Raw genomic sequence first — 110,226 nt, forward strand, 5'->3', positions numbered from 1 at the left:
ATGCGAATGATATCTTTGGTAAAAGTGCACGTCAATATTAATATGTGAAGAACACAAATTCGAGTAACATTAAAAGCCTGTATTAATCGCAGGAAATGTGACATATACTTCTTAGTTGTGTGAAAAATGAGATCCTATTCATCACATCCGTGACGGATAAATTCTTTTTCTTCCTTCACACGATCGAAAAATATGATCCTCGGCAAGTATCGTCCCGTCTTTTAACAACAAAGTGACAGCTTTGTAATCACCGTTATTTTTATGAGTGTTTATAATATACGCTACTCTTTATGCACAAGTGACACATTGAAATGATATCCACAAAGATACCCATATTCTTATAGATCTAGATCGTGGAAAATAAATTAAAATATATTTTAAAGGTCGACGTTGAATGAGGAAAGAGCATTTATATCAAGTTGTTTTTTTTTTCAATAAAAAAATACTGCAATTATCTAGGTATTGCATGCTGCGGTTATTTCTAAAGTATAATCGGAACATCGAGTGAACAAACCGCGGTGACCGTATTTTAGGTACACATAATACTGCTGTCGTTTGTAAATAAAGCAATGAAAAACACATTATATTCGTTTGAAGTCAAATATAAGCGTTTCGGGCTCCGGCTGAGTACCTTTTTATCTAAAATATATTGGTTGTATAAAACGTCATAGATCTGTAACATAAGTTTCAATGTCATGATATTAATTTTCGGTGTCGTCGTTTATGCTTTAAATCAAGTTCGTATAAACGTAGACAACCAAAGCTAGAAAATTACATATAAACTAAGTTGATAGTTAATCGTTTAATACCTCAATCGGTTAATCGTTTAATACCTCAATCGGTTAATCGTTTAATACCTCAATCGGCTGTGCAAATATCAACACAAAACTACGGTTTATATCCACACTTACGCAGCTACCAACGATGAGCTGATGTCCATTTTGTTATTAAAACTATTGACTTTTCAGCCTGGCACTACAGCGGGTAGTTCATCAATGTTATTATTATATTAAGTTATCCACCGTGCACCTTTAAAGATGCAAACACAATATCCTATAGTACAGTGTTTATAAGGCTAATTTCCAGGCTCAATGCTTCAACCGCGATTGAGCATTGCTCGTACTTGATTTGCTTTGAAAACGAATCATGATCACATTATTTATGTTTTGTCATTTTCAAACTTAACCAGCATAATGCTTTAAAGATCCAGATACAATATCCTATAGTACAGTGTTTATTAGGCTATTTTCCAGGCTTTATGCTTCAACCGCGATTGAGCATTGCTCGTACTTGACATGCTTTGAAAACGAATCTTGATCACATTATTTATATTTTGTCATTTTCAAACTTAACCAGCATAATGCTTTAAAGATCCAGATACAATATCCTATAGTACAGTGTTTATTAGGCTATTTTCCAGGCTCTATGCTTCAACCGCGATTGAGCATTGCTCGTTTTGTCATTTTCAAACTGAACCAGCATGCTGATTGATGTGACATTTTCCTCAATAAACTGACAGTGACTATGCTTTGCTCAGATAGACGACGACCACATACTGTTTGACATGCCATGATGACAACCAAGGAAGTGTTTCCTTAATCGCTGTTCTACTTTAAATAAGGTTTCAAATATCAGCATATATGTATTTGAAGATAATGTCCAGTGCACCAGCTATGTTAGGCTAGATTGATATGCACCAAACCAACACCCTAGTTAATTGTCAATATATTTGTTTATTTATGGATAAAGAACATATCATTGGTGCATACAGTCTCTTGAACACAGTAGTTTTAAGGGAGTAAACTCTTGCTTTGGTTTCATTTAACCTGTAAAACATTAGTGACGTTTAACCTAAAGGTATCAATTTTCTTCAGATTTGTCACTCCTACCAACGATCTAGCATAAACTAACTATGAATGACTCCAGTTTAACAATGTCAGAGAAACTCGAAAGGCCTAAATAGCTGAAAGTTAAACAACTCAGCGATTGACGAAAAGTCATGGGCACGAAAAAAATGCCAAGCAGGAGTTCATTCTCTTCAAGTGATTGTGCTCTTGAACGCTTCGTTTTAACCTGACTAATAGCTTTTATAACTAGTTTGACAAATAATCAAACTTGTCTGATATAGTTCATCCGGATAAAGCATTCGGATCAATTTCCGAAGCATTGGTTTAAAATTGCGGCCTCCATAGTGCAAACAGTCAAACTATTGACCAGAAATTGAAGTTACTTGGACGATAGCTCATCAAGACAATACTTTTCCACCAAATCTCTGAAGCATCGGTCTAAAATTGTGACCTCTAGGGTGTTAGCAAACCAATTGTTGACGACGGACGCCGGACAACCCACCTAGCAAAATATAGCTCACCCTCAACAGTTTGTGCTTAGGCGAGTTAAAGGGAGATGATAAAGAGATTGAGGATACTTGAATTTGAAACATTGCCCGCTGTTCTCATTTTTTTGTGAAACTAGTTCAAAGGCAGCAAAAAAGGTTAGTGTAGTTCTCGTAGTTGTAGTTGTCATTGTTTAAATTGTTGTCGGTGTTTGACATATTGCTATATACATTTTACATGAAAACATGGACATAACCTTAAAATAACCTATGAGCTTAATATTTTCATAGATTTACACACATTTATTCCCGACAAGCATCACTGAAGTACAATTAAATACATTTATACAATGCAAACCATAACCGAGACCAACCTATAGTTTATTTCATGTTACTACATCTTTTCCTCTTAATTGAATAGTTCATTGAAAACATGTTCATGAACTTCCATGACATAAAACTGTCTTGGTTTAATAACCTATGATAATATTTGTAAGTTGAATCCTGGGTTTGGCAATTATACTCCAATAACAGAGTGTATGTGGGTTGCTGACTGGTTAAATGTAAAACACTCTGTAAGTCTACATGAAAACAATAACCTACTGTCCTAAATTAGATTTTGTGTGAAAAAAGTGTTCTAACACCGTCTTATAGGATAGAAATACCGTGTTTCTGCACCTTTTCTTTTAAATTAAACTCGGTATCCCTGGTTGTTTCTTACATTTATACATCATTTTTGGTATATTGAAACAATTGAATTAATTGTGGTAAATCTTATTTAGGAGTTAGAGTGCATCTTTAATTACAGCAGATATACAAGGAAATGTTGGTTCTTTCAGTAAACATATACACATGAATACATGGTTATGATGTTTAGCATATTTAGCAATTTATGTAGACTCACCATATGTCGTTGCGGCCATTCCCACGGATTCAATATACGCATTTCTCCAGCCATCTTTTTTTCAGAAGTACAGCATTTTTTGACATAACCGAATCTCGTTACGTCTATAGCCTGACCTGTCGTGATGTAGCCAGCGTGCCATCCAATTGTTCAATGGCTAATACAATTCCCCGTTGGAATTGGCGGTTCGGAAACCTCTGTATGTCTCGGCAATCAAATTAGACCATCACCATTGCCAATACTAAAGCCTGCCTTGTACTGCAAAACATATTTGTAACCTGCCAACGTTACTGCCCATCGCTGTATTTTTGCAGCTGCCGTTGTCGGGGTTTGTTTCCTCAGAATACCCGGTAGCGGTTTATGGTCCGAAGGCAACACAAAATTGTTTTCATACAAATTGTTTAAGTTATTCGCTCCAAATACCAATCCTAATGCCCTCTCAAGTAACGCATGTAACGGCGTCAAAATCTTAGATGTGTTCTTGAGAAAAATATTATAAAAGTAAACATTCTCATTTATCTTTCTAGCTGTGCTGGGTGATGGCATTTCCTGTATAATCTTTACCGTTTTGGTAGTGGTGCTACCAAATTTTCTGTGAGCTTGTTTCCCAGCTAACCTCGTTTGCTAAAAAGACACATTTGTTTCGGTTCGGCCTGACATCATGCTTCTGTAACCGTTCTAACACAAATTTCAGATTTTGCAAATGTTCTTTTCGTGTACGTCCTGTGACTAAAATTTCGTCAACTCTCGCAACAACGTTTGGCAGTCCCTGTAGCATATTTGCCATGGTACGTTGAAAAAATCCTTGACAAGACTTTACACCATAAGGCATTCGATTGAACACAAATAAACATGTGTGCGTATTAATGGCGACACATTTCTTTGATTTTTCTTCAAGTTCCACTTGCAAGTATGATTGAGACATGTCCATTTTTGAAAAACTGTTTCCCGCCATTTAGCGTAGCAAACAAATCTGTAATTTGGGGAATTGGATAATTGTCCAACTTTGAACACTGATTTATTGTTACTTTATAATCACCATACATCCTGATTGATATATTCTCTTTGACAATCTGTACAATCGGCGCTGGCCAATCCGAAAATTATACAGGAGTAATGGTCCCGTCGTTTTGTACACGTTCAAGCTCCTTCTCAATGTTTGGCATCACTTAATCTGACCTTGACAAACTTCTAACATTCATCGTATGATGTGATGGAAAGGTCCCGTTAGTTACCTGTCGAGACGGTTGGCTTTGATGTTGTAGGCGTTGAATAAGCCATTTCAATTTTTTATATGTAAGATGCGTTCAGCTTCTATATAGTTTTTTCCCTCTAAGAAACAATTGAAGTAGTGTTTAAATCCAAATGATTATTTCATATATATATTGTTTTCAAAACATTTGCAATCTCGTTTTAGTATTAACATTATCAAGGGAGTAATCGAAGGGAGGTAACTACAATTGATTTTAAAAGAAGGTCTTAAAGTTGATAATTTCACTTCTATTATTTTTAAGTTTGAAGTGAAAAAATACAGTAACTGGTGTTATTTCACACATTAAATAAACTCCATATTTCACCGAAAACCTGAAAGAAATGATCGCATACAGAGAAACGGTTGAAGCAAAAACCAATTTCAAAACATACCACCGAATGGGCACATATTGATCAATGTGCAGTAACTCGTACTGAGACACCATGAACTATTTTCGTTAGCTCACTGCCTTCAAATCCGATTCGTAAAGTTGACGTTACCCAATGTTTGTTTACAAAACATGGCGAACAAGATGTGCACAGGTAACGGATCATGGAAAATATTGATCGATTTTATTTGTCTTGAAGCAGTTTCACAAAGTTGAATGACATTTTGTAGCTAAATGTCAGAATCTGCGTTGGCTCAAAGTAGCTCTTCTGAACGAGGGCGCTACGAAGTCACTTGTCCAACTTGTGATTTCACATCGACAGTTCCAAACGGTTCACGAAGAACGATTTGTCCAAAATGTGGCGGATTTTACCGGAAAGAAGATGCTGAGCGACCAGAACCGAGACGTCTTCAAAAGAGAAATGTAATTAAATTATGTTGCATGAATTGTCAAACATTCTTGTTGAATTCCTTTAAAAAAATACATTTTTTACAAGACAGACTTCCACTGTAGTCTAAAATAATAGACGTGTGATACGGGATTCTTCCAATCCCTAATGTCTAAACGGGAATGTGCAAAAAACGGGGGTGTTTTAAAAATATTGAAATTGTTTTAAGTGAAGTATTTTATGGTTGAAATTGATCATAAAGAGTTATATTCATGTTTTACCATGTAAGTGAAATGTAATTTTGCACTAAACAAGCATTTAATGCATTAAAACAAGTTGTTTACCTTTCCAATAAAACGAAATTTGACTGACACAGAAAACAATTATGCGAGGGGGAACAACTCGATACACTCGTAATAACTCGGCCTCCTCCGACAAAGCTTCAAGATAGACATCGTTACACAATCGTAACAACTCGGCCATGGCCGAAATGTTCCAAGCGATTTAAAACTGTGCCCTGAAGCCTTGCAGGTGCCCTTCATGTACATATCGTTATGTTTTGACAGAATGAAATGAAGAAAATCCGGCAAACTCATAATTATAAGTTGGATATTTATTTTTTGTGTACGTAACTAATATAAAATAACATTATCTGGTAACATTTCTTGTTTTTATGATATTTAATAGGCGCTATATGCTTTAACCCGGAATACTGATCGGAACAACTACCCACTTTTGATACTAAACAATTTGTACGTGAAGGATTTGCCATATCAAAAATCTAAAAAAATTCGTCAACGTACAATTATTTGGACTAACTTCCACTGTACATGTCACAGTGTTCTGATTAAAATTCAGTACTGTTTTCATAATATGAAGGGGTCTTGAGAAATAAATCTGGGATCCCTTGATCTCGAATATTATATCACAACCATAGGTTGTAATAAATGTTCAAGCAATTTTTTTCTCATTAAGTTATTTTAAACATTGAATAATAATGGTTGCAGGTCAAACCGTCCCCAGGTTAAAACGTCTAAGGGTCAAAACGTCCCCACCAAAAGTCAAAACGTCCCCAGTAGCTAGTCAAAAATTAACTTTGGGACATTTTGACTAGCAACTGGGGGGCGTTTTGAACTGGGGGCGTTTTGACTGTAAATCATAATAATAATAGTTATTTCAGATGCGAATATGTTTTGATTTGATTGCAAAATTTAGTTGCTTCACTAATTCGTAGAGATAAAAGAAGAGGAAAAATATAATTTCATTATAAATGACATTATGGAATATTTTACTTAAAACTATCATATATTGCACTATCTATTCTTCTGAAAAACAAATGATCCCTGTGAAAAACTTGCACAGATTATGTTACTGTTAGTTATATCTTGGCAGGTTAAATCAATTTGTAGAGCACTTGACTTGCAGTTTCGAACGCCAGACGGCCACCGCAGCATACATTTCTGAGCATGTGAAATATCATTGTTCATACAATAACAATCAAGATTGTGGAAATTAAATAGCACCTAAATGAACAGTGCTCTTTTTTAGGAAGATAAATGTTTTGCCAATAAAAAATGCTATGAAAAACATGATGCTGTTTGATTTCAGGAGAACAACAGATCAGGGGGAATTAACTCCATAGCTAACTTCTTCAACACACTTGCTCCAGGAAACTCAAACAAGAAGAAAAAGAATGTCCAAAATAACAATTTCAACGGAATTGTGTCTGGCGGTAGCTCAGAAAATAGTAACTCAGACACTAGTTCAAATGCTCCAGAGTTACCTCCAATTGATAGTAAAGGAAGATTAACTGTGCCAAATGCTAGTTCACGAACCACAACTCCGTCGTATGCTGAGTCACGTACGTCAAGTAGGAGAAGTCAGGCAAGTAGTGTGGCATCAAAAAGCAGTTACAAGAGCGTTCGACTGTCTAGTCCGGAGCGGGAGAGACACTTGTCTAGTCGGAGTGACATGGGCGGGGAAAACACTGGTGCAGGCGTCAGTGTAACTACCAGACCACAGTCTGACAAAGTTATCTACCCGGTCAGAACAAAAACTTCAGAACAGCTCAGGTAAGCTCTGTTCTGTGTACAATGTAATCATGGAGCTTAATTTTGACTCTTAAGTTAGCATTTTTTTGGCTGTAGTCAATAAGCAATTTAGATTGAACTTAAATTTAAGATTAGAAACTAAGTGTTTTGATTGGCCTGTATATTTAGCTGACAAATAGACTACATGGAATCACTGAGCATGTCTAAGGATAGTTCAATATTGAATACTGGCCCAGACAACTTGAACAGTTAAGCACAGCAGTTTGCCTGAGGACTCCTGGTATATGCAAAGAGTGTCAGTATCAATAAACTCTATTTTGACTCCATTTAGTATTCCTGTCATTTTTTGGAATCATCATGTTCAAACTTAAACTTGATAATAAGTTTTGATTTTTATGAAACGAAACTTCTCTTTTCTCTTTGACATTGAATTTTAACTCCTTCTTTATAATTCGGAATTCTAATAATAATTTGTAAGTGGGTAGTCTTACGGACTGCTATGCAAAACATTTGTCTAACACTGTTCAGGTAATCATGTCATAGCATTATGTTATCAAGCAATTTTTCCAATTCATGCCAATTAAATTGACTTAAAAAAAACAAACACTTAATTTTAAGCATTAAAGAAACAGGAACATTTGCAAATATATATTCAATTAAGTTTAAATCAAGTTTTAAACTTGTGTATGATTTCTTTGTAATTCTTTGTAATAAAATTCTCTATATAATTTAGATTAGAACAGTACATACTAATAAGCTGAGACAGTACATGTATATTGAAGAATAACAAGGCAAAAGTTTGTTTTGCCTGTTTTTTTGCTTTCTGGATGTCATGTTATTTTTTTATGTTTTTCAATAATTCAGGTGCTATGAAGTACTAACAACAACACAAAAAACAAACTTACCTACTGAACTCCTAATTGTGGGTCAAATAAGGGTGAACAAATTATTTATTTGTTGTGACCTAATTATATTTACTTTACAGGGAGGATGTAAGAGCGGCACGGGAGACGGGAAACTGGAAGTGTGTACAGGAGTTCTACGCCACGACATTTGACTCGTTCCTGGAAGTCAATGCTGCATTTAAGGTAAACAATGATCCAGTATTGTCAAAAAGGGAACCAACAAACTCTCAGATGTACAAGCATTGGGGGAATTGGAACGATGCAAAATTTAATTGGGAGGGTCGGGAAGAATTTGTCCAGAGGGGATTTTTGTCATGAATTCACATTATTTATTAATGAGTAAGTTTTTACAGACCCATTTAGACCCCCCCCCCCCCCCCAGAAAGTACATGCAAGCTCATCATTGGATATCCACATGTGACGGTAAAATGCAGAGCAGTAGAAATGCAGGCTTATCGCCAGATCCACATGTGACCGTAAAATGTAGAGCAGTAGAAATGCAGGCTTATCGCCAGATCCACATGTGACCCAGATATGTAGAGTAGAAGAATGGGGCGCTAGTGATAATTCCAGGATGATGTACTCTCAGCCATGTTCATTGTCAATGATTTTTTATGATGACTGCAGTCATGGAACTTGTTGACTCATCAGATTTTGACAAACCTCCTTGGACAAGGGGTTGATTGAGACAGCAAAATATAGGTTTGCTGAAATTTACAGGGTGTGCCTGCCACACCTCAGGTTGAGCAAAACTGTAACAGACCTGTGCAAAAGTTTCATTCATGTACTAGTATATTCATCGTTGATGGAATGCTTATACTGATTTTTAGCTGGTCTGTTTTTCAAAGATTTTATCATTGGTTACCGGTATTGTGATAGCCTTTGTGTTCTTGTTTGCAGTGGCAGCATTGTGCAATAACTTTAAACTTGGCCAATACTCAAAATGTTTAAATGAAACTTGGTTCATATGTTGCCAAAGACAATATGAACATATACGAGAAAGTGCATAACTCTGGCTTTGATTATGTATGAGTAATGCCCCTTGGTTGACTTAAAGGATATGAGTTGGCATTCGCTCCGGGGCGAAGTCATAAAAGAGTATAATATGTACTCACAATGTTATAAGATAAGCAGTATTATTGTAACCAATGAAAAGGTTTTAAAAAACGATTCAAGACCTGAAGGTCAGCTAAAACATTATTTTTGCTACAGAAAATGTAGACTTATTCCTGTTGCATTCTTAATCTCAAAAAGTATACTTTTTCACAAACATCGTACCTTAAGTCCTTAGATAGGAATGAAAAATAAAATCAGTCATATTCTCTAAAAAAGTATTTAAACCCAGGCTCTTTATGGGGTCTTTGTTTTGTTGGAAATATACTTGCGTAAATTCACAATTTTTGGCATTTTGTCACTATTTGTACAGTTATAATAGCCCTGGCCTTACTCACAAGAAGTTACAGAAAACACCATATATATACATGTAGAGCTTTATATTGGTTTTATAAAAAATGAAAATGAGATCAAGAAAAAAAATCAAACCTTATGTCAGTAAATGCTACTAACTAAAAGTTCTGTTTTTAAGGACCAACATTTTTTTGATGGGAAAAATCTTTAAAAGCTGGGACATTGTTGCTTTCCATACAAAATATGTGAAACAGATTTTTATCTGCTTCATGACTTCGTTCTTTTATTGTCCACCTGCCTTTTTGTCCTCGTTTGCATTTCCCAGAATGATACGAATATTTCTGAGTGTTTAATCTTTCATTTCTGTTGACTTGAGCTACATTTTTAAATTCTAAATATTGATTACCGTATTATACAATCAAACAGTCAGAAAATCCCTCTGGCAACATCAATAATGGCGTTTCACATTATTTGGCTGCCATGTTTGCGTAATAAGTTTTGTCAATATCTACAGACAATATAAATATCAGTTTCAAATATTATGGAACTAGCCATAAATTATTTAATTATTTTCGCAGTGTGCATTTGTTTGACTATTTTGTCATAATTTATTAAACTGTTATGTACCGGGGTATATATATATGTACAAAATGGATCCATGAATTTTTTATGAGAACAACACCATATTTTAAATATTAGAATTACAGTTAAAATTCAAAACAAACAGGTTATTTAGTGACTGAAACATGCAAAAGTGTTTTGAAACAATGAATCATTTTATTTCAAGGCATTGAAAATTTGGCAATAAATATGACAATTAAATTTTACTTCCAATTACTTGCTTTAATGGAAGGAATCCCTGTAGTTCTCTTTAATTGACTCTAAGTAAGAGTGACATGAAGTAACATTTTAATGATTAAGAATGGGCGAAGTAAGCATAGTAAACAAGTCCTTCATAGTCATTTTGAAAAATTAAGTCACCTGAGGCATTAAAAAATTCAATTTTTGTGTGGTCTTGTGTTGTGGGGGAAACCCACTTGTCCAACTTGGTGACCACAAACCAAACATGCGCCCTGATGGAGAATCGAACCCAGGTCGCCAAGGTGAGAAGCGAGTGCACTAACCACTGCGCTTACTGGACAACCAAACTTAAGATTTGATTTAAGATTTTAAGATCTTTTATAAGAGAAGCAAGCATTTCTTTTTTGTTTCAAATGAAATAAATGTTTTTTTTATACTTATTTACTGGCCATAAAGACCTTAAATAAGTAAAAACTAAGAAAACATAAAATAATCATCTTAGATCAATATTGAAATCAAGCCTTTACATACAAACGCAGTAATTTTCACCATGACAAGACTTGGGAAAGATATTATGGCCGTATTAACGGCTTCCGAGAGAAGAAACAACATTGATTTTTCTTCTATTGATTTGACAGTTTGACTCCTGTTATCCGAATGTGATAATTCTTTACCACAAAAGACAGCCCTTGAATTATTCACATGCAACCTTTTATACACATATACGCCTGTATATATCATAAATCTCTTGTTTTCTAGTGTTACTGCTGTTGATATGTTATACCAAAGGGTAATATTAAATACATGGGTATGATATTTCAACCCCCCACCCCTCCACAAACATCAGCCAGATTTCTGAATAAGATCATAAAGTTATTCCTCTTTTAATTGCATCTTCAATAATGCTTTAATAATTGTTTCTCAATCCTGTTTGTAGCATAATTTAAGCTTTCAAGGTTATGCAAAAATTCCTGGGGCCAATTTCTCGAAACTACTTCAGTCTGTTATAACATGATTAAGCTAAGCTCAGTATTTTTGTTCTTCCATAATTTGTGAAATATTTACTTTTTTGAAAGTATTTTAATAGTTACTTGAAGTTATCTATTTGTTTATTACGAAAAACTCTGTTTAATGTGTCAAAATCAGGTTAAAGCAAGAAATTTTGAAAAACAAAACAAGCTACTTAAGTCTGTTAGGCTTAAGAAGTTTCGAGAAAAATCAGCCCCTGGTGTTGGTCATACCTCACATCAGGGGTTGAATTACACTACTTCTACTTATAATTTTAAAGCTGCACTCTCACAGATGGAACGTATTGACAACGTTTTTATTTTAATTTTTTGGAACGAGCCAATTTTTGCAAAAATGCATGTAAATCAGTTATATAAGGCTGCTGACAAAAAATAAGATAGCAGATTTTCATATTTAAGTTAAAAAATTCTTGTTTTATGCATTTTTCTGAAACCGTTGGTAACTGTTTAAGCCAGAAAACATTTTTCGAATGGAAATATGAAAATCTGTGATCTGATCTTTTGTCAGCAATCTTTTATCATTGGTTTGCGGATATTTTCGCAAAAAATTGCGCTTTCAAAGACAAAAAATAAAAAAGTTGTAAAAACAACTTATATCTGTGAGAGTGCAGCTTTAAGATTTTGAATCAAAACATTGTGTTCATGAACATGAGTGAGCCATTGTCGGCAGCGATCACGGTACTTAATTCAGTTATACCTCATAAAATCTGTGGGACAATTGACTGGAAAAATATGGTTTTAATGAGAATGCATGAGGCATGGGAGACCACTCTTTTTCCCATGTTGCAATTCAAGGGGTGAATGCGAAAAGGTTCTAAGTGACATTAAATAATGAAGAAGATAGAACCTTTTTCGCTTTCACCCCTCGAATTTAATATTCTTTAATTACCATCTCTAGTGTCAGTAGCCTCTTTATATTGACGTGTTGTTGTGACTGCTGCCAAAATTTATTGTGCTCAAAGGGCAGACCTGGTTCAGTACCAGCTTTTGCCAGAACATATTTTTCTACGGGAAAGCATCCTTGTGGAACCGATGAAACTGCCTCATTATTTATTCATGATTACGAGATTTTTCTAGCCAAATTGCCTGCGGTACACAACCAAGCATAGCTTAAAAGTGTATCAGGGGTATCGGACTATGTCAAAGTTTACACACTGATTTATTTTATTTTGCATGTAGGTGTATGGGATCTTGTTCTTCTACTGGTGTTTATGTTGGTCTGTCTGCGCCAATAGTGTAGCCTTATAGCTTGACCATGCCACATCTCGCCAGCATGACTTAAAAGATGTATTCTGATGCATCAGAGGGAAATTTAAGCCCACTGGGTTGGTGGGGTATACTCCAAAGAGGTTGTTTCGAAGCAAAAGTGCTATATAAGACTAGCAATAAATGGATGAGATCTGTTACACAATGCCGACATTATATTATATCAAGCCTCAAACATAAATGACGCAACGCCATTGGTTCAGGACTGGTCACGCGGTGACCCCATATTTTTCCATATTGAGTCACGAAATTTATATTGTACCAAAATGGCGTCTTTTTTCCAATTCCTACGAATAAATGAAACATGTAAACAGGTTGTTGAAGTGATATATAAGTTACAGGATTAGTAGGTGATTCAATATGGTATATAAGGGTTGCAGGAAACCATATTCGGGCTCCAGCTTTGCTCGCACCCAATATGGTTTCCTTTGCCCCATATATCCCATATGGGGTATCCAACTAACCCCGTAACTTATATTTGTAACTAGTATTTGTCTAAAGTATGAAACAACCTAGATATATTCTGATTTACGCTGTGATTCATATTGTTTGTTATTCAGTTAGTAGTATATATATCTATGTTCAAAATATAGAAATGAAAATGAAATAAGCGCCAACCATACAGTTTTTATAGTCAGTTGGTAAAAAAAAGCTTTATACAAAAAGAGTACTTTAATACAATTCTCCAATGATGACAATAGTGTTTGTACACAAAGCCTAATTAATAAATAAAAAGCCTACCTACCCAAACCAGACCATTTTTTTGGCCTAATTAATACAAACATTGTTTTCTTCAGAGGGACCCCCAGAAAGAGTATAAAACAACAGATGATCCTGGACTCAAGTTTGAGTTCATCAACACTGTATACGATCTTATACTCGGCCTTGTAAGTACATAGACGAAGGTTAATATTTATTTTACAACGATCACTGTGCGAAAATAACAGTAGCCCGATCACCAGAGGCGACGAAAAAATTACCCGGGCTTAGAAAAAATTATTTAGGATAGCTTGACTGACGATGAAATCATCGGGCTTGTTGATTAAAAATATGTTGGGTCAATGTGTACTTCAACACTGACTTACGGATAATCCTTCGGAGCTCCTCGGCCATTTTCCATAGAAAACAGTGGTGTTTAAATGGTGGAAAATGGCCGAGGACTTCCGAATGCAGATATAATGACAGGACCACCCAATACTTGCATCGATAACTGAATAAAATAAGATACTGAAAAGTTTTTTATTATGCTTTGTCTAAAATCATAAAAAGTACTCATAGATATTTCAAATATTTTTCTGTAAGCTGTGGATCTACAGACGTCTGGATTGGGCTACAGAAATCTCAAAATTAGAAAGTATGTAGCCCCATTGGCTACAAGGGTAAAAAGGCTTATTTCGCACACTGAATGATTGTGAAAAAAGATAATATAAATTTATATTATACAAGATGAAACCAACCTGTCCGGCCTTGTGACTACCAACTAAACTCACTTTATGTGCCAAGGGTGGGAATCAAACCCAGAACATCTTCAGTGAATAGTGAATTTAAAATATGGCAGTTTATGCTACAGTTATCACACTTTGAATATTTATAAATTTGTAACGAAACAATTATAATAAAAAAAAGTTTTTTTATATACAATTGATTTTTGTTTGTTTCTTTTTTCTAGCCAGAAGATATCAAAAAGTCAGTACTGAAGGCCATTATAAACAGCCTGTTAAAAGATAAAAGGTAAGCTCTTGGTTTGAAGAACCTTTAATTGAAAAATCCTTTAATCTTAAGAACAATAAGAAAATGAAGCTTTAAATAGACCATGAAAATACCTTGAAAACAGAATGGAAATTAAGGTAGGAAAAGGACTTTATAAAGGTCTAGAAAATCAGTGCTCCAGATAGGCCTAAATAGCAGGGTGGGTCACCCTGCTGCCCTTTTCCAGCACCCTGCTGCCTTTTTACTACACTTTGCTATGCCCTTTTGTTTGACATAGTCAATTTTCAGAAATAAGAAAATATACATGATTTTGACACTTGATAAATGTAAAGATAACAGCTATTAGTATTGAAAGTAAGGCTCATTTTTGACCTATAACCCTGCCCTTTTTAAATCCTGGCTGGAGCACTTTCAAGTGTGGTAGGGGTTTCCAAGGCCTACTTTTTAGCTCACCTAAGCCGTAGGCTGAGGGTGAGCTATTAGGATCGTGAATGTCTATCGACCGTCGACTGTCCACACTTAGTTTGTTAACACTCTAGTGGTCACATTTTTGCCTCAATTGTCACGAAACTTGATCAGGATGTTTGTCCCAGTAATTACTCAGACAAGTTTGAATATGGGTTATCTGGGGTCAAAATCTAGGTCATAGAGCTCAAAAATGGAAAAACGTTGTTAACACTCTAAAGGATACATTTTCAGCCAAAATATCTGGAAATTTGTCAGAAAGATTGTTTTGATGATTTCTAGCTAAAGTTCAAAAATGGTTCATCTGAGGTCAAAAACTAGGTCACAGAGCCCAAATATGGAAAAACCTTGTTAACACTCTAGAGGTAACATTTTCAGCCCAAATATCCTGGAAATATGTAAGAAAGGTTGTTTCGTTGATTTCTAGGTCAAGTTCAAATATGGGTCATCTGGGGTCAAAAACTAGGTCACCGAGCCCAAATATGGAAAACCTAGGTCACAAAGCCCAAATATGGAAAAACCTTGTAAACACTCTAGAGGTAACATTTTCAGCCCAAATATCCTGGAAATTTGTCGGAAATGTTGTTTCATTGAATTTTAGCTCAAGTTCAAATATGGGTCATCTGGGGTCAGAAACTAGATCACAGAGCCCAAATGTAGAAAAAAAAAAACTTTGATACATGTATTGCTTTAATTATATATCCCTTTGAATAATTTAAAGTCTACTGACAGATTTCAAAAACTACTTAATAATACACTGCCAGGCTACTGAAATATAAGTCTTGGAAGGGGTTTACAGGTCTGTTTATAGTAGACTTCTATAAAGGTTTTTTCAAATCCTGACCCTTGTGTCAAATTTATCCCTGCCCAACAGTTTAGACCGTTTTACAGGTGAGCGATCTATGGCCATCATGGCCCTCTTGTTTAGATTTTATTGTAGGGTAATTGGGCCTTTAAAATGTCGTATACTGAAAGTAAATTGGTGATTAAAAAGTATTCCAAAGACCTTGAAGATTGCTACTGCAGTAACTAAATTTGGAAGTAAAAAAATATTTATCAGGATTTGAAACTGAATTTCTTTATAATACCAGTCATTAACATTAAAATTTATAGCAATAGCCAATACACTGAATCTTAACTAAGTTGGCTCTGAAAATTGTAACAAGCACAGCTTTGAAAATTGTTACAAGTCAGGCTAGCTTAAACAAGCTTTCATATGCACAGATTTTATCAATCCTGTGCCGTTGAAGATTTTTATTGTTTTCGAATTAATCAGACTGGTACATGAATAAAAGTACACTTACCTTTTGTTTGACTGTCAAATTCATTAAAATTTAATCATCAAACTCCATCATGAAATTCATGGGAGCATTGTAGTACAATAGTTCATACAAGAAATTGTGCAGATAAATTAATTATAGCACTCAATCGCTGCAGACTTTCTTTTGTGATAAAAGCAATGCAATGGTGATAATAGCGATAATAATCTATAAAATCAGACATTTTACATCTGAACAAAGGTTGCATCCGTTGCATATAATAAAGTGGATTTTTCACAATTAACAAAAACAAATAACTATATCCTGGTTACTGTATCTGCGAGAGTTCCACATTTTAAAAGGGCACAATTTAGGTTATTCTAATGGATACAAAATTATTTATATTTAACTTTAATGCATAATTATGTTTCTTAAAGCTGCACTCTCACAAATTGACAGTTTTCACCTTTTTTGTTTTTTGTCACAGAAGCAGCTCATTTTGGCATCATTGCTGTCAATTCAGTCATATAAGATAACTCATAATAAACAGATCTCAATTGTTTGGTAAACTGCTGAAAATCTCATTTTTCTTAAAGCGTTAGTAACTCTTTCAGCCATAAAACATCAAATTTCAAACGTAAATATGAAAACTGTGATCTGTTTATTTGTCAGCAGTCTTAATTTTTACTAGTTACCAGACATTTACATAGAAATTGGCTCATTCCCAGACAAAGAATAAATAAATTTTCAATCAGTCTGTGAGAGTGCAGCTTTAAGGGTTAAAAAAAAGTTTCCACTTATCAGACCGACCACACTTTTTTTTGCCGTTTTGTGGATTTTTTGTTATAATCTCGTAAAAAATGTTCACCTTAGAATGAACGTGTTGCAGGTCTGTTTGGTACAGACTTAAATCCCGGTTCTCAAAAATGAAATAAAAAATAGTTATGCCTGCCTTCATACTCTATATTTTTTTGGAGATGTTAGTGGAAACGAAGAACTTATTTTTTGGCCTAATGATCAAGACAGTGTATAATTTGCGTACAGATATTTTGGCGCATTTTTACTGGGGGCTATTCCATTTAAACATTTTTTTTTTTCCCCGGGGGGAAGGCTGCTTCAATATCATGATGCAAATTTACCCTTTCGGAGTCCAAATTAGCGAAAATAGACACCCACCCATACATGTTTATTATTCAAATAGTTGCCATTTCCCTGGGGTTTTTTACTGGAATAGCCCTGGGGATTTTTTGGCATTAATTAAGTGTAAACCTATATTGTACTTTAAAGTAGGGATGCAAACGAATGGCAAAATTGATATTTGAATATTCTGTAATTCTTTCGATCGAATATTCGAATATTCGATTATCAAAATACATATTTTAGAAGTTGTAGTCAACTACTATTATTATTCGCTAAAGTAATAGCCTGAGCATTTTAATCCTACTTTGGCATAGCCACTACGCGCGGCGAACCATGATTTTCCCAAATGAGCCTCTGAAATTCCCCATTTTCAGAAAACAAAACAAAAACATTTTGAACAAACAAAAAACAAAATTGAATAATTTCAATTCCACTGCCATCATATTTGCAAGCAAGTGAAATTAGATGGATTTCTGGTCAAATGGCCATAGATATATGCCAGAAGTGGCCCTTCTTCGTATTTGAAGAGATACAAAAATGGCGTTATGCGCCAATGGAGGGTCTTGCCGTAGGACGAACAGCCTCGTTCTAGGATTGACCTCTACTTATTATATAACTATGGAAAACCAAACCAACTTAGGAACAAGTAAAATATTAAAACGAAAAAATATATGTGGATTTTGACTCTTCTAGTCAACAACAATAGAGGAAATATATCCTAAAACGCTATACTATACAGTTTACCGAAACTTATTGAAATTGCTCATGTCACTTGTTTAAAAGCCAGTTATTGTCATGTTACGGGGACTTTTTCTAATACCAGAAGATATGTCCCTAAATGACATATGACGCTTGTTTAGTGCATTGTCAGCACATTCACACCTCTGGCATTAAGGGTCAATCGTTGTAAAAACAAGACAAACAAACTTTATACACAACAACAGAGTTGTATGCAAAAGGTTTATTATTCTGTTTATTCAAAAAACATAAAAATCGAATATTTGAATACCGATTTTGACATTCGAATACCAAACGTAATTGATCGAATATTCGAATATTTGTTTGCATCCCTACTTTAAGTATATGTCCTAAAGTGTTTGAAGACATACTTAAAGAAAAGTATAAGAGTTTTTTTATATAAAAGTTTGTTTATTCCATAAAATAAATCCAATTGAGTATTTCAGATATTATTAGGCTAAATTATATATTATGACCAGTGACACTTAACTTATGAGAATGACTTAAATGAGGAAGCAACATATTAAGATGTTTTATAAATACCGACCCTCACTCAGTAGAGGCTGATTCTCAAACAATCTTTAGCTAGTTACACCTGGTGATCTGATTTTAGACAACAGCTACCTCCAGCCGGCCAATCATAGGCCTGCAAAAGTGTTTGATAAATCTCACACACAACTGTTTTTTCTGTCGGATATTTTAACTGGTAAATCTTGTGCAAATTGTGCACCTACTTATGTTACAAGGACATTCTTAATACTACAGAAATGTTTGTGCCCTGTGCTTTCCTGACATTTTTCTCATACAAATGTATGGTATCGGACTGAGAAACAAGCAATACACTTTCTGTTGTCTAAGTCGGATAGATCACGAGTAGCCGTTTGATATGGAATTATGAACTCGCTACGCTCGCTGATATATTCCATATCAAACGGCTACTCGTGATCTATCCTATACTATTACAATATTTAGCTAAATGACACAGTAACAATTATATCTTAATTTGTGTGCACCAGCAGCCTGCACCAATTTTTTAGAGCATGATTTTAGGTTTAAAGGCAGCTGCTTGTTTAAATAAAGATAGTTTAAATAAAGATATTAGGTGTAACTAATAAACTATAAAATCTGTATTAATATCAAATATGGTATCAAGCAAACTTTTTTTCATTTTCTGAATTGTGTTTTCAACTTTAACTCTCCACTGCTAAAGTGCAGTTTTTACAGAAAAATTTGATCATATCAATATGACCCTAGTAAGATAATTCCACTTTACCACAAAGATTTATATCATGTAACAGTCGCTGGACTCTTTATTAATGTATTGGCTAAACAAATTCATGCATGGTTGTTATTGCAAAAGAATCCAGCAATTATTCTCAGAATGAGGTTGTCGTTGGGCGGGCGGGCGGGTGGTTGGGCGGGTGGGCGTCAAACATTGGTTTCTGTTCAATAACTTTAGTTAGCATTGATAGATATTGATGAAACTTGGTGTGTAGGTAGCTTATGTGAAGAGCTAGCTTGGGATTGCTTTTGAGGGGGGTGGGGCTATGGTCAAAGTCGCCTGTTACTAAAAATAGAAAAAAGGTTTCTGCCCAATAACTTTAGTTAGGATTGATAGATATTGACGAAAGTTGGTGTGTAGGTAGCTTATGTGAAGAGCTAGCTTGGGATTGCTATTTAGGGGGGAGGGGCTAAGGTCAAGGTCGCCTGTTACTAAAAATAGAAAAATGGTTTCTGCCCAATAGCATAAGTTAGCATTGATAGATATTGATGAAACTTAGTGTGTAGGTAGCTTATGTGAAGAGCTAGCTTGGAATTGCTTTTGAGTGGGGAGGGGCTAAGGTCAAGGTCACTATTACTAAAAATAGAAAAATGGTTTCCGCCAACAGTAATTTTCATTTACGTCTCTTTTTGATAAAAGTAAAGATAAAGTCATACAACAAATTAATTGGCTATAATTTCTGATTGCCCATAACAAAAACCTGGTTTCGTCGCATTGCGGTGCTTCTAGTTTATATTACTCTAGCACAAAGTTCTAAATTATCATGGTTATATTAGTTCAATGATATCCTAATAGATTATTTATGTTCTTCGTGCGGCCGCCCTAATGAGGCGTAGGCGCCAAGGGTATTTATTTCAAAGTTGAAGTCTGGTTTGTCATTTTTTTCCAATTTTAAAGGACTGGTTCATCAAGATTTTTCCAGTTTAAAAGGCATTTGTATGGATTTTCACATCAAATATCGTGTGGATCAATTTTATATCAATTGTCGTTTTCATGCTGTGGTTACAAATCACATAATCCAGAGTTGGCTTTTGTATTTATAGAGAACAGTTTATATCGAAGGTTGACAGGGTAAATTGTCTATCTTTTTTATAGTTTAATCTCACTTAGAGCGTTTTAGCTTACACCTCTCCATATGGAAAATGGGTCTTTGGTCCGGTGCCCTGGTTTTTCAGTATTTATTAAGTGTTATGTCAATTTGCTCGAATATGTCAATTTGCTTGAATTGAAAGTTATAAAAACTGAAAGTGGGGTGTGAAAGCTTTTTTTACATTACATTGAATGGTCATTGTTTCCAGTATTGCCAGTTATTTGTTCTGACCACGTTGAATGGGATTATTTTTATAAAGGCACAAGACCAGGTTATGATTGACATTCTTCTGCAAACAAAAAAAGAAAGATTTAAGATAGGATCAGTCTAGAGTCGTTACACAATTTTATTCGAAGGCTTCAGGAAATATGTTAGTTAGCGAGCCTTAGGCGAGTTTATTAACAGTTTCGCTGGATGAGTTAAACAAAATTGTGTACCTGGAAATGAGGTATATCATGTATTAAAATGGGATCTGTAACAATTACATTTCGCAATATTATATTGACATGAATAATTATGTTCATGCCCTGATATTCTGTCAAAGTACAATAATCAAGACATTGTCTTAGCTATAAAGTTTATTGACTTGACTTTTACAGTTGTCATCATTAATTGACAGCATCCAGTTTAATGACTTTCAATATTGTCTGTATCTCTGAAGTCTCTCTTAAAATATTATCATAAAACTTGGCACATGCGTTTTAATGCCATTCTTTGTAGTAAGTTACAACAATCTGGCTTAAATATTTGATAATGTAATAATTATGGGCCTCCGTTTTGCAACTGAGAAAAACATTAAGCCTTTTCAAACACTTGTTGTGTTCTTTTTATTTACATCCATGAGACTTATAATAGCAATCATGTAGATCACGTAAAGCAGTTTACCCTGCAGTGAATTTTTTCACCGACAATATATTTAACGGCAATTATTTTCTTGTTTTGTGAGAGTGTCATGTGTTATTGATGTCTGCTTCTCACGCAAAATATCATATATTGGAGTCCCCACCAGGGCACTTCCGCAATTGGGCCTAAAAAAAACATAATCTTCTGGTTCATCTTATATGACCTTACCAAAATAATGGCGCCGAGCCTATTGTTTTTATTGTCTGTTGGTTTAAAAAAAAGTTGCGTGTTTTGGAATATGTAGTTGGAAAAGCTTTATACTGAAGTTTACATTTTACGCCATTCCCAAATGATATATCAACAGTTCTAACATACAACCACCTAAAAAAAAAAAATACCTATCCTACCTGTTTTTTGACAAGATGTAACCATAACTACATTTTTTTAAATGCCTTGGCCTTGCAAAACGGCCATTCAACAGTTTCTATCCAGGAAATGGACTCTAGTGTGTTTCCATAAACTATCAAATATCCTCATAATCATAAGTTAAAAGAAAGTTGTATACATTCTTTATTACTTTATTCTAACTTCTTTGTTGTTACGTGCAGACACATTGGACGTGTATGGTAAGAGTGAGTGTGTTGTAGACATACACAAAATGTATATATAATTATATGTACTTTTATGTCCTCTTTATGTTACTGTAGACCTGAATATGACATCGTTTCAGTTCTGATTATGCTGCTTTTTTTGTTTGATTCTATTATTTATACTTTAATGGTTCAGTTTTTGCCCCAAAAGGGTGGCAGATGCTTCTTGTCCTTATTGTCATTCTGTTCGTAACAATTTTGTTTTAGGAAAAACTTTTATTATTGTTATTATTATAGGGATTTCATCTAAACTTCACAGAATTGTAGAGCACAGTTATAAGATGTTGTTCATAAGATTCATATTCTGATCTCAAAGGTCAAGATCACACTTAATTGACATGTTAAACAATAGGGATTTTATGCGAGAAATTGTGTCTCAGCCATATTTTTTTCATTATTAATGGGAAACATACCAGCATTAAAGAGCACCTTGGAAATGTGGGCCTCTCATAGGATTCTTGCTCAAAATCTTCCCAGAATTATAGGCCACCATGGAAAGGTTAGTTGCACATAAGATCCATGCTCTTATCTCAAAAGAAGTAGATAACCCTTGGAGGTCAATGTTGTGCAATGTGGAGTTCATAGCAATGTTTTGTGTCTCAGTCACAACTATTTATTGCTCAAAATCTTCCCAGAATTATAGGCCATCATGGAAAGGTGTGTTGCACATAAGATCCATGCTCTTATCTGAAAAATAGAAGGTTACCCATGAAGGTCAATGTTGTACAATGTGGAGTTCATAGCAATGTTTTATGTCTCAGCCATTACTTTTTAACTATCAATAGGAAGTCAACCTTCCAAGAATTGTACAGCACCATGGTAAGGTTTGTTGCTCATAAGATTTGTGCCTTCATCTCAAAGGTCAAGGTCACACTTGAAGGCCGTTGTTGCACACTACAATTTTGATAGCATTTGTTTCTCTCTGAGCCATTATTTCGGTCATTCTCATAAGGAACATGTTTATATTCATATCATCTTTTTTGATTGTACTCAAATGTCAAAAGTGATTGACCTTTTTGTGTGACATTTCCATCAAAAGATTGTAAAATTACCGTAATGTTAAACATATGTGCACATCTTCTGAAGTCTTTGCACACCACATAGTAGTCTGGCACTGCCACGTCTGGCACCAAGAATTGCCAGGAATAATGTTTTCCTATCCATTAACAACAGTCCATTTGCAAGGTAGATGTAACATCAACAATAAAAATACCACAGTCACCATATTCACTTAAGAATAGAAGTAGATCTCAATCCTTAGTAGTATAAACTATACATATACTTACCAAACCCTTTTTCATAAACTAAATCATTTTTTTTTCCATGTTATGGCTGTCGATCCTGATTTGTTTCTTTTGTGTTGAAAATGCACCATGCTTAGATAATGGATAACATTTTTTCTGTAAGATAATTTGAATCAGCATTGGGCATATTGTTCAGAACTTCGTTAAAGTAAACAAGGTTGTTATCATCATTGTTGTTTAAAGTTTTACAGCTCTGAAATATTCTTCTTTTAAAGCTTTACAGCTCTGAAATATTCGTCTTTTAAAGCTTTTCAGCTCTGAAATATTCTTCTTATAAAGCTTTACAGCTCTGAAATATTTTTCTTTTAAAGCTTTACAGCTCTGAAATATTTTTCTTTTAAAGCTTTACAGCTCTGAAATATTCTTCTTTCAAAGCTTTACAGCTCTGAAATATTCTTCTTTTAAAGCTTTAATGCTCTGAAATATTCCTCTTTTAAAGCTTTACAGCTCTGAAGTATTCTTCTTTTAAAGCTTTACAGCTCTGAAATATTCTTCTTTTAAAGCTTTACAGCTCTGAAATATTCCTCTTTTAAAGCTTTACAGCTCTGAAATATTCTTCTTTTAAAGCTTTACAACTCTGAAATATTCCTCTTTTAAAGCTTTACAGCTCTGAAATATTCTTCTTTTAAAGCTTTACAGCTCTGAAATATTATTCTTTTAAAGCTTTTCAGCTCTGAAATATTATTCTTTTAAAGGTTTACTGCCCAGGAAGTTTGTTCGACACACCTGTGATCTACCATGTTTTTAACAAGATTTAAAAAAACTATTTCATCTGTACTTCTTTTATTGTATGAATACATGATCAAATGGTTCAGCTTTAAAAGCTAACAACTATGCTGTTAACAATGTTGTCAACTTTAACCAAGTTCTGCACAATCAGCCCATTATTTTGAGTTACTGTATTTCTGTTAGCTTTATCTGCAGTTACAATTATTTATTATGTCCTCCTTGTGATGCTTACAAAGCCCTGTTCTTGCAGTAATTTTGGTGCTTTGATTTGTGTTCCATGATTTATCTAGAATTTCATAGCGATACTTTTAAATCATCAAATGAATATGTATTTGTAATTGCTTTTGCTTTGCAAGTTGTTTGTGTTGAGACAGAGAATGCATATTTCATAAACGATGTTGCCATCATGAAAATATATTTTTGATATATGACTAGTGTAAAAACTTTTGAAGTGACATCATAAATTAATTGCATTGAAAATGTATGCGCTATAAGTGATGTTTTAAGTATTTAGCTCTGTAAATCATCTTGAATTCCGTATTGAATGACCACTTCATCTTATGGCAAGAACTCAATAAACTGCTTCTATTTCTTTGTGAAATTTTTAAGTTCTCGCACTAGGATGATGTTGTGTTACATCCTCTTTTTATTTTTCAAGTTATTTAATAGGCAAATGATTAACAAAATGTTTGAAAAAAAAATGAGACGATAAAATGCCTGAGATTTTATTTAGTGTTTCTTCCTTGTAAGGTAATGCATTTTTATGTTGTTGTTGTTGTATTTTTCAGGCCACATTCCAAGGATGATCTCCGTGCTTATCTTGTCCTAATACAGGTTTGTAACATTAATACAAAAGTCATTATACACCCAACAAACCAAGTTTGAAATGGTTATATTGAGGTCATCCTGTGGTCATTTGGTCCGTTAGTCGATTTGTTGCAGTATTTTTTTGTTCGGATCATAATGTGAAAACTACAGGATGGAATTAAATTAAACTTTGATAAAACGTAATGAGAGAAAGTGCATTGGACAGGGACCATAACTCTATTTTAGCAAATTACTGAGTTATTGCCCTTTGTTACTTTTTCTTGTCTGGAGCATAACTTGACAACTTCCAGATGGAACGTTATAAACTTTATATAATGGTAGAGTACAATGAGTTGAAGCGCAGTGTACAAGAACCATAACTCTATTCAAGCAACTCACAGAGTTATTTTGTCAAACTTTTATCTGGAAAAAACTTGCAAATTATGGATTTTATTCGGTACTGTATTTTAATTTGGTCCCACCGCTACTCTTAATTTAAGTTTATATTTTTACTCCAGTGGATTTTTGCATTACAAGTGCAGAGTGAAATCAAAATCCGCAAAATCAGTTCATTGATCTAAGATCCAAATTGAGCTATGTTTAAACATTTTCAATGAATGATTAATCTGGTTAAAATATTTTAAGTGTTGTGCTTTCTGATCAGCTGCTTAAAACTGTAGCAATTTTATCCTTCCAAGCAGCTGTTTTTGGCATGTAAACCAGAAACAGACATGTTTGTAGGCCTCTAAGATTCACAGTCTACACCTGAACACCTGAGGCTTGTTAAATTAAACAAAGCTTAATTTGGTTAAGATGAAGTTTGAAAATTGAGCTCTTGGCCTGTAGAAATTTTAGTGCTATAGGCCGGAGTGCTTGTAGCGGCGTAGTTTCCACTAGATTAAAAGCCTTGGCTGGCACATCATTTTTTTTCTTTAAAGAAAAAACAAAAGCTACTCCATAATTAGACCTATTGTGAACTTTAATGTTAATTTCCCCCTAGAGATAAACATTGAAATGAGCCATTAGCCAAATGTTGTCCCCAGACCCAATAATTGATTCCTGCACATCAAAATTGGTCTAGCTACGCCCCTGGCTTGTATTGATTTATTTTGCTTTTTTACACTACAAAGCTGTTCTATAAGCCTTCAGATTTACCATGGGGCTAGCAAATTTATAAAATGTTTTACGCAGACTAGATACATATATTTATCTTACGCACATGTATACCTGTCTATAATTACAGAACCCCCAGTTTGGCCAAACATCTACGTACGTGATATTCGCTCACCTCCTACGACAGATGGCCGCGCTAACAGACCATGACCACCACTTTCTTGTGTATTGGCTCAGGAAGTGGGTGCTATTTTTTTTATTTTATTTTCATGTGATATTATGATCTCTGTATTTAATCAAGCTGTGAATTTTAATGTTCAAGTGTACCACAGAATTTTGGGTATACAAAATTGGTTCCTGATATATTTCTATTTTTCAAAAGCAATACTTCAGCTAGGCCTCAATAACAGGGTGGGGCACCCAACTGCCCTTTTCCAGCACCCTGCTGTGCCCTTTAGTTTGACAGGGTCAATTTTCAGAAATAAATAAAAAAAATAATGAATATACATAATTTTGACACTAAAGTAAAGATAACAGCTAAGGTATTCATAACCAACTATTAGTGTTGTAGGTATTCACAACACAATACACAATAAGAATTAAACATTGACCAGTGCAAGTGCCCCATTAAAGCTCATTCGATGCACACCAAAATTGCCATTTCTGACCTAGCACCCTGCCCGTTTCAAAACCTGGCTGGAGAACTGAAAAGAGTGTCATATGGATATCACAGTGTGTAAGCTATTGTATGCATCGGATGTCAATTCTTTCTATTAATAATAGTCATAGGTTTTGAAAATGTTTCTGATTAGCTCTTGGATGTTATTGTTTTATTTTCAAAATAATTTTAAGGTACTGTCATAGCCTTTGGCTGGTATTCAATATCTGTCTAAATTGTATCTAAGAACGATGTAGCTAAGCAGATTACTTGTTATTAAGAACTGACCAAAAGAGTGAATGAATTCAATGATGTATGACCATTAGAATGAGTGAAGTTGCATATTGATTACCACCCTTGGTGTTCTTCCCCATTGCTGGCAGTGTTGTGCAAAATTTAAAGATATAGACATGAAATTTGGTAAACATGTTCACTATGACAATATGCATAGTCTCCTTGATGGACTCAGAAAACCAAATGTGTTCAGTGTGAATTGGATACTCTATGTGTCGGAGGGAGTGCATGCTAATAAATCGAGGGCTCGGGGCTAGACAGTCGTGACTCCTTTTTAGTTACAAGGTTTTTCAGAAAAAAAGTGCAAGTATTGTAAAAGTAATGGTTTCGTCAATTTCTGCATCTAAGTGCAAAAATTTGGTCACAACTCAAGAACTATTCAAGATATTTGTAAGAAAACTTAATCCAAACGTTGCCAGAGACAATACACACATGGACAGCAAGGCCCATAACTCTGGCTTTAACAAATATTAAGTTATGCCTGTGGCTTAACTGGAAAATACAACATGCAGGTTTCACATTTCTATATGCAGAGCTATTGTTGATATGGAGCAACGATTATCTCATTCTGAGCCATATTTAACTATACTGAACTATTGATTTAGATGTTATCATGAAATAATTTCAAAATACACAATTAAATTTCCAGGTTGACAAGTAACAGGATGCAGGCATTATTGGAACGCTTAAATTCGTTCATCTCTATACGATTATTCCCACCGAAGCCCCAAGATTTACCATCAATGGCCAAGTGTACATGGTGGATCCCAAGTTGTACCAAGGTCATGGCTCTACTCAGTAAGTTTTCTTTCTCTGATATCCACAAACATTCAGAATCATTTTAAATCAGTACTTACTATGTTTGTATACAAGGTGAATTCATTTCTTTGGATGAATATTTTTTGTAATATGAAATACTGGGTTGAGTTTTAACATTGATCAAAACTGCTGCAATTAGGACTACTTTATCACATGGCACAACAACATTGCTACAATAAGGACTACTTGTTCACATGGCACAACAACATTGCTACAATAAGGACTACTTGTTCACATGGCACAACAACATTGCTACAATAAGGACTACTTGTTCACATGGCACAACAACATTGCTACAATAAGGACTACTTGTTCACATGGCACAACAACATTGCTACAATAAGGACTACTTGTTCACATGGCACAACAACATTGCTACAATAAGGACTACTTGTTCACATGGCACAACAACATTGCTACAATAAGGACTACTTGTTCACATGGCACAACAACATTGCTACAATAAGGACTACTTGTTCACATGGCACAACAACATTGCTACAATAAGGACTACTTGTTCACATGGCACAACAACATTGCTACAATAAGGACTACTTGTTCACATGGCACAACAACATTGCTACAATAAGGACTACTTGTTCACATGGCACAACAACATTGCTACAATAAGGACTACTTTATCACATGGCACAACAACATTGCTACAATAAGGACTACTTGTTCACATGGCACAACAACATTGCTACAATAAGGACTACTTGTTCACATGGCACAACAACATTGTTACAATAAGGACTACTTGTTCACATGGCACAACAACATTGCTACAATAAGGACTACTTGTTCACATGGCACAACAACATTTCTACAATAAGGACTACTTGTTCACATGGCACAACAACATTGCTACAATAAGGACTACTTGTTTACATGGCACAACAACATTGCTACAATAAGGACTACTTGTTCACATGGCACAACAACAATGTTACAATAAGGACTACTTGTTCACATGGCACAACAACATTGCTACAATAAGGACTACTTGTTCACATGGCACAACAACAATGCTACAATAAGGACTACTTGTTCACATGGCACAACAACATTGCTACAATAAGGACTACTTGTTCACATGGCACAACAACATTGCTACAATAAGGACTACTTGTTCACATGGCACAACAACATTGCTACAATAAGGACTACTTGTTCACATGGCACAACAACATTGCTACAATAAGGACTACTTGTTCACATGGCACAACAACATTGCTACAATAAGGACTACTTGTTCACATGGCACAACAACATTGCTACAATAAGGATTACTTGTTCACATGGCACAACAACATTTCTACAATAAGGACTACTTGTTCACATGGCACAACAACATTGCTACAATAAGGACTACTTGTTCACATGGCACAACAACATTGCTACATTAAGGACTACTTGTTCACATGGCACAACAACAATGTTACAATAAGGACTACTTGTTCACATGGCACAACAACATTGCTACAATAAGGACTACTTGTTCACATGGCACAACAACAATGCTACAATAAGGACTACTTGTTCACATGGCACAACAACATTGCTACAATAAGGACTACTTGTTCACATGGCACAACAACATTGCTACAATAAGGACTACTTGTTCACATGGCACAACAACATTGTTACAATAAGGACTACTTGTTCACATGGCACAACAACATTGCTACAATAAGGACTACTTGTTCACATGGCACAACAACATTTCTACAATAAGGACTACTTGTTCACATGGCACAACAACATTTCTACAATAAGGACTACTTGTTCACATGGCACAACAACATTGCTACAATAAGGACTACTTGTTCACATGGCACAACAACATTGCTACAATAAGGACTACTTGTTCACATGGCACAACAACATTGCTACAATAAGGATTACTTGAAGGCATTGTACAACAACATCGCTACAATAAGGACTACTTGAAGGCATTGCACAACAACATTGCTACAGTAAGGACTACTTGAAGGCATTGTACAACAACATTGCTACAATGATGACTACTTGGAGGCATTGTACAACAACATTGCTACAATAAGGACTGCTTGAAGGCATTGTACAACAACATCGCTACAGTAAGGACTACTTGAAGGCATTGTACAACAACATTGCTACAATGATGACTACTTGGAGGCATTGTACAACAACATTGCTACAATAAGGACTACTTGAAGGCATTGTACAACAACATTGCTACAGTAAGGACTACTTGAAGGCATTGTACAACAACATTGCTACAGTAAGGACTACTTGAAGGCATTGTACAACAACATTGCTACAGTAAGGACTACTTGGAGGCATTGTACAACAACATTGCTACAGTAAGGACTACTTGAAGGTATTGTACAACAACATTGCTACAGTAAGGACTACTTGGAGGCATTGTACAACAACATTGCTACAATAAGGACTACTTGAAGGCATTGTACAACAACATTGCTACAGTAAGGACTACTTGAAGGCATTGCACAACAACATCGCTACAATAATGACTACTTGAAGGCATTGTACAACAACATTGCTACAGTAAGGACTACTTGAAGGCATTGTACAACAACATTAATACAGTAAGGACTACTTGAAGGCATTGTACAACAACATTTCTACAATAAGGACTACTTGAAGGCATTGTTCAACAACATTTCTACAATAAGGACTACTTGGAGGCACTGTACAACAACATTGCTACAGTAAGGACTACTTGAAGGCATTGCACAACAACATTGCTACAATATGGACTACTTGAAGGCATTGCATATAAACACTACTACAATAAGGACTACTTGAAGGCATTGCATATAAACACTACTACAATATGGACTACTTGTGAGCATTGCTAAACAATGTTGCTACAATAAACATTCCTTGATAACATTGCACAAAAACAGTGCTTCAATAGGGAGTACTTTTTAGGATTTTACAAGAACATTGATACAACGATTTTTTTTTTTTAATAAATCCAATTGATACTGATATACAAAGATTGACTGTACTTACAGATGCTGCCAACAACCTGTGTGTTCCCCACCTGGTGTCACATATCGACTTCTACAACATGGCACTAGATAACCTTGACCTCATGTCGGAGTACCAAACCTGGCAGGACCCCAACTCACATGGCGGGTAATACAGAGTAACTTATGAGATGCAGTTTAACATAATTATTAAAATTGTCAATGCTCGTATGTTGTTGTTTATCAGGTGAACAAGGCGTGGCACTCAATAATTATTCAAGCCAAAGTTATGGGCTTTGCTATATTGTGCATATTGTCTCTGGCAAGATGTGTACTTACTTTCATTTGAATATTTTGAACTTTTTTTGAGTTATGTCCTGAGCTAAAGCAGCAGTCTTAAAACTTGACTGTTTTTACCTTTTATTTGTCTCAGAATCAGTTTATTTTGACATCAGTGATTTCAATTCAGTCATATAAGATAACTCACAATAGAACACATCACAATTATTTGGTAAACTGCCGAAACATTCATTTTTCTTAAAGCGTTAGTAATGCTTTTTAGCCATAAAACATCAATTTTCAAATGTTTATATGAAAACTGTGATTTGCTCTTTGTCAGCAGTCTTGAATCACAGGTTTCCAGACATTTACGCAAAAATTGGCTCATTCCAAGACAAAAAAAATTGTCAGAGCCATTAATGCAGCTTTAATGATTTTGCACTGTAATGACCATGATGCTGATGCCAAAAATCGCAAAACTGTTATATTACCTGGCCTATTTCATATATAAAAATAAGTGGTTGATCATCCATGTACCCTGTATGTTTCAGGTTTTCATTCTGTCAGTACCCCTTTATCTTGAGTATTACTGGAAAGAGAACAATTCTACAGCGAGATTCGGAACAACAGATGATTCTCATGGCAAGGGTAGGTTTTTTAGCTAGGAATGGAATGCAATTGTGCAATGCCAGCAAATTTGGTGTATATCTTTGTCTAGAAATATGTATGATTTTCTGAGCAGCATTTGTACATGGTTGCATGATCTTCCTCTACGGACGTTGACTGTCGTTGAAGGATATATTTATAGCTGTTGCTTTTTCAAACATGACTTGTTACACAAAGAACACATTTAGTGTCTGATTTTAAATTTAATTTGCGTGCAGAAAAAATACTAAAGTCTTGTGTTGATTTCTCAAAAAATATTGAGTATTAGGAAAGATTAAAAAAAGTCTACACTATTTCGGATCATGCCTCCTATAACAGATTGAAACCCTTTCACTGAAGAAAAAACCTTATTCATATCGATTTCACAAAATAAAACTTAGTATGTTACAGTTCTCCTTTCTGGATTTTTTCTGAAAACGTAAACTATTCTTCATAATGAGATTATAAAACAGTAAATGTCAAAACAAAAGCTAGTGGTGTTCAATAAAAAAAATTAATAAGTTTTACTTCATTATTAATCAGTTTAGTCCCCGACAAATCACTAAGATAACATCTTTGGTTCTCAGACAGCAACAGAATGACAATGAAATTATCAGAGCAATTAGTCAATGTTACAATGTAATTAACAATGTTTTTTTCTAGAGAAGTTTGGTAGCGAAGGTCCAGAGACGTCAGCTACCAGATGTGGGCATGCTGTTCTTCAACCTGACGGTCCGAAGAGAACACCTTGTGTCCGATTCTTTAAATGAGGTAAAAAACAAGTGGTATACATTTAAACACTGCCTATCTAACCACCAGTTAAATTCATAATTTAGATGTTGAGCATTTCCATCATAAAATCGCCTCTTGCAATGTCTAATTTTGTAGATAGTTTTAGGTCATTTAATCAAAGTCAAATTATGAAATAATTTTTGTATCTTGTCAATGTAACCTAACAAATACCTACAATCCTTAAATCTTATTTTTTAGATTTCCAAGAAACAGCATGACCTTAAGAAGAAGTTGAAGGTCACATTTGCGGGCGAGCCTGGGCTGGACATGGGTGGGCTCACAAAGGAGTGGTTCCTGTTGCTTATAAAGAAAATCTTCCATGAAAACTATGGTAACAATAATTGCAGTAATTCTTAGTTGCTGTTTGTTGGGTTTTTTTCGAGGAAAAAAGTTGAGGTATCTCCAAAGCCTCAAATTCTTCATCAACAGTTTAGTGGCACTAAAACTTGAAGCTTGGCCAGAATTAAAAAAATGACGATTATAATGACGGGAAGGATTAAGGACATCAGTGGGTGCACTCCAATTGAGGATGCTGCCTTTGTTTGTGTGTACTTTTTAAAGGGGGGTGGAACTAGTATTGCTCACCAGTAACAGTGTAATTACCCTATAGTTAAAGGCCTAGTTTTAAGGAATGTTTGGCATGACAATCCCCTGTTGTGCATCTCAGCTAATTGCTCTGGTGTCACAGTAGGGCCCAATTTCCTGTTTATTCGTTTATTGGCTCAGGGTCATTTAGGGTCCATTTCTATAATAAAAAACCTACAAAACTGCACAGCAGGATATTCAGCTCAGAGATCTGATAAGACAATTAGGCAATTAGATTAAGATCAATACATAGAGGTTGTGTACAAATACACGGTTTTCGGCGGGGGTCACTTATAGAAGGATTAAACTAGGCTTTTAAACCGTGACTTGTCGACACAAGAGCTTATCCTGATGGGCTCAGGAGTCGCATCATCATAACAAACAGGGTTTGTGGTCGAAGAGATGAGTTTAAACACCATTTGAGATATTGCAATAAATTCTGTGTGTCTCTTATGGAGTGTTTGTTTGGCCTTGATTTTTGTGCATTAAAAATAGTTAAAAGTACCCTGAAATGGATGTATATGGCTTTTAAAACAATTTTAACTGGAGTCTTATCTTTGTAAGGAATTTATCTGCTGTATCCAAATCATCACAATCAATACAGGAGATTTCTTACTGAGGTAATTCTGCAAGACAATTTACTGTTTAGCCGAGGAATTTTGAGAAATGTGCATTCTGGCTATATTTTGCAAATGTGAAGAACATTTTTTTTCAACAATTATAAAATAGAACTAGGCAGTGTCAGTCTTCAGACTCTGGGCGAGCTGGGCATATTAACTGTGTTACATCTTAACTTACTTCATGTCATTTTGATACATTTGTATTAAGTGAATTCTCTGGTATCATATGTGCTTTTGGCCTGAATCTCTTGTACTCATGCTGAATTTTCAGAATTGGGATTTTTGTTTTATTTTCATCCTTGATGAAGCCTAAAAAACAAACTTTTGGTTCGGGTTACCCTATACTACCTACAAAACAGGTGCCATCCCTACCGTTTTTGTAGTCCTTTAGTACAAAGAAATGAAAGGGTGATTTGATATAAAGTTTAAAATGTTTAAACCTGGTTACTTTCTCACTGCCTCTCAAAATGGAAACCAGCAATGGTTTCTATTCTGGAAATGGACTCCAGCTTTCTTTAAGCCATCAGCTTTTATCACAAACATGCAAATGAAAATGAAAATAAAATAAACAAAAGATAACTTTTCCACCATACCTCAATGATTATATGCAGTAACGTTCTTAAATAAAGCCTTATAAAAAATAAAATATAGAAGTAAAAACCCTACTTACCTTACCTGTTTCAAAAAAAAAATGGAACCCTAACCAAACCTTTTTTTTTTTTTTTTTTTTGGCCTGATAAAACAGAAATCATTCTATTTTACAGGGATGTTCACATATCACAAGCAGTCTGGTGTATACTGGTTTTCTCCCATGGTGCGAGAGGACTACCAAGAGTTCAACCTAGTTGGAGTTGTATCCTTACACTGTTACTGTTGTGTCATGATTACATTACAGAACATTAGAGTGGTCTAGTGGTCCAGCAAGGACTTGGTATGATAATGAATGAAAAAGTTCTAAGAATTAAATACAGTCATAGTATGATTTTTGGGGAAAGATGAACCATAAAATATTGTTATAATGCGAGTTCAAATTCATCATTTGTTATCAAGTTACAATGATTGATTATATAAACTATATTTCTAATGGTACTAAAAAAAACAGACTCCTTCAATGCATTTCTGTTTTCAAGCTTTTACTTTTTGATTTCTATTCTATTCACATTGTGATCCTTAACCCCGCCCCCAGTTGATGGGCCTAGCGGTGTACAACAGTATTATCCTGGATCTCCGGTTCCCACCTTGTTGTTACAAGAAGCTACTCAGTCCCCCTGTGGTTCCCTATAACAACCCCAGGGTACCGGTAGGCGTGACGGCACTAACGTTGCGGGACTTGAAGACTGTTCATCCGGTAAGTGGTTTTAAGTTACAAGTCCACTCCATAAGTGGTTAAGTTACCTAGTTCCTCCATTTTTGCTGCAAGAAACTACTCAGTCCCCCTTTGGTTTGCTAAAACATCCGAAGGGTTATGGTGGAATGACAGCAATTATATTGCGGAACTTGAAGACTGTTCATCCGGTAAGTGGTTAAGCCTTATTGTTACAAGAAGCTTCTCAGTTCCCTTGTGGTTCCCTATAACAACCCCAGGGTACCTGTGGGTGTGACGGCACTAACGTTGCGGGACTTAAAGACTGTACATCTGGTAAGTGGTTAAGTGAACCTGTTCCTCCATTGTTGCTTCAAGAAGCTACTCAGTCCCCCTGTGGCTCCCTGTAACAACCCCAGGATGCCGCTGGGTGTGACAGCACTTACATTTCGGGACTTGAAGACTGTACATCCGGTAAGTGGTTAAGTGGCACCCTATATCAATACCACGGTACCAGTGGGCGTGACACCACAACCTTGCGGGACTTAAAAACTGCTCAAAAAGTAAGTGGTGAAGTGCCCTGGTGCCCACCTTATTGCTAAATGAAGCTTCTTACTATCCTTGCGGTTCCGTGTAACAGTAACCATCAGGGTACTGGTTGCTAAGGGAAGTGGTTGAGTGTCCTGGTTCCCGCCTTGTTGCTACAAGAAGCTACTCAGTAGCTGTGTGGTTCCCTGTAACAATGTCAAAGTCATAGTGGGTGTGACAGCACAAGCATTGTAAGAAGGTCGTTCCTCCATTTGGTGTTTAGCTTGAACTAATTATTCAGTTCCTTGGCATGACAACTCTAATATTGTGAGATTTCAAGGCTGTGTTTGTTTTCATAAAAAAAAAGACAAAAGGTACAAAAAAGATAACACCAAATGCTCACTACCTGTGAACTCATGAAACAAAAATATGTTATATGTTTATAATGCCATTACAGGATGTAGCCAAAGGTCTGACAGATCTGCTGGAATACACGGGAAATGTTGAAGATGACTTCTGCATGAACTTTCAGGTAAAACTGCGTAAAGCGTAATTGTAGACTGTTCAAGAGGTTAAGAGTTCATTACTTTTTACAGTGCATTCATAAATTTTCCATAATGCAATATTCAATTATCTGCTTATTTCCATTAATGTAATTCAGTAAGTTAAGACTTCCCTTAAATAACTTCATTCGGGTAGGTACAAATTTCTGAGAATGCAGATTATTATCTACAGATTTCCCAATCCCTTATCTACCCATTTCTTCCCATAATACAATCCATAAACTACAGATTTAGCATTATGCAATTTATAAACTACAGATTTCTCATAATGCAATCCATAAACTACAAATTTCCCACAATGGAATGTATAAACTACAGACTTCCCATAATGCAGTCCATAAACTACAGATTTCCCATAATGTAATGTATAAACTACAGATTTCCCATAATGCAATCCATAATCTACAGATTTCCCATAATGCAATCCATAAACTACAAATTTCCCATAATGCAATGTATAAACTACAGATTTCCCATAATGCAAATCATAAACTACAGATTTCCCATAATGCAATCCATAAACTACAGATTTCCCATAATGCAATCCATAAACTACAAGTTCTACTGTCTGCAGGTGTCCCAGGAATGTTATGGAAAAGTGAACACGTATGAGTTAAAGGAAGGAGGAGCAGACATTCCAGTAACAGCTGAAAACAGACAAGGTATGCTAAAACATTCCTAACATGCACTGTATAGCTCATGGTTTGTTTGTTAGAATTGTCGTGAAATATCCTGGAAAGTAATGATACCGTTCGACATAAGTTTTTGTTTTTTCAAATCAGGAATTAAACCACATTTGTTTCAGTATTTATTATCAAACTTCAAAGACTTTTGAACATATTGTTAGTAAACTAAATATTTGCAAATAAAATACATAGACATTTTTTTAAACATTATAAATTCATTTTCAGAGTATGTTGACCTATATGTGGACTGGGTCCTTAACAAGTCCGTGTTCCAGCAGTTCAAAGCCTTCTATCATGGTTTCCACACCGTATGCGCATCAAATGCCCTCATTGTAAGTACTTCCAGGATTCCATGTTGTCGAAGCTTTCTGAAAACTTCAAAATCTTTTCATATCAATTTTTTATTTTCTTGGTCAGCCTTTTTCAACTTGGTCAGACTTTTCCCTCTATTTCTATATGGTCAGCTCCCTGGTCAGCCTTTTAGTACAGCCCGTAGTCTTCTACCTTTTCTACCTTGGTTTCCACACTGTTTGTGCATCAAATGTCCTCATTGTAGTTACTCCCAGAGATCCCATGTTATCTAAGCTTAGCTTAGCTGATCTTATCAAGTGTTTCTACAGTTCAAAGCCTTCTTCCATTATTTCCACACAGTTTGTGCATCAAATGCTCTGATTTTAAAAACTTCAAAAAAAAATCAAAAAATCTAGCATTTCAGCTTAGCTGAGTTTTCTGTATTGAGTACACAGTCAGCATTTTAGCAGTTTATGATGTTCAATCACTGTATTCAACCCGTCTGTTCATATTATGCCTTTATTGTTAGTACTTCGTGGATTTTCCATCTTAGCTTTTCATAGCTTATTTAAGCTATGCGGAGGGGGTTAGGGGTTAGCTTAGTTAAGCTGAGCTTTTCTTAGCTTAGTTAAGCTTAGCTTTTTCTTAGGTTATTAATGAAACATATTTTTTTTAGATAATGTTTATGTTTTCTGTGGAAACTTTTGTGTTAAAACAAAAAAGGAATATATTAATTTTATTGATTGTTGCAGATGCTGCGTCCAGAGGAAATCGATATGTTAGTCTGTGGTAACCCGCGTCTCGACATGAATGAGCTGAAAAAAGTCACTGTCTATGACGGCTACGGTCCCGCACATCCTCTGATAAAGTGAGTTGTATTTAAAACTATGAATTTAGTCTTCATAAAATGTATTTTGGATTTACATCCCTGAAATTAGATTTAGACAAGCACTTTCGAGTATTCAAAAGATGGACTTCTATATTTCAGTCTTCCCAATAAGGTATTATTAGTCTTTAAAAAATATTTCTGTCTTCAAAATAAGATTTTGGTATTAGGATAATATCATAACTTTCTTTAAAGCTGCACTCTCACAGATGGAATGTTTTGACATCTTTTTTTACTTTTTGTAAACCAATAATATAAGACCGCTGATAAGAAATCTGATTGCAGATGTTCATACATAAGTTTAAAAATTGATGTTTTATGCATTTTTCTTAAACAGTAACGTTCTAAGCTATAAAACATTAATTTAAGAATGGAACTATGAAAATCTGTGATCTTTTGTGGGCAGTCTTATATTACTGGTTTGCAGATATTTACGCAAAAATTGGCTCATTCCAAGACAAAAAAAGTTGTCAAAACGGTAAATTTGTGAGAGTGCAGATTTAAAATAAAACGTTTATTTTATGACAGATGATAGGATTCAGTTAAAAATATACATGGAAAAGTGGAACAATATATTGTCTTTTAACTCATTTATACTCTAAAAGTTTTTCTCAGCTGGGCTCAGCTCCTTTAGAAAAGCCTGCTAATGTTTGGACCGAAATTGACCAAGTGCCCACAAAAGGCAGGTCGGATATGACAGGATAACATTAATTTTACCACTGCGTTATATTTCAGGAGTTTTTGGGACATTGTTCTAAGCTTGGCCAAGCCCCTTCAGAAGAGCTTGCTCATGTTTACGACGGGAAGCGATCGGGTACCGATAGGAGGCATGGCAGAGATGACCTTCAAAATATCACGACATGATGATATTAATCTGTATGTAGTGTCTAATCTGTATGTAGTGTCTAATCTGTATGTAGTGTCTTATCTGTATGTAGTGTCTTATCTGTATGAAGTGTCTAATCTGTATGTAGTGTCTATAATCTGTATGTAGCGACTTATCTGTATGTAGTGTCTTATCTGTATGTAGTGTCTTATCTGTATGTAGTGTCTAATCTGTATGTAGTGTCTAATCTGTATGTAGTGTCTTATCTGTATGTAGTGTCTATAATCTGTATGTAGTGTCTAATCTGTATGTAGCATCTATAATCTGTATGTAGTGTCTTATCTGTATGTAGTGTCTAATCTGTATGTAGTGTCTAATCTGTATGTAGTGTCTATAATCTGTATGTAGTGTCTTATCTGTATGTAGTGTCTATAATCTGTATGTAGTGTCTTATCTGTATGTAGTGTCTAATCTGTATGTAGTGTCTAATCTGTATGTAGTGTCTTATCTGTATGTAGTGTCTTATCTGTATGTAGTGTCTTTAATCTGTATGTAGTGTCTTATCTGTATGTAGTGTCTAATCTGTATGTAGTGTCTAATCTGTATGTAGTGTCTAATCTGTATGTAGTGTCTTATCTGTATGTAGTGTCTTATCTGTATGTAGTGTCTAATCTGTATGTAGTGTCTATAATCTGTATGTAGTGACTTATCTGTATGTAGTATCTTATCTGTATGTAGTGTCTAATCTGTATGTAGTGTCTAATCTATATGTAGTGTCTTATCTGTATGTAGTGTCTATAATCTGTATGTAGTGTCTAATCTGTATGTAGTGTCTAACCTGTATGTAGTGTCTTATCTGTATGTAGTGTCTATAATCTGTATGTAGTGTCTAATCTGTATGTAGTGTCTAATCTGTATGTAGTGTCTAATCTGTATGTAGTGTCTATAATCTGTATGTAGTATCTTATCTGTATGTATTGTCTAATCTGTATGTAGTGTCTAATCTATATGTAGTGTCTTATCTGTATGTAGTGTCTTATCTGTATGTAGTGTCTAATCTGTATGTAGTGTCTAATCTGTATGTAGTGTCTTATCTGTATGTAGTGTCTATAATCTGTATGTAGTGTCTAATCTGTATGTAGCATCTATAATCTGTATGTAGTGTCTTATCTGTATGTAGTGTCTAATCTGTATGTAGTGTCTAATCTGTATGTAGTGTCTATAATCTGTATGTAGTGTCTTATCTGTATGTAGTGTCTTTAATCTGTATGTAGTGTCTTATCTGTATGTAGTGTCTAATCTGTATGTAGTGTCTAATCTGTATGTAGCGTCTTATCTGTATGTAGTGTCTAATCTGTATGTAGTCTAATCTGTATGTAGTGTCTATAATCTGTATGTAGTGTCTTATCTGTATGTAGTGTCTATAATCTGTATGTAGTGTCTTATCTGTATGTAGTGTCTATAATCTGTATGTAGTGTCTAATCTGTATGTAGCGTCTTATCTGTATGTTGTGTCTTATCTGTATGTAGTGTCTAATCTGTATGTAGTGTCTAATCTGTATGTAGTGTCTAATCTGTATGTATAGCGTCTATAATCTGTATGTAGCGTCTTATCTGTATGTTGTGTCTATAACCTGTATGTAGTGTCTAATCTGTATGTAGTGTCTAATCTGTATGTATAGCGTCTATAATCTGTATGTAGCGTCTTATCTGTATGTTGTGTCTTATCTGTATGTAGTGTCTAATCTGTATGTAGTGTCTTATCTGTATGTAGTGTCTTATCTGTATGTAGTGTCTTATCTGTATGTAGTGTCTTATCTGTATGTAGTGTCTAATCTGTATGTAGTGTCTTATCTGTATGTAGTGTCTTATCTGTATGTAGTGTCTTATCTGTATGTAGTGTCTTATCTGTATGTAGTGTCTAATCTGTATGTAGTGTCTAATCTGTATGTAGTGTCTAATCTGTATGTAGTGTCTTATCTGTATGTAGTGTCTAATCTGTGTGTAGTGTCTAATCGGTATGTTGTTTCATTAATTATGTCTCCCCCTCTCTGGGGGAGACATATTGTTTTTGCCCTGTCCGTCAGTCCGGTAGTCCGTCAGTCCGTCTGTACGTCACACTTCGTTTCCGATCGATAACTGGAAAACCGCATGACCTAGGATCACCAAACTTGGTAGGGAGGTTAGTCGTGAGGTGTAGAGGATCCCTATTGTATTTGGGGTCACTAGGTCAAAGGTCAAGGTCGCGGCGACCCCCAATATAAAAAACATTTCTGCTCAAAATCTTGAGAACGGTTTGACCTAGGTTCACCAAACTTGGTAGGGAGGTTGGTCATGAGGTGTAGAAGATCCCTATTGTTTTTGGGGTCACTAGGTCAAAGGTCAAGGTCGCGGCGACCCCCAATGTAAAAAACATTTCCGCTCAATATCTTGAGAATGGTTTGACCTAGGTTCACCAAACTTGGAAGGGAGGTTGATCATGAGGTTTAGAAAACTCCTATATTTTGGGGGGTCACAAGGTCAAAGGTCAACGTCGCTGTGACCTCTAATGTAAAAAAATATTTCCGTGCAATATCAGGAGAATGCTTTGATCTAGGTTCACCAAACTTTGAAGTGAGGTTGGTCATGATGTCTAGATGATCCCAATTGTTTTGGGGGTAACAAGGTCAATAGTCAAGGTCGTGGTGACCTTCCATGTAAAAATCATTTGCGTGTAATATCTTTATGTCTCCCCCATTCATGGGGAGACATATTGTTTTTGCCCTGTCCGTCAGTCAGTCCATCAGTCTGTCAGTCAGTCAGTCAGTACGTCACACTTCGTTTCCGCCCAATAACTATAGAACTCTTAGACCCAGGAACTTCATACTTGGTATGCTAGTTGGTCATGACTAGTAGATGACCCCTATTGAATTTGGGGTCACTAGGTCAAAGATCAGGGTCAACGTGACCTTGAGGTGAAGAAACGGTTTCCACTCAATAACTAAAGATCCTTTGGGTCCAGGAACTTCATACTTGGTATGCTAGTTGTTCATGACTATTAGATGACTCCTATTGATTTTGAGATCAAAAGGTCAAAGGTCAAGGTTACCTTCAGGTAAAAAATGTTATGTTGGCAGTGACCTTAAGCTTAAAAATGGTTTCTGCTCAATAACTAAAGAAAGCTTGTACCCAGGAACTTCATAGTTGTTCATGACTAGTAGATGACTCCTATTGATTTTGAGATCAGTAGGTCAATGGTCAAGGTCACCGTGACCTTGAGGTGAAGAAACTGTTTCCGCTCAATAACTAGAGAACGCTTGCAACCAGGAATTTCATACTTGGTATGCTAGTTGGTCATGACTAGAAGATGACCCATATTGATTTTGAGATCACTAGGTCAAAGGTCAAGGTTGCCATGACCTTGAAGTGAAGAAAAAGTTTCCGCTCAATAACTAAAGATCCTTTGGTTTCAGGAACTTCATACTTGGTAAGCTAGTTGTTCATGACTAGAAGATGACCCCTATTGATTTTCAGATCAAAAGGTCAAAGGTCAAGGTTACCTTCAGGTAAAAAATGATACGTTGGCGGTGACCTTAAAAATGGTTTCTGCTCAATAACTTAAGAACGCTTGTACCCAGGAACTTCATTCTTGGTACGCTAGTCGGTCATGACTAGTAGATGACCCCTATCGATTTTGAGATCAGTAGGTCAAAGGTCAAGGTTGCCATGACCTTGAGTTGAAGAAATGGTTACCGCTCAGTAACTAAAGAACACTTGCACCCAAGAACTTAATACTTGGTATGCAAGTTGGTTATGTAGATGATCCCTATTGATGTTGTGATCAGTAGGTAAAAGGTCATGGTCACGATGACTGTGAGCTGAAAAATGGTTTCCGATCAATAATTGAATAACACTTGCGCCCAGGAACTTCATACAATGCAAACTTCGTTTACATTTTCCATGATTAATCAACAACACTTTCTTCTCTTCACTATTTAATATAATCGAATAAACCAAACTTCACTGTTGGTTTGTCTCCAGTCCAAAGTTACAAATTTCATGTCCATCATTTATTTTTTCTCAGCTACGACCACACAATAGGGGAGACAAGCGCTTTTTCAAAAAAGCAATCTCTAGTTAAATAAGGAAACAAAAAAGCACCATTTTGCTACCACCCCTTGTAATAATATAAATTGGATTTGTTAACCTCTAAATCCGTCTGCTTCCATTAAAAGTAATTTTTTTTTGTGCAAAGGGGTTAGGTTCAAGAGGTCAATTTTTTAGTGAATGTGTCTGTAGGCACATTATTCTGTGGGATATTCCAGTAAAACATATTACCCCCAGGGGTAAGGCAATTATTTAAATAGTATATAGGTGCGTGTCTTTTTTCGCTTATTTGGACCCCACAAGGGTAAATTTGCTTCTGTAGGGGGGGTAGCATAATTTAAAAGTGCCTTCCCCCCATGGGTTATATGTTTAAATGGAAAAGCCCTGTATACCCTGTATATATTTTGCTATATATTTACATTATTTTGTAAGTATTAGGTTATTTTTGTGTTTCATATAATAGTTTAATCCTATTTCTTTACCAAAGATTGTGAAACAAGTGATTACAACATACGGTTATTATCATGCTCACTTTTGTGATTTTATGCACGATTGTTGCCTTGTGATATGCAAGTATTCAGAGAAAACCCTCTTGTCCGACAAGCCAAACTTCCATGCGCCCAGAGTGGCAGTGGAGCCCGTACAATGTGTTTGCTAACAGAATAGATTTCAACTTTTATTTAAATCGACACTTATGTACATGTTAAACCTGTTGTTGTTTTTCTCAGACTGCCGACTTCCCACACTTGTTTCAACCAGCTGGTGCTGCCGGAATACAAGAGTAAAAAAATCCTCCGAAATAAACTCATCCTGGCTATACAGAATGCAGAGGGATTCGGCTTGGAATGAAGAGTTGTCAGCTTGGTTTTCGGTGTCATGCATTTACATGCCATAATCACGGCTGGAACACAGTTAAAAGGTCCTCCGAAATAAAATGAGACTCGCCATACAGAACACAGAGATTTGGTCTGAAATGATACCATTCAGTGTGGATTACCTTGTTATTCATCCTAACTATACATAATACTAACAGATGCGGCTAGTAATGAATATCCGTCAGTATTCTTTTGTGTCATTCATCTTAGCCATACAAAATACTAATTTATTCAGCTTGGAATAAATAACTGTCAGCGTATCGTGTCATTCATCCTAGTCATACAAAATACTAACTTATTCAGCTTGGAATGAAGGACGTTTTTTTGTGAAATTCATTCTTGCAATAATTAATACAAAATATAATACAAAATATAAGAACACAAAGTCCTCCAAAATCAACACATCCTTACCATACAGAACGCCGAAGGAATCATCTTGGAATGAATTAATAGCTTTGATTCTTGTTTCATCTATCCCAGCCATTCAGAATGCAGTATTTAGCTTGGAATGAAGGGATTTGATTTGGGTGTCATTTATTTAAACTGTTGCGTGGGGATTATTTTAGTCGTAATGGAATCCGTCCATCTATTCATGACCAATTGTGAGAGATTTTACCATCCATGTTATCTGCCATAAAGGATTTATTTCACCATGGAATTCTCAAGAAATAATCACAGAATTACTTAATCATTGTAAAGGTAATCCGTCCACTTCATTTGCCATAATTGAATTTTAATATCAGATTCAGCAGGATTTTCTTTATACATTCTATGTTTTAAGAATCATACTAGAAAGTTTCATCATTTATTTGTGTCCGTATTATCCATTCGTCATCATATAATCGCTATTTGTTGTAATCTAGTCATCATTTTTTGTCCCAGAATGAAAGCCAGATTGATTTCATTCTTCAGTGGCCAAGTGGTTTTCTCGTAAATACCAGGGCCCACATGGTTATGAACAGTGTCAAGTCCATGTCTAGACTCTGATTCAGAAAAGCCCTTTTATTAAATTACCAAAATCATCTTTATTTCATTTGTTTTTCAAAAATAAATGTCATTGTACAATTTTAAATAATAATAAATTTCAGCAGATTTAATCATCAATAATTATGCAACTAGCAGGAATTGTTTACAATAAAATGAAGATTTGCAGTTTTGCCACTTGAGTCTGATCTCAAGAGTTGAGACTGGTCAAAATCATGGCCCAAGATTGTATGCAAATGATACATACATGCCATATTTCGGAGAGGGTTCCCAGGGGATTTTGGTCTAAAATCCAGGGGATTTTGATATTATTACACCAGGGAATTTTTACTCAGCGAAAATTTAGCACAATATCTACATTTATGATATAGAAATGAATGTAGAAACACACTCTTATTTCAATAATTTTAATACTTAGTCATCATGGCCCTTAATGGAATTTCATAAAATTATGGATGCTTTCCACTATCAACCTGAAGCTAGTTTAAAAAAAAAAATCCAGCGGAAATGGATCCCCCAGCGGGGGACCAGGGGATGGGTCGGAAATCCGGGGCATTTTTCCCCCAACCGGGGGATATGGCATGTATGATGACAGATTGAACAATTAGAACTGTATGGGTTTGTTTGGACTCATAAGGTTGATTGTTCAGAACTTTGTTAAAATTAACAACCTTTTAAACTTCATTGTTGTTAATTTTCAAATCTTTACTGTTTTGCAAGTTTAATTGATACCTTACACTTGTGATCCGCTGTATTTATGTCTCCCCAAATAAATGGGGGAGACTCCCCAAATAAATGGGGAAGATGATCAGAAAAAATCATATCACATATTGCACAAGTGCCACTAATACTACCAGTACATATAAAGTATTATAATAATAATATGATACCTTTTATATTGAACATAAATGTATACATGTATTATGTTGATTGATTGTTGATTGAGATGTTATATTTATTGTTATCCGTCTGTGATCTATATTTATTGGTGAATTTGTGAAATCATTTACTATTCTTTTACATTGAATATAAGATGTTTTATGTGAATTAAAAGATGTTTTACGTGGATTAAAATGTATGTGCTTTAAAATTAGAGATAATATGTCTGTATTTCTAAGTACGAGTCCTGATTGAGCACTCTGAGCTGTTGGGATTGCATTTATTCAATGCCAGGATTTTTTAAAAGGCAGATTTATAATGAGCTTTAATTAACTATTCTGAATCTCAAAATTTTATGAAAATATAAATGTTATATTTTGCTAAATTTGTTGAACTTTGTTGTTATGTATTAAATATATTTTAGGCTGATTTATGTGTGGCTACATAGTTGATTATTCCATTTACCTTATGGTACATAATTATCTCACTTTTAAACATTATTGGCATAATATACACTATTTTATATTTTCAATTGTTTAGTTACTGAAAATGATTGTGTAAAAAAAATAAGAAGGCCGGAGAAAAATGATTTTAAGTTTCTCATCCGCATTTTAGAAAAATGTTTTAATTTAAACTTTTTTACAACACTTGTGAATCAATTTGGCAATATTATATTAATTATTCTAGTAGGCTCAATATCATGCGATAGTGTTGTCTTTAGTTGTTGCTTTTTTATATGAAAAAGCATGTGGTATATTTAAATTACCGGTATGCGCCATTTTTCTTGATTTTTTACCACTTTTGGCCAGAGTGGATCTAATGTAATAAAGGTGGAAACATGTAAGGATGAGAATCTAAAAATATATATTGTCTGGCCTCATTATGAATTAAGTTCAGCTTTTGGAAAAAAATGCATGAATAATAAGGTATCGGCTTTGACATTTTTTTAAAGAGATTATCAATTTTAATATTTTAAGCCAGTCAAACTTTGTATTATTTAGAAAAAGTGCTGTCAGAATAAGGATGAATAAGGATAATGAGACTGCTCTGTCACTAGATTCATAAAGGTTTTTTTTCAGTTGTTCAACTAATTTGTCGCATTCCTGTGACAGTTCTTTTTATTTTTTTATTAACATTTGGTTATTATTTCTTTCTTTATTATGTTAATTAAAATCAAATTAGCACAAATGAAAGCTACTGGGATCGTTCTGATTTTCAGAGGGGATGTTTTGACCAAAATGGTGACATTTTTCTCATAGGACATCTTAACCTGGGGACGTTTAGACCTGCAACCGTGAAATTACATAATGTCACATTAGGTTTATTGTCTTTAAAATCAGGTGTGCATTTATGATCAGTATGCAATTTTTTCGTGTTAAAGTACTATTACTTACTAGCTAGTCTTACGCTGATCTGCCAGTGTTTTTCTGCTATCTACTTGAATAGGGAGCTGGTCTTCGTATTTTATCAGATAGCTAGGAAATACTCCTACCTCTTGAGTCGTGCTGAGCTGCATTAAGGTCTTACATAGCTTGTATGGTTTCGTTTTCTGTATTAATTTTGCATAAAAGAAATCTTCAACTTCTTCTGCTTAAATGATAATTATCTTAAAGAATTAATGACCTTCAACTCATGTTTTCACATGGGCACAGCCATTAAATTTTCAATTCTTTATGTAATATTTCACCTTATGTCAATTTTACCCATGATCTATTTCAAGGCCGCCTTCATTAACGTCTTGAGTCTTAGTTTCAGACTCAGGCTCAGAAAATTGAAGTCTTGAATGTTTCAAAATAATAAAATATATCTAATTTTGCAAAAAGATGTGTGCTTGATTTTAGAAGCGTTTTTTTTTATACAGATACAGCCATTTTGACCATATTTGCTTCTGTAATAGCATTTTTATAACATTATTAGAATTTTTGCTTTTCTGGGTCTGAGTCTGAAACAATTTGTCAGACCAAAGATGTTAGTGTATAGTGCCTTTGATGGGACCTTTTTGTTGTGTTTTCGTCTTTTTGTTGTAAATTCTTTTTATTGCTTTTAATTCATTAAAGGAACTCCTTCCCATGTTATACCTAGGTTCAGACATTGAAAACACTAATATCATGTGAACACAATGCTTGTTACTATGAATGCTTATCATTTTTTCAAGTTCAAATTAGAGGTCTTTTATTTATTTTTTAAATATGACAAAAAATGCTTTATTTTGCCTAAAAGTGTTAGTCACTTTTTGAATTTTTTATTATTTTAGATTTTGATTTAAAAATATATGTTCAAATTGCCTATCAGCAAGTTGCAGTTTAGTGTTTGGACATAAAGTAAGGAAAATAGCTCAAATTCCACTAAGTTTAAAAAAATGTTTCTGACATAAAATCAGTGAGCGAGTCCATTTAAAATGCCGGGATTCTACAATTTGATTTTAAATTTATCATTTGTGACCTTTACTTCCTGTATCTATTGTTTTAAATTTTCTCAGTATGGACATTCAGCTGCATTGTTAAGTGCGTATTCAAATTACAGTAGAGTTATTTGTCTGTGAGTGATTTTCTCTCTCTGGAATTTTAACATTAAGTGCTAATGGTTTTCTTTATAAATTGTTTGAAGGACAATTTTTGTTAGATCTGTATTTCTGTGTGTGGAATAACTGCTTGCTAAAATTATGTATGCATTGTATGTTCGTATTATTATCTATCGATATTAAATAATAACAATTCCAGTAACAACTATTTTAAGGGTTATGGTTGTTGAATTACATTATACATTCTCAATTAATTCACATTCCCATGAAGGTGGTATTCTTAAAAACATCTGAAGTCATTTCCTAATTGAAGTAGATTTCTTAAAAAAACTCCAGTCAATTTGAAACAAAAGTACGTTATTTTTTAAATTAAACGTATAAATATATTCAATAAAAATGATGTATTTTAGCCATCATCAAGTTATTGTACCATATACTCAATAAAAATAATGTATTATAGTCTCAAGTTATTGTACCATATAACAAGTAACTTAGGAAAATTACTTAACTTAGGAAAATTACTTAATCTAGGAAAATGACTGAAGATTTTTCATGAATACCGACCTCTGTTATAATTGCATAATAAACAAGAAATGTTAATTTGAACTAATGTAATATCACAGATATAATTATTACAAACACTATATATTTCCTAGGAAACTATGAGGAACATGCAGTATGTTATGGGACTGAAGCTTGCTTATGATAATAACTCCACAGAAGTAAGTTTGGGGGATACGTAGGATTGGTGGGCTTATCAGTCAGTTAGTTTTGTCTGGACAATAACTAATGAAAGGGTTGACGTATTTTAATAAATTTTGGTACACATGTTCAACACCATAAAATAAAGGTGAAGTTTGACTTTGGTTACCAAACAACCAATCTTTGACAGAAAAATGTCCCTTTTTCAACTTAGATTTTTTAATAGGACATTCTTTCTTCATGAAATACTTTCATGTTCAAAAGGACATTCTTTTTCAATAATCTAACGCAATTAAATCTTTAGTAAGTGGATTTCTGTTCTTTGTGTACAAGCATGGGAAATTCAGCACCAAATTCAATAGGCCCCCCAAAATATTTAAAAAAAAGAGAAGAATTATGAAGTTTAATGAAAATGTATACAATAGTAAAATTTTCCAAATAAATGTTTAGAAAAGTGAAAAAAAAAAAAAAATGAACTGTCTACAAAATACAAGTGCATCAGTCATTTTACCCTAATGGTCGTCATGCTATATCTTCAAATTGTTTTACCAAATTGTCACTTAAAATTTCCTTTAAAGTGTTGTACAACCAAATTCTCTGGAATTTTCCGGCAGCAAAAATTCAAAGCAAAGTATCATACAAACTAATTCCTGTATTTTTCTACAACAGAAATATCATCGATTCTGTCTCATTTCATACTGAATGCTCCTCATAGAAGATTTCCAGATAAAAAAATTACATGTTATTTGTGTCATGATTGGCATAAATGTTCTTGAATAGTTGTATTAACTGGAGCTTGAATTATGTTTTGTCTAGCATGTGTTCAAACTGTTTGTGTCAAGAACAATTATGTCATTTGAAATAAATCACTAAAATCACAGATCTTTTCTTTGTTATGTATGTCTCATTGATTTGTATCCAAGCTCTGTCTTGAGTTAGTTTATACATTATATATTTTACAACAATTGTGGAGAAAGTTGTGACAACTTATACAAAGTCACTCTCATTGGCACAATGTTCTTTGAGAGTGTGGTCTTGTGTTGTGGAGGAAACTGGAGTATCGGGAGAAAACCCACTTGTCCGGCTTGGTAACCACAAATCAAACTCGCATGCGCTCAGGCCTGTAATTGAATCTGGTCACCTTGGTGAGAAGCGAGTGTGCTTACCACTGCCCTAACTGGACAACCTGCATGATGTTTCTAGTTGATATCAAATAACCTATTATTTGATATGTCTATCCGACCTTTTTATCAACGAGCATATGACAAAATGTCATAAGTTCGCGATTTTCAACTGAATAATAAGCGAGTATAAAAAACAAAATTAAAGAGTGCAATTGTAAATCTGAATAAGCATGGAGTAATATTTCTAGCCAAACTTTCTGTTTCAAAGTATATCTTGCTACAGCCAATAATAAGTAACCCAAAAAATTGATCTTACAATACGATTGTTCACATTAGATGGCCCTTTTATCCATCAATTCAAGGTATGTATCCAATTACTCCTGTGATATTTCAAATGTTTCACCAAGTGGGTTGTGAGTAGTGTTCACCTAGCGAGATGTGTTCACCTGTGAGTAGTGTTTATCCGTGAGCTTTGTTCAGCTGTCGAGTAAGGTTCACATAGTGAGAAGTGTTCACCTGTCAGCTTTGTTCAGCTGGCGAGTAAGGTTCACATAGTGAGAAGTGTTCACCTGTCAGCTTTGTTCAGCTGGCGAGTAAGGTTCACATAGTGAGAAGTGTTCACCTTTCAGCTTTGTTCAGCTGGCGAGTAAGGTTCACATAGTGAGAAGTGTTCATCTTTCAGCTTTGTTCAGCTAGTGATTAAGGTTCAAATATTGAGAAGTGTTCATCATTGAGCTTTGTTCAGCTGTCGAGTAAGGTTCACATAGTGTGAAGTGTTCACCTGTCAGCTTTGTTCAGCTGTTGAGTTAAAGGTTCACATAGTGAGAAGTGTTTATTTATTGAGGAGTGTTCACCTAGTCAGTTGTGCTTTCTTGGCAAAAAAAGGGAACCCAGGTCACAGACTCAAAAGGGATACTTATCAGCTTTTTATTGTGCTTGTCTTCAACACTAAGCTTAAATAATAAAGATAAAATAAAAGGCCAAAACTCGAGGATAAAGGGCAACAAGGATTGGTTCAATTATGTCTTCTGAGTGATGAATGTTTACTTCACTTATGTTGACCATTTCCGCATTTTTTTTCTTTTTCATAAAATTTATTCATATAAAACAAACATGAGCATGGGGTGTATAGCGCCCCACCAAACATGCATCAAGAAAAACACAATAACAAAACTAACTGAAACATATATACAGGTACAAATTATGTTTTAGAAAAGATGAAAGATGAAAGTCACATATTTACACCGATGTCACGAAATGTCACTGGAAAGTTCACAAAGAGCTTTTGATTCAGTAATTGAAAAATGTTCATATGTTTTACTAATAATCTAACACAGTATTATGAAGGGGGGGGGGGCATATATACTATTTCATATGAAAAATGAGTGGAATGAGGGTTTGTTTGAAATTATATGAATCTGGGTCTCAAATTTCGATGAAGAAAGTTACAAAACAAACAGTAATTTACAAGTATGTACAAAAAAAGCAATGAAATTCTCCGCATAGTGATCTTGAGGTTGTCATCTTGAACAGTATAGTTTGATTCATCCTGCTTTCCCACATACATCTCATGACTTAAACACAAGTCAACTTATTTACGTAATCTAATATTTGACTGCCAACTAATGTGATTTTGCTTTTAAAATTAAAACTGATATGGTTTGTATGTCACACATCTTTTTGCGCTCAGTAGGTTTTTAAATCCCTATCAACTCATTTAATAATATATTTGAAGAAGGATAATGTTTTTTTTCAGTATACATGTACGCAACATAAATAAATTAAAAACCAAACGCTGGTACAAAATTAATTTATTAATTGCATAGAGAATTTATTAAGAAGAAAACCCTTGACATGGGTTTTCAACAATTACATAGTGATAGTAAACAGCATGTGAAAACATGTTGCAAAACAGGCAAATTTATAAAAAGCAAAAGTATTTATCAAAATTAATAAAATAATTCAAAGAAAATTATTTTAGATGTTAGACTTTATGTTTTTATTTTTCTACATCATATTCATTCACAATAAATTACTTTCAGATGCGGCCCCACATCATTGTGTCCATTTGAGTGGCTTGATTTCCAAAAAACAAAAAATAGAATCTGTAATATATTTTTCCATTTTCTCTCCCTCTAAAGAATCAATTATCTTAGTTAACATGTAAATAAATGTAGATTAAAACTTACATACCCACTGGCATAAAAAATATGAGGTCTAAATATAGACCATATAATTACAGAATATACCCAAATCACGACTTGTGTTTAAATGCCATAAGTGACATGAGATAGAAGTGACAGCAATTCGCAGTCAAATCCAGATATTGGAAGACTTCAAAACAAACAGAGTGAGATACAAGAGATCCAGGTGCGATACCCTTGCTCTTTACAAAGAGACCCCTTGGTTCTTTAACGTGCTCGGTGTAAAGCACCGATACACGGGATACAACTTTCCTGAGTTGAACCAGTACAGGGTACACCAAGCACTACCCTTTAAATGCCGAGCCCCAGGCAAGGGAGCTACTTGTACTTACTTTTAACGCACGACTTCCCACTCCATAGGCGGATGCCTTAACCTCTAGACAACAGGAACAGTTCCATGGGTACTTTCAAGATACTTTTAACCCTTTCCCTGCTAAGTGACAATGTAAGCTATGCCCTTATCAGTAAAACCACTTCCTAATAGGGAGCTTGCCCCTTTCAGTATCCTATCTTCATAGGGGATATTGGAAAAGTCAGTGGGATTTTGATACCTAGCAAGTCTGCTTAGAGCATATTTTTACTATTATAGATGACATATTTTATTTTTATGTAAAAGTTTTTTACAGTAAAACATATTTGGAGTGATACCAACAACTGACATTAAAAAAAATGAATAACAAGACCTATTTTCACTTACTATGGCTCAGGGCCCCGTTCAATAAAGATCTAAGGCTTAAGATGGTAAATTTCCAGCAATAACCTTGTTAATGGCATAAACTGTGTTTCAATAAAAAATATCGTAAGGACATTTATCACATAGATTTTAATCATAACTTGTTCGGCGCATTCTTTAGCAGCATAAGGTGGGTCGGTATAAAATGCAGCAATTTACACAGCCAATATAAACATAAAGGGGAAAACGCAGTTATTTGCGCAGCCAATATAGACAAACATGGAAAACACACCTATTTGCGCAGCCAATATAGACATATAGGGGAAATGTTAATGGCACTATTGCAGCGTTTAAGTGTTATTAATTAAACAAACAAACTTTGGATTCATTTATTAAGTGGCAATCTTAACAAAAATAACATATTGACAAAGACAGTTAAGAAATGAACACTATTTATTGAAAAAATATTAACATAAGACAGAGGTATTTATGAAGTTGCAGAATTCATTAAACAATTTTAATGTGTAATTATAATTCAAATAATATATTTGACAACAAAACAACAACAAAACTGTAAAACGCTTCTTTTAGGAACAAATAGCTATCTTATACTTCCGAAATTAAACTTACCTAATTAGCAATACACGTTTCTGTGTCTGGCCAATACTATCAATGTTTTAATATGTAATGTTACGAAAATCAATATATTCTTGCTTTTCTAAATGGAAAGAATGTATTTTTATAAAAAGCTGTGTTTTGCCTATATATATATATATTGGCTGCGTCGCTGCGTTTTATACCCTAAAAACCCAACCTGCATAACACAGCCTGCGCAAATCGCTGCGTTTTATACCGACCCGCATATGGTTAAGGACTAAGATATCTTAGTGAAACAGGGCCGAGTCTGGTTATTAACATCTTGTATCACAGGCATTGCTTATTTACATACAAGCATGATTATGAATGATAGAACCTTAATGATTTAAATGTCTACTAAAAGGCATGTGTACATACATATTTCTGAGACAAATAATGAAATTATATAATTACTGTCAGAAATAAATTACAAACTGGCTTGATAACAATATATATATAATATATATATACTTTTTCTGGTTTTTCGTAAGTATGATGATAGTCTGGAAATCTTGAAGAATGTTCACTTAAAAAGAACAATATAATTAATGTTCTAAATTTTTGGTATCCATGACAAAACACAGATCTACTTGACTCAGGTCTAAACCTAAAAATCTCAATGCAGAAAAGGTTTCCTTTATGCAGTTTGTTAGCACCATACTTTGACAGCTAAAATATCTCACTTAGGGCCATAAACTCAATCCTATCATAGGTCTCCATAGACTCTTCCTATATACTAAGTTTGGTCGCAATATGTCAACCCTAAAAAAAGTTATTCAGTACCAACCATTTTTCTATTTTTAGTGACTGTGAGCTTAAACTTGACCCTATGGGCCCAGAACATAATCCCATGAAAGGGCTCCATAAACTCTTCCTATATACCAAGTTTGATCAAAATATGTCAACTCTAACTAAAGTTATTCAGTACCAACCTTCTTCTATTTTTAGTGACAGTGACCTTGAACTTGACCCTAGGGGCCCAAAACACAATCCCATGAAAGGTCTCCATAAATTCTTCCTATAACCTAAGTTTGGTCGCAATATGTCAACCCTAACAAAAGTTATATAGTACCAACCATTTTTCTATTTGTAGTGACAGTAACCGTGAACTTGACCCTAGGGGCCCAGAACACAATCCCATGAAAGGGCTCCATAGACTCTTCCTACATACCTAGTTTGGTCACTTCATGTCAAACCTAACTTAAGTTATTTGATACCATAGGTGAGTTTGACGCCACCCGCCCGCCCGAACAACGACATACGTCATTCTGATAACCAGGTTTCAGGTAAACACACTCATGTAATATCCTCCATATCACATAATAATCATAATTTTACAAAAATTCTGAACATATCTATATAACTGAAATTGAAATCAATAAAAACTGTATAACAATTAAACAACAACAATTTTTTTGACCTAGTGGCTAAAACATAAAATTAATTTAAATATTGCAAACAAGAATGGGACATTAAAATAATACAAGTATTATAACATACCGTAGTTCATTAAAACTGGACGGATCAAATATACATACACTGTTCAAGTTGGTCAGATTTTTTTATGTGCAAAAAGAATATCTTGGACTTTAAAGTCAATTATTTGAAACTACCGTATATCTTGGAAATTCAAGACTTATAAAAAAATTGGGATTATTTTTATTTGTTGAACAAAAGCATTCTTAGTCTCTTCATTTATTAAAGAAAAATCTTGTCAAATTGTAACTATGACAATAATTACAGTGTTCTGACTTATGGTATATACTACATGTGTTAAATGAAAAAAATATGTAAAAAGTTCTTGAGGAGCCTTCGTATGGTATGTAACTGCATTAGAAAAGTAGGTCCCTTCCTCATTTTCACCAAATCCCACCCCATCCCAATCTATCTCCTCCCCTTTAATGATCATACAAAAATGTTCATACAATTAGTAACAGTTGGACCCAAAAATATTAAACATCGAATAACCGTAAGCAAAGTGACTTATCATTTTAATACACTATTTGCACATATAAATAACTATATGTCTGACAAATCTTTAAGGGTTGCTGCAGTGCTAAACCTTGGCAATTCACTCCTTCTTTGAATTCACTCCTTTTCTAAGCTGCAAAACCCATTCAAATCGTCCAGGACCGGTATCATTTGTTCAGGTTCATGTTCCACTGCCCACAGATCTGGAAGGAACTGTGGCTGCATGGCCTCCACAAAATGTACTCGCCACAGTTTTTCAAACTCCAATAGTCCACCATGTTTCTGCATATAGAACTGTACAACTTTTTGTCCGTGGGGAACAAACTGTGAATTTTGAACCCTGGAATAAAAAAAAACACTAGTTCCTTTCATGATCATCATGTGTGTCAAGTTACAGAATAATTCCTATAATGAACTTTAAACTACAACTCCCCTTAAGTTATAAAGCGAAAACCATAGAAAGCATAAATTATGTTAAAGGGCACATTACTCTTCAACAAATTGGCTGTTGCTCATGAAAATAATGTTAAGCACTAGCATACTTAAAGGTGGTCAGTTAATCAAGTATCAGAACAATCGGTCTAAAACTGTAAAATTACTTCATCCAAAAAAAATTAACAACAAAAATTAGTTCACGCCACAAACTATTATCAACTAATTTAAAAATAAGTTCACTCCACAAACTATTATCAACTAAAATAAGTTCACTCCACAAACTATCATAAACTAAAATAAGTTCACTCCACAAACTATCATCAACTTAAATAAGTTCACACCACAAACTATTAACAACAAAAATTAGTTCACTCCTAAAACTATTATCAACTAAAATAAGTTCACTCCACAAACTATCATAACCTAAAATAAGTTCACTCCACAAACCATTATCAACTAAAATAAGTTCACTCCACACACATTTAACAATAAGTTAGTTTTCTCCACAAATATTTAATAACGGATTCAGCAGTTTTAAAATAACTTTAAAGACAACATTTAATTACTACAACATTTAAACCTTAAAGAAAATTAATTCAATACAAATTCTGGGTAAAATACTTTGTGTCCATGTCAATTGCATCTTTCAACAATTTATCGGACAAGGATTTGACGCCACAGTAGTTTTTCACCGTGTTTTCAAGATGAGCAACTCTCTCTTCTGGAATCCGACCCAAATTCCTAAACAATGCTCTGAAATAAGGAAAAAGGTAATTGAAAAGTGTCTTATGTCCAGGGTGGCTGCCAAGTTAACCCCATACTAAAAGAGTCAGGGCCTGATTTCTCAAAACTTTTTATAACCCTTATAACAGGATTAAGCTAAGCTCACTATTTTTGTGTGTCAATAATTTGTGCTATATTTACTTCTTTCATGATAATCACAATAAACCATTTTCCACTTATAAAAATTCTTATTAAAATAAGCTACTTAAGCCTGTTATTAGCTTAAGAAGTTTCGAGAAATTGGGGCCAAGAGATCATGTTTGAAGTGTGCATGCATGTATATGATTGCACTCAGAACATTGTCCTACCAACATTATTGGTAGGGGAAATGTTGGTAGGGGAGTAACAATTGTATCTCTGATAGTACATGTGTTTTATATATATTATTTAAAAAACGAGAGCTGTCGTAGGACAGCGCGCTCGACTATTCGCTTCTTTCTCTTAGAAATGAATACAATAATGATGTAATATGTGCCTGTCAAAAGCAATAAAAAAGTCATATTAAAAAAACAAGAAACGCCGCAATGTTACAACACCAGGTTTTAAATGATTGACAGAAGAACTTCAGCCTTTGTTGTGAGATTCTGTTTCAACTATTTTTTTCTATTTTTAGTGACAGTGACCTTGACCTTGACCCTTGGAACCCCAAAGGCAATCCCATGAAAGTCTCTTATAAACATGTCCTACATACCAAGTTTGGTCACAATTTGTCAACCCTTACTAAAGTTATTTAGTACCAAACAGTTATCTATTTTAGGTAATAGTGACCTTGACCTTGACCCCAGGGGCCCTAAATGCAACCCCATGAAAGGGCTCCATAAACACTTCCTAAATACCAAGTTTAGCCAAGATATGTCCTAACCTTTTTTTTTGGTAAAAGTGATCTTTACCTTGACACCAGAGGCCCCAAACACAATCCCATGAAAGGTCTCCATAAACTCTTCCTAAATACCATGTTAAGTCAAGATATGTTAACCCTAACTAAAGTTATTCAGTTTCAACCGTTTTTCTATTTCTAGTAACAGTGACTGTGACCTTGACCCAAGAGGCCCCAAATGCAACCCCATGAAACTTCTCCATTAACTTTTCCTAAATACAATGTTAAGACAAGATATGTCAACCCTAACTAAGTTATTCAGTACTAACCATTTTTCTATTTTAGGTAACAATGACCTTGACCTTGACCCCAGGGGCCCCAATGCAATCTCATGAAAGGTCTATATAAACTCTTCCTAAATACCAAGTTTAGTCAAGAATTGTCGAACCCAACTAAAGTAATTCAGTTCCATAGGCAAGTAGGTCATTCTAATAAACGGGTTTCACTATGTGAAAAATGTGCCACTCAAAAGCAATAACAAAGAATAAAAAAAAATCAACCAAGGGCCATAATTTGTATTGAGAGTTAATAGGGAGTTATGTAACCTAATTGTTAGATAGTTGTCAATAACTGTGTGAAGTATTAAGTCAATTGAATGGAGGGTATAGAAGTTGTAAATAAAAATCCCAACTTGCCCTAAAACTTAAACCTGACACAATGTGCCCTAAAACTTTATCCTAAGTTCCTAAGTCAATCAGGGGCCATAATTTGTATTTAGGATAATATAGAGTTATGTAACCTCATTATGTGATGGTCCTGAACAAGTGTGTGCATTGAATGAAGGGAATTGGAGTTATAAGTGAAAATGCCAACCTGCCCTAAAACTTGAACCGGCCGCCAACTTCGGGTGAGTAGTAAAGCCTCCTTATTCTTTGAAAAGTTGAGCTGAAAATGGACATCCTAAATCCTTACTTTGCTGCAGAAGAGACTTCCGCCAAATTTTTGTCAATGTGTCGCTTGGAGTCTTTCCCAAACTCTAGTGGGGCGTCACACTCAACAGCCAGGCGTTGTCGTAGGGTGGTCTCATAATCCCCACATCCCCGATGACAATTTCTACACAATAATAATACGTCATGGGAAGAGTGGTCTTTTTGATTGGCTGGGAAATACCTGCAAAATAAATATTTTACATGAAAAAAGTTGTTGAATTTTTTATTAGGGTAAAAATGAATCCAACAAAAAGTATAAATCCACCCTTGATTTTCCTAATAAAGGTCACAATGAACTTCACCCTACCAACCCCAAAATCACTAGGGGTTACCAACTTACCATACCAATATGTATACCAAGTTTGAAGACTCTACAACAAGTAGTTCAAAAGTAATTTGTTAGGAAACAAAAGTGTGACGTTGACGCGGACGATGACGACGCCAGATAAAGTAATCCATATTTGTCTGCCATTCTTTGCAATAGTCACAGAAACCTGACTTCACAAGCATATTTATTTTATAGAAAAAGTATATTTCTTGATCTATTTAGTGTCACACTGTTTCATTCCAATTATTATGAATTTTAAATTTTAAACTATTTAGATGCATCAAAGGTACCGATATCTGCTTTATTTGCAATCAATAAATGTACCATACATTTTCATAAGATATGGCTTATTAAGATCAGCTGTATTTATTTAGAATATGTTTTGTTCAATATGAGCTTTCAATGTACCCCTAAATATAGAGAATACATTTGGCTATATTTTTTTTATACACCAAGTCTCTTTCAAAAATTGAAACTGAAAGAAAAAAAACTTTGACCGAGATCTTATCCTAATTAATTGGTATAATAAACGATATTTCAACCATCAATTTTTCTTCAGTCATGTCTTGACAAATTGAAGCCTGCAGTTACTTATGTTTGTGTTCATGTGAATTATTGTCATTTTATCAAATTTAAGCTGGAACAAGGGAGTTATCAAAACTTAAATTTATTCACACAAACCTCAATAACTTTATAACAAGGATAAGATGGAATCGTCTAATTATTGAGGTCATCTTTATTTGTTCAACAAGATTAAAAAAAACTGTGTCAGATCACACAACACAGACTCCAAACTACGCAAAGTCTGCCTTAACAAGAATAAACCAGCATAAGATTGCAAGGAGTGCTTTAAACATGGAAAAACCAGCACCAAAATTGTAAGGAATGTTTTACAAACCAGCACTAGAATGTAAGGAACGTGCCTTAAACATGGACAAACCAGCACTAGAATGTAAGGAACGTGCTTTAAACACGGACCAACCAGCACTAAAATGTAAGGAACGTGCTTTAAACACGGACGAACCAGCACTAGAATGTAAGGGACGTGCTTTAAACATGGACAAACCAGCACTTAAATGTAAGGCACATGCTTTAAACACGGACAAACCAGCACTAGAATGTAAGGAATGTGCTTTAAACATGGACAAATAAGCACTAAAATGTAAGGAACCTGCTTTAAACACGGACCAACCAGCACTTAAATGTCAGGAACATGCTTCAAACATGGACAAACCAGCACTTGAATGACTGTAAGGAAAGTGCCTTAAACACAGACAAACCAGCACTAGAATGTAAAGAGTGCTTCTGAGAAACAAGTACACATTTCAGGTTGCCAGGATGATATTGCTGTAGCTGAAGCATTAGCAGGGCATGATAACAGTATTTTGACATCTATAACAGCAATAAAAGGAGTAGAGAATGTCCAATTTCCCCAATTTCAACATTAAACAAGAGCTGTCCGTAAGTCTCTTTGACTAAGAAGTGAATACAATAACGATGTTATTTGTGCCTGTCAAAAGCAATAAAAATATCAAATTAAAAAGTGAACAAGAATTGCGATGTGACAAAACCGGGTTTTCAATGATTGGCAGAAGAGATTCAGTTTCAACTGCTTTCTTCTATTTTTGTAACAGTGAACTTGATCTTAAGTGCCCTAAACACAATCCCATCGAAGTCCATCATAAACTCTTCCTACATATCAAGTTTGGTCAAAGTATGTCAACCATAACTAAAGTTATTCAGTAACAAACAGTAATCTATTTTTAGTAACAGTGACCTTGACCCTAGGGGGCCAAAAAGCAATCCAATGAAAGCTCTGCATAAACTTTTCCTATATATACCAAGTTTGGTCACTCTTTGTCAACCCTTACTTGAGTTATTCAGTACTAACCATTATTCTATTTTTAGCAATAGTGACCTTGACCTAGACCATAACTCTCGGGGCCCTAAACACAATTTCAGGAAAGGTCCCTATAAACTTTTCTTATATACCAAGTTTGGTCACAATATGATGACCCTTTAAGTTATTCAATACCAACCATTTTTCTGTTAATAGTAACTTTGACTTTGACCTTGATACTAGGGGCCTCAAACGCATTCCTATGAAAGGTCTCCATAAACTCTTCGTATATATACTAAGTTTGGTCACTTTATGTCAAACCTAGCTAAAATTATTCAATACAAGAGGTGACTTTGACGCTGCCCTCCCACCAGCCCGCCCGAACAATTACGCAAGTCATTCAAATAACTTGTTTTCCCTTTATGAAAACCTGGTTTAGAATATGAAAATGTGCCTGTCAAAGAAATTAAAAGAAGAAAAAAATCAATCAAGGGCCATAATTTGTATTTAAGGTTAAAATGGAGTTATGTGACCTTATTGTAAGATGGTCGTCATTAATTGTGCGAAGTATTAAGTGCATTGAATGAAGGGTATAGAAGTTATCTTATTAAAATCCCAACTTGCCCTAAAACTTTAACCTGCCCTAAAACTTTAACCTAAGTTTCTAAGTCAATCAGGGGTCATTACTTGTATTAAGGATAATATGGAGTTATGTAACCTCATTGTGGGATGGTCCTGAACAAGTGTGTGAAGTATTAAGTCTATTGAATGAAGGGTATATAATTCCATAATTTCTTTAAATTTCCAAACATTAGGATATGGGTATAATTGTCTATCAATAAATCTTATTCTATATTCTGCAAAATAGCTACATTCTTATAAATAATGAAATTCATCACCAACTCTGCTTTTATCTCAAAGTCCACAGTTTCTATCCTTCAGTTCTATATTGTTCCAGCTTCCTACTTCAATTGGTAGTAGATTATTTCTTGTTCTGAATTTTACTAAATATTTCAAAAACTTAGCAGGTGTTTTAACTCAAGATTCTTTGAATTCAAAATTTTCTTTAAACAGTCAATAGCTACTACATTTTCTTGGCGTATTTTTAAAGTTGACATCAACTCGTTTTTGAATAGATCAGATAATTTCATTTGAACGGACCTTTGAAGCCATTTTTATCTATTGATATTTTTATATATATATATTGTTTCTTATTCTATTATGTCATACATGTCTCAACTTAGAATAACATAATATACAGATACTGGAAGTTTTGTATAGTGTGGGACAATTAGCTTTGACCAATAACTGATCATTTGTGTATCAATATCTCTTGGCAATGGCTTTACACTGGTTTCGCCATATACCATACAATTTGGTGTACTGCTTTTAATATTAGGTACATACTTTAAAAATTTCAACTGTACTTTTTCTAAAATATATATATTTCCGTAACCCACACTTCACATCCATATAATAAAATTGGTTTTACAATTTTCTTAATCAATCTGTAGGTCAATAGAGGTATTGAATGTGAGTCTATTTTCGTAACAAAATTTTTATTTACATATAGAGCATTTTGTAAATCATCAGCACTTTCTGAAATAATAATTGTATTGTCAGCATACAGCAGGACAAACAATTTTAAGAAATCTATGAATCTTTGATCATCATCTTGTTTTGTAATAATCTTACTACCTTTTTGGTATTAATACTGAAACTCTAGCATGGCTCTAGTAATAGGAATTAACGGCATTTAGAATTGCAAATAAGCACATCATTAAGTTCTTTGATCATTTCATTAATAAGTAAATTAATTGAACAATTATTACAGTTAGCCAGTGAGAGTGAATAACTTCAAACATTGTATTCAAGTAAAAGTAGAGTTTTTGCTTTCACGATCTCTCAAATATAATTATTCTCTCCACTTACTTTCTATATTCCTGAGGTACCACCTGCTTTCTCACACAATCCTCATAGGAACCACAAACCACGCACATGCTTTCCTTCTTTTGAAGGTTGTTATCTTTCTTAATGTTCCGTCGATTTTTTGGCTCAAATCGCAGTTTCACAGTGAATGGATCGTCACTTACTTTGTCTGGAACAGATAAACAATGATTTCTGAACAAAAATCAGATCTAATTTAAATGTAAAAAAAAAAAAAAAATGTGACAAGGCAAAAAGAAAAAATGGTTTGGTTAGGGCTACATCCTTTTCAAATCAGGTAGAGTAGGTAGGCTATTTTTTATAAGTTTTTATGTAAGAATGTGGTTGTCTTCATTGATAGGTGTTTTCTAAGGCCAAATGTTGGGTAAATGAAAGAAAGAATATATTTCTTCTAACATAACAAAAATTACTCAAGGTTAAAAGTTAAACAATATCTAATTTTCTATAAAGTTACACAATATGCAAATTGTATAAGACTAAATACTAAAATAACAAAAATCTAAAACAATAAGTCTTTTAATCAGATAGCTACATAGTACCAAGTTTTATCACTATACATCATTCATAACAATGCATATTGCAAGTTTTTGCTTGTTAGTCACCAATTTTATATCAACCCGCAGACATGAAATACACATCTGTCAGGGCTGTCTTTCAACGTATTTTGAAGCAGATATAAGGCCCCATTCCTTTGGGATTCTATTTTCCCCCAAAGTTTGGTTACAATTCCCCTCCATAATCTCAAAAAATTTAACCATTGAAAAAATGATTGCAGGTCAAATGTAAATAAAAAAAAGTTTGGTGAGGATTGGACAAACAGTTTTCAAGAATTAGATCGGAAACAATCTTCGGGACGTATTTTTCAAGTCTTTTTTTGCAAATAAAGGGCCGTAACTCCTAAATGACAAAAGCGATTTCCATGGCTATCGAACTTGATCAAGATATTATGGTCACAATCATGTATGTAAAGTTTGGTGAGGATTGGACACATACTTTTCAAGAATTAGATTGGAAACATATATTTTTGAAGTATTTTTGGCAAAAAAGGGCCGTAACTCCTAAATGACTAAAGCGATTTCCATGACTATCGAACTTGATCAAGATATTATGGTCACAAACATGTGTTTAAAGTTTGGTGAGGATTGGACAAACGGTTTTCAAGAATTAGATCGGAAACAATCTTCGGGACGTACGTACGTACGTACGGACAGACGTACGTACGGACAAGGGCAACCCTATATGCCGCCACTTTGTGGGGGCATAAAAATCATTTATTATTGACACTTCATTGTGTACTGTGTTTTGATACATGTATATTACACAATTTGCAATAAAATGGTTTTTTTTGGTATTGTTTCTGTCAACTTGCAAAATTCCCCTTTTTAGCAAAATTAACGCTAAATTCCCATTTCTCAGGGTCCCAGCCCCATTCCCCAAATGTAGAAAGAGGACAGCCCTGTCTGTGAAAAATTAAAATTACCTCCAAGCTCCTTTCTGATATACCACTCTGCCTTGAGTATATCGCAAGGCGATAGCCAATCTCCGTTGGGTGCAAGGAGTTGACCTTTTTTGCCTGACTGATTACTTTTACGGTTTTGAGACGATTTTCGGAATGTTGATGTCTGGAATACAGCAATGAAACACTCACATGTTTTTATTTTCCCTGTTTTTTTTATGTGTTTAACAAAAATAATATGCATCAGAGAGCCATTTCAATAAGAATCAAGGGTCTGGTTTCGTACATTTGTTTTCAATTCTGTTGAAAATCTCTCCTAGGTATGATGGAATGGCCTCCTGGGCGAGTATTGATAAAACGTCTTAAGTCATTTCCTAACTTAAGTCATTTTCTAACTTAAGTCATTTCCTAACTTTCGTCATTTCCTAACTTTCGTCATTTCCTAACTTCAGTCATTTTCCTAAGTTTAGTGTCTCACTCGTCATTTGATAAAATGACTTAATAATATCTAAATTATTTTCTTTAGCTCTATTTCATATACTCATATTTATTTTAAAAAGACTTTAATTTGAAGCTGACCATAAAAATTTAAGGATTTCAACTAAAGTAAAGAAATGACTTGAGATGTTTTATGAATACTGCACTCTCTCATACTAGTCGAACATCTTAAAACAAGGCCACTGCAAGCAAATTCCACCATTAGTCAGTTTTACTTTTTTGTCGAAATGGGGCATAATTCCACAATGGTTAAAGCCAAATTTACCATGTCACGCGATCGTTTTTTGTTGTTGATGTCTTTTTTCCATCTCAACAATAATGCTTCATATATGTATATTGCCAGAGAAAGTCCTGGCCATGATCTGTTATTTAAGCTTGGCACTGTCTATTCTTCTATTCTTTATAAGTTTGCAACTACATACAAGCCCCACCAGTTCATTTCAGTAGACAAGGGTATGGTGCCATGGAGGGGTTACCTTGCTTTCAGTGTATATAGTCCAAAGAAACCCATAAAGTACGGCTTAAAAGCTTACATGCTCTGTGACTCTGTGTCTGGATATTGTCTGCGTTTCAACTTATACACTGGAAGGAGGGTTTCTCTACCATCTGAGCACGGAACAATATATGATCTTGTGATGGATCTGCTCCGTGGCAGGTTCGGGCAAGGTCATGTATTGTTCTGTGATAATTACTATTCCAGCCCTCGTCTATTTATGGACTTATAGGAGCTTGGTGTGACTGCAGTTGGGACTTGTCGCAAAAACAGGAAAGGCCTCCCCCAGTAACTAAAACTCAAGCAGTTAGCAAACCAAGGTGACACATACATTATGAGTACTGGTCCACTATCTGGAATGAAATACAATGATTCCAACATTGTGTACATCTTAACCACTTCATACACATGTGAAAATGTCACCCACAAGCAGAAAATTAGACCAAAGTGTGTTGTTATGTATGACAAATTCATGGGAGGTGTTGATCGTTCAGATCAGATGGTTGCCAATTTTATGCTTGATCTGAAGGTTCTGAAGTGGTGGAAGAAGGTGTTCTTCCACATTCTTGGGTTGACTGTGCTGAACTCATACATTAAATATAAAGGCAATGTCAGGAATCCAATGACTCACAAGCAGTTTAGGGAACGCCTTGTTGAGGAGCTTGTCGAGTTGGGGAATATTTGTAATACCATTCCAGCTCCTATGCCTGGTAGACCAAAATCTCAACCGTGAGAGAGGTTAACTGCTAAGAACCACTTCCCAAGGAAACTTGCAGGAATCAACCCTTCAGCAAGGAGATGCATTGTCTGCAATCCTGCTGTAAGGGAGATTCTAGCAAGTAGAGGGGTGAAAAGGAAACGTCCCAGCCATGAGACAGTGTATTTTTGCCCTCACTGTGACGTTTTTCTTTGTGCTGTTCCTTGTTTTGAAATATATCACACAAACCAAGATTATATTCTTGCATACAAACGCCAGTATTCTGAGGAATGATATGTTATACTATCCAAGAATTACTGTGTCATCATTGTTATTATTGATGGTCTGTTTTATTCTTCCATTATGAAATTGATTTTTAACATACTTTGCATTGTATTTCATAAATTTGTATTAACAGTCAGTATGGTTTCGACACATGGTATACATATATATACATGTCATGATGCTGTGAAGTTTTTCAATAAATGGCTATTGTCCATACTATCATTTCTGATAAATAATTAATCCTTCAATAAAATTCAGCACAGTCACCCAAGAAATCATTGCTTTTTTTGACAGAACTATTGCAGTTTTGGGTATTGGCTTCATCCTGACAAACCAAGGCGACTGCTTGTCATTGATAACATAGGTCATGTACATAACTCTCTGTATTCAACTTTTTTATATGACTATTTTCAAAGTTCATTCTATTATAATATATATATATTATAAACAATGTAGATGTTTTACTGATATATAATATATATTATATATTCCTGAGTATTGCTGGGGGAGTCACCTGTTGCATCATATAAATACATACATTTCTTCTTCAGACATGATTGTGCTTAAAATATTTAATTAATACTATATATGAAAGCATAGTTTGGAACTTTGGATCCATAGGCACATGTTGTGTGTATGAAGTCTCAAATAAATTTTACAGACATAAGTTACTGTTAACTTTGCTGATGTGTACATGTTAAAAAATGTTGCTATGTTTCCATAGCAACCATTTTTGGTTAAAGGAAATGAATGAAACTTTATAAAGAAAATGCAGTTTTTCATAATTCATGGTTTAATTCAGTAGTACTATTTACTATTAAATTCATACTTAGACTACTGCTTGTATTTTGTTCACAGTCTAGTAGTAGTACTGTCTATGCCATCAGTTCATTTGTAACTATACTTTTTTCTTAGGCCATAATAATATTTAAATAAGAACATGTGAGGAATTTGTTTGCTAAAAATGTTTCATTATAACATTGATTTCCATAACACTGATAGAAATTCATAATTGTTGTTAATCAAAACCATAACACTGGAAAAAATTGTTGACTTTTGTATGGATGTCAAATAAAGAAGATTGGTTGCCGTGGTAACATGTAGAATCCCATTATCACCAATGTTTTGAAGTTGCTTAATGGTAACATTATGTTTATCGACATTAAACCAGAAAATTAAAGAAATGAACCATGAAATTCTTGATTGTTTTTCCTCCAATAAACAAATTTTTCATTGATATTGTACAACTTCCCACATTAAGAACAAAAATATTGCCAACAAAAAATAAGATTTTTTTTTCATTTGTTTGCTTTAATATAAAATTTGATGATCATTCTTCCCTAAAATACTGATATAAAGGCATATTTCATAGATCAAAATAAATTTATGATAAAAATGACAGTATTTGTAAAATAAAAGTCAATTTTTGAGAATAGAAGGTGTTGCCATGGTAACTATGGACTCAATTTCAAAAACTAACATCTTAAAAAAAACTTTCATGTCTCATAATCACTTTCCGAAAGTTTGAATGATGTAGAACAAGGATCATATGAATGGTAACCTTTTAAAGTCAATGGGTGATATATTTAACATTCACTCAAAACAACTCAGCAGTAAGCACTGAACTACACTTACAACATTGCAGCATGGCAAGGGTTAAAACCAGAAATATATTATTTTAAAGTATTGTTCCAAATCAACAAAGTCTATACATAGAATATCACACTGGAGTCACAAATACAGCTTATGCAAACATATGGTGTCAGTTTGTTTATTGAAAATTATACATGAAAAAGTAAAACAGTTAAATGCCATTTTGATATCATATAAGTGCAGTATGGCAGTCCAAGGTTTGCAGATTTTGTCATGCTTCTGTACGAGTCACATGATACATATAGGCCAATTGGTGACATTGCAGTCAGCTCCACCAATCTGACCAACGTAAATTAAGTGGCAGGCTTTACACTTTTGTTTTGATTTGACAATACTAGATTGATTGAGCAGAGCTAAAACCAAGGTGATGACCAAGTGGTCCACAGGGGGCAGAAACAAACTGTTTTTGTTTATTTAAGCCTATATGTATATATACATATAAGAAAATAATTTGTTTCTGCCCCCTGTGAATTGGTCAGCATATTAGACTTTTGATTGGAGGGTTCCTAACATCACTCCATTTTCAAGAATTTTTTTCAACTTTTTATCCCATACTATCATGTTAATTTTTTACAAGTACCGGTAGTTCATCAGAGCCAATGATTATCAAAAATAAATCTCTGAATGATACTGTCACCAATGGCGACCAGACAAGGCTTCTTAAGCTTGAAATCCTATATATTTATAAGAAAACATAATATAATCATAGTTGCCTACCTGATTATTGATGGTTCCTGAATCGTTTTCCTCCTCCTCAGAGCTGATTTCCACGCTTTCCCTCATGTTACGAGAACTTTTCATTTTGAACTTCGCATTAACAACTCCTGAAATATTCAATTGCAATCACTTATTTCACACCATTCAATTCCTCGAGCGATATTCATTTGCATACATGTGATAACGTCCCGGACGTCCGGGATTGTCCCGGAAATCGTATCTCTGTCACGTGGTCACGGAGGGTGCATGTTTGTCCCGGAAAGTCATAAAAAAAAAAAACGAAAAAAATAATCTCGGAATCGATTATCTTAATTTTACCAATGTAAGTCAGCTATTTTGCCTGTCCGGGACACTGGTCGTAAAACACAGGACATGTTGACTCTAATCCGTTAATCGGTATGTGTGTCATCGAGGTCATCGTCACTCACCCGATAATTGATGATCTATTGGCCTATTGTTGTGCTTAACGAGTCGCGGAGGGTTCTTGTATATAAATTCTTTGTTTTCATATGGATTTGTTTGGTCTTATGAATGATAGCTTTAAATTGATGAATTGATATTTTTCACACATTTTACCGACAAACAAGCATGAAAGTAAGTTCAAAGAAAGTGACAAAATGAGTAAAAAAAACAAAATTAAAACACGGAAAACATCCCATATTCCATTCAAATTTCAAAGTCGATACGTCGTTATAATTTAAACAACTTTAAACAACTTACGCGTCCATAAGGAATTTTAGTGTTTTGAACTTTTTTTTCGAACTATCGTTGTGTATTTTTACGCCAAAATAAAACTGACGATATGGGGTTTACAGGTGGTTATATAGAGTGCTTTAATCACGTGACCATGGTAAGTCACGTGATCGCTTTATACAGCCGATTGTTGACACGTCTCTATCAAAACGATATGCATGTCCAAATGGAAACTAGAAATGTGTCCATAGGACACGGATGCCCCCACTTCGATTTTTTGTCACAGAAAATAAGCCATAATGATTATTCAGGATAATCTGCACATATAGGATAAGTTGAGTTGAGTTGGGTTTTACGGCATCGCAAGACTGTATAGGTTATATGGCGCCATTCAGGCAGGAAAAAACTTGTTGGATCCACATTGGACACATACTTTTCAAGAATTAGATTGGAAACATATATTTTTGAAGTATTTTTGGCAAAAAAGGGCCGTAACTCCTAAATGACTAAGCCGATTTCCATGACTATCGAACTTGATCAAGATATTATGGTCACAAACATGTGTTTAAAGTTTGGTGAGGATTGGACAAACAGTTTTCAAGAATTAGATTGGAAACATATATTTTTGAAGTATTTTTGGCAAAAAAGGGCCGTAACTCCTAAATGACTAAAGCGATTTCCATGACTATCGAACTTGATCAAGATATTATGGTCACAAACATGTGTTTAAAGTTTGGTGAGGATTGGACAAACAGTTTTCAAGAATTAGATTGGAAACATATATTTTTGAAGTATTTTTGGCAAAAAAGGGCCGTAACTCCTAAATGACTAAAGCGATTTCCATGACTATCGAACTTGATCAAGATATTATGGTCACAAACATGTGTTTAAAGTTTGGTGAGGATTGGACAAACGGTTTTCAAGAATTAGATCGGAAACAATCTTCGGGACGTACGTACGTACAGACAGACAGACAGACAGACAGACAGACAGACAGACAGACGTACGGACAAGGGCAACCCTATATGCCGCCACTTTGTGGGGGCATAAAAAGCTCATAGACTAAAAATTTTCTTGATCATCTGGAAAATATTGTGTGTCATAAATTCCAAACGTTTTAAATGTGATGAAAAAATAAATATTTTGTAACGCATGTTCTCAAAAGCGCGGGAAAACAGGTGCAGGTATAGTTGTTTAATTCCTGTTTTGATGAAACCGAAAGTAGACTGCATATCCTCCTGGTTAGCACTTCATTTAAAGCCTGGGAAAATATCTGGTGGTTTTATTTTTTCAGAAAATGCAGAAAAAAACAAACCATGTCAAGTAAAAAATACGTCTTGGCAGTCAAAATAGGTACATTTTCCAGACGTAAAAAACGACTAGAATAAATAGCCCTGGATATGCTCGAGAATGCACCACAGACGTTCCCCATTTAAAAAAAATCCAAGGGGCATACCCGGACCCCCCTAGTGTGCGTTGACATTACGACGAGCGTCCCGGAATCGACCCAAGAAATTATCACATGTACCGGTATGTTCATTTGGTATGACATTATTTCATTTTGAGTGACATATACTAGCTCGCACTAACAAAATTCTATGTACCAGCAAAAAGTTTAAATTTCTCCGAAACATATGCCATTTCGAAATTGTTTTCCCATCAAAACGTTCAAATATACCTTATTCTCAAATATTTTCAAAATGTTAGTAGCCAATGGCAGTTTGGCTTCTGGTAGTTCTTACATAGCATTTAATTCTTATGCAGTTGCTTTGACCTTTTTTGTGAGGGTCAAACTCTTCCTGCATATGTTTCAGTTTTTCTCAATGTTCACGAGGGTCAAAAAAGAGCACAAATAGATGATTTCACAGTAATTGAAACCTTCAACAACTAATTTGGCTAACCTTGACACAGTGACCTTGCTTTTATAAAAAAATCCTCTTTTGCCATAGTTACTGAGTTGCCATAGTAACTGTTGTCACCAGCCACATCACCAAATTTCAGCCAAACTAGCTGAAGAAATACATCTAGGCCAACTAACGCATCATCGGCGGCATAATTAACCTGAAAAATAAAGTCATAAAAACTTCTAGTACAACTGTCCACAAGATAACAGATTAATAGGTGCTAGACACCTGCCACATTTTTGTTCACCAAAAATAGTAGGGTTTAAGCTGGGAGTACAAAAAGGCAGGGTGCTGCAGAAAAGGGACAGCATGCAAAGAAGGAAACAATAAACTGTAATGGGCTGTGAACTTGACAGAATGTGTTTAATTAAAGTTATATATATTATAATATGTTAACTTTATATGTATTTATCATCACATTATTAGAATTAATCAAAACAAAACAAACAAGAATATTGCTGGAAGCAATGGATGCTCCCCACACGCCTGTTTTCTATGAAAAGGCAGAACTTGTAATACAATGTGCTGGTAGAAGGTAAATTGTTGTAACATTATTATACACAGTTGGAAAGATTGATAACATAGAAAGATATGGGCAGGTTTGAGAAATAAATTTAAAGGTAATTTACAAAAAAATAAAAATAAAGAAGCAGCAATTGAAATCCACAAATATTGAAGATATGGCTCGGACAAAATCCAGCCAAAATATGTAAGAAAAAAAAAGTATAAAAAATATGGTACTGGATGGATTTGAACTGCTACATTGAAACCCTCAAAAGATTTGTAGTCCTGTGCTTAACAACATAGGCTAAAGCATTAAAATTAAAGAGTTTTAAGTGGTGGTTTTCAAGTGTGCTACCTTGATAGGTATACATGATAGGATTATGGTGCTTGTGCAATGCACTTCCTCTCATTGCAATCTATCTAAATACCAAGTTGTATTTTAATCCCATCATTAGTTTTGAAGCTATGGCCCAGACAAGCAACAATTATGAAAAATTGGTAAGGGGAGATAACTTAATAGATATACATGATAGGATTATGGTTCTTCTGCACTGCACTTCCTCTCAATGCCATCTACATGTGTATCTATACACCAAGTTTTATTTCAATCCCATCAGTTGTTTTGAAGTAATGGTCCGGACAAGCACAAATTGTGAAAAAATGGTTAAGGGGAGATAATTTAATAAATATGCATTATACTATAGGATTATGGTTCTTGTGCACTGCACTTCCTCTCAATGCCATCTATTTATATACCAAGTTTAATTTCAATCGCATCAATAGTTTTGAAGTTATTCTCCGGACAAGAGTGGGACAGACGGGAGGACGGACGGAAGGGCAGACAAACAAAGCGGCAACTATATGCTCTCCCTTTGGGGAGCATAAAAATTAACAGTCTAAAGCATTTAATTCTATTAAGGCAGAAGGATACCCATGCTTATCTCCATCAGGGCAGAAGGGTGCTACCAAAAAAGGACAGGGTGCAGCACTCTTCTAAAACTCTTTTATAGCTAAAACCCTAAAGACCATTGGTAAACATGAGTTATTGGTAATACATCGAGCTAGCGATGTATGCAGAGATTAAAACTAGGGATGCAAACGAATGGCAAAATTGATATTCGAATATTCGGTAATTCTTTTGATCGAATATTCGAATATTCGATCACAGGCAAGATTGTCTAAAAACTTCTATATTGCATCGATCATTTGCGTTCCAAATAATGACTTCCGGTATGACATTTGCCGAATAATTTTATTGATGTCGGATTGTATGACGTCGTCTGTAATACGTGTAGTGGCTTTATTGTGCAATTTCAAAATAACTTTGCATATGTTATCTAGAATTATACTAGTATGTCATATTGTTTCATTACAAAAACTACGTCGATATATCAAAAGTCAAGGTCATGGCATCTTCACCGTTGCAAACGGTCTGGTTTCCGTCGACTTGTTATTATTTTGTACCCGTCTTTCGTTTGTTACTTGTTTTTATACCAATAAAGATAAAGAAAACAACATATTTGGATTTTAACTAGTATATTGTGAAATATTTTAAATAATAATGCTATTATTAGGATAACAAAATTATATACATGTACATTCTATATTACACAAAACACTTTGAATTTAATTCATAAACAAGAATAATAAACAGTTGCTTTAAATAACATACATCACATATGTTGGCTTGTTTCACTACCAACTTAGTCTTAGAATCCCTTTGATATCACCCAAGCTATTTATTCGTCAATGTCACAGGTCACCTTATTCTTATTTAGAAAGATAATCTTGTCTACAAGTTCACTGGCAAGTCGGTTTCTCATTTTGTCGATTATTTTGTTTACGTGTATTTGTTATATTTATTTCCGAACAGTTCGAGAGAGCTTATTCACAAGGAATGATGGACATAAAATTTTATGCGCATTATATTCAGTGCGATTTTAGCTACATTGCTCAGTTTAATTGACATACAAAAGAAATATTTTGTGTTATTGCTGACATGACGAACCCTTAATTGGCATCGTTTAAAATAGGTTCCAATCCCCATTGCCGCTAATTGGCAGGGGACGGCACACGTAAAATTATTTGTTTATTTCGCCATGATGATGGGCCTTAATTGACACTTGACGCGCCACTGTGTATTGTCTAGATGCTCGCGCCTCGATAATTGGTGACATGCGTGGGTGTATTGACGAAACGAGGGTAAATTAGAGCGTTTTAATCTTTAAATATAAATGTTAAATAAATGTTCAAGATGGAACAAAATTTAGAAAAAAAGTAAAAAATAAACGAATATTCGAATACCGATTTTAATATTCGAATACCATTCTTTTGATCGAATATTCGAATATTCGAATATTCGTTTGCATCCCTAATTAAAACCAATAGAATGGCTGATTATACCTGAGCCTGTGAAAAGCTTTCTGCTTCCCAGTCCCCACAGCGAATGTTATGGTCCTTCACCATCCGAATACCAAGCAAGGAGCTCGCCAGACCAGACAGGCCTTGGGATGAACTGTAAGACAAAATATAAGCTAGCCTAGGTAGGTTTATTTACGCCAGACCAGACAGGCTTTGGGATGAACTGTTAGACAAAATATAAGATAGCCTAGGTAGGTTTAATTAAAGATTTGATTTTCTTTTTCTTAATAACAATACAGTAGGCTCGATTTCCCAGGGACTGTCCAAAATTCTTCGAGCCTCGCAAGTATCGAGCCAAGCGGGAATGTAAACTAAACTAAAATCGGTCCTTTACATCAAGTTCGAGCCAACGAGGAAATCGAGCCAAGGGGTTTGACTGTAGTTCATTAGTTTATGCAGCATAAACACTTGTATACATTTTGCTTGTAATTTCCCCAAGAAGGGTTGATGCACCTATTAGACTTCTAAGTTCATGACTGTAGGAACACACCAAAAAAAGGGAATCAATCATCCTTATATTTACATATTAATTTTTTTCATACAACTAACAGCTCTTCACAGCAGAATTATACATTTTTAAAATTGAAAATACAAACCACTTTACAGAAGGCACCCTGGATATGATATGCCTGAGATCTACACAGCCAGAGACAGCCAGGCCATAATCCTTGAACAGTTTTCTCCCATCATCTCGAGATGCCACACCCACCTTCAGGATGCTGCAATGGGAGATAAGAATAATTGAGCCATAAACCTTGAAGTTTTCTCCTATCATCTAAACATGTCACCGCCACCTTCAGTTTACTGCAAAGGGAGATAAGAATAATTGAGCCATAAACCTTGAAGAGTTTTCTCCTATCATCTAAACATGCCACCGCCACCTTTAGTTTACTGCAAAGGGAGATAAGAATAATTGAGACATATTCCTTGAAGAGTTTTCTCCCATCATCTAGAGATGCCATGCCCATCTTCAGTATACTGCAAAGGGAGATAAAAATAAATGAGCCATATTCCTTGAAGAGTTTTCTCCCATCATCTAGAGATGTCATGTCCACCTTCAGTATACTGCAAAAAGAGATAAAAATGAAATGAACCATAATCCTTGAAGACTTTTTTCCTATCATATAAAGATGCCACCACCACCCTCAGTATACTGCAAAGGTTAATAAGAATAAATGAGCCATAACTCTTGAAAAGTTTTCTCCCATAATCTAGATATTTCATGCCCACCTTCAGTATGTTACATTGGAGATGATAGAATTAACTCGTATTTTGAATCCAGTAACTAAACTATGGCATTATGATCCCCAAATGACAATTTTACACACAAATAAATATATTTAAGCTTACAAAAGATGGTAACACTGATAGGTTACAATAACAGTAGAGTAATATTGTTGAGCTAAAATTTGTTAATTTATAATTATCATGTCATGAACTCTTATGAATTTAGACATAAATTACCTTTTATCAGCAAGAAAATCTGTAAGTGATTGTGGGATGGGACTTAACATGTGTATTCGGACGAGAACACAAAACCCATCAACAGTCGCTATCTGCACTAATGACACTTTACTCGAAACCACCCACTCACAGTCAAAGCCCACAGCCTGTAACATAAATTAACAGGTATAAAAAAACATAGTAAATGTTTTGAATGCTGCATCATGAAAATTAATTATTAAATAATTATGTTACATGTTTACATCCATTTGAAAACATTGCAGAAGCCTTCTCATCAACATGCTTTTTTATTCATCATAGTACCTGTACTGGTGATTAAAGTGACACTCTTATTCAAAATCAGTACATACACATGTTTAACAAACATCAATTATGACTGATAAACCTTTAACTACTCACGTAATAATGCATTTTTGGAAAACATTACTTACTGATAACAAGATTGTAACCATGTATTTAATAGCAGAAAGCACAAAAATATTAAATGATTGGTGAATACTTTAAGATTTACTGTGATCTACTATCTCATAAGGTAGAAATATCGTGTTTTATGCTAAATTCTTTAAAATTAAACTCAGTATCCTTCATAAGAACCATTGTTTTCGACATTTATTCATCCTTTTTGGAATATTAGAACAATATCATAATGACATTAATTGTGCTAAATCTTATTTGGGAGTAAGAGTGCATCTTTAATTATTATAAATAACAGTAGCGTCTAAGCAATGAGCTGTTTTTTTAACAGACTGTTTATGCCAATGGTTTATTTTTTACAATAAAATTATATTTATTAAGGTGAAATCATTGCAAGAAGATAAATTATGATAGCAGCTCAATTCTGTTTAGTGTATAATAGATATTTGTCAAAAGGACTCTTTTAATTAACCATTTACTTCATAAATATGCATTTTTACTTATCTATACATAGCTTCATAGATACAGATATTCACGCATTATCAATAGCTTCATAGATACGTATTTCTATGTACTCATAACGTAGGGTCATTTATTGCCATACCTGTTGCCTGTCTATTTGCTATAAATGCATTTCTTATGAAAAATAAACATTGATAAAAACAATGCACTTAAAAAAACACTGTTACTATTTTAAGATTTTCAGAAAATCGTGAAATAAGGTCTTTGGCATCAAATATGCGTAAAAATAGCGTGATTACATGTATGAAGTCATTATGCAGATATATTCTGTGACTACTACAAGGTTTTGTTCATTTTACCAGTGAGAATTTTCTGATTGTTCATTTTTCCCAGTATCTCCCCCAGTATTGGTTTTTCCTCGCCAGGAAAAGGGTTATTGCTTGCCAACCTCAGATTTAGAGTCATTACTGATCAATACTGAATGGGGCGAAGTAAGCGGTAAAGACAGACACTTTCGCATAACATTTGCTATAAATGTGAAAGAAAACTGTTTCCATAAAAATACAATACTAATGACAAATTTGAGGGCAAAAGGAGCTTGACTTGGTAGCTTGCACTTAACATTGAAGGTGACCTAGCTATGCCTCTGACTTAGAAGTGACTACAGTGGACACAAACTATTATTTGAAAAGAAAATGAAAAAAAAATCAGATATACAACTGGCATTATTGGATGTTAAAAATATCATAACTTTATCATTTACCTTTATTACAGAACATTTTGAGGAAAGAACAGGGTAGACACTCTCCCATTCCTCAACATTGGAGACAATTTTGACATCTTTCTCGAACTGTTTCCATAAAAATACAATACTAATGACAAATTTGAGGGCAAAAGGAGCTTGACTTGGTAGCTTGCACTTAACATTGAAGGTGACCTAGCTATGCCTCTGACTTAGAAGTGACTACAGTGGACACAAACTATTATTTGAAAAGAAAATGAAAAAAAAATCAGATATACAACTGGCATTATTGGATGTTAAAAATATCATAACTTTATCATTTACCTTTATTACAGAACATTTTGAGGAAAGAACAGGGTAGACACTCTCCCATTCCTCAACATTGGAGACAATTTTGATATCTTTCTCGTCTCTTCGTCGGAACTCCCAACATGAACCAACATTTCTTCTCTTTTTACGTTTGTGTAGGTGGCAAATAAAATATGTTGCACCTGGTGATAGAGAACAAAAGTATTAATTCTTTAAAGGCAGTGTTGTTTATAATATTTCTAAATTAAGTAAATACCCCCAAAAAGTTAAATAATGTATGATTGATCTTGTGTTACACTTACCGGTATACATATAAAGAGATAGTTGGCCAAATGTTGTCATTTTAGTATCACATAGATGACCAATGTAAAAGAGTCATGCAGTTGTAATGGAATTGAAATGCTTTCACTTTCAATTTGAAACTATTCGCAACTGATGTGTACAACAATCAGTCATGTAAGCTATTGATTATGACCATGCATGTTGCTACAGTGTTTATCTGATCATTATCTAATGACTGCAAACCAGGCCACTCCCCAGACACAGATGTGACAGGGGAGTTTTTTTTATATTATTATATAATTGGTGGAGTTTTTGTGTATAGGGGTTGTCTGTATCTGGTTCAATTCGACCAGATATATAAAGACTAAGTTCTAGTTGTTTAATATATATGTCATGGTTGTAGAATAGAATAAAAACGTCCTACAACAAATGAACATAAACGCTAGTTTAATAGAAGACAAATGCAAAAGTAAATAGTTGTAACAAATCAGTCCGTAGATTTTTTTCCCCATATACTTTAAACTCGCAAAGGAAATAATTAAAAAACAATTATCAAATTCAAATCTTGATTAATCAACAGAGAGTTCTCTTATCTTTATAACAGTACCGATTTTAAGTTTAATAAAGATATTTAAAAGATTATTTTGCTTTTTTTATTAACCGGCATTGAAATCGGTCCGTGGTTGCCGATTAACAATGAACGCTTTGTTTTTTAACCTGCTGCTACACTGCCAATCAATTTTTTGTTACAATATAATTAATATCATATGGATGATAATGTTCCTAGCTTTATATCGGTGTATAAATTGCAATAATCACATTTTTAATAATACAGTTATGACGATTTTTGAAAGACCACTCCTGTTTTTTTAAACCTGCACTGACGGTCAAATATTGCCGCTTTTAATTTAACGGCCTTTTAAACCTGCGTTTCAATGCCATTTTCTTTTGTTCTGAGCAAATTAAATATCAAATGAAAGGTTATTTTTATTTCTTCAGCTTTACATCAGTGAATAAATTGTAAAAATGCCATGTTTAATAATAAAGTTATGACAATTTTCGTGAAGGCACACCTGTTTCACTTGATATGCACCACTGTAAATAATTATGTGTGCACCAATATTGTAATCAGATTGATCAAATCAACCGACGACATCATATTCAGATAGTCCAAATAATTGTATGTTGACAGATTTTTTTTACGATTTTTGACATGGCAAATCCTTAACCTACAAATTGTTTTGTACCAAAAGTGGATAGTTATTCTGATCAGGATTCCAGGTTAAAGCATATTGCCTCAATAAAATATAATAAAAACAAGAAATATTACCAGATAATGTTATTTTTTATTAGTTCTGTACACAAAAAATAAATATCCAACGAATAATTATGAGTTTGATGTGTCTCTTTCATTTAATACTGTCAAAACACAATGATATATATATATACATGAAGGGCACCTGCAAGGCTGCGGTTGACAGTTTTACAACAATCAGAACACCTTGGAGATGGCGGAGTTGTTACAATTGTATTTACTAGGTCTATTTCGAAATTTGTCAGAGATGGCCGAGTTGTTAAGATTGGCATTATTGTTGTCTATGTCAGTCAAGTTTCGTTTTATTGTAGAGGTAAATCCTGTGTTTAAATTCATTTAAAGCTTGTTTCGTGCAAAATATCTTTGCACTTAACATGGTAAAATATGAATATACACCTTTATTCATTATTTCAAACATAAAATACTTCTCGAAATACAATTTCAATATTTTTCAAAACCCCCGTTTTTGCACAAACCCGTTTAGATGTTAGGGATTAGAAGAATCCTGTATAACATGTCTATTTTTTTAGGCTACATATTCAGACTGTCTTATGATTTACAGCCCGGTTTCTTCTCCCTTTAATCCTACTCCAAGCTTTTATTAAAAAAGAATAATTAAAATCATTTTTGTTAATCAACTCCTATACCATTTTAGCAACACTGAAATAAAAATATTGACATGTTATCCGAATTTATTCGGATAGACCGGTACCCCGGATAGACTAAACTTTTTGTTCAAGACTGAACAATAGCAAATATCTTACCTAATACAGCAGCAGATGAAATCATAACTTTAAAAAACACTGACCCTTTAGAAAATGACATTTCAGCTTATTTTTTTCTATTCCTGTCTTTATGTACCAAGGATAATGTAATGTTTTGTAAGGGTCGGTGGAATTACCGAAAACCCGAAAATCCCCGTAAATACCGAAAATCCCTTCCATTTTCTGAGGTATATAGCGTTTTCTTAAATACGCCCGGATTTACTACTTTATTGTGTTCGAATGTTGTATGCCGTAATTGTTGGAGGTTGGAGAGGGGTGGGGAAGCCTAGGGAGGGTGGGGATGGGGGTCGTGGTGACTAAAACCCGGGACCCCCTTTCATTTTCAAAAGTTCGTACAAAAGAAGAGTATGCGAGGAGGTTCTTACGCCGTTCCTTCAAAATTGCATTGTGTTTTAGTGGGTTGTATGCTGTATATCTTGGTGGTTGGAGAGGGGTGGGGGAGTCGGAGTAGTTGGGGTGGGGCAGGGAGTGATTAAACCCCGGGAACCCCATTCATATTTCTAAGTACATACACAAGAGTATGCAGTATGGTTTAAAACTGTATGGTGTTTAAGTGGGTTGTATGTCGTGGTTGAGGTTGGTTGGAGAGTGGTGGGGGAGTCGGAGGAGGGGGTGGTGGCTACGAAGAAGTCTCAAATACTACTTTCACATATCTCATTTCAAATTGTAGAGGTAAGGGAGGGTAGGGTCGTACCTTACCGTATACAAAAAAGTATGCGAGGGTGTGTACGCCGATATTTAATACTTCATTTTGGTCGTCCTGTATGCCAAAGTTGTTGGTGGGTGGAGGGGGTGTGGAAGTCGGACGAGGGGGATGGCTAAATCCCGGGAAGTCCTTTTAATTTCATATATGTTAATGTTTTAACGACTAGTTCAATATCACATTTCATTGTGTTTGGTTGCTATTCGTATTTTAAGTATATCGTATATTGAATGTTTTAAAGGTGTATTATTTGTTATTGGTATTTCCTGTAATAAGTTATCCGTTTATTTCGTTGTAAAGCGCCTTTGAACGTGTGGTTAAAAATGGTGCTGTATAAGTTAATCGATAAATAATAATTGTGTATTGTGAACAAGTTGTGTGTCGAGAAAGGTGAATAATTGGTATCAAGCGGGAGTTGATTATATTCAAAGTCAAAGTCAAACACGGTTTATTCTCTCATACCATAAACATGGCAAATGAGGTCCTATACAAAACATATATACATGGCGGCAGATATAATGTAAATTTCTAACTACAATTCATATGATAACCAATACGAGTATCGGACGGTCATTTACATGAAGCCAGAAAACATTATAGTCAAATCACAATGAATAAGGTTGTATCAATAGTAAAAATATTACCTTTGAATCACTTGTACATAAGAAAAAGAATATCTAACAATTGTGTGCCTAGTTTATACAATTGTTCTTATGTGTATCATAACGATTTGTATGTGTCTCAACTGTTATGTGGAATCGCTTGGTATGTTTCATTGCACAATCTCGCGAAGAAAGAAATGCAATTTGCACAATTTCACATAAATACCATCACTGTACCTAAATAAGAATCATCAACATATTTTAACATTTGTCATGACAATGATAGGAAAGTGTATTTAATGAATAAAGGCTTAATATAAGATTTAATATCATAAAGCATACTATTTAAATTCATACATGAAATATTCGTCTCAATATCGATATGGACATGTCATTGTGAGATATTGGTCCATGTCTGATACCTATCAGTAATGACACCCCGCTGTGACAGATTCTTATCGTGCGGTCAGTACTTGGAACCATGCTGTCACTGATGACTATAATACGATGTGTATTGAACCCCAATGGCGGTCAGGTTCAAAACGGGATGCTCCTGTGAACCAGAAATTAAATCTTGTATTTACACAAAGGAGTATTTGAAGATAAACTTTAAATATTCACTTATAATTATAATAGTTTTGTTCATCCTCACCTGATGTGAATAATTTTTTGAATGTATTTATGATTCTATTTCATATTATGTATAACCTATGTCATACCATGTGTTTGTTTATTTATTATTCATTTGTGGTTAAGAAGATGATGTACGTTGTACAAGTCTTAATAAAATATCTGTTCTGTTTTATTTACACGAAGGTAACAAGTAAGAGTACGCGGTGTATGAGAGAAACATCTGAAGTCGAAATATTTATTTCTTAATGCAGTGCAGTTCAAGAGTACATTGCACGTCAGTATATATGTATGTTTTATCAATTATATTCGTATTGTTCTTGGTATAATAATAGTACAATATAGATTTAGTGAATACATTTTAGGAAAAGCGTTTGCTTTTAAAAAGAAAGGCGAGGAATATTTGGGGAATAGTTGAAAGCGAATATGGATTTTAAAATTGGCTAATTAAAGTCGGAACACCTTGAGAACGTGATATGTTAAATTTCACGTGTTTGGTAAAAGGGTGTGAATTCGCAGTACCTAATGAAAGCGCTTGTTGATATATCAAAGTTAGAACCGTGTAATGAGTGTTTGTAGCAGAATTAACACCTTGGCATGGCTTGAGCACAATCGTCAGATTGTCAGTATATATAAAGGTGTGTTCAAATATATTGCATGTATGTTATGTTCACTCTTGTTATTAAAAATGAAGAAAGTTGCAATTTTCGGGGACAGTCACGTCTGGCGACTAGACGCATTCTGCAATGAGGACCTCAAGGTGCGTTGTTTTTTCATGTTCACTCACTATGTACAGTAAAACCTAACTTCCTATTTAGTTAGCTTACATCGGCGATTTATACGTGTTTGTTTCTAGTTGTCATATAACGACACGCCAATATACTCGTACTAAAAAGTTTTAGGATGGTCAATCTGTGAGAGTGCAGCTTGTAGACTTTTTGTAAACACCTACTGTCACGATTTAATGACTCAACCTAATTAAGCGTAATAAATATTAGGTCTGAATGTACAATGATATATTATGTATTCATATGTGATGTTTAAGCACTTTGCACACTGGGAAATGTTACAGTCATAAGTTGTGTAGTAATTCTATAATTGAAAGGCCGCATATATATTCTGTTTTGTATATATTATGTTTTACTTCAATTGAATATATACGGATGACAATTATTAAAACAATGTTGCAATGAGGTGATAATTGAAAAGAATATTACAAAGGCAACGACTGTGAAGCCATTTACAATATTAAATGTATTCTTTTAGGTGCCTATGGAGGTGCGTTTCTTTGGTGCGGGCGGGATGAAAGCTTCCAAACCCAAACCAGGACTTTTGAAACAGGTGAAGATGTACGGGGCGGACTTGGTGGTAGTGAGTTTGGGCGGCAATGATATCACAACTACATCCGTACCGAAGGACATAGTGGCGGCCGTACTTGACATTGCCCAGGACTTCCTTGACAGTGGTGTATCTACCATCCTGGTGTTGGAGATTGGGGAGCGTGGAGCATTCCGGGACGGGTTGGGGTACAGGTCTTTTGCAAGCTAGCGCGCACGAATTAACCAGTTGCTGGGGAAGAGAGAGAGAGAGCTCGTTGAAGTTTTGCGGCTTCCCCACATACGTTTTCCAGCCGAGTTCATGCGAGACAAAGTACATTTAAATGAGAAGGGACTGAAAAAGTTGTTTTATAGAATTAGGTCGGCAGTGTGCCGGTACATGTAATTGTGCTCGTTTCATTCGTCAATAATGTTAATTTGTATCTGTTCATGTGTTCAGCATAATAAACATTGCAGGATGAAGTTTGTCTTCATTTATTGTACTTTTGCCACTGACTACAGTCAAAGCAGTTGTGCATGCGTGCTTGCGTGCGTGCGAATCCAATTTGCCGTACAGAAAGCGAAATCCCTCAGCTTGTGATTAATAACGCGATTTATTCTAGCCAAGCGTAATCACAAAGAAGAATGGTAGTAGCAGTTCACTGCCACTAAACCGATACACATTCCCTGCAATGTGTTGTTTTCTAAGACAGTTATATGAGCTGAAATTAAATCATGATGATTAAGAATGGGCGAATTGAGTGTATAATCCAGCTATTACTCAAAACAAGATGACGTGTCACCAGTGTACAAATAATATGAAAGAACATTGGGGAATATAGAAATGTATTTGTACAGTTCCTGAAGTATGCGACCATTAAGGTAGCACACCCCTAATAAAACCTCCACTCGATACTCAATGCTTTAGCCTGTTGTGTTAAGCACAGGGACTAAGAGTATTTTGAGGGTTTCATGATAATGGTTCGAATCCAGCCAGAAGCACATTGCAATATTTTTTATTTATTTTTTGGTTTCATTACCTAGATTTTCTATACAAAAGTTCAAATTGTATTCTAATTAAAAGTAATGAGATAGATGTTTACACATATTAATATATTAGCATCTGTGACGTTTTTTAACTCGCAATTACGGCTGAAATAGATGTTTGGGATTCACCAACTTAATTTGTTAAGAATGAGACGGTTTAACATTTCGATATTTTGGCATAATGTTCTCAGAAGACAATTCTTAATACTAAACTACAGGAGTATTTCAAGATAGTGTTGTTTTTGTATATATGTTAATATTATATGTAATGTGTGTCACCTTTTGTTCTCTAACTTGTGCAGATTTTCTATTGTGGTTAGCCGACTGTTTGATAAAGTAAAGCATCGCTACTTGCTAAGTAAGACAAGATTTCACAGATTGTAACAACTGTAAAAATTTACGAAAAGATGTATATGGTATTATAATTTAATTTAAATTATTTTTCAAGAATTAGCTCATTTAGGACTTTTAATGCTCACTGCAAATTCACATTCAGTTACCAATCAGTTCACATTAAAGTCGGTGACAGTAGCACATGATTTTGTAATGTTTTATTTGTATTGTATCAGATATTGTGTGCAATGAGTTGATGTTGATTATTCTATGCAATATTTTTGTCGTGGTCACTTTGTTATATTTATAATCTATGCAATCTATTTATGCATGTACGCCGATGTTTTCATTCGGAGCACCTTGGCCATTTCCTACGAAAACAACCTCAAATGTCTATGAACGGTTTACAAAGTAAGAAATCGGTACACTTTAACTACGCCGCACGCAAGTAGATCGCGTTGTACATTGAATTAAGCAGCTGTACTTATGTTTGCAATTTTATAAAATTAACGGGCAACTATTTTCAACTTAAATCTACACATTTTTTCATTATATAATGTAGAATTTACGGACCTTCTTAACTGAGGTTGTTCTCGAAAAAATGAAGCTCAACATGAATACTTCTATGCAACCATTATTTATGTCCATGTCATGCTTGTGTTGTTGTGATATTTGCCACATTTTACCAAACTTAATCTATTGGTGTATAATTTCGCGTTTCTTTTGCCCAGTTTATTTCCATCTTTTCAACTGTCACTTGGTCCCCGTTTTTTACTGTTTGTAGAAATTGTGTAACCTCCACTTGTGTTCACAGTCAGTTAAGGGCGCTGTATGAAATGCAGATAACTTTTCAAAATCCTTCTTTAAAATGAAAATAATACAACAAAATAATTCACACAGCTACCACCGATTAAAACAAATATAGATGAAAGCAAAATGGCAAAGAAATTAAAAAACACATACATTTAAATCCAGTCAGCGGACATTTAAATATATTAAAGACCTATGTCATGTATCAGTTTGTCTAGCTGTGCTTCGAAAACGCCTTAATTGTGCTTCTCAGTTGTGTTGTAATTATGTGTGTTAATTGTTTCGATATATATATAAGATCACCGGATATGGCGCTCGGTAAAAAAGCGTGTTGAAAATTACCAAACGAAAATTTCCCAGTATATGGAGTAACATCAAATTCATGCATAAGCGCATTCAATTGTTTGTTGTGGATTTACTGTGCGCCATTGTCCGGTACCAAAAAAAATTGTCATTTTAGATGTTATGTGTTTTATTGTATGTCTTTTTGTTCATAAAATGTGTTTTTGAATTGTGTAACATTTTGTATCATTTTTGCTCGTGCCATGCTGTGTCTACTCTGGAAAACATGTCATACCTTTTGAAGTGCTTGCGCGTGAGTTTGTTGCTACAGAGACCCGCCGTGAATCCCATTGTAGGGAAACTTCAGTCGCACTGAGGTGGCATATCTCTCAGCGCAACTCGCGTCGCAAGTGCAACTACTCCTTTTTCCAAATTGCGTTAACCTTTTGTCGTCGTCGAAAACCATGCGCCAATAATAAGCAATAATAGCGGCTAGCTGATGTCAACATGCACTTTTAGGTCAAACGATATACATGGTACATTCAATTTTGGGGTGTACCATTTATGTCAGAGCTAGACAATCAGTGAAACCCATTTAAGCGCGTGAGTTTGTTGCTGCAGAGACCCGCCGTGAATCCCATTGTAGGGAAACTTCAGTCTCACTGAGGTGGCATATCTCTCAGCGCAACTCGCGTCGCAAGTGCAACTACTCCTTTTTCCAATTTGCGTTAACCTTTTGTCGTCGTCGAAAACCATGCGCCAATAATAAGCAATAATAGCGGCTAGCTGATGTCAACATGCACTTTTATGTCAAACGATATACATGGTAAATTCAATTTTGGGGTGTACCATTTATGTCAGAGCTAGACAATCGGTGAAACCCATTTAAGCGCGTGAGTTTGTTGCTGCAGAGACCCGCCGTGAATCCCATTGTAGGGAAACTTCAGTCTCACTGAGGTGGCATATCTCTCAGCGCAACTCACGTCGCAAATGCAATTACTCCTTTTGTAAACGGCCAGCAATAAATACGGTTAGCTGATGTCGACTACATTTACTGGGATGGATTATTCCTTAATCATCGCTTTATGATGAAATATTTCTCTATATCGCATCAACAACAAATAAATAAAAATAGTTCAGGAAAAGTTCATGAAGAGTTCGAACTTGCTCGACAACATGACATGTTACAGGCATATTTTCCTCGCGTTTCGCTTTCGAGTCTTTGAGGTACGCATGAAGTAACAACTGTACTTAAAAAATGAAAAAAGGGTGTTTATGTTTTCAGTTAATGTCCCCCTTTAGGGAAAGCTGAGACATATGCATTGACGTGACATTCAACAGTACTGCCAACAATGTCACACCATTATACCTATCTTTCTAGCCATGGGTTCTTTGTATGCTTTGCTTGATAATTGACAGTCATTATACAACTGTTTTGTCAACTCAGTTTTACATCTTGTACATATGTTTTATTTATTTTGTTTTATACACTGACTGTTCAGGCTATCATATGTGTATATAACTTCTATTATTATACATGCTTTACATTTGCCACAACCCTTGCGCGTTAACTAGTGCTACATTGCTGCTGAAGAGAGCCATTACATAGCTCTCTTACGTGGACTTAAAACATTGCATTTCTGTATGATTACTAACCCATTTAAATGCTGGTATGCCTTTATGTGAATAGTTCTAAAACGGGATATTAAGATTTATAGAAAAATGTTTGTGAGCTAGATAGGTCTATATAACAAACAAGGTACAGTTCACGAGTGCTGTCATAGTGGCAAGACGGTTGTTAATTACCTTTAATTCGAACATATCACTTTACGGTCATTCCCGTGAATGTTTCGGCAACCTAACTGTTTTCGCAGAATAGGATGATTATTTCAAAATAAGTATCGATTTCTTTCGGGATTAATTGATGAATATTTTTAACATTGCATAAGCAGTCCGTCTTAAAATAATACGAAATGAAAGTCCATAAGGGAGGGAGGTTATTTGCAATTAGACCATTTTTTTTATGATTTTTTGAAGATGCTGTTGCATTTCAATGTTCTCTGAAGCTGTAGTACGTAACAAATTAGGAATGTGTTGAAACTTCTTCAACTAAATGAGGGTAGGTTTTGGGTGGGGGTGGGGGATGGGCCATGACGAGAGCGCCTCCTCGTGGTGTGGCCTGAATATGGCACGGTGAATGAACAATCTGTTTTTCATCTAAATTAGAAAAAAAAATATATATATATATAATACAAATCTTTGGTTCAATTCAAGTCCACATTTATCCTGCCATAACTGAACGCTCTCATATGGTCGAAAATTAGCAATATCACTTCGCTTAAGATCATCCTCTTTCATATAATATACCACTTCGGGACATATGGCATTATAATAACCGCCTACTCAGCCCCCGAAGGTGAACAGACCTCGGCTTACGCCTCGGTCCATATACACCTTCGATGGGTAAATGGCCTGTCCTTATTATGTCATATGGCCCTCAGTGGTGTATTATATTAAATTTCTTTAATATCGTAAACACTGACGTGCAACGTACTCTTGAACTGCATTACACTAAGAAATAAATATTCAGACTTCCGATGTTTATTTCATACACCGCGTACTCTTACTTGTTACCTCCGTGTAAATACAAGATTTAATTTCTGGTTCACAGGAGCATTCCGTTTTGAACCAGAACGCCATTGATTGGGGTTCAATACACATCGTATTATAGTCATCAGTGACAGCATGGTTCCAGGTACTGACCGCACGATAAGAATCTGTCACAGCGGGGTGTCATTACTGATAGATAACAGACATGGACCAATATCTCACAATGGCATGTCCATATCGATATTGAGACGAGTATTGCATGTAAGTATTTAAACGGTATGCTTTACGATATAAAATATTAGATTATGCTTTTATTCATTAATAACACTTTCCTATCATGACCAATGTTAATATGATGTTGATGATTCGTATTTAGGTGCAGTGATGGTATTTAAGTGAAATTGTACAATTTGCATTTCTTTCTTCACGAGATTGTGCAATGAAACATACCAAGCGATTCCACATAACAGTTGAGACACATACAATTCGTTATGATACACATAAGGACAATTGTATAATCAACTCCCGCTTGATACCAGTTATTCACCTTTCTCGACACACAACTTGTTCACAATACACAATTATTATTTATCGATTAACTTATACAGCACCATTTTTAACCACACGTTCAAAGGCGCTTTACAACGAAATAAACGGATAACTTATTACAGGAAATATCAATAACAAATAATACACCTTTAAAACATTCAATATACGATATACTTAAAATACGAATAGCAACCAAACACAATGAAATGTGATATTGAACTAGTCGTTAAAACATTAACATATATGAAATTAAAAGGACTTCCCGGGATTTAGCCATCCCCCTCGTCCGACTTCCACACCCCCCTCCACCCACCAACAACTTTGGCATACAGGACGACCAAAATGAAGTATTAAATATCGGCGTACACACCCTCGCATACTTTTTTGTATACGGTAAGGTACGACCCTACCCTCCCTTACCTCTACAATTTGAAATGAGATATGTGAAAGTAGTATTTGAGACTTCTTCGTAGCCACCACCCCCTCCTCCGACTCCCCCACCACTCTCCAACCAACTTCAACCACGACATACAACCCACTTAAACACAATACAGTTTTAAACCATACTGCATACTCTTGTGTATGTACTTAGAAATATGAATGGGGTTCCCGGGGTTTAATCACTCCCTGCCCCACCCCAACTACTCCGACTCCCCCACCCCTCTCCAACCACCAAGATATACAGCATACAATCCACTAAAACACAATGCAATTTTGAAGGAACGGCGTAAGAACCTCCTCGCATACTCTTCTTTTGTACGAACTTTTGAAAATGAAAGGGGGTCCCGGGTTTTAGTCACCACGACCCCCATCCCCACCCTCCCTAGGCTTCCCCACCCCTCTCCAACCTCCAACAATTACGGCATACAACATTCGAACACAATAAAGTAGTAAAACCGGGCGTATTAAAGAAAACGCTATATACCTCAGAGAATGGAAGGGATTTTCGGTATTTACGGGGATTTTCGGGTTTTCGGTAATTCCACCGACCGGTTTTGTAATGTTGTTCATGGGCGCAGCCATCTTAGTTCTTAAAATAATTTTGTCTTGTGATAATGGTGTGGGGTCAACTCGGTCCAATAACCTTTTCGGCCTGGTCCAAATCGGCCTAGTCCTTTTCGGCCTACTTTTGAAATAGAAGCATGTCTATGGTATTATGTTGTTCACACCTAAGTTGGTGCAATTATTTAGAGCCTTGCAAGTGTTAGAGTGTTAAAGTGACCCGGATTCTGTGATAATAGGGGTGGGTATAAAAGACTGGCCGGACCGATCTCGAAGGTGTAAATAAAATATGAAAATATGAAAATATGTATTGTATAGTTAAGTGCATTGGACAGATGAACAAACTTTGTAAGTGGTTGTGACCTCTAATCCAAAGTTTGTTTGAGAACATGGTTCATGGACTCGCAATTGTTGTTTGTCCAGTTAACAGAGACTTGAAAGTATGATCCAGATCCCAACGGTTAGCCTAAGGTACAGTACGGATTGTAGTATTGCCAGATAAACGACAGTGCGGATTTCTGCAGGTGCTTGGATGGTCTATTTACGTCATAGATATTTGTGTAAATAGAAAAATTTGCCTTTGCAGCAAAGTATTAAGGTTGACAATGTTTTAAGGTTGACAATGTTTATCATAAATTTCTCTTGTCAAAATAAACTCAATTTTGATTGTGTTTATATAAAATAATAATGTAAGTAGTTGCCACATTTTCCCATGATTATTTTATGAAATAATTAGGGTAAATCAAACAATTAAGAAATAAAGGAAGATCTACACTGTACTTTATCTTTGAAGTTTGATTTAGATTTAGCTAATACAGTATAATTTAGTATTTTAGTACTCCATATAAACAGCTGCTTCTGAGTCTTTAACGGTTTTTGAATAGGCGAAAGTTCCCTATAATTGCATTATTGTGTCTAGTATTTTAGAAGGTGTAAACAAAGGTCCATTGCTTTAATTTTAATACCTATCAATCCTTGATTTATGTTCATCATGAAAAGCATCCAACTTTGACACTGAAAATTAAGACATCCATTACGTTTTGAAGTATTTTGACTGTAAATCATATGACTGTAGCAATCATTGCTTTGGAACACGTTCAAAAGCACTGTAGTTTATCAAATGACCATATATCTCTATGCTGGTGGTCATAGCTGGGGGACACGTTCTAAAGCACTGTAGTTTAACAGTTGACCATATATCTTTATACAGGTAGTCATAGCTGGGGAACACGTTCTAAAGCACTGTAGTTTATCAAATGACCATATATCTTTATACAGGTAGTCATATAGCTCGGGGACACGTTCTAAAGCACTGTAGTTTATCAAATGACCATATATCTTTATACTGGTGATCATAGCTGGGGGACACGTTCTAAAGCACTGTAGTTTATCAAATGACCATATATCTTTATACTGTAAGTAATAGCTCGGGGACACGTTCTAAAGCACTGTAGTTTATCAAATGACCATATATCTCTATACTGGTAGTCATAGGTGGGGGACACGTTCTAAAGCACTGTAGTTTATCAAATGACCATATATCTTTATACAGGTAGTCATAGGTGGGGGACACGTTCTAAAGCACTGTAGTTTATCAAATGACCATATATCTTTATACAGGTAGTCATAGGTGGGGGACACGTTCTAAAGCACTGTAGTTTATCAAATGACCATATATCTTTATACAGGTAGTCATATAGCTCGGGGACACGTTCTAAAGCACTGTAGTTTATCAAATGACCATATATCTTTATACTGGTGATCATAGCTGGGGGACACGTTCTAAAGCACTGTAGTTTATCAAATGACCATATATCTTTATACTGTAAGTAATAGCTCGGGGACACGTTCTAAAGCACTGTAGTTTATCAAATGACCATATATCTCTATACTGGTAGTCATAGGTGGGGGACACGTTCTAAAGCACTGTAGTTTATCAAATGACCATATATCTTTATACAGGTAGTCATAGGTGGGGGACACGTTCTAAAGCACTGTAGTTTATCAGATGACCATATATCTTTATACTGGTAGTCATAGGTGGGGGACACGTTCTAAAGCACTGTAGTTTATCAGATGACCATATATCTTTATACAGGTAGTCATAGGTGGGGGACACGTTCTAAAGCACTGTAGTTTATCAAATGACCATATATCTTTATACAGGTAGTCATAGGTGGGGGACACGTTCTAAAGCACTGTAGTTTAACAGTTGACCATATATCTTTATACTGGTAGTCATAGGTGGGGGACACGTTCTAAAGCACTGTAGTTTATCAAATGACCATATATCTTTATACAGGTAGTCATAGGTGGGGGACACGTTCTAAAGCACTGTAGTTTAACAGTTGACCATATATCTTTATACAGGTAGTCATAGGTGGGGGACACGTTCTAAAGCACTGTAGTTTATCAGATGACCATATATCTTTATACAGGTAGTCATATAGCTCGGGGACACGTTCTAAAGCACTGTAGTTTATCAAATGACCATATATCTCTATACTAGTTATCATATAGCTTTGGGACATGTTCTAAAGCACTGTAGTTTATAAATGACCATATATCTTTATACAGGTAGTCATAGGTGGGGGACACGTTCTAAAGCACTGTAGTTTATCAAATGACCATATATCTTTATACTGGTAGTCATAGCTGGGGGACACGTTCTCAAGCACTGTAGTTTATCAAATGACCATATATCTTTATACTGGTAGTCATAGCTGGGGGACACGTTCTAAAGCACTGTAGTTTAACAGTTGACCATATATCTTTATACAGATAGTCATAGCTGGGGGACACGTTCTAAAGCAATGTAGTTTATCAAATGACCATATATCTTTATACAGGTATTCATAGCTGGGGGACACGTTCTAAAGCACTGTAGTTTATCAAATGACCATATATCCTTTTACTGGTAGTCATAGGTGGGGGACACGTTCTAAAGCACTGTAGTTTATCAAATGACCATATATCTTTATACAGGTAGTCATAGGTGGGGGACACGTTCTAAAGCACTGTAGTTTATCAAATGACCATATATCTCTATACTGGTAGTCATAGGTGGGGGACACGTTCTAAAGCACTGTAGTTTATCAAATGACCATATATCTTTATACTGGTAGTCATAGCTGGGGGACACGTTCTCAAGCACTGTAGTTTATCAAATGACCATATATCTTTATACTGGTAGTCATAGCTGGGGGACACGTTCTAAAGCACTGTAGTTTAACAGTTGACCATATATCTTTATACAGATAGTCATAGCTGGGGGACACGTTCTAAAGCAATGTAGTTTATCAAATGACCATATATCTTTATACAGGTATTCATAGCTGGGGGACACGTTCTAAAGCACTGTAGTTTATCAAATGACCATATATCCTTTTACTGGTAGTCATAGGTGGGGGACACGTTCTAAAGCACTGTAGTTTATCAAATGACCATATATCTTTATACAGGTATTCATAGCTGGGGGACACGTTCTAAAGCACTGTAGTTTATCAAATGACCATATATCTCTATACTGGTAGTCATAGGTGGGGGACACGTTCTAAAGCACTGTAGTTTATCAAATGACCATATATCTCTATACTGGTAGTCATAGGTGGGGGACACGTAATTTGTTAAGTGTTAAATCATAAGGAAAGGAGTGTTAAAACATAAATAGCAAAAGCTGGAACCCTTTAGCAAAATAATGTTGAAGACCACAATTTCAAACGTGTATTCAAAATTAATTACGGCTGATGTGTTGTTTGATTGGTTGATTGACAATGTATCATGTGATTTAATGAATGTTTCCTTAAGGGGCCAACATATCCACCATTTTTGTTAAAGTCCCGGTGGCTGTGTTGACTAGCCGGCTGTTTTTTTTACTGTTTACTTGGTTTTTCCTGGCGTGGGTTTGAACCCCACAAAAACCAAAATAAATTTTTATGCACTGGATTTTTTTCTGCATTATTCATAACCTAAAAAAATGATAAAAATAGTTTTTTTCAGATGCATTACCGGGAAAACTAATATTTGGTCCAAAAACAAAAGCGAGTCACTTTTAAGTACTGCATGCAGTTTACTTGGTATATGCCTTCCAGATGCGTAGTCAGGCTTTACTGAATGTTACGCACGAAAGGGGGATGGTGTTGAAGGAGGAATATCCCTGTAGCCGTAGGGGGGCTCCCCAAGGAAAAAAAATGAAATATAGAACTAACATGTTGGGCACTGATGTGTATTTGGAGGGATTTATAGGTTCGGGGACGCCGACCTTGTAGTAACCAAGTGATTGATTTAGGCTCAGTAAGCTATCCAACACAGAGAAAAAAATGCTTACTATAGCTGATCTTCCCTTTATTCTGATATCAATATTTAGCTTAGCCCTTGAATTTGATGCCATTTTTTGCCATATTTATTTTTTCATTTTTCAAATTGATGTTACACACATGCGTAAGTGCATAATGCTGGCTACGCCCAGCCTTCAATGCTTCATATGAGTAGTTATGGCGGTGACAGCTGATGTGAAGTTCTAAATCTTAAGCAATGCAGTTTATCAACTGATCACCTGGAATCATGACTTGAAATTGGATGTTCACCTGGATACACTTGAGGAGCAAAGAGGTCATGTTATGTTTGGAAAACTATGAAAAAAAAAAGTTGTTTGATTTAAAGTCTACAGATAAAACTCAGGATCTATACAAGTGTAAGAAATGTGGTTAGAATCAGTAAAGACTTAAAAGAAAGTCTTCACTGGATGTGTTAAGAAATAGGTAACTTTTGGTTTAATGAAGACAAGGAATTAGAGAAAAAAGGTCACATTGGATTAAGAAAGTGATCTACAAGAATAGGTTTATGTGAAAAAAACTACTAGCTCAACAATTGGATTCACCTGAGGAGTTACAAGAACATTGGATTAAGAAGATATACAAAAATAGGTTGGATTATGTGAAGCAACTACTAGTTAAACAGAATTGGATTCACCTGAGGAATTACAAGAAACTATATGATAAAGGTCTTTTTTACTGTGCTTTGAAAAAAGTTCATCTGAAATGGGCCAAAGTTGAAGAGAAGATTGAAAAAATATGAAAGAATTGTGTGGATTTTAGATGACATGATTGAGTCTGTGACAAAAAACACTTCCATTGTTGGTAGTTTTCTATGCTTGGTGAAATTGAGAAATAATTTTTCATACAAGTATGGTTACTTATCTGCATGGAAAAATCAACATAAGCGGAACTTATGTGAACTGTGCCACAAATTAATTCTCCTGAAAGTACACAGTAACTAGTATACACTTTTGTTTGCAAATCACCCTAGAATACATAGATCAAGGGTCTGAAGCATTGATTGATCTTGGCTTTTGTTCAGCTTAAACCACCAAGTGAATTTCCTTTCAAGTCTGACAGCTATGGCCTGTCATTTAACTTCATGCATCATTTTGCTAACATCATCTGCAATTTGACCTGTTGTTTAACTAATCACATAGAACTTTCTACCAAAAAAGTGGGCTCATTTCCACACAAACCATCCATGTTCAGTTTGCATTGATCTCCCCTTCACCAGGGCTTTAAAGTATGCTTGCAACAACTGCATGGTTACAAAGGGAAATCTTTAAAGAGTTGATCATTACTACCTGGGATATCTTTGAAGAGGGAATCATGAATATCTGGGATATTTTTTAAGAGTTGATCATGACTACCTGGGATATCTGTGAAGAGGGGATCATGACTACCTGGGATATCTTTTAGAGGTGATCATGAATATCTGGGATATCTTTTAATAGTTGATCATGACTACCTGGGATATCTTTGAAGAGGTGATCATGACTACCTGGGATATCTTTGAAGAGGTGATCATGAATATCTGGTATATTTTTAAAGAGTTGATCATGACTACCTAGGATATCTTTGAAGAGGTGATCATGAATACCTGAGATATTTTTGAAGAGGTGATGATCATGAATATCTGGGATATTTTTAAAGAGTTGATCATGACTACCTAGGATATCTTTGAAGAGGTGATCATGAATACCTGAGATATCTTTGAAGAGTTGATCATGACTGCCTGGGATATCTTTGTGAATAGGTGATCATGACTATCTGGGATAGATATCTTTGAAGAGGTGATCATGACTACCTGGGATAGATATCTTTGAAGAGGTGATCATGAATAACTGGGATATCTTTGAAGAGGTGATCATGAATAACTGGGATATCTTTGAAGAGGTGATCATGAATACCTGGGATATCTTTTAAGAGGTGACCATGCATACCTGGGATAACTTGAAAGAGTTTATCGTGACTACCTTTACCTGGGATATCTTTGAAGAGTTCATCATGACTACCTGAAGGTGGTATAAATTAACCATCTGCTTTTTGCAAAATGGAAAAATGATTTTAATCATGCCTTAATACATGTAACAGATACTTTTTCAAGCTTCCTGTTGACCTTATAAGGATTGTAGTAATCACTTCATACAAGAAATCAACATTTTTAAATACTTTATTTGAAATCATAATATGAAAATAAAATAAATCCATTCAAACAAGTGCTGACACAGCAATTTGACAAATGTTCTGGACAGGGTTTACTTTACTTGGAAAGCCAATTGTTCAATGTTCTGTTTGCATACATAAAAGCCCATATTAGGGAGAAACATTTACAGATGTGCATCATGATGAACCCACTGGTTCAATGAAATTTTATAAGTTTGAAGGCAAAAGCTGTTACATTTGAGATGAACAGTTACCTTAAATGGAGCTTTAAGCAAAAATCATAGCAATACACAATCTAATATAAAAGTAAGGTAAAAAAAGTTCTTAGTTTCAGCTAACTTCTAAAATAAATAGGGTTGGTCAGTATGCTTTTTTTTCTAAAAAAAACAAGAGGCCCATGAGTGCATATGCTCTAGTGGCATGGCTCATGTGGTTATTTTTGATCCAGAGCATGTATGTATGAGTAATAGCCAACAAACATATTGTTCACGTTTTGTGAGAACAGAAAGTGTTGTAAGCAGATTAGTTGCATGAACTACTAGTATTCTAATATGTGCCAAGTAAAGGTCATCTGAGGAGAATAAAATTTGCTACAAAACTGTACTATTGGTCAAAATTTCATTTTTGTAGCTTTAAAAGGACAAAATGGATGGTGGCCCCGGCCCAGGGCACATAATTTCAACTGTTTTGCTAGACGGTCTACTTATAATGCTCTACAACAAATATCAAAGATATGAGCCTTGTGGTTTGAAACAAGAAGATTTTGAAAATATTTCTTAAAAAACTTGTGACCCCTGGGGGCAGTGCCAGTTTTGACCCTAGGGGCATAATTTGAACAACCATGGTAGCAGACCAATAAAATAATCCTTATTCAAAATAACAAGGGTCTGCATAGTTGTTTCAGACATAAAGATTTTCAAACATTTCCCAATTTAGTATACCAAACCGGTGAACCCAGTGGCGTGGCCAATAATGACCCCAGGGGCCTAATTTGAACAATTTTTCACATGAATTTGTGACTTTACATGTAAACTTGTCTAAAAATAGACTTCGCTCATGTAGACTTGGCTAAAAATAGCATTTTTTTTTACTTTTGAGGCCCATAATCTAGGTATGCATGGGCAGATCTGGTTTTTGAAAGGAACCAAGCTCTAATTGATATCTTAATACTGTACAAGTTTCATCTATATACAATTAAAACTGAAGACTGTACCATGTTCACAAGCAATTGTTTACAGTCGCACAGACGTTCAAGGCCCATAATCTAGGCATGCATGGGCAGATCTGACTGGTTTTCGAAAGGAACCGAGCTCTATTGGATATCTAAATACTGTTTTATTGAGATACAATCATAACTAAAGACTGTATGGTGTTCACAAGCAATTGTTTACAGGCGCTAGGAAGCACATACTACGTACACATTACCATCACATCAGATATTCTGATCTTTGGCCAGTAAAGCTAAAATTAAAACCGTGATAATGTACCAAAACTACCTATATCAGGGTATATCACTATTGTATTCTTTTTAGGATATACAAGAGCTATCATGGGGCAGTGCCCTCAACTATATGCTGCTTTGTCTTAGAAATGAATACAATAATGATAAAGGTAAAATGCAATAAAGAGACAAAATAAAAATGAAGCATGAAATGCTGCAATGCAAAACAAAAAACAAGTTTTCAATGATTGACAGACAAACCTAATTAATTAAGCCTTTGTTGTGCGATTAAGTTTCAATATTTTTTTGTTTTAGTGACCTTGATCCTATGGGCCCCGAAAGCAATTTTATAATATTTTGTATACTAAGTTTGTAGATGTATTTGATGCTGCCCTCCTCCTGGCCTGCCAACACAATGACACAGTCATGTCATTTTTATAACCAGGTTTCACTTTACAGGTTAACAAGAGCTGTCGTAAAACAGTGCGCTCTACTACGCCTCTTGGAATTGGACGTAAATACAATAATAGTGTGATATGTGCCTGTAAAAAGCAATAAAACAATCAAATAAAAAAGTGAATAAGAATCACAATGTGACAAAACAAAGTTTGATTTGGTTAAGATTATAAAAATGTGCCTGTCAAAATAAAAAAATAACAAGACGCCAACGCGGCAACGCCGCATAAAGCTTGATTTTTTATGCAATTTTGCAAACCTAGGATTTGAGCTAATGACCTAGTATTTTAACCAAAAAGACCCATATTTATATTTATCGGAGATATCATTCATACAAATAACCTGATCAACAGAAACTATTCCATTTGTGTGAGGAAAAACGAACATTTTATAAATACATCAGCTTTTCCAATAAGATCTGTCCCAGAGACCTAGTTTTTGACCCTAGATGACACACTTTATCATCTAAGATTTCATGTACACAAATATTTTTAAAGTTAATTAAAATTTAAATTTTTGAAAAATATGGTTAGATCTGAAATTCATGATTGGGATGTGTGTTTATAAAATACCAATTGAATTTATGTTATGACCATGTTTAAAAAAGATTTGACTAAAATTAATGAATTTTTATGACTGTGGAATTCTTTCTTCTAAAATTTGACCTTGTGACCTAGGTTTTGACCGGGGATGACCCATATTATAGAACTTTTAAGATATTATGCAGACAAATATTCTGACCAAGTTTCATAAAGATTTGACAAAAATTGTTCAATTTATGATGTAGAATGATTTTCCTAAGATTTGACCTAGTGACCTAGAATTTGACCCGGGATGACCCATATTAAAAAACTTTCAAGATAGTATGCAGACAAATATTCTGACCAAGTTTCATAAAGATATGAAAAAAATGTTGAATTTGTGACATGGAAATATTTTCTCTAAGATGTGACCTAGTGACCTAGAATTTGACCAGGGATGACCCATATTCATACATCTTCAAGATAACATGCCGACAAATAGTCTGACCAAGTTTGATTACCATTGGATATTAACTCTTGATTTTATTACATAAAATGAAAACTTTAACGCAGAATTGTTAATGATAGTATAGCTCACCTATTCTTCGAATAGTCGAGCTAAAAATGAACAAATAATAATTTGCAATGCTAATAAGCTCTTGCTCAATTTCATCATGTCCCTTTCACATAGGAGTTGGACTGATATATCAATCACTAAATATTAATGGTCCTAGGTCAAAGAAATCAAGGGTCATTGTGCAGAATAACCACTGTTAGCCATTACCTTCACCTTCGACCAAAAAACTCCGAAAACAATACTTGTCATGTTCTGGTCAAATATAACCTACCATTAATGTTTCATGGTGTGAAGTCAACCTACAAAATGTATTTTCAAATTATTCAAAAATATAAATGTGTCTGTTTGAAATATAAATGTGTCTGTTTGAAAACATATGCTAAAACATATGCCCATTTGTTTTTACAATAGTGGCATAATACATATAAAATACAATAAATCAATGACACAATGCAGCACAAAAGAGGTCTTTCATATCACAGATTCTCTGCAAGCCAAGGTAGGGTAATTCCATCCAAAGAGCATGCAAACTGACAACAGCTTGTTGAAGAGATTTTCCTGAGGAACAATCCTGGGTATTCATTCCCTTCCTTCTGTCAGAGTAGAGACGTTTCAAACTGACAGCCTGCAATTTTAATGTACATATTTGAAAACTGTTTATATTCACAGTGACTTTTTATAATTTTTTTTACATAAAGTGATGTTACATAAAATGTTGCCCATATACAATAAAATGATTAAACAGACTATCATAAACAATAAGTCTACAAGTACGGTATAAGGCCTTAAAGGGACTGTACACCAGATTGGCACTAAAAAAGTTTTTTTTTCTGTAACATATCTCAGGACAATTATTTAATAGAATGTGTTACGCTTTTATGTCATAATTGTAAAAAAAGTACAAACATGTAAAAAAAATGTGTCAATGTGTCACCGAAATTGAAGTCCAGTGTTGTATCAACTGTACTACGAAGGCTTACTTTTTACATAAAGTGATGTTACATAAAATGTTGCCCATATACAATAAAATGATTAAACAGACTATCATAAACAATAAGTCTACAAGTACGGTATAAGGCCTTAAAGGGACTGTACACCAGATTGGAACTAAAAAAGTTTTTTTTCTGTAACATATCTCAGGACAATTATTTAATAGAATGTGTTACGCTTTTATGTCATAATTGTAAAAAAAGTACAAACATGTAAAAAAAATGTGTCACCGAAATTGAAGTCCAGTGTTGTATCAACTGTGCTACGAAGGCTTACTTCAATCAAGTGGTATATTAAAGCTATACACCCAACTTGGTTATATCATGTGATAACATCGACTAGCCAATCACGCATAAGAAATTAATTCTACTAGGTAGACATACCCAGTAATCTTTTTGAATGGAAAAATATGAAATAACTGCTAAACTTAATAAACTTGCAATTTGATCATCTGGTGCACACTGTTGCTTTAACAGCAATTAAAAAAACAACACATTCATGAAACAAATCATATAATTTATTTTGCCTGTATATAATTATTTAAAACTATATTTATTTATTTTTAAATTATTTTTCGTTTTAAATACAGAAATGCTTATGCTGAGGACTTGGAAAGTTCTATTCTTACACATGGAAGTGGTGCAGAATGTATCCATTAATAGCCACGGCCGCAGATGTAATTCTGTAGATGTTTTCATGGACTCAACGGCATGGTCAACTGTTGGTCCAGGCAGCGATATATCTGCCATCTCTGTGGAAGGCTCTGGATGAAGGGCGGCAAAGGTCCATGACCAACTCCCAATAGCAAAATGAATTATTATTCAGAGTATGAGATGCACTATTTATTGAACATGTAAATGTACATGGGTATATCATTTTTGTTCTCACTCATCAACTCAATACTCTTTAAATCGTTGTTTATATTTCAATCCTGTACTTGTGTATAGACCTGTACTTGTTCATAAACATTTCCTTTAGGCCTGGCGGAAACAATAAATGTCTTATCATACAAAATTACAAACACAAAGCACAGTCTTACCAGTTGGCGTTTCAACACAGTTTGTTCTTCAACATTCCAGAAGCAAGCACGTGTAGACAGACACCAAGCACACACTTTAGGGTGATAGTGGTGGTGGTCATTTTGTGCTATTGTGCATCTAATAGCTTGTTAACTGCTACAGGTCTTTTTAGGCCAAATCTAAAAAAAATGAACATCTGTCAATTGACCTACAGTGCATGAGAAAGTCACCTTTATAGAGTTATATGGTAAGAGAATTTAATAAAAAAAACAGAGCTTTTAAGGTAAAGTCCAGTCAAAATCTCTAATATAAATGTGTATGGTCAGTGGAATAAGAACACAGCTGAAGACAATATACTTCCTGCCATATAAACCAGTGTTAGGTATAGATATGTACCGGAGTATATACAGTCATCTGTTAACTACAGTGCTTTAGAACATGTCCCAAAGCTATATGATAACTAGTATAGAGATATATGGTCATTTGATAAACTACAGTGCTTTAGAACGTGTCCCCCAGCTATGACTACCAGTATAAAGATATATGGTCATTTGATAAACTACAGTGCTTTAGAACGTATCCCAAAGCTATTACTACCAGTATAAAGATATATGGTCATTTGATAATCTACAGTGCTTTAGAATGTGTCCCCCACCTATGATCACCAGTATAAAGATATATTGTCATTTGATAAACTACAGTGCTTTAGAAAGTGTCCTCGAGCTATGACTACCTATATAAAGATATATGGTCATTTGATAAACTACAGTGCTTTAGAATGTGTCCCAATACTATTACTACCAGTATTAAGATATATGGTCATTTGATAAACTACAGTGCTTTAGAACGTGTCCCCGAGCTATGACTACCTGTATAAAAATATATGGTCATTTGATAGAACGTGTCCCAAAGCTATTACCACCTGTATAAAGATATATGGTCATTTGATAAACTACAGTGCTTTAGAACGTGTCCCCCAGCTATGACTACCAGTATAAAGATATATGGTCATTTGATAAACTACAGTGCTGTAGAACATGAGGCCCAACTAGGACTACCATTATAAAGCCAATTGTCATTTGTTTAACTTGTTTAGGTTAGTTTAGGTTAAATGTCAATAAATTTTGTAAAGGTCAAAATTCAGCTCATTCCCACCAAATCACTGTGTGCTTTGCTGAAAAAAATGATTTGCAAGCATCAATAGTTAAATAATGCATAAAAATTATGGAAATATTTAATACCGTCTTCCCAAAATTCTTCGTACTAGAGTCAGGCACAAATTATCTTGCATTTCCAGCTCCTGGATTTTCCTTAAAGCCTCTTCCAAGGTTTTACAAACCAGCAATTTTGTTCGCTGTGGTGTACTCATGTGTTTTACACAGATATCAATGACGTAATTGGGTAAACACGCACCTGCCTAAATCCACACTGTCGTTTATCAAAATCCATACTGTATTTAATTTTTACGGATCCGATCCCAACAGCTGTTGGCTGGAAAAAAGAAAGGAAAAGAAAACGAAGATAAATCAAAATCTCGTTCACCACCACTATCCCCAAGAATCATTTGCTGTGTCTGCCACAAAAAAAAACAACCACCAGAACAGATTCTCCGTTTCCCAGACAAGCCCTGGATTCATTGTGATAATATTAATCAGTGGTGGCACCTTGAATGTTCTTATCTACGGATAGAAGATCTGTACAAAATAGATATGCACAGAATACTCTTCCCGTGTGCATTGTTGTAGTTTAACAAACCCCTTGGATAAGATTTGATAAAACAGATATACAAAAAGAAGAAAAACAGCAAAAGAGCCATGCTGATGTAATTAAGTATTCAAACAGAAACGATTCCAGCTCCTGAACTTATAGTTCTTCAGAAGTCAGAAGTGTCTACATCAAGCCGAAAATATAATGCTACGGCATCAATTAAACATAAACCTGAACAAAAAACACAATGAGCCATCACATTTTAAAGAGTACCTCAGTAAAGATTGCCTCATCATTGATGATATCTCGTCACCTTCAAAATTCAAAGATAGTAATACCATACGCCAAGAGATTTAACAAAACAAAAAGTGGATGTTAGGATAGCGTATCCCCGATCTAGAGGCGGGATAGCAACACACACACAACACAAAGAAGATAAGGAGAAACTTCTTCAAGACTGGCCAGAAGGATCATTTTCTAATGAAAAAGGTAAATTGGCGGGACGCAATATCCAGTCAAAACCAGCATGTGTGCTAAAACACGTGGGTTGTTTCGCAAACAGGAAATATAATTTCCTACGTTTGAGTAAAACGAATTAGAAGAAAATTAATTTCCCTTGTTTATAATGTAATAACCGCCAGGTGGCGATTGATAAGCACGAGGAATTCGTGCGAATATGAATGTAAAGGCATTCAGCTTTGGGGAACCGATCCGTTCACATCGATTCAATTGATTGTTAAATTTTACAAGAAAATGTTTATTGTGAACGGTTTTCAGTTACTATGCAATTTCATCATATGAATGATAAATATGTTTTTCATTTTTCTTCAAAGAACATGTAATGTACATTTGTATAAGGGCAATGATTTACGTTACGTATTGATATATGGTCTTTGTATATAGTAAAAACAGTATTGCACGATTTGATCTAATGTTGCTTGGTCTAAGAAATATGACAGTATTGTCCTTGTTTGACCGCGGGCAGTATTGCAAGGCGCGGAAATCTATTTTAATCATGTAAATAGCGCGGGCAGTATTGCAAGGCGCAGCACTTTATTTTAATCATGTACATAGCGCGGGCAGTATTGCAAGGCGCTGGTTTTGATTCAATTTGATATTTAAAGAGAGCGCGGGCAGTATTGCAAGGCGCTGTATTTGATTCATTTAGACATATGAAAACAGTGTGCACAGGCAGTATTGCAAGGCACAAAAATGCATGATAGATAAACATAATATGCACAGAGCGCGGGCGCGCAGTATTGCAAGGCGCCAATTTTTCTAGTTGAGCTATTTAAAGAGCGCAGGCAGTATTGCAAGGCGCTGTATTTTTATAATTCAGTCATGCAAACAAAGCAGAGGCAGTATTGCAATTTTTGGATGTAGATACGATTCGAATGTCATTGATGTTTCTTTGGAGATAAAACGTTGCCAGAATTGGTTTATATTTGCATGTAAAATAACATGATATATGTCGATTTTGAATGTAAAATAATCATGGAATTGATAAAATACGTATATATATGAATCATAAAATTATATGTTTTTCTATACATCTTTGTTAAGGAGCTTATGGGTGATGAGGCCCGACATCTAGTGGTACGAGACAAATCCTGTAAATCTGGATGACAAACGGGCAGAGGTTTCTGAGTTTTCCCCAAAAGGAGGGTTTTATCTCAGTTTTTCCTCGGCCAGTCGACCACGTCTGTAAGCTCCATTTTTGTCAAGCATGTTGTTAATAAGACATACTTTGCTCATGTTGTAAGTTCATGCTGTATGTGTTAATCGGTTTCCCAAGTGCTTCACTCACTGTGACCTTCAAAATAATACCATTGAAAAGTATTGATTTTGTTGTTTTCTATAGGAGGTTATAGAATGGTATTCAGGGAATACATGCATCTTACAGAAGGTTGAGATACAGAGACACAAATAAACCATTGCCTATAGTTAATGTGAGCTGTGCTTCATACGAAGATCAACAAGTTAATCAAAAAGGCAAAAAGTATCTTTCAGAGAAGGTCAGATCTTCTTTTTTCTTATGAACTTGCAGTTAATGTTTCAAGACAGGCATTCCATGAAGCTAAAGAAAAGGCAAAAGCCTCAATGGAAAATTCAGACATAACACTGGATGAAGTAGAATCTGTAGTAAAATAATTTGACAAGAACAGTGCACCATGTCCCGAAGAGAAGGACTGGTTAGAATTGTGACCAAAAGAGAAGAAGATCCATTGAAAGAAGACTTAAACATGTGGTTGTCAAATAAATCAAGTTTTAGGGGGAAACCTACAACACATGCGCTTCTCATGAGCCGCTACACAGAACTAAAAGACAGAGTCAAGATAGAAAATATAGAGAAGGAATTTGAGTATGATGTAAAGTACATTGGTCTTTCTAGGACAAGTAAAAGGGTGAACACGAACAATTCAGTGTTGATAAAGAAACTCAGACCACAATCATAGCACACACGCTTAATGCTACATCTGAAGAAGACATTCTGGTGTTTACAGACGGCTCTTCACTGGGTAACCCAGGCCCTACCCGCGCGGGTGCTGCCATCTTAATATTGAAGGCTACAAGACAAATCCATTTATGTTGAATAAGGGTGTGTCAAAACAAAACCCAGTGAGTAGTGTTCACCAAGTGAGAAGTGTTCACCTAGCGAGTAGTGTTCACTCAAGGAGGAGTGTTCACCTAGTGAGAAATGTTCACCTAGTGGGGAGTGTTCACCTAGTGAGAAGTGTTCACCCAGTGAGTAATGTTCACCTAGTTATTAGTTTTCACCAAGTGAGTAGTGTTCACCAAGTGAGTAGTGTTCACCTGTGAGTAGTGTTCACCTGTGAGTATTGTTCACCTTGTGAGTAGTGTTCACCTGTGAGTAGTGTTCACCAAGTGAGTAGTGTTCACCTGTGAGTAGTGTTCACCAAGTGAGTAGTGTTCACCTGTGAGTAGTGTTCACCTGTGAGTATTGTTCACCAAGTGAGTAGTGTTCACCCAGTTAGAGATGTTTACCTAATAAGTAGTGTTCACATAGTGAGTAGTATTTACCTAGTGAGTAGCGTTCACCTAGTGAGTATTGTTCACCTTGTGAGTATTGTTCACCTAGTGAGTAGTGTTCACCCAGTTAGAAATGTTTACCTAATAAGTAGTGTTCACATAGTGAGTAGTATTTACCTAGTGAGTAGCGTTCACCTAGTGAGTAGTCTTCACCTAGTAAGTAGTGTTCACCTAGCGAGTGGAGTTCACCTAGTGAGAAGTGTTCACCTAGTGAGAAGTGTTCACCTAGTGAGTAGTATTTACCCAGTGAGTAGCGTTCACCTAGTGAGTAGTCTTCACCTAGAAAGTAGTGTTCACATAGTAATAAGTGTTCACCCAGGGAGTAGTGTTCACCTAGTAAGTGATGTTTACCAAGAGAGTAGTGTTCACCTGGTGAGTAGTGTTCACCTAGTGAGTGGAGTTCACCTAGTGAGAAGTGTTCACCCAGGGAGTAGTGTTCACCCAGTGAGTAGTGTTCACCCAGGGGGTAGTGTTCACCTAGTAAGAAGTGTTTACCTAGAGAGTAGTGTTCACCTAGTAAGTGGTGTTTACCTAGAGAGAAGTGTTCACCTGGTGAGTAGTGTTCACCTAGTGAGTGGAGTTCACCTAGTGAGGTGTTCACCCAGTGAGTAGTGTTCACCTAGTGAGAAGTGTTCACCCAGGGAGTAGTGTTCACCTAGTGAGTAGTGTTTACCTAGTGAGTAGTGTTTACCTAGTAAGTAGTGTTTACCTAGAGAGTAGTGTTCACCTGGTGAGTAGTGTTCACCTAGTGAGTAGTGTTTACCTAGTAAGTAGTGTTTACCTAGAGAGTAGTGTTCACCTGGTGAGTAGTATTCACCTAGTAAGATGTGTTCACCTAGTATGTAGTGTTCACCTAGTGAGAAGTGTTCACCTAGTGATTAGCGTTCACCTAGTGAGAAGTGTTCACCTAGTGAGTAGTGTTCACCTAGTGAGAAGTTTTCACTTAGTGATTAGTGTTCACCTAGTGAGTAGTATTCACCTAGTGAGATGTGTTCACCTAGTAAGTAGTGTTCACCTAGTGATTAGCGGTCACCTAGTGAGAAGTATTCACCTAGTGAGTAGCGTTCACCCAGCCAGTAGTGTTCACCCAGTGAGAAGTGTTCACCCAGTGAGAAGTGTTCACCTAGTTAGTTATGATCACCTAATGGGTAGGGTATTCTTGACAAAAAAAGGACCTAGGCCACAGAATTTAAAGAGATGATTATCAGCTTTTTATTATGCGGTCTTCACTACTAAGCTTAAATAACATAGATAAAATAAAGGGCCAAAACTTTACTAATATCTTATGAGAGGTTTGCTTTTACCTTCCTTTTACTGACCATTTCCCTTTACCATTTAGGGATCTTGAAGTGGTTATCTTGAACAGAACTGTTTGATACATCCTGCTTTTGAACATTATTAACTCAGGACTTAAACACAAGTCAGCTTATATGTTTTAACTAATGTGATATTGACTTTTAAAATTAGAACTATTATGGCTTTCTTGTCATATACTTCTTCCCACTCAAAAAGTATTAAAGTCCCTAAATATATTTATCATAAGCAACCATGTTCCTTGTTTTCGTTTCACTCCATGATCAATACAGTGGAAAAATTGACTGACAAAATCTCGTTTTAATGAATATGCATGACGCAGGGGAAACAACTCATCATCCAATGAAGTCACATGCTACAATTAACTACTCTTCAATTACCCTGTAATGTCAGCGGTCTCAACGGGCAAGTGGTCTACGTAGATTTTTAAAAAATATGTGGTAAAATGGCGGAGCTAGTTCAATTCCAGCTTTCGCCAGTACATTTATTCGAGTGCCTGTGCATATCTCCGCATTAGTTCTTTGCAGAACAAATAAAACTGCCTCATACATGTATAGTATTCATGATTACAAGATTTTCCTAGCCAAATCGCCCACAGTACACAACAAAGCATAGCACAGTAGTGTAATGAGGGTATCCTACGATGTTATATATTTGAGGAGGATAACATTTGTTTCAATATACATGTATGCAAAATAATAAATTAAAAACACAACACTGATAAAAATAATTTATTGATTGCATAGAGAATTTCCTTAGAAAAAAAACTCTAAACAGGTTTTCAACAATAACATGATCGATGGTTAACAATACATGAACATGTTGCTAAAAGAGGCAAATTTATAATTATTACTATACAGTCAAAACCCGTTGGCTCGATATCCCAGGTACCAGCCAAAATACTTCGAGCCTCGCGAATATTGAGCCAAGCAGGAATGCTTATATAAAGTAAAAAAAAAAATCACCCAGCTATATCGACCAACAGGTTTTGACTGTAAAAGCTTTCATCAAAATTAATCGAAAACATTTCAAACAATAACATTTTAGACTTTTTGTTTTTATTTTTTTACATCATATTCATTCACAATAAATTACACTTTTTTATATGCTGCCAATAATTTTGTGACCAATTTTGTGGCTTGATTTCCATAAAATAGAGATGACTATTTCATGTGGACTGTCAAGTCCAAAAAAAAGGAACTGTAATACATTTGTCCAATTTCTCTTACTCAACAAGAAGCCAATGCGGCAACGCCGCATTAAAGCCGGATTTTTATTTGACGATGAAATTTTACAAACAGAGGATTTGAGTTAGTGACCTAGTATTTTTAGTTTTTGATCTGAGGTGACCCATATTCACAAATGTTTAAGACAACAAGTAGACAAATATTCTGAGCAAGTTTCATAAAGATTTGACAAAAAATAATGAATTTTTATGGCCGTGGAATTCTTTCTCCTAAGGGAGTAACTCTGTAATTAGCTGAAATAGAATTGCAATTCCTGTACACTGTACTCCCTCTTATTATGATCTATCACTGTATGAAGTTTTATTAAATTCCATCCAATAGTTTTCAAGTTATGCTCCGGACAAGAAAAAGGTAACAAGGGCAATAACTCTGTAATTGGCTGAAAAAGAATTGCGGTTCCTGTACACTGCACTCCCTCTCATTATGATCTATCACTGTATGAAGTTTTATTAAATTCCATCCAATAGTTTTCAAGTTATGCTCCGGACAAGAAAAAAGAAACAAAGGGCAGTAACTCTGTAATTAGCTGAAATAGAATTGCGGTTCCTGTACACTGCACTCCCTCTCATTATGATCTATCACTGTATGAAGTTTTATTAAATCCCATCCAGTAGCTTTTAAGTTATACTCCGGACAAGAAAAAAAGTAACAAAGGGCAGTAACTCTGTAATAAGCTGAAATAGAGTTATGGTTCTTGTGCACTTCACTTCCTCATATTATGATCTATCACTGTATGAAGTTTTATTAAATTCCATCTAAAAGTTTTCAAGTTATGCTCCGGACAAGAAAAATGAACAAAGGGCACTAACTATGTAATAAGATGAAATAGAATTGCGTATCCTGTACATTGCATTCCCTCTCATTATAATCTATCACTGTATGAAGTTTTATTAAATCCCATCCAATAGTTTTTAAGTTATGCTCCGGACAAGAAAAAAGTAACAAAGGGCAGTAACTCTGTAATAAGTTGAAATAGAGTTATGGTTATTGTGCACTTCACTTCCTCTCATTGTGCTTTACCATTGTATGAAGTTTTAATAAATTCCATCTAGTAGTTTGCAAGTTAATGTCTGGAAAAAAAATTGACAGCAAAAAAATACAAATAAAGGGCAATAACTCAGTAATTAGTTTAGGTAGAGTTATGGTTCTTGAACACTGCACTTCCTATCACTGTGCTTTACCATTGTATGAAGTTCCAATGAATTCAATCCAATACTTTTCAAGTTATATACTCCGGACAAAAAAAGTAACAAGGGGCAATAACTCAGTAATAAGCAAGAATAGTTATGGTTATTGTACACTGCACTTCCTCTCACTGTGCTTTACCATTGTATGAAGTTCCAATGAATTCCATCAAGTACGTTTTAAGTTCTACTCCGGACAAAAAAAGTAACAAGGGGCAATAACTCAGTATTAAGCAAAAATAGAGTTATGGTTATTGTACACTGCACTTCCTCTCATTATGCTCTACCATAGTATGAAGTTCAATTACCATTTGATAAAATCTCTTGATTTTATTACATAAAATGAAAACTTTAACGCAAAATTGTTAACGCCTGATAGCCCGCCCATCCGCCCAACCGCCCGCCCGGTTTTCGCCATTCTATAACCCGTAATTTTTCGATGAAAAATCCGGCCAATAAAATAATAATCCCTTAACTTTCACATGCTAAATATACACACTACAAACTTGGAAGCCATTACTGTATATGCTATTTTTTAAAAAGGGTAAACTCAGCAAGATATTATTTTAATCATACCAAATGATGTTTTATCCGTCTCATACTAATTCACATTTATAATTCTAGGCTTGTTCTGAGGAAATTCTGTATCTGCCGATTTTTGGACCATCTGGTTTCTAGTCCCTTTAACAACTTGTATCACAGGCATTGCTTATTTACATACAAGCATGATCGTGAATGATACAAACTGAATGATTTAAATGTCTGCTAAAAGGCCTGAACATATTTGGAGATACATAAAACATAACATGACATTGTAAAATTGCAGTCAGAAATAAACTTCAAACTATGCACAT

General features: G+C 34.9%; 3 protein-coding genes and 1 long non-coding RNA gene across 7 annotated transcripts; 2 read left to right on the forward strand and 2 right to left on the reverse strand.

The window, feature by feature from the left end:
* Positions 1-5,021: 5,021 nt before the first annotated feature.
* LOC128212241 (probable E3 ubiquitin-protein ligase HECTD2) lies at positions 5,022-49,524 on the forward strand. 2 transcript variants are annotated; one of them, XM_052917600.1, is made up of 21 exons: positions 5,022-5,299; positions 6,873-7,336; positions 8,301-8,403; positions 13,520-13,609; positions 14,392-14,453; positions 21,858-21,875; positions 24,721-24,766; positions 25,983-26,092; positions 27,454-27,602; positions 30,650-30,773; positions 31,435-31,531; positions 32,192-32,299; positions 32,519-32,651; positions 34,290-34,378; positions 34,712-34,873; positions 35,814-35,888; positions 36,494-36,581; positions 36,831-36,937; positions 37,649-37,764; positions 38,518-38,658; positions 43,423-49,524. In XM_052917600.1, exons 1-21 carry the CDS (start codon positions 5,111-5,113, stop codon positions 43,541-43,543), a joined length of 2,592 nt encoding a protein of 863 aa, XP_052773560.1. In that variant the 5' UTR covers positions 5,022-5,110; the 3' UTR covers positions 43,544-49,524. The 2 variants fall into 2 exon arrangements, with proteins under 2 accessions (XP_052773560.1, XP_052773561.1); XM_052917601.1 differs by lacking the exon at positions 21,858-21,875.
* A 1,341-nt stretch (positions 49,525-50,865) lies between these two features.
* Positions 50,866-89,395, reverse strand: LOC128210234 (exonuclease 3'-5' domain-containing protein 2-like). Of its 3 annotated transcripts, XM_052914445.1 has the most exons (14): positions 89,371-89,395; positions 79,476-79,587; positions 77,130-77,296; positions 76,827-76,913; positions 75,188-75,333; positions 74,320-74,442; positions 73,706-73,817; positions 70,796-70,955; positions 68,202-68,308; positions 63,883-64,024; positions 62,388-62,553; positions 58,271-58,468; positions 56,320-56,451; positions 50,866-55,603 (listed from the first exon to the last, which is right to left on the reverse strand). In XM_052914445.1, exons 2-14 carry the CDS (start codon positions 79,534-79,536, stop codon positions 55,381-55,383), a joined length of 1,824 nt encoding a protein of 607 aa, XP_052770405.1. In that variant the 5' UTR covers positions 79,537-79,587; positions 89,371-89,395; the 3' UTR covers positions 50,866-55,380. The 3 variants fall into 3 exon arrangements, with proteins under 3 accessions (XP_052770405.1, XP_052770404.1, XP_052770406.1); XM_052914444.1 differs by lacking the exon at positions 89,371-89,395 and having other exon boundaries at positions 79,476-79,596; XM_052914446.1 differs by lacking the exons at positions 76,827-76,913; positions 89,371-89,395 and having other exon boundaries at positions 79,476-79,590.
* Positions 81,858-82,979, forward strand: LOC128210696 (uncharacterized). The gene is made up of 2 exons (XM_052915050.1): positions 81,858-82,191; positions 82,698-82,979. Exons 1-2 carry the CDS (start codon positions 81,997-81,999, stop codon positions 82,977-82,979), a joined length of 477 nt encoding a protein of 158 aa, XP_052771010.1. The 5' UTR covers positions 81,858-81,996.
* A 6,461-nt stretch (positions 89,396-95,856) lies between the features above and the next one.
* Positions 95,857-102,264, reverse strand: LOC128210236 (uncharacterized). Its single transcript, XR_008257125.1, has 4 exons — positions 102,111-102,264; positions 100,890-101,048; positions 100,479-100,645; positions 95,857-99,485 (listed from the first exon to the last, which is right to left on the reverse strand). It is a non-coding gene; the product is annotated as an uncharacterized LOC128210236 (long non-coding RNA).
* Positions 102,265-110,226: the final 7,962 nt, after the last annotated feature.

This window comes from Mya arenaria, chromosome 12 (genome assembly GCF_026914265.1).
Source record: "Mya arenaria isolate MELC-2E11 chromosome 12, ASM2691426v1".
NCBI lineage: Eukaryota > Metazoa > Mollusca > Bivalvia > Myida > Myidae > Mya > Mya arenaria.

What these genes read in the sequence shown, in the direction of transcription:
- LOC128212241 (XM_052917600.1), top strand. Translation starts at nt 5,111, where the DNA reads ATGTCAGAATCTGCGTTGGCTCAAAGTAGCTCTTCTGAACGAGGGCGC. An exon ending in AAGTCAATGCTGCATTTAAG is followed by an intron (nt 8,404 to 13,519) that starts GTAAACAATGAT and finishes TGTTTTCTTCAG; the next exon opens with AGGGACCCCCAGAAAGAGTA. An exon ending in CTTGTGTATTGGCTCAGGAA is followed by an intron (nt 26,093 to 27,453) that starts GTGGGTGCTATT and finishes TTAAATTTCCAG; the next exon opens with GTTGACAAGTAACAGGATGC.
- LOC128210696 (XM_052915050.1), top strand. Translation starts at nt 81,997, where the DNA reads ATGAGTGTTTGTAGCAGAATTAACACCTTGGCATGGCTTGAGCACAAT. An exon ending in TCTGCAATGAGGACCTCAAG is followed by an intron (nt 82,192 to 82,697) that starts GTGCGTTGTTTT and finishes GTATTCTTTTAG; the next exon opens with GTGCCTATGGAGGTGCGTTT.
- LOC128210234 (XM_052914445.1), bottom strand. Translation starts at nt 79,536, where the DNA reads ATGTCATTTTCTAAAGGGTCAGTGTTTTTTAAAGTTATGATTTCATCT. An exon ending in AGCAAGGTCACTGTGTCAAG is followed by an intron (nt 68,309 to 70,795) that starts GTTAGCCAAATT and finishes TGAATATTTCAG; the next exon opens with GAGTTGTTAATGCGAAGTTC. An exon ending in GCAATTGACATGGACACAAA is followed by an intron (nt 55,604 to 56,319) that starts GTATTTTACCCA and finishes TTTTTATTCCAG; the next exon opens with GGTTCAAAATTCACAGTTTG.